The sequence below is a fragment of the Cygnus atratus genome, chromosome 2 (genome assembly GCF_013377495.2).
Source record: "Cygnus atratus isolate AKBS03 ecotype Queensland, Australia chromosome 2, CAtr_DNAZoo_HiC_assembly, whole genome shotgun sequence".
Lineage (NCBI taxonomy): Eukaryota > Metazoa > Chordata > Aves > Anseriformes > Anatidae > Cygnus > Cygnus atratus.
In genome coordinates, this window is record NC_066363.1 from 90,243,177 (window position 1) to 90,387,355 (window position 144,179).

The 144,179-nt window shown below is 40.0% G+C and overlaps 2 protein-coding genes and 1 long non-coding RNA gene across 5 annotated transcripts; 2 read left to right on the plus strand and 1 right to left on the minus strand.

The window, feature by feature from the left end:
- The first annotated feature begins 17,088 nt into the window (after nucleotides 1-17,088).
- LOC118249952 (uncharacterized) lies at nucleotides 17,089-22,480 on the plus strand. The gene is made up of 3 exons (XR_004779254.1): nucleotides 17,089-17,196; nucleotides 20,049-20,153; nucleotides 22,087-22,480. It is a non-coding gene; the product is annotated as an uncharacterized LOC118249952 (long non-coding RNA).
- Nucleotides 22,481-22,852: 372 nt separating this feature from the next.
- Nucleotides 22,853-65,855, plus strand: RPRD1A (regulation of nuclear pre-mRNA domain containing 1A). 3 transcript variants are annotated; one of them, XM_035550474.2, is made up of 8 exons: nucleotides 22,853-23,111; nucleotides 34,610-34,739; nucleotides 35,445-35,551; nucleotides 35,632-35,726; nucleotides 36,713-36,839; nucleotides 36,938-37,113; nucleotides 61,184-61,380; nucleotides 65,118-65,855. In XM_035550474.2, exons 1-7 carry the CDS (start codon nucleotides 22,961-22,963, stop codon nucleotides 61,331-61,333), a joined length of 936 nt encoding a protein of 311 aa, XP_035406367.1. In that variant the 5' UTR covers nucleotides 22,853-22,960; the 3' UTR covers nucleotides 61,334-61,380; nucleotides 65,118-65,855. The 3 variants fall into 3 exon arrangements, with proteins under 3 accessions (XP_035406367.1, XP_035406366.1, XP_035406368.1); XM_035550473.2 differs by having other exon boundaries at nucleotides 61,184-65,855; XM_035550475.2 differs by lacking the exons at nucleotides 61,184-61,380; nucleotides 65,118-65,855 and adding an exon at nucleotides 38,267-38,978.
- Nucleotides 65,856-68,716: 2,861 nt separating this feature from the next.
- Nucleotides 68,717-73,508, minus strand: C2H18orf21 (chromosome 2 C18orf21 homolog). The gene is made up of 5 exons (XM_035550466.2): nucleotides 73,324-73,508; nucleotides 73,168-73,190; nucleotides 72,735-72,934; nucleotides 69,383-69,591; nucleotides 68,717-68,963 (listed from the first exon to the last, which is right to left on the minus strand). The coding sequence occupies exons 1-5, from the start codon at nucleotides 73,491-73,493 to the stop codon at nucleotides 68,810-68,812; spliced, it is 756 nt and encodes a 251-aa protein (XP_035406359.1). The 5' UTR covers nucleotides 73,494-73,508; the 3' UTR covers nucleotides 68,717-68,809.
- Between the last annotated feature and the right edge of the window lie 70,671 nt (nucleotides 73,509-144,179).

A 144,179-nucleotide genomic window follows, 5' to 3' on the forward strand; every position in this document is an offset into this window, starting at 1 on the left:
ATATTGAAAAAGTCCTCTGTGTTCACAAATCCCCGTTGTGGCAATCAAAGTAGAATAGCAGGTGCATCTAGGAAGTAAGTGAGGCTTACCATCCTAGGCCCATCTCTTTCCCAAAGGACAAGGAATCCTGGAGAAATGGTGTGGTTAAATGCCTTCTGTTTCCTAACAGGGTAACCATTTCTGGGTGCTTTAGCACCTAGTAGGTGCCAATTTTCCTCTTCTTTGAGAATAAAAGACTTTATCCCCAAACTGAACAATTACAATTTGTTTTGTTTTATGCAAATTAGCTAAGATAGTTAGTTGATGTAAAGCTTGTTTTTTGGTTCTGGTAATGAGACTGAGTCATCACCATCAGCCTCAAGAGCAAAGCTATGAAACCTCTCATTACAAAGTCTTTTTAATGAATAATTTACTTCTCATTTTCCTGATGCTTTTTCCACGTTCACAGAAATAAACTTAATTTGAATGTTAAACAGATTTTTCACCCTCTTTTTTTTTGCCTCTTCATGCAATAAATTGGTGCCTACTATCTTCGCTCCGTGCCTTTATTTTCATACATATTTCTTTGCTGTGGTGGGAATTTTTCAGCACTTCCATGCCTTTGGAAAAATACATGAATGAAGATTTGGTAACTGCCTCGAATTGGAGCACGTTGGAATAGCTGTAGAATAGCAAAGAAGAAAAGTAGCTGGAAAAAAAAAAAAAAAAAAGAATAACCAACCCAAAATAAACCTTGAACTTTTTTCGTTTTCTGCACATGATGGAAAAAAAAACAGAAACAGGAAAAAATAGGTATTTGAATATTCTTTTCCAAAAGGTCACAAACATGTTAGGTGGAAAAACTAAAGTCTCTACTCTTAAGCCTTCATCAACAAATGAACTTTAGTATGGCAATACATTTTGCAAAATTATTTTTCCACGGTTTGAACCAGCTCAGGACTAAATGTTCAATTCTGGACAAAGCTCACGTCAACCACTGTGGTAATGTTTAATGGATAGAGAACTTGTATGAATCATACTATGGTTTATACCTTATTATGTGCAGAGAAGTTAATAGGATGCCGCAGCAATTGTCAGGGAACTGGTATGGTATCTTCTGTGTAGCTCGCCAGCAGGATTTACACAGTTTGGATGATGTGTTAAAATACTCTTGCTTTAAATTATAAAGGCACAGCAGTAAGCTTAATGGTCCCTATCCAAGGGAAAAAAGAAAAAAAAAGAAAAAAAAAAGATATTAAGTAAAAAATAAGTTTGTGTTCAGTCCCGAAATGTCCATTTTTAATAAGTAAAGATTAATGCAAGATGGGTTATTGTCAAACGTGAGGTTCAAATTTCCTCAAATTTTGCAGTGTTTGAAATCCAGAACCAGATCTGAATTATAGTTCAAGCTTAATAAAATAAACACAGGTGAAGTCCATGAACCTTACAGAAATCAGTGAAAGTTTTATTATCTGCTCCAATGCAGAAAGAATTTCACTCCAAACTGCACTTGGAATCAGTGAGTCTCATTGTATTAAGGTTACGCAAAAATATAACCATGTATGACTGTGAATTGGTCTGCAATCAGAGAAACGGATGAAGAATGAAAGGTCCTATTAGCTTTGCCATTTCAGTCCAAAGAAAATGTGTGTTGATTACATCTGTTACACCCAGGCTTTTCTAGATGAATGAACAGGATTAAATCAAGCTACGTTTCGGAAAGCTACGTGTATATGTGATGGCAGGAATGCCTCTAATCATGTATTTTCATTGCCAGAAGGATTTTGGAGTTCTGCCATTCCAGAAGGGTCATCAGGCAGTATACCATAAGGACAAACTGAAAACTCATATAACTGAATTATTATAATGCTTTAGCAGTTATTTATCACTATTCCTGTCAGGAATTCACAGCAAGACAATTTTGATTGCAATACGAACACAAAAATCCATGGAAAAATGTGGCAAGAACAATCTAGAAATCAAAACAAACTGCGTCTGGCTTTCGGCACAAATAACTTTGTCTGCAGTCTTCTTTCTTTCTTGTAAATAATAAATGTATTTCTAACACTTGTAGTATTTGGATTCCTGTTGATACAGAGCTGTAACAGCAAGCTGTGTGTGACTCCAACAAGACATGATAATATTCTGTCAGCTCATCAGTTGGCCCCTTATACTGCAAATACCTGGCTCAGTCACTGTGAGAGAAATCATGCCAAGGCATGAAAATAATGTGATTCTTTTAAAGACAAAAGTTGTTTAAAATGTCCTATCTCAGTTTATGAGCCAAATTCCTGCACTAAACCATCCAAGAATAATTATAACACATAGGAGCTATTGGGAGGCAGATAAGCTGAAAGCGTGTTTATTTTTAAATGGTATACTATGTAAAAAGCATTGCACGTCTCAGTAATTTTGACACATTCCTGTTTATTTTGAGTAATCCCTTTTGCAAATTACTTTGTAAATGCTAATCAGTGTGATGTTTTGAAATCAGTCAGAGCCAGCAAATCTGACAAAGAGCTTCGCACTGTCTGAGTGTACATTTAACAACATTTTGTGACAATGTGACTTTAGTGCATGTCAGCTGGATGCAGTTGGCTTGTGTCGGAGCATTTTTCAGGAATATGTTGATTTTCCTATTTACCTAGCTCTGTGTGATAGCTAACAATCAGTATTAACACAGTACAGGACTCCAGATGCTGTAAGCAACGTGTGAAGGGACTCTGACTTGGTCAGCATGTTGGTGTGGGTCTGTCACATCTCTACCCAAAAGGCCCCAAAAGGACAAAGCGAAGCCTGGACTGTATCTGTCCAGCTCTAACTGATCAGATAATTGTTGTTCACGCTGGAAAAAAAAACAAGGAAGCATAGCTGGTGACCGCATGGGAGGTCTTACCTGAAAACTCCAAAATAAAATCCGAACTCTAGCTGTCCTCTCCAATGGCTTAGGAATGTGCTGGCAGAACCAAAGCAGCACAGCGAAGCTGTTACCAACTTTATGTTCTTGTAATGCATTTTGGGAGAGAAGCCAGAAGGTGACAATAACTCAGGTGATGACCAGTAATTGTCTTTAGATACAGAGAAAACTAAAAAGACTGGCCTGAAGCTATGCGACCAATGAATCCATGTGTGGCTTATGGCACTGGTTAGAAAGAAAGAAATAGTGAAGGGAAGAAACAGTGAAGGGAAGGGGATGTACAGACATTCAACACCAGTAGGTGACTGAGCCCAAGGCAGAACCAAGCTGACAGACAAGACTCAGACAAAAAGACTGGTGACCCTGTGAATTTAAATGACTTTTTATATTCAGCTACCTTCAGAGTGGTCTTCTAGTGTGGTGCTCTGAATCTCCCCTGGGACATGTGGCTGGTGGCTGTAATTTCCTCAGTTTCAGACAATTTTTTGTAATTTGCCTGAGTTTCAGACACCTGGTGTTTCTGTGGTTAGTGCCTGCAGCCTCAGAAAAATGGCTAACTCAGGATCTATCCTCCTCACTCCCAGGATTTAAAGAAGTTCTTGCCTATCTGTCTTCAGGATGTATCCATCAGGGATATTGTTCCACATTCAGATTAATTTATTTATCAATATTGCTGTTTTCAGCTATTTTCCTCTGCAGTCAAGTGTCATGTAAGTTTTATTACAGTTTTATTTGTACTTTTTCTTTTGCCTTTTCAAATTTCACAGGTGTGTTGTCAATCACTGATTTCTTAAGAAGAGACTCCATTGCTCCAATCCAATTCCTTGGATCATTTTAAGCTGTTTGTGGTTTTCTGCTTGATCTCCAGCTGTTGTCTCAAAAGGGACAGGTTTCCTATAAGACCTACTTTGTATCTTCCGGGCCTGCACAGATGCCACAAGAGATGTCAGGTAGCACTGGGTCCCACCTAGAGAAGCAGGGATTCTTGCTTTCAGTCTTCCATGGAAAATAGACATCCCAGGCTTCTTGGGTGCTGTCCTCTAAGAGCACTAAATTCAAACCAGATGCAACCCTTTTCCAGACAGGCTTTTGTCATGATTTCCCACCAATCCACTAGACTGCCAAGAAATGGAAGAACTTCATGGTTCATAACTTGATTTTACACTTGAGTTATTACTGTATCAGATATACCACATCAGTTGAAAATATAGCCAAAGTGCATTATCACGTGCTTACTGGTAGTGTTTTCTAGTAAGGCTGAAATGAGAATAGTCAACTAGAACAAGTGCATTGGATTTTTACAGACAGAACAGGCAATTTTTCCTGTGACACCTACATGTGTTCTTTTGAAGTTTTGAGAAGTATTACTCTTTTGAAGCATTTGAGATGAACATTAGCATCTTCCAATGTCTTTGTCCTTCTGGAGCCACTATACATTATCTCTTACCTAGATTCTTCCATTTCTCACCAGCCTGCTGCATTTAATATGTTTTTTTATGCTTATAACTTAAAAGTCATTCATTTGGCATGTTTGTACCTCCCACTTCTGCCAAACACGTTTTGTAGCACCCAATGAATTGAGGAAGGAGAATGCTTTGTCATTTCAGAAGCTTGCTGAAACACATTCACATAGGATTCCCTCACTATTTCTCTCTCTTCTACCTCTTCCACTTCTTATATGGGATTTTTGAAACTTTGTGAGTAAATTTAAAAAGAAACCAGAAGCTGTTATTTTTACAAAAGTCCTATATAATTTCAGCAGGAGAACACAATAAATTTGAATTAATAAATGCACACTATTATAACCTGACATTGGTGATATCTGCAGTTACATTCATGATGAAACATTGTTGTATGAAATTTGCCATGTATCTTTAATCCTGATACACAAATAGCATGAGAGGTGGAATGAAAAGGATTATATTATTATTATTCTTTAATTATTAAAGAAACACTGGACGAAATATATAGCTGAAAACTGTCTGCTCTTTCACACTCTTGGAAATTAATTGGTTTTAGGTTGTATATCCTTATACTGAGATAAAACTAACAGGGAGTAGAAAAATATGTATTTTGTTGTTGTTTGTTTATTAAAAGTACAAGGGAGTAAACCAAGCTTTCTTCACACAGCTTGTCATGAAATCAATTGTACAATTCACATAAGAAACCTTAGAAGGTTCTGGCACCCAGTTGTCTATACTGGTAAAATCAAATTTGTATGAGAGCTGTGTGATTCAGCAGAATACATTCTGTCACTACCCTGTACATTGATCTGCCATTGACAAAGATGTGATGTGTTCATTGAAAGTAGAGCACACAATAGAAAATTGCCCTCATAAAAGATAGTTCTTTTTCACTTCTGTGTAGTCTCACTGAAATTAGTAGAAATTGAACATAAGCAAATGATAGACTATTTTGACTAAAGCCTCATAGAGAGGAATGTTTTGTGAATGAGAGAGGAGAGATTTAACTCTCCCAGTCAAAACACAGTATTTATGTATTTTAAAGCAGACGGCATTTTAAAAATATACTATTTTTTTTCTTGTTCATTTATAACTGTGACATTTTTCCTTCATTGTTTTTCTAGAGAAAAAAAATCCAGCTATGGATATTTAGGAGAATGATTATTCAGTATGTTGTTACCAAATGTTTTATTTTCAGCTGAGAGCTAATACAGAATTTGTTTATGAAGAAAAAGGTAGTTTCCCTAGTGATGGTAATCCTGCAAAAGCTCTGTGTCACGTTTTCTAGCAACTCAGGTATGTAAAGTCTTAGGATCGAGGACAGGATGTCTGTCTCAAATAAACTGGTCTAGAATAACAGCAGAGTACACTGTGTCTTCAGCTTTCAAGCTGGCAAATGTATCTTGTAGTGTACTTCACACCAGCCTTGAGTGCTAGCAGTAGCAACACAGGAGCAAGTGTAAGCATCTAAAGTGATGTTATTGTTTGGGAATGAACTACAGGTCTTGGATAATGTTGGCATTAGCAACTTTTTCAAACACAAGAGGTCATATTCTGAGAGGTTAAATAACTACAGTTGTTAAAGGGAGTGACTTATTTAAAAATAACTTAGGGTCTTAACTGTAAATGAGCTGGAATTAGTCTGCCAGGTGGTTTGTGCAGCGTGAGTTATTTAGGTTACAGAGGTTCAGTATCATTTCAGCTTTTATGATGAAAACTGCTGTACCAGATGCATATAGGCTGGGATTTGCCAGCCTGGAAAAGTGATGACAGAGTGGTGATAACAGAAGTCTGCAAGCAGCAGTGGGTATGGAGAAAATGAGTAGGAAATGATTATTTATGGTTTCTTTCAATATAAAAAATATGGGGGAATTAATTGAATTAATCAGCAACTTAGAAACAAACAAAAGGAAGTAATTTTTAACAGACAGTAAACTTAAATTGTGGAATCCATTCTTATAGGATAATTGTGGAGATCAAAGCAAACCACAATTTAGAAATAAATTAGAAATATTCATGGAAGAAAATCCTTCAAACACAAGGATTTAAGTTGAGACTGAGGAAGGAATTATTTTGTTACTGAAATGGCACTTATACACACTATTTCAGTAACAGAAATTTGTTTTCTATTTGTTGGTAGAATATAGCTATTTCTAAAACTCCTTTACACTGTTTTCTAGACATTTTTGTATCATACATCCTTAAAGATCACCACTTTTTATTTTGATTTAAAGTATTTCTTAAAATTGACTTTTGGGGACAGTTTTTTAAATTTTTTTTCTTTGTTTTTGCTACTGATTGTAAAGAATGATATTTCTTGTTCTTTCTTCCCATTGATTTTTACCATTTTATCCCCTCCTTTCTTAGTTTTGGTTTGGTGTGGGTTTTTTGGCAAATTGATTTTATTTTTTTTTCTTCAAAAATTTGTAACTGGTGAAAGCTACCACGATGCAAGGAAACAGGAATGCTTTTGTTGTTGTTGCTGTTGCTGTTTTTTTGTTTGTTTGAAAACTGAATAAAATTACAGTAGAAATGAAAAAAGGAACGGAACAGATGTCAGGGAAAAGTCCTAGTGGACCATTCCTAACTGTAGCAGGAAGAGCAATGCCTAAGTCATAATCTACTCAGATGTTGACAGAGAAGGAGAGGAGAGACAGACACAGTCAAAAAAGAATCTCTGAAGAAGATGATAAAAGTCTGTGGCTTGACAGGGTCCTGATCTCAGGCTCTTGGCCTTTAAACCCCTTGCACTGTAGCTAGTCATTAGTAAACAGATTGTTCAGAAGAGGCTGAGGAGGAACAAGACAAGAACAGGGCTGCGGGAGCCAGAAACACAATGATTAATGATGTTCTGCAGACATGCAAAAGAAAATGCATTCCATGCTCACAGCATCAACCTCTGCTGCAGTCTAACAATGATTCCTTAATTGTTCTCTTGGCATATGGCACGTAGCTGTTTTTCTAAAAATCATTTTATATTAAAATTCCTGGTAAACCTTTTATCCAGACCAGAATGAGCTGAGTAGTGAAGCTTGCCCTGGGGAAAGAAAAAAAAATAACTTTGAGCAAAATGGCTGGAGAAGGGATGGAGGAGAACGGTAAGGCTGGAACAAAGACTAAATATCATGCTGTAGCCAACTGCACCACTGAATTGCTGGAGGAGGAGGGATGTGAAATAGCACTGAACCTCACACATGCCCTACCTAAGCAGGCCATCTTCCTGACAGTGAGTGTTAGACTCTGGCTAGAGCAAACTTTTCTCCTGGGGCAAGCATGAAGGGTAAGGCTGGAAGCGTCAGGGCAGAACCTGAGGTGCTTTCCTGATCCCTAACATGTAGAATGATGCTATCAGATCCTCTGCTATAAAATCAGAGCCCTGCTGCAGTGCTAGGTCGGAGTCGAGCTCTACTTTGGGACAAAGCTTATAAATGCTTAGTTTTACATTTGCATCCACCTTTCCCAAAAACTTTTCTTTTCTTTTCTTTTCCAAAAATCTTTTGCTTTTGCTGTCCTTTTGGCAGTCATAAGCCACAAAGCCTGTTGATAGTCGATGTTCATGGCAGAAAAAGAACTTCATTATTTTCTTGCACTGTCCTTTGCCAGCATGGTTATATCCCTATAATTTAAGATGTTTGGGTGTTTCCTTTTGGAGGAATAAATTGCTGGGCTCAGGCATAGCCTTCAGGTTGGGACCCATTTTTACCTTTCCCTAGTCTACCTCTTGGAGTTCCTACCTCAACAGGGCACAATTCCAGTGAAGAAATTTAACACACAAATAAAATATGAAAACAATCTAGATGCAGAATAGTTAGTAACTGAATCTTTTAACTGTGTAGTCATTCATTACATACCTTCAGCCCTAGTGGAGGAATACAAAAACCTCACTTTTGAGTCTGCTGTCTTCAGATAAGACTTGCTTGTTAGCTCTTGGTTTTCTTCTGGGTTACTTTGTCCAAAGACTGCTTTGGTGTTCCCTGTTCAAATGTTCCACTATGAGAGCTTTTCTCTAGAACAGCCTTTCCCTTTCTTAAAATTTAATTTTGCATTGCTCTGCCCAAGGGACAAAGGTGAAGAGAAACCCTGAGGTGTGTTACAGGTGTGACACCCAGTCATTCTGCCACAAGGGTTAGCTACAACTGGAATGGGTTGGAGGAAACAAGGTGATGGTACAGCTCTACCAGGCGGTGTGATCAAATGCTTGTTTCAGAGGATGTTATTAATGGAAAAGCTGTAAGGATAGCAAAGCTGTAACCACAGGTAGCTGCAGGCAGCAGAGGTGGTCTCTCAGCAAAGTCACAGGGAGCTGCTCAATTCTGTGCTTCTCTGAGGTGGATGCTTTGTTTTGGCACCTATTTTCCTCTTGGACTGAACATGACTTCTGGATTGACTTTCCAGGCATGCTGCAAGATCAGCCTAAGCCTTGGGAGGGCTGTGATAGGGTCTGGAATTTACTGGTGAAGGTAATTACTATTTGAGATTGATTTCATCTTAGTCTGTCGGTTTCTTACAGCCATTGGTGAGAGAATAAAGCAGATGTTTTTTCTTCTATGCTGTTTTTCTCTAGCACTATAGAAAAGCACTTATAGCCCAGAAAGGATCCAATTTTTATTAATGGAAAAAGGTAAATAATTGATAAAAAGGCAAAATTTACAATCTATAAAACAGTATTTGCAGAACAAAGTGAAATTCCAACCAGTCTTCCTATAGAGATCAGCTTTCCATCTAGCACTCCTCAATGAAAATAAGATCCAGTGGACACATCTTACTTATCAAATGGTATCTCAGAGCCTCAACCAGAGACTCTACCTGGTTAGAAACTGGCTGCACAAAGCATTTATCTGAGGTGTGCCATCAGAAACTCCCCCTTACCACACACGCACACAGCAAAAAGCACTCACTAAACAAATAAAAGTAGGAATGAGATGATTTATTCTGGAGACCCTAGAAGGCCTAACAGGAAGGCAGATTTTATTCTTATCAGCTGGGAAAACAATTGCAAAATATAATTTTGTTTTGCCTGGCTTGCAATTCACTCTCTTTCTTTTCATTTTTAAGATGATACCAGCTCTGACTTCTGTGCAACTTTTTTGTTTCACAGTCCATTTTTTGATCAGAAACCCTTTCACTGGCAGCTATCTGTATGTCACTTTTAATTTCAAAGCTGATGCTTAAAACACATTCTGTGGCACCAATACAATTAGTGGCATGTTGACTGCTACTCCCTATGTTGTTGTTTTTTTAGTACTGTACCAAATAAATTTTAGAATATGGAGCTAAGTGGATCTTTTTACAGCAGACTGGAAGAAGAACATTGCGAGCAACATTAGCTCTGACAATATATTTACTGTAATACTAAGGCTATCTGTTAAGCTGAGAGTATAATTTAGTTTATAATCAAGACCAAGGGTAAATCTAAAAAAATTAGTGAGCATTGGTTGTTTGTAATTTGCTCCTTTGGATAATATTTCTTAGATTAAGTGCGGTGTAACTACAAAATAGAAAAGACAATCGTTCAAACCTAAGGACTCATTTGAAAAGCTTGTGCCTTCTCCCTTGGAAGGTATTGGCATCAACAAATGCAAAAGCAGGACCCAGTGCACCTCCACATGCAGTTCATTTCACTACATTGTTCACAGCATCACATGCCTATCCACATCCAGATCAGAGTAATAATCTTCAGTGTAGGGGAAGCTCTAGTTTAAATCCAGTATGCAAGGAAGATATATGCTTGCCAGCAAGCAACTGCACACTGATATGAGTGAGAGGCGTGGGCTGTACAAACTAAAGGTGAACTCCAAACACTCCTGTAGGCCCACTATTCATTGTTGATGTCTGCTGAGGTCACTGATGGTACTCCTTCATGGGTAACAGTATAAGGTGAGAACCACCTTTGCTGTAAAAAGGAAACTCAGATTGTGAGTTTAGGAGGAAATAGGTGTGGAAACCACAGTTAGTCCTTGCCATGCAGAGAACAAATTAAAATTTCACTTACAACAAAGACCTTCCCCATTCTTCCACAAGCCTGGTGGCCTTGTGATGCCAAATACTACTTTCAGTGGTTTACCAAACCTCAAGGTATACTAACACTGAAAGTACTTGGATGCGCATCTGAACATCATGGGGATTTATAAAATTTCCAGCACTTCTCAATTGTTAACCTAACTCCTATGTATTAGCGTGAAAATGGACCTGCAAGACACGTTTCAGTGCCTGCATGATTCCCACTCCAAGCAGCATATTTGTATTATGCTGGTCAATTTTCATCTCTAAAAGGAAAGGTCAAAGTGTGAAGGTGGAGAGGGCAGCATCTTTTTTCTGGTATTTTTCACGCTGAATGGGAGATGACGCTTAGGAATTTTTAGCAGGACTTCTTAAGCTCCATTCCTGAAGCTCTGCCAGTGCACAGCTGACAGGTGGAGACTGGTAAGGAGTAAGTGCCATGATGGCAGATAGCAAATACAGATACATCAGAATGAGAACATTCGGCAGCCATGCACTGAATTTTGAGAGCTATTATGCAGTCAAATGAGGAGCCTACAACACAGACATGGGAGATGTCAACTCAGGACAATTGTCTATGATGTGTGGTTACCCTCAGTCCACATAACAAGTTTCAGATTTCCAAAAAAAGACAGGCTTGCAGTCATTGCAGGGGGGGATTTCAGGTCATTTTCAGTACAAATCATACAGTAACTGGAAGCGAGCATTGACTACTTGGAGTGAGCCAATTTTTGTGATGATATCATATGAAGTCTGTTGGCATGGTCCTGGTACCTTATGAGACCAATGGAACTGATGCAGCTCAAGGCTGCTGGAGCTCTTTCCTTATAAAAGAAGCAGTACAGTCAGTTCTGGCAATCAATACGCCCCTATCCTGCCATGATCTTCTGAGGCCATTTCATGTTCATAATGCCCAGATGATTTTCTTGAGCTTTTTGGAATATCCAGAGTTAGAAGGGATGCTGAAAAGATGGTTTGTTGAGTACCAGCTAACTGTCTTAATACCGAGAAATTACCTACTTTACATGACTTTTTTTTGTGTGTGTGTTTTGAGAATAATATGCCTCTAAAGTTTTGTTTCATCTTAGTATACTTATCTGTAGAAAATCTTAACTACCCATGCCGTGAGGATTGTGTTCAAACACAGATTTGATCATACTTCTTTCTTAATGTGCTCTGAGAGATGCCTAGACCAGACAGTTGGATTGTTTCATTCCTTTTTTCATGAAACAAAAATGACTTTGATCACAACTAAGTCTGATTTAAAATATCAAGGAGTAGCCAAAAACTATAATGTAGAATTGCTTTTATATTATTTAAATATGCTTTAAAATCTTTTTATTCTCTTGCACTTCAGCCCAGACCAGGGGTGAGAGGAATATAATGAAATTAGTTTTTAACTGATGATGATCAGCATGACTCTGAAAGCTGAAAATGTAAGGAAATGTTTAAACTTACATCACTGATTAAGTGTTCCCTTGGGACACATTCCTTCTGCCATTTCTGCCTGGACTGCAGTGGGAGACATATTACTGTAGCCAGGTGATAGCAAAAGTTTTGAGGTACAGAAGTTTAGTCCAGATACTTCATAGCAGTGGAGTTCTTTCCTGCAAAGACAAATTATATTTATCTTAACAGTGTGAATCTTTAGTGTGCACCCATCCCCCGATCACTCAGAATGATATTGTTATTATTCACACTGTCCATGTCACTGTTGTGTACACTTTATTGAATCTGTACATTTTCTCTGAGATGCATTAAAAATGTATTTCTAACTACACTATGATACTCACTGAAGGAATCTCAGTAAACTATGTTTTCCTGATGAGTTCTTGGCTTAAAAGGGCTGTGCAGGTCTTGGATTTCTCCTATGTTCTGATTTTTAATGATCTTTAATACCTACCTCGAAAATAAGAATATGTTATATAACATTTTTGAGTTTCAGCATCATATACTGCTATCATTACTGGATATCTTCTGAAAGGGAAATACAGTGGGGTGCAAGAATGTAGGAAATTTCTGGTGCTTAGATACAATTCTTTAGTTCAGGTACTTATAGGTCAACCATTGTAGGTGCTCTGCTGGATTCCTTACTTGTGAATAAGGAAGTACTGACTGAAGACGTGGTTGTCAATTACAGTCTTAGCTGTAGTTACCATGAGAGGATACCATGAGTTTGAGAGTCCATTGAGTCCATGCCCCCTTCAAGATGGGCAAGAAGGGAGAAACCATGGAGCTACTTGCTAGTCAACCTAACCTCATTTTCCAGGAAGTTTATGGAGCAAATCCTCCTGGAAACCAGGCACATGAAGGCCTACCAGATGGGTTTCCCACTGTATCTCTGTAGGAACTCAGCAAGATAGACTAGAGAAGTTGATTACTAAGTGGGTGGAAAAATGGCTGGATCACGAGGCTCCAAGGTTTGTGGTCAGTGGTACAAAATCCAACTGATGGGCAGTTACTAGGTGCGTCCCTTAGGAAGGACCTGAATCCAATACTGCAACCAATGCTGGTTAATGCCTACTGAAGACCTAGGCAAGGAGACAGCATGCACCTTCTGCAAGTTTGCAGCTGAAAGTGTATTGGAAGAGTTGATAAAGAAGTGGGAGGAAGGCAGTCAATGAGGAGGGCAGGGCAACCATTCTGAAGGACCTCAAAAGGCTGGTGAAACAGGCTGGCAGAAATGCCATGAAGCTCAAGAGAGGAAAATGCAGAGTCCTGGAGCTCGGAGGCTCAGGCACGACAGCATCTTGGGACTGGGGCTTGACTGGCTGAGGAGGGGCTCTGTGGAAAAGGACTTTTGGATCTGGTGACAGCAAGTGAAACAGGCATGTATGCTGAGCCCATGAGAATATAGAGGACCATCCCTTACCGGGCAGTATTATTGCACCATGGGCAGGGCAAGGGAAGTGGTTCTTGCCCTTTGCTTGGCACTTGTGAGAGCATGCCTGGATGACTGTATCCTCCTTAGTACAAGTACAAGTACAAGTACTTAGGACTTCATCCTCCTCAGTACAAAGAGAAAAGCATAAGTCTGGGAAAATCTCACAAAGACACATCATGGTGGTTAAGGTGACACACATACAGGCAAGGGAACTAGGTTTATTTGGCTTGATGAAAAGAAGACTTCAGAAGGATCTAATTTCAGTCTTCAGTTACAGAGCAAGCAAGCTCCATGCTCTTTCTGAAGGTGCACAGGGAGAAGCTGAGAGGCTGTAAACGAGTTGTAGCAAAAAGAACAAGATAGGAATAAAAATTTATCTGGCATTTCTAAACCACTACTGACACCTAGTTTCCAATATAACTATCGGCAGCTACATTAGCATTGCAACTTAGAAGATGGATCTGACTGTTTACAATGCTACTAATTCAGTAATTTGAATGAACTGGATAGCATAGTCCCAAACCCATAGATCTTGATAATAAAAACATGTGCACTAAATCTCTGCTCTAATAAAAGACATGAAGTTTGAGGATGTAGCTTCTTGGTGGAAGGCACTGACACTGTTTTATTTCAGACATTTCCACGTCTACGTCTGTGCTGTCTAGCTAAACCATTAATTGCTTATTAAAGACTACCAAGCATATTGACGTGCACTGAGAAAATCTTTGGGATGCTACTACCTGGCTCCTCAGGTAAGAAATCTTGGACTTGATGTGGAAGGAGCTGTCTCATGTGAAAGCCTTCTCTCCCAGGCAAGAGAGATGTAATAGGTTTGTCTTGAGCTACTCTGATTTGTAGTAATCCAAAGATGCTGGAGTACTACAGAGGCCTTGAGCCTTCTTACCTCACATTGGCTCCAGTTCTGACCTGCCATCTGTGTTTCCTTATTAAATGAACTTTACAGCAACATTTTTATTTCTTGAGTAACTCTTGTACTATACGGTGGTAACTCTTGTACTGCTATACTGGCTGTCCAGGTGGGCAGTTCATGACTTCCCCTCACAGCTGGGTAGCTTCAGAGCAAAGCATCTTTGTTCAGGAGAACAAGAAACAGATCTCCTTGTAAGCTAAAAGAAAATCAATGAAAATGACCTCTCTGGGTCCTGGAGGACTGTCTAGGCACAGCCAGGTTCTCTTTTTGGGCACAAGCACAAACCCCTGAAAAGCATGCTAGTTTGGAAAGTCTATTGGTGAGGGACAGAAAGTCACAGATGAAGGAAGACAAGGCACAGCACATCTAACAGCCAAAAGACAGGAAATGTCAGACGACAATGTCTTTGAGCGGCCACAGTTTCCCAGAATTGCGAGAGCACCCTTCCATCCTTACCCTGTTTTCACTTTCCTGCCTTCTTTCCACTATTTCCAAGAGAAATGAGTACCTCTTCTCTAGAAATTAGGGTCATTTTCTCTAACCGCGCAGCAGCTCTGGCCAGATGTGACTGGATGGGGGAATTACCCAATGACAAACATATTTCGGCCACCATCAGATAATGACAGCATGTGTGTTCACCACATTATAAATAGCAGAGGTCTGAAGAAACACAGCCTTTCCATTGCATTCGCAGATGACTCCCACACAAAACGGTTAGTCCATCATCGCTCTGACTATGTTTTGAGTCGCATATGGAAAAATGATACCATAGACAACAAGTACAGCAGAGGACCATATCACTAACTATTGGCAAAATTGAGCCATATTTGAGTCATGTTCCTGAGGATGTTGCAAAAGCAACCTAAGAACTCCTATTGCTTGCATAAGCTTCTTTTCTGCATATCCCTCTCGATATTTATTGTCCTTTGCTCAAAGAGCAAGTTCAGCAGTTTTAGGGTGAACAAATAAACATCCCTGGGAAACAGCCATCTAGCACTCTGGCAATTCTCAGGTGTGTTTTCAGTGCGAGGAAGAGAGAAGAGCTGTTAGGCATCAGAAAACGTGGATTTTACCTATCAGCCCCCATACATTTAGGGAAACTGTGACTACTGAAGTCATTGATGTTTTTGGCAGCATAACTGATGGCTAGCATGTAGAAGATATGGCTGATGGCTCTTCACACCTGTGTAGTAAAGACCATAATAGCAGACTTTTCCATATCTCAGTCTGTCTGCTCACTGTTCAGTAGGAGTTTAGGTTTAAGTACCCTTTGGAAGACAACAGATACTCTCTTGGAGAATCAGGGTCTTCATGATTGCCTGCTACAGTTGTAGAGCTGATGCCAGCTGACAGCAAAGGTTGTTTTGAGATGTCTCTTTCCTCCTAATTTCTCTACCAACATTGGTTTGGTTTGGGTGGGAAGATCAAATATCATGTGTCTTTCTTCTCTTGGTATGACATGGAAAAACTGTTTAGCCCTCCGCCAGCTGTCCTTCTGTTACAGAAGAGGCAGCTTGTTCTCAGGTGGATCTACTGCTTATTGTTCAAAGCATCATGGGCCTTCTCAGCAAGATGTGTATTATGGAAATAGCTCCATGTGGTCACTGATCAGCTAGGATGGACAGGTTCCCATCTGCAGGGAATACTGAAGGATCACGTAGACACAAAAGTTATCTGAGATGCTTTACATGAGAGGACAATAATGTTGCATAGTTGGACAACTATCATGCTCTGTGGATCCAACTGATTCAAGACAAGCAACCTAAGCCCTACAGTGTGCATACAACTTTTCTGGGCAACCTGTTCCACTGACTGGTCATCTGGTGAGGAAAAAAAAAAAAAAGGAAAAAGTTTTCTTTATGTCTAGTCAGATTCTTCCACTTCAACTTATGACCTTCGTCTGCCAGCCTCTCATCATGCATATCCATGAAGAACCTGATTTCATTTTCTTAGCAATCCCCTTGTAGTTAATGGAAAGTTGCTATTAGGTTCTCCCAAAGCTTTCTAAAAGATAAACAAACCTGGATCCTTTAGTGTCCCCCTTTGGATTCCATGCTCTAACCAGCTGACCATCACAGTAGCCTTCTGCTGGACTTGCTCAAGTTTATAAACATTTTTCCTGAAGTAGGGGAGACCAAAACTGAATGCATTATTCCAGATGTGGTTTGATGAGTGCCAAGTAAAGGTGAACAAGCACTTCCCTCAACCCTCTGGCTAAACTTGTGCTAGTACAGCACAGTAAGCTGGCAGCCACCTTCTCCAAAACCATGAGTTGAGTATACAGAAATAAAAAGAAAAAAAATGCAGTCTGATCCGTATACAGGAAAACAAAACAAAACAAAATGCCAGTGTCTGCTCCCTACAGTTGAATGGTCTCAGGGCACTTTGTCCTCTACTGGATCACAAAGGTGAACCAGCCCAATTCCTTTGATTTAAAATAAAATTTAAATTTGCATTTTCCAAAATTTTGAAGGATGTTCTTCACATAGTATATCAATACATCACAGAGTTTTTCTTTGGCTTGCAAAGATAACATTATTTATTGTTAGGAATGTGCTTTATAACTTTTATGCTGTGACTAAGAGTTATATGCACTTTAGGGTACATATTAATGACACATTAATATATTGCTTAGATGTTTAAAATTACTCAGCCTAATGTTTCATGCCTTTCTGCACACCTGAGTTAATACATACCCTGGAGTGCTTTCTTGCCTAGTTACAGCACTCCTTCTACTAAGGAAAACTGGGACTTGATTGCACCCATATATGAATCACAGGGTATGTTTACACAGTATGACTTCACTTAAAAGTGTAATGATGAAGAAGCCGGATGTACATAGCTGCTCTGGCTGAATGCCTGACTTGGGAAAAAAGGAAGGTTTTCTGCAGACATCTTTACATCTCCACCACAGAGGACCAAAGAAATCACAGAAATGCTAGGGATAATTTTTCAGATTTTACAATCTATCTTTCTGCATGAAATACGGGGATCCCTTGCTGGATCATACATATATATCTCAGTAAGTGGTTGTTGTTAACCTCCTCAGTAACAATTAATTGCTGCCTTTAACAAATTACACTAAAAGGTGAAGTGCTTTGTGGTGGGAACTCATGGAAAAGAACCATTATTCACTCCAAGGTTTCTGGCTCCAATAGGCAGCTCCTGTAAGTGACTTCAGTGGGCTTCTTCCTTCCATTTAAGCTTTATTTTTGTTCTCTGCCTGCAGGACTTAACATTGATTTTTTTTTTCTTTTTAAAAAATTTCTGCTGGGGATATGCCATCTTGTTATACAGTTAACAAATTGTATTCAATGTTTCTGAAGGAATTACTCAGATGAATTACCATCACTCAGTCAGGAATCATTTTACAGCTATATTTCAGAGTCTTTGTTTTGTGTTCCTGTCTTTCATGCCCTTATTGGGATATGCAAGCAGGATCATTTACACAAAATTGTGGTGTGGGTTGCACAAGTGTACTGTGACTGACAGAAAAAATATTTTGAAGTGTGAAACTTCAGAAACCATTATACTGAGATATGCTAGAGACCCTGGATGGTCTGGACACTTGGAATGTTAAAAAAGAACAGATAAGTCAGTGATGTATTTTTGAGATTCAGGTATCAATCGGTGTGCTGATTAACAGAAATACTCAGGCAGAAAATAAGACTAGAGAAAACCCATTCCTCCTTTAACAGTGTTGCATCTCCTGGGAGGGACTATTTGAGAAAGAGCTACAAAACAAAGATAAAAATGACAAAAGGCCAGCCTCATACAGGTCAAGATCTGTTCTGTTCTGAAACAAGATCTGGTTTCAATTTATAACAGGAGTCAGTCACCAGGCAGGAGAGGGAATTGAGGAATAGATGTCCATAGCATCTCAAATTTGTACATTTGATGAACACGGCTGATGAACAGCATCTAGTAAACCAGTATATACACAGATTGTTTTACTTCTTTATGTATTGAAGTAAAACAAGGTTTCCTAAATAATTCCTGTGAAGCACAGAATATTCCCAAAGATAAACGAATCATCCAACTACATCTCTGGACTTCAAGAGAAAATGACTTATAAAGGTGACAGCTATCTGGGGGGAATACCTGAGTAGAAGGTGCCCTCAAGGAAACAACCAAAGCTAAAACTGACTCTGAAGCTGCAACATGACCATACCAATAAACCATGAAATGAGATACTTAGGCTCTGTGAACAGCAAAGTAGTAGGTGGTGTCTATATATTTTTTACATAGTATATACCTCTTGGATATGGTGGCACAGTGCTCTTCTGTAGAGCAATACCAATGAATTCATGCTGACCTATGTGAATGCTAAAGTACAGACAATGGTAAATTTCTCTGGAGCTCAGTGATTACATCTGAATCTCCTGAGGGAAGATGTTTTCGTTTATTTATTGCATAACTACTTTGGATCAGCTAAATAGGACTCTCTTGATCAAAGGATGTATGGATTATACAGTTCAAAAGACAACTTGTGAACCAAAGTAAACAGAGTAGCCCCTGGTGTATGTGAAATAATATTCGGAGTGACATCTGAAAGCTGAGCACTTGAGGTGTGTCAGGCCCTCCCTGCCATGGGAATGAAGGGAAGAAGTGAAAAACAGAGCTGGGACAGAGACCCTGTGGGGTTAAATCTGTCAAATCCCACCGCCAAAAGAATAGAAAAGCTGGTGACTGCTGCTTTTGTGAGGGGCAGCTCTGCTTCTTCAGCAGTGCCCCAACACACTCAAGGGTGTGTGTGTGTGTTGTGACAGCGGCTGAAGTACTGCAGGCTACAGGGCCATCACCATTTTGTTGCTCTGGGCACTCTTTTAATCAAAGCAAACTGCCTTCTAGGCCCACTCCTTTGGCCTTATCTGACAGTCAGTACAGACCATCTGCCTTGCCATCTTAATGCTATGATCTCATTTGAAATTTTGCCTTTTCTTGCCAGTTTCAGAGAGAAGTACCTAAATCTGTATTACCTTATCTTTTGTTTCTCTTCCTTTAAAATGTTTGGTGATAAAAAATATCATGCTCCTGTCTTGGGGCAGTTTCATTTTTGTCATGGCTCCACGAGCTAAGCCCAGTCAGATTTGTTGAAGGGCTGTCCAAGGAGTGGGTTCAGTGCTCTGACGAAGAGTTGGGGCGATTCAGGCAGATGAGGTGCACAAATACAGGCCTGTGCCTTAGAATGATTGCTTTTGGGAGATCCCTACAACAGAATCACGATGCTGTGTGTTGCAGCACCTTGGCAGAATGAACCCTTCTCTTTGAATTGACTGGAAGACAGCAGTATCCAGGTATTTATAAAAAAAACAATGCACCATAAACATTGCTATTTTAGAGACAAATCAGCCCTTCTAGTGCTTAAGCACTTCCTAAGGTTCCCTCAAGGTAATAGAACTTAAATTTCTCACTTGCTACTGGAGTAAAATTCCCCTCTTAAGAAAGGTTTTAGGTGAATATCCTTGGCTGAGGGGAAAGGAGAAGCACAAAATCTGCTTTATTTATAATTAGGAGTATTTATAAGTAAAAATACATTATTTTATCAAACATTATATTTTAAATAAACATTTAAATACATAAATATTTTATCTTAAATATTTTTTATTTATAAATAAAAATAGCACATGTAGTGTAAGAATGCTCTAGAGCCTCTTGGTGATTGCAGTCTGAAATGTAATTACAGGTTTGAAGTACCTACAGCCTCCTGATCCCTTGTTCTAACAAAATATCAGCCGAGTAACTGCTTCACAGCCATCATCTTAAATGTACATGGGTCTCACTCTGCTAGGAGCAGGAGAACACAGCAGACTATCACTAATCCATGGTGACCAGACAGAAGGGAAGCAGTGCATACATAATTTTGTTTTTCAGATATCAGAGGAAATATGGTTTTAATTTGAACACAGGAATTGGTGGAAGAAAACTTGACATCTGTTTGCAACTCTGACCCTATGGATGTGGGTAAATTTTTTACAGGTAAGTGAATATTTATGCATCATTTCTGAATTAAAGCTGTGATTTTCAAAGCTCCACAACAAACCAGCGCTCCATTGTGAATACTTCCTGTTTGAAATTTACTTTACTTTGAGTAAGTCTCATGGTAAATTTCCATGCATTGACTGGAAAAGCATAGTTTTTAAAATTAGATTACTGATGTAAACATTTATTATAACAAATTTAATATGTACTATAAAGATTTATGGGGGAAATAAAATCTCAGTTTTGCTGCATAATATGTTGTGGACTATATTATACACATAATAAATCAATCCCTTGGTATTTAAATACATTAATTTACAGAGTAAATACCTATCTGAGAGGATTTATTCCTGTTTGCAAAATGTTCAGAGAATCTGGAATGAAAGAGGAAGAGTAAACAGTAACAAACATTGCTACAACTACTACTAGAATGCTCTATTAATTTCCTCTTCTTTTTCCTTATCTTTCTGGCTTTAACGTCTACATTTTAGTTTGTTCCCAGATCCTTTTTAATCCAGTCTTGTAGGTGTGATAAATGCTGATTCTTCCATAGTTACCCACAAGCTTCCCCTGTTAATGTCAGAATACATGCCTCCCCCCAAAAAAGGTATTTGAACGGTAGGTACTAAATTACCATTCATATTTCATTTTTCTAATGTGTGCATCTCTGTCAACACTGTATTAATGCTACTTCATTGGTCAGTTCTACTTAGTCAGAGTGTCCTCTGCTGTACATAATAAAAATAGCAATGTATTAAAGTTCTCCCATTCATGATGATCAAAATGCAACGAATTGAGAGTATATGAGTCTCCTTGGAGACCTGTAAAGCTTATCACTTGAATTTTTCTGTCAAGATCATTTCTGCAAAATCCCATCTAGTTTCTCAAATGTCATCCATGACACAGATGATTTTTGGGAATAGAATTCAAAGGAAAACATCTTAACCCTCCCCTTTTGCCCCTACCAATATTTTTTGTTTGTTTGAAATGGAGTATTTCATCAAGAACCACTATCAGGAAAATTGCCTGAAAATAATGCTCTGGGCCATCTTATCTGAATGTCAGAATGAATTAGGGAGAACATTTTGTGAAGTTTTAAGAATACAGATTGTTTCATAACTAGCTTTCTGCTGTTTGGTGAGGACAAACTGGATGTGTAAAAGTTCACAGGAATACTACAACCCTGTTTTAAGGGTGGATACTTAACCATTGTCAGGATGTCCCAACAGTTTGGCATATGCAAGTTAGACTTGTAGCAGTTTAAGCGCACATAAGTGCATTTCAGTGTTATCTGGAAATGTTAGTTGGTAATTTTTAAAACAAGAATTGGTATCAAGGCATTATTAGGTGAGAAACAGGCTAGAAATGCTCACTAGGTCGCACCTCGAGTACTGTGTTCAGTTTTGGGCCCCTCACTACAGGAAGGACATCGAGGCCCTGGAGCCTGTCCAGAGAAGGGCTACGAAGCTGGTGAAGGGCCTGGAGCACAAGTCCTGTGAGGAGTGGCTGAGGGAGCTGGGGTTGTTTAGTCTGGGGAAGAGGAGGCTCAGGGGAGACCTTAATGCTCTCTACAACTACCTGAAAGGAAGGTGTGGGGAGCTGGGGGTCGGCCTCTTCTCACAGATAACTAGTGATAAGACAAGACGGAATGGCCTCCAGTTGCGCCAGGGGAGGTTTAGGTTGGAAATTAGGAGACATTTCTTCTCAGAAAGAGTGGTCAGGCATTGGAATGGGTTGCCCAGGGAGGTGGTGGAGTCACTTTCCCTGGGGGTGTTCAAGGAAAGGTTGGATGTGGTGCTTAGGGACATGGTTTAGTGGGTGACATTGGTAGTAGGGTGAAGGTTAGACCAGATGATCTTCAAGGTCTTTTCCAACCTTAATAACTCTATGATTCTACATTAACTCTAGAAACTTTACATATTTTCTGCAGTATAGAACATCTTTCATGGAAGCAGATGCTGAACAGACCTCTACACTTCAGCTTGAAACATCACTGAAGATGGTAGAACAGAAAATCTTTGAAGCAATGTGACAGATTTATAAAGAGAATCTTTCATATTCGCCACTCTCACAACAGCAGAAATCACAACTGTTCAGTAAACGTTTAAGAGAAGAGGTCTGAAATGTGTAAGAGGAAACATTTTCACGTAATCTTATCATTAAATAATATAATTCTGTCTCAAGATACTGCCAATGCTAGAGGTTTAGAAAAGAGGACAAACAAAAACACATGCAAAAGTAGCTTTTAAAAAGGAGGCCGGGCTCGGATTTGTGGAGGCCGTGTCCACCTGCAAACAAAATATTGTGCACCCTGTATGTCTGTGCGCTGTGTAACTGAAAGGGGCTGGTAGGCTTGGGTTGCTTTGTGCCTTATTCGTGCTTATTTATATATTTATTGATTTCACTGAACAAAGTGATGATGTAGTCTGTCATTTACAGTGACGACCCCTAACTGTTTTCTCTTGCTTCACCCCACAGACCCTCGCTAGGACGCCGCGCCCTCCCGCCCCCTGACGGCCGCGCCCCACCGGCCGGTCGCCGCCCTGCCCCTCCCGCTCCCGCCACCGCCTCGGCGCGGCCGGAAGTGAGGGCAGGAGGAGACGGGGGGCGGTACCGGGCGGCTCGGGGGCCGCCGCCATTTTGTCAGCGCCGCCGGGCCGCGGGGCCGGGCTGGGCCGGGGCCGGGGCCGGGGCCGGGGCCGGGGCTCGGCTCAGCCGGCTCCTCCCCCGCTGGGGCGGAGCGGCGGGGCCCGAGGGCGGTGGGGCCGTGCCGGGTGAGGGGTTAGGCGGCGGCGGTGCCCGGCATGTCGGCGTTCTCGGAGGCGGCGCTGGAGCGGAAGCTGTCGGAGCTGAGCAACTCTCAGCAGAGCGTGCAGACGCTGAGCCTGTGGCTCATCCACCACCGCAAGCACTCGGCGCTCATCGTCAGCGTGTGGGAGCGGGAGCTGCGCAAAGGTGAGGACCGGCCGCCGCGGGCCGCGGCCTTCCCCCGGGTAGGGCCGGGCAGAGGGCCCTGGGCACGGCAGCCGCCGGGGAGGGTGAAGCCCCGGCTGCCGGCTCCGTGGGGGCATCGCCTCGCTCTTTTTTTTTTTTTTTTTTTTAACCTGCTTCTCTCTTGGGATTCGTCCCGGCTCCCCTCTGGTCTTCGGTGAGGGGCTGGGGGCCTGGCGTGCCCCCCTTCGCCGCGGAAAGGGACGTGGGGTTTCGTCTCTTTATTCTAATAATGGTGGTCAGGGTTCTTCAGAGAAAGCTGCCTTTTAGGCAGTGCCGCTCGTCATCCGTAACGTTGGTAGCTGCTAGCTGCTGCCTGGCACAGTGGCTTTGTCCATTTATGCAGGCTGCTGTTCTGCAGGGCAGCTGAGGGTGGGCATACTTCAGGGGATGAACAATTCAATGCATCCCGAATGGTGTCTTTACAGTTCGTACCAAGTCGCTAATACTAATGTTAGCATAATAAAGATGTGTGTTCCTTTATCTATATTCAGTATTTGATGTTGAGCGTGCGTACTTAGATTCTCATGTGACTTTCCTTTTAACAGGAAAGAACTTAACAGCACTGTTTTGGGGTTGAAAGGCAGAAAGGGCACGTGAAGGTTTATCTGACCTGACCGGAAAATAACTTGATCATAAGTTGACACATTTAAGTATAAGTAAATAACCTGCTGGAACTCTGCCTCGCTCTGGAAAATATCACCAGAGCAGAGCTTCCAGTAACTCCCTTTGGATCCCCGCTATTATATGGATCTTTAACGGGAAAAGTAGATGGTAGGTTTTCAGTTAAAGAGGAAAAATAGAGCAAAGTCATTACAGAACCTATGAAAGAGAAACCACGATTTTAGTTCTGAAGAACTAAGAGGAGTGTTTGACCTGCAGAAACGATATGTAGTAGAATACAAAGGGTATGGCTGGATCATAATTACTTCTTGTTTAGAGCGCGTAACTTCATAACAAACTGAAACACCCTTAAAATAAAAATCTTGAGTATGAAACAATACTGAACTTTGGAGTATGTAACATGGAAACTGATTCCTATAAACTCTGTAAGTTTTCAAATGGCTATTGTATTTTTATTTAAAATAGGCTTTTTGCACAAAATGTTTTTTTTTTTTTTTGGAATTTTCAGGCCCAAGTTAAATGTTTTCCTTTCTCTAGAAGAAGGAATGTCATGTTACAGGATTTCTTAATCCATAAATTGAATTATTTGAATCTGTTACAAATGAATTCCAGAAAAGGAATACATATTTGGTGGCATATTTGATCTTATGAAATAAGCTTTTTCAGTGTATGGTTGTTAGCAAGTTTTTTTTCCCCATGTTCTGAGAGCAGTGAATGTGTCTGCCATTTGTGTCTGAAATGTCTGGTATTCCTGGGGGTTCTAGACAAACAGTTTGATTGTCTGGGATTCTGAATGATATCAGAAAGGTGTTTTAAACTAATTGGCACTCAGCTAGAGGTTTGGTTGCTTATATTGATAATGTGCACAATTCCAGTTCATAATAATCTATAATATCAACTCTCAATTCTGAACTTCAGTATTGGCATAATTTGAGTAATTGGGGAAATGAAATGCTTGAAACACAGGCTAAATGTTTGGAGATGGCATTAAGACGCAGAGATAATGATCATCTTAAAGAAGAGCATTCCCATGAGTTCATTTCTCAGCTTTCAGTGTTTGGCTTCCACTTTTAAGCCTGTTTTGAGGACGTAGTCCAGGAGCTGCAGATAAGCATAGCTGCTGTAATTGTCTTTATCTTCCATTTGTTGAACTGTCTTTCAGCTTTTGCTGCTTCAAGGTACAGTTTTTCTGGTGACCTCTTTGGAAGTCAGCCTTCGAGGGTGTGTGGAGAGCATGTGATAATCCAGCTCTGGTAGGAGAAAGTTAGCTGCTTTCAAGGTCCTGATAGTCTTCTGTGCTTTTAGGCCGTATGTGAAGCGTTTTTTTCACATGTTCCTCTACCACATCATCTGAAGCTGGCATGGCCAAGATACTTAAAATGTATTTTGATTTTCCACCTCTGATAGTAGTACTTAAGCTTCATAAATGTTAGCTTACACGTACCCAGTACTAATTTTTGTAAATTGCAGCACAGAATTCTAAGAGAGTCTCAAGTCACTGTGTTTGTGTTCTAAGCAGAGGGCATGTGGAAGGTGAGAAGGAAAACCAGCATGTTGTGCTAAAGTGACTTGCATGTAACACCATGAAGTAGAGTGCTGGCAATGAGGCCATAACTAGACTTAAGTTTAATGCTCCTGATTGTCTACTCTCCAAGCCAGAGATACATAACTTCTGTCCTATCTGAGAGGAAAATGTTCTCCATTTGGGGAATATGGACAGAAACGTTTTTGTCTGCTGCTATTGCTACCGAGTGTTGTTCTGGAACTGTATGTTTCCTTTCTGGAGTTTTTCATTTAGTTTGATCACCTTTTTTTGTTACTCCCTTCTCTGGACCTTCCTTTCAGGCTAGTGGAGGGCTTTGCTACAACATTACATGGTTGACTGAGTTGAACAGAATACAGCATGATACTAAGTATTTCTGGATGCTTTCATTTTTGGTAAAAGTTCTCGTTTCAGATCAGACTGCACGAACTTTCCTAAGATTACTTTAGATATTCATGAAAACAAGTGCTAGGATCATAATTCTTTTGTTCCGAAGTGTTTGGTTCTGATTCTTCCACTTTCAAAATAGTTATTGCCTTTATGTCATCTTGTATTAGAGACAAAGAGGTAGCGTACCTAAAATGCGTACAATACAGGCAATATAGATGTTGGGCAGTGTGAAATCATAGTCACTGTCTGTCTACTTGGATGATTGATTGCCTTCCGGTCCTGTATTAGGGTATTTATCTTTACAGATCATCAGTTGCATATACCTTCATGTTCAGGTTTTACACGGCTGAACGTGAATATAAAGAGTGATTCTCGTGGTAAACTCCTGCACTTAGATGTAAACTCAGAGAATGGGCAAAACTTTAACATCTTTGGCGTAAGTCGGAGGAGTTGGGGAACACTGGAGTTGGGTAACTGAATCCCAGTGTTGCTCTGGTTGTATCATACACGACAGTTGATGCAACTGATTACTGAGTATGCATTACATGCGTCTTCCCTAATACTGCTATAACTTTTGTATGAAGTTCTTCTTTAAAATACTGGCAAGTATAATTCATATGGTCATTCTCAAAAATAAATAAATAATGGAGTAATGTCTTCTAGAATCAACTGTTTTGCCAAAATATTGAGAGCTCTGGATTGTTCAGAGACTCCTAGTAATCTTCACAAAAAAAGTGTAAGGAAGGGATATCATCATCAAATTACAGATCATAGAAGAAATTACACATTTTCAGGGCCTGAGTGTAGAGAAGGACATGCTGTTTAATGACTGACCTCAAATACTTGCTAATGAAAGATCTACTTAGTAACTGCACTGCTGTGGTGAAGCTCGGTGCCTTTGCCTGAGATACTAAGTATTCCCGATTCTGCATCTGTGCAAGACTACTCAGGTGTCACCCCAGGTACTCCACGTTTTGGTGTATGTAGTGGTGTTTGCTTCCATTTATGCAGGGTACTGACTGTCTATTGCTATGATTAATGGAGAATAGATCCTGTAGTTCATCGATCTTTTGTTTGTTGTGGAATGATGATAAAAGATGCACTGAATGCGTTTAACTTAAATTACAACTATAGTGATATAACAAAGATTTTTCCTGTTTTGACAGATTAGCAGAGGTCTTCAGTGACAAGAGAACAGCTTGTTTTCTGCTCTGCTGGTGGTTAAATATTTGTTGCTTTTTTGGTGACAGTTTCATGTGCTGTGCGGGTGCTGGAAATCTAACAAAACCAGTAATTAGTTTCTAAATAGATGAGTTCCCTGATGGAAAGCGGGTGCTGGCACAAGGGAGACTGAGGACAGTATTGCAAGCTTAGGCCACTGCCTGTGTTAGTACTGGCTGGTTTATGCTGATCGTGAGTCTGCATTATTTTGAATTTCATAATTGATTTGTGAAATAAATATTTTGGTGAGGAGGATGCTCTTTCAGTACTGCATTTGTACTATGTCTTACTAACGTAATCTGTCATTACAGTTTGAATTTCTGTTCTAGAAAAAATGGGAGATTTTCTGGTACTTGGCAGCTGCATGATTGTTTCATTGTAATTGGTGTGGGTTAACTTTAGTGATAATATTGCCGCATCATCTAACTATTTTTATGGAGACCATTTGATTAAGGGCTAGGGAGAATTTTGTAAAGGCTTTGAAAGTGTGTCCAGTGAGGAGAAAGATGAAATGTAACACTTGAAGTAAAATAGTTAATTACTTAACTAATCAGTAAGCTTATGGCTTCTAAGTGGTACTAATTAGTCAACCAAAATGTGAATACTACAGTCAATCTCCAAATGCAACTGGTGGGCCTGTTAAAACCTTTTCATGTTGTGTCCATAAAGAGATTGTTTTGCAGGGAGTTTCTTAACAAGGTAGCACGTTTATACAGTTGTTGTTTTAAGCCTGCAACAACTAAGTGGCTTCTTAAAACAAACAAAAAAAAAAAAACACTTATGAACAGTAAGAGGCTCTTCTGAGATGGAGACTGACTGTTTTTGTATTTGCAAATTAGATATGTTCTCTTGCATCCATCTGTTGCTCCTGGATTTCAGGATTCTTTGCACCTGCAGGTTTTGTTTTGTCTGTTTTTGTGGTGGTTTATTTTTGGGCTTGTGGCTTATTTATTTTTGTGTGTGTTTTTTTTTAATGAAAACGTCAATCCCATAATTCAAAGCATCAGTCTTCTAGGGTGAGTAGTAAGTGCTTGTTCAGGAGGCTTCGTCTGACACTCATTGTAGTGGGTTAAAAATATGTTCTGTTTAGAGTGGGGGAAATCAAGCATTTGATTTCTGAGAACAGTAATATGGTGCTTTTTATTTCAGGCTCCAGTTAGTTGTATTTCATACCTCCTTTACCTGTCAGCTCTCTTTCTGTTAGCTTTTCCGTGTCCAGTTATCACTCGGAATTTACATCCTGGTGATTTCTTAATAGATCTGTCATATGGTGTCTTTAATTTCACATTCAGGTACCTGTTTCCTGAGAGATTGACATAGCATCTTAGGGATAAATCAGTCTCAGAAACTGATGCTGAAACCCCGTGTAAACACCTGATTTCTTGTTTTGGCTGTCAACTCTGTCACCACCTGTGTCACACTGTTCTTTGTCTTCACTGCAAAGCTTATCCAGGTTCACAGAGTCAGTGTGTATCCTCTTTGAGACAGCTACAGTAGTGTAAGTACATTTGTGCCAGTACATAGGGATATATTTTTAGCACTTGACTGCCATTTAACCTGCTGTTCCAGTTTATTCTGCTCAAGCTCTTTTTTTGGTATGTGTTGAAGTCATTCAGTGGTAGAAGAAGCAAATATTTTTTGCTTATTTGTAATTTTTTGTTTTCCTTTTTGTCTACAGCTGCTGTAGTGTTTGGGCCTTCACTCATTCTAGTTGTTGGCATTGATGCAGTGCATTTTCTGAAGCTTGTGGTTGTGGCAGTTGCTTGATGCTACAGAAAATTGTAAGATAAAAGATCTTGGTAGGCAGATTGAGAGGTCCTAGTGATACTGAAACTGCGTTTGAAAGTTGTGCTGAATTACTCTGAGAGTCAGTCAGTTGCTTTGGTGCCAGGCCACAGCTGAAAGTGATGGAAATACTTTGCCCTGCAGATGTGAAGTGTATTTCAGGAAACAGGTTGCTGATTTTAAAGCAGTTGTTCTCTGTAGTAGGTAGTATAGGTTTTCTTCCAAGAGAGGGAATCTTTCACTATTGATGGTTGTAAGGTTGCTTTACTTAATAGTGGCATTGTGTCATTGGTTAATGTGGTAGGCTTAAAAAATAAACAGATTTTTGCTTTCTGTTATTAAAAAAAAAATGATTTCTGATCATAGTGTACTGATTTTCACTGTTTAGTAGGTGGTATTGAGGAGGTAAATAAGATACTTAAGATGGTGGTGCTTGTGGGAATCCAAACGAAGCTTCTCTTTGCAAAAAGGTTCAGAGACCAACCAGAAGCAAATGTTCAAGGTGAATACAAGTTGTTGAGTTAGAAAACCATATTTGTAACATATGCTTTATAAAATGACCTGTGTTCATGAGCAACAGATATCCAAATGTGTGAAAGCTTCTTACATTGGCAGTGTAATCCAACCTGGGTGGTTGAATCCCGAATGTAAGTGTTGAAGAATACAGTGTTCAAATCTCTATGTTTATGACTGTACCATTGTTGTCCTGGTACCTGTGCCTGCCTGGCTTTCATCATTCTGGTTCAGAATATGTAAGTTCAGTGATTTTTATTTTTTTTTCTCCCTATCCTAAAACTGTTGTTGATTCGTATCCATCTTTTCATTGTGCCAGACCAGGTAACGCCTGAAAGAAATTAGTTTGATTCCTGTAGCCAAGTGATTCAAGATACACTGTGTGCTGCAGGAAGCTTCTGCAGAGTAATTGGGTTGGTTTACTTGGTTTGTGACCATCTTTCTTGGATCACTGTGCTAATTGGATGCTAGTGGCCTCTTTCCCAGCAGTGGCTGTATGCTGTGTTCCGTTTCACTGTTAGCTTCCAAACCCAAAGTCAGGTTGCCTGGACCATCAAACCTTGAACACGTTGTGTAGATAATTTCCTTGCCCTCTTTGATAAAGAAGCACAGGAGTTCTCAAACCTTGGTAAAATTCAACAGGAGAATTAGATTGTGCGATGTTGAATACTTGATCTAACTTTTTGGTGACAGAAAGTTAATGAATTTTTGGATTGTACAATAGCACTTTTATGGATAATCTTATCTCTGGATTGTCTTTTCGGATGGTAGCCTCAAGTTACTTTTTACAGAAGTACTTGCAGTCATGTCACCAGAAATCATGCACTGAATCAGCTTGCATAAATGCTTGGTTAGCGTGAAGGGTCAGTGATACTGCGCTCCAGTTTCAGTGCTGCTTTGTTTAGATGACACTGGGACTTGTAATGAAAAGCTTGAAAGCTTGCCAGGTTTGTACAAAGATGTCATGTAACTTACAGGTATGAAGCATGTTATGGCACAGGAGGTGTCTCATGGGTTTTGGGGGAAGTGCTGACACTCATACTGTGCTGCTTGTAGACTAACCTAATTAAAAAAAAAGAGTCAAATTCTTACCTAAATCCATATTAGGGAACTTAAAAAAAAAAAGTGTTTAGAGCTGGTAACTGATGTGGGGTTTTAACCTATTGATGCTCATTTTCACAGAACCTCTTGTTCAATATGACTTGCATTTGAGGTCTGTTGATGCAGCAGAGCCAGCCTGTAGATATTTAAAGCCTGACTTAACATTTTTCAGGTGGGTCAATAGTCTATTCACTTGTAGTGGGATGTAAGTGAAATCCCTTGTTGCTTGCATGTTTTCTGAAGTTTCTTGCATGCCTGAGAAGGTAAATGTTCATGGATACGCTGGAAAGAGCCCAATGGAGGGCCACCAACATGATCACAGGACTGGAACAGCTCTCCTATGAGGAAAGGCTGAGAGAGTTGAGACTGCTCAGCCTGGAGAAGAGGAGGCTCAGAGTATCATATCAATGTCCATAAGTTCCTGAAATTCTGCCAAGAAGACAGAGTCAGGCTAGGCTCCTTTCAGTGGTGCCCACTGTCAGGGCAAGATGCAGTGGGCACAACCTGGAACACAGGAGGTTTCTTTCGAATGTCAGCAAGCTCTCCTGTACTGTGCAGGTGATGGAGCACTGACACAGGTTGCTGAGAGGCTGTGGAGTCTCCTTCTCTGGAGATATTCAAAAGTTGTCTGAACACAATCCTATGCAGTGTGCTTTAGGAGGCCCTGCTTGAGCAGGGAATTGGACCAGATGGCCTCCAGAGCTCCCTGCCACCCTCAGCCATTCTGTGAGTGTGTGAAACATCCCTCAGCCCTAGGGAAGAGGTGTGCAACAGCATGAAACTAAAAGGCCTGTTTCTTGTAACCTCCATGGGAGCTTAATTTCCAGTGCCAGGAGGTAACTTGGAGAAGAAAAACCTGGGTGATTATGCTGGCTTTGATTGCCAGAGTTAACCTCGGTGAAATGACTAGCTTTCTGCATTACCAGGTACAGTCCTTCCCAGGCTACTAGAGTTTCTTGCACTAAAGTGGTGGTGGCTCTGGGGCATTAGAGTTCTGTGAGTATTATGAACTCAAGCATACAATTTCAGGGTATCTATGTTGGACTGGAAGAGAACCAGGAATGCCCAGGTCAGGTTAAAAAATGTGCTCCCAAGAGGCATAGATTTCCAAAAGCTACAACTTGGTAGTGAGGATGCAAAGTCAGACACAACAGATGCCTGACTGTCCTAGTTGCAGGTGAAATACCATGAATTACTGCAGAGTATTCAGTGCAGTTTAAATGTCAGATACATTTTTGGAACAGACTTGGTTTCAGTTGCCAGGTGCTGACCCAAGTTAGTGTCATTTTGGATGCTTTAAGAGGAATCTTCTTATTATGGCCCTTGGACCAGCCAGCGCTGTGGAGCTGGTAAAATATTTCAGAATCCAGTGGTTCTGGGAGCTGCTTTGGTGACTGTGGATGCGGGTAAATAGTAAATTTGAGACAAGCAGAAAAGTGATGTGAACACTGCACAGAGCTTTTGAAAACCTGAGTCAGTCCAACACGGATACTTTCTTAGCAATTTTGTGTTTGCAGCTGGCACTGTTAGTGTAGTGGTGACACTGCCTGCCAGCTGGCTGCTTCTAATACAGTGCTCTGGCAGTACCTACACCTTTCAGATCCTCCTTTAGCCTAAGATCATACATAATTTGCTTTCAATTTCTTTTGACGGTGCTTTTCTAATAACCTTGCCCAGCACTGAGGACACTTCTTTTTGCTTAAATTGTCTGACTGCTGCGTGATCCATCTTGGTGTTCTGACGTATATCAAAGCCCAGGGCTGGAAAGTTGGTGCCACTGCTGCTGAAGAGAGATACTTTAAACAGAATTTTTCAGAATAGGTCCGGAATTGAGCTTTGTATTTCAGATTCAGTAGTTAATTTGCAGTCCTAGTAGCAATAGGACACCTTGGGGTTCTTTTTCAGTTCAGAGTTGCCAACCTTGTTTGCTAAAGGTTATGTTGCTCTGGAGTCTCATGCGTAAGGTAGAATGGTAGGGGGCCAGTATGTGACTCCTGAAGACTTGTGAAGTGAAAAGGAACACTTCTTGAAGGTAGGCATAATATTTAACTTTGGAATTTTGTGCAGAGCATTCTTAAAGCAGGAAGAATTAAAATATACCCTACAATATTTTTTACGAACATAAAAGCAGTATATTAGTTGAATTTCTGACCAAAGTCAGAGATGACTTAGGTGTTTTAAGGATTTTCTTGGTTCATTAAATGCATCTTTGGTACTGTTAAGGAGCAGGAGGAGGCTGAAAAGGCGATGTTAGTGGAAACAAGCTTGAAAGTGACTTTCTGAGTTTTAGCATGCTTTTTCCAAATGTTATTTGTTGATCTCTTTATTGTAGTGAATAGACAAAATCTGGGCTTTGTGGGAATTGGTATCACCTGACTTGGTGACACTGCATACATCTCCAGTCTTTAGTGACTCAGTTGATCTGTTTCCTTGCTGGAAGCAAGACAGTTGAGATCCATCACAAGTGAGTAACATCACTGAGGACTAAAACATGACTCCCATGAAAGGGACAGGCAAGCACCTAACAGACCACCTGTGTGTGGTTCAGAGCACGTAGTACAGGGAGATGTCTGCTTTACTGGAATTGGAGTCCTAATTCTGGGCTCCTTTGAGAAACTGGGGGGAGCAGGGTCAGGTCTGCTGAGAAGTCTGGTCTGGTTCATTTTAGTGCAGCCATAAGACAAGCTGTTTTCTCAGATTCCTGTTTTTAAATAATTCAGACCTTTTTGTGTTAGATCTGAGTTACCTGAAGCATGGGTAGGAGATGTGTTGCTATATTATTAATCCGTTTTTAATACGGAAATCAGGTAGCATACATTATAAAATCTACATTTTAATTTAGGGAGATTTTGACCTAAATAAGTTAATTTGCTGGGTGCTGATGCGTAGTGACTTGCCTGATTGGAGGAAGCTTTTAATAGATCCACCTGTGTCTAGCAGTTCCAAACTAGTTTCTCTTTGCCACTTGTTAGTTTGCCCTTGATTCTAAAAGATGGGTGCATTTTTACTTTTAATACAGGTGTTTTTCACTTTGTCCAGACTTCTGTTAACTTCTTGGATATGTCTGTCCAAGATGAATTCAATATTCCAAGTAGAAGTTCTTTAGAGGATTCTTTCTGTAGTGTAAAATTAATATTCAGAAACGCTACTTTAGAGTGGAAATATCTCTACATTGAGCAGGTGTGTGTGTAAAGGAGGGTCATCCTCTGGTATGTTTAAGAGATGGGAGTGGAAATGAACAAAATGAAATAATTTGGGGAACTGAGTACAAGTTTAGGATAATAATACAAATTCCTAGACTGGTTTTACCACGGTGCTCCTTTCTCTGAGAGGATAGAAAATAAGTCTTTTCATTCAAGAGAAACTTCTTTTTCAAGTGAGAGCATATATAGTGAGGCTGTGTGGTTGTTGCAGATATTGAAGATTTTTCTAGTATTAACACAAGATGAGAAGAGTTACAATAAGAGCTGCAGCTCTGTGAAATTCATAGACTAATGAAGACTAGATGAAATGTGAATGGCAATTTAAAATTTCTGAGTAGGAATGCAGAATACAATTTCAAAAATAACCTATAAGGTGGAAACTTTAATTATATTGCAAATCGATGGGATTGGGGTAAAATGCTTTAGATGCTTGAAGAAGAGAACTACAGCAAAGTGATTTTTGAAAATGTATTTCCTGGTGCCAGCTGCAGGCACATGAATGTTTTAGTGATTGGGCAATGAGGTGTGTAACAAAGTGGCATGGAGAGGTTGATTAGGAATTGACCGTTTGGTTTGCTCAAATCTGAGGAGTTATATCAGAGTGAAATTCAAACCAAAAGGGCGAGGTTCTTCATGTAAATGACAGCAGACCTGTGAAACTCCTTGTTAGAGGACTTTGTGGGAGTAAGAAACTTATGTAGACTCAAAGAGACGCTGAAATACTTGGAACAAATCCATGAAGGTTTCCAAATAAGTCAGTCATATTATGCTCAGAAAAACACCTGAAAGAAAGTATGGAGAATACTTGGGGGTATCGTGTTTTTATATAATTGCTTTCAAAGACGGGGCTAGAGGGAACTTGTTTCAGCTTATGAAGGAGGAAGAATCTGAGCAAAGAGTTACAGCAGAAGAGAGGGAAAAGCCACTGTACGGCTTTAAATACAAAATTAAAGCGAAATATAAGTGGTAATGAAAATAAAAACATATTGAATTCGTCTTTTGCATTTACAGTAGATATGGAAAATGGTGTTAGTTGGAAGAACTTACATTTCTAATTATTCTGGTTTGTTCTTTTTTATTAGCAAAACCAAATAGGAAGCTGACATTCCTGTACTTGGCCAATGATGTCATACAGAACAGCAAAAGGAAAGGACCAGAATTTACAAAAGACTTTGCTCCAGTAATAGTGGAGGCTTTTAAGCATGTTTCAAGGTACAGTAACTGTTACATGCAGCGTCCTTCATCACACTTGATTTGAGGGGGATTTAGAGAAGCCTTCAGCTCATCCCTTCTGGTCTGGCTACTCCTTGTGTGCTAGTTCTGTGTCTGAAGTCATGTTAATTTATTTAGTGTTCATTTGATCTTGGAGAGTCTTAATGCTATTAGATGAAGTTACACTGTAAATTCATCTGTATTCAATCATTTTTGCCTTAAAGTGTTAACTCTGCCTTAAATTAGGCTTTACTTTCAGTCTGCTTTTATATGCTGCAGCAGTTTGGTATATCTCGTTACTAGTATTCATGATTTGTTTTTCCCCAGCAGACATCCCTCTTGTTGTATGACAAGGATGCTAGGGTCTTGATGGAGAATTGTTTTCATATAAAGCTTTAGAGCTGTTAAAGCAATGCAAAACTATTTGCAGTGTTTATCTAACAGGGGTACAGACCTAGTATGGACTGAGCAAACAAATAGAAACAAGGGATTGGGCGCTGACTTTTTACTTTGTTGTGCTTGCGAAGACATCTTGAACTGGTCTCTTTTCTGTAAAATGTAGTTTTGTTATTTTCTGAGGTTATTAAACTTCTCTTTGATGTTGATAAAGTATGCCAAGATCCTTCTGTGAAAGATAGTCATACTGTAGTATGATTGTGCTGTACTTTTACTTAGTGCTGATTTTTGCTTTTTTCCTTGCAACAGTGAGTCTGATGAAAGTTGTAAAAAGCACCTTGGCCGAGTGCTCTCTATCTGGGAAGAAAGGTCTGTTTATGAAAACGATGTATTAGAACAACTTAGGCAAGCTTTGTGTAAGTATTTTGTGTGTGTATGAAAACTGTCTCTTGTTTGAGGAATCAGAGAAATAACATCTCAGTTTGTTTTCATTTAGATGGAGACAGAAAGGTGAGGAAGCGTACGTATGAACAGATAAAAGTTGATGAAAATAACTGTTCACCTCGAAGTTCTCCCACTGACCCTCCACAGGTAAAAGAACATCTATAGAGTGCTGTATTTGAGTATGTTTTGATACAGAATTTTCAGCTACTCTTGTTTTTCAGTGGGTCTCTGCTTTTCTTTTTAATTAGTTACTTTTTATGGACAAGGGTGACTATACCCCTTTCTTTAGTCCAAGTGACTGAACTTTGCCCCAGTAGGCAATGCAAGATTACCCCAGTACTGTGCTCAGTTATATTTTATGACCTGTATTAGCTTTGTAAGGAGAGAGACTGCTGTGCTTTTTACCTGTCCCTACAACCTTCTCACATCAAGGTAAGATAAATTTTATTGGCTATATAAGTTTGTTTCCTGAAGATATCTCATGCTGGGAATCTTCATTCTTCTATGAAAAGATAGCTTAACATTACATTGATTTTTTTCAGGACTAAAAAGGATCTGTTGGCTTTGCAACGCTTTCTAGTTAAAGTTTCTGAGAAGTAGTTAGAAAATTATCCTGTCATTTGCTATCCGTTTGTGAAGTGTAATACACCAAAGAGTTGTAGACAGTATTCATCTTCAGGCCTTGTCAAACTTTGCTTTGAAGTATTTCAGGCTGCAAGTTGGAGTTAAAACATTGAGCATGCTGTAGCTTCAGTCAGTTTGACACTAAAGCAGAATATATGTACTATATCTTGCTTTGTCCGTACTAGGATTTTAGCATTACTTCTGATTGGTTCTCATTTTAGGTTGTCGTTTGGTTTCCAGGGTGGTAACAAAGATAAGTAGTCTATACCAAGAATTTCAATGAAAAATCTATTTTAGGAAAGTGATCTTTAAAACTAGGAACACTGAAACATTCTTCTGAGAACTTGTATTTTTTTTTTGTTTGAGAGGGGATAGAATGTTGATATGATGCTGATGCCATAAATGCTCTTAAAAATGCCATCAAATTGATTCCATAGACTTGTGATATACTGTTTTTTACTAGGATTTGTTTATTTAAACTAGTTCTCAATCTTCCATGCTTTTTTCAGACCACAGATCTCATTAGAGCGTTACAAGAACTAGAAAATGCTGCCTCTGGGGATGCAGCAGTTCATCAGAGAATAGCCTCTTTGCCTCTAGAGGTCCAAGATGTGTCCCTATTAGACAGGATAACAGGTGAGGGTTGGGGATCTAGAAACTGAAATGCTGCTGTGCAAACTCAACAACATAGAATGAAATCATGCTTTACCTCTTTCTCTCTGTTTGCTTTTTAGATAAGGAATCTGGAGAGCAACTTTCCAAAATGGTAGATGATGCATGTATGTTGCTGGCGGATTACAATGGCAGGTTGGCAGCTGAAATAGATGATAGAAAACAGCTAACTCGAATGTTGTCAGACTTCCTGCGATGTCAAAAAGAATTCCTTGCAGAGAAAGAACATAAGCTGGAAGTGCGTAATGTTTTGTTTTAGTCCATTCTTTGCTCTAGCTTGATCTTGTGAATGTTTTCAGTTTGCCTAAACAGCTTTTCTCTCCAAAGATAAATATTTAATTGCCAGTTAGGTCTTTGTTTCCAGCATGTTATTAATGAGATTTATTTGGTTCTAGTATTCTAAATCTATAAACCAGCTCAACGTTAGGTACTATTGCCACTTCAATCACTTCAGTGTTTGTCTTTCTGTGTTTTAGCATGTTTGGTCTGCACAGTATGTAAAGGCTTAGTTTTACGTGTGCAGGTAGAAAATCTTACCCTTAATGGTACAAACTTTACTCCATGTAGAATTAACTTTTTCTTGTTCTTTTTATTTGTTGTTGTAAGTCTTAACTGTATTACATGGTATAATAATATCCTTTGTGTGAAAGGGCTTGATCTTTCTGGTAGTCAGAGGTTTGTGAAGTCACTTAAAGGATAAGAATTTAATTACTGGCTTCTACATAACTTTTTTAACTTGACTTGGGTATCCATTAATCTCAGTAAAACATAATTTTAGGCTCTATAGCCTCTAATACAACTGACTAGCAGCATTTTTAGCACTGGGACCAGTAGGATAGGACAAATCATTTAAAAAAGAGGGAAGCAGGGTGAACAGCTCAGTATGAGTGGATGATCTACTGAGTTACTCCATTTCTCACTATTACCATTCACTTGTTTTGTTTTTCTATTGGATAATACTGCCAACCCCCCTAGTGAATATTCTACCTATAGGTCTATAATTTCACATCCATTGCTTCCCAAATCCCTTCTCTAAACTTTGAGACGTGGGTTCCAGCCCTGAGTTGGGTAATAGAGCAATAAACATGAAGCTACATTGTTTTGCAAGGGAAAATAGCTGTACAGTTGCAATGCCCAGTAACTGTGGCATATATGCATAATCTTTATGTTGTGCACGAATAATTGCTTTTCAGGTTTCATGTCATACAGGCCTATCAGGAAAACTTTCTTCACTCTGGTCTCTGGTTTCTTTATGCTTTTGTAACCTCATAACTTGAGTTCAGTCAGATCTTGTGTCTTGGCTTGGGAAAATGCTGTTCATGATGCATCTGAAGTTATGTCATTCCTAGGCTGCTCTTGTTTCCTGACTTCCTTTGCTCTGTGCCTCACAGAAAAGCAATTGATGAAGCTTTTTCCTGCCAACTTCACTGTATTTATCCCCACCTGAGGGGGAAGAATATCAACCAACTTCACATAAGATAGATGGTACGCATGGTAGCGTTGATGGCACTAGCAACTGATCCAACTGCACAAAGGAACCTGAAAGAACAGGAAACGTTAAGTGGTTGCATTCTTAGTGAAACTGAGAGATGTTACCTACTGTTGACCTGGTTTAATAGAATTTGAATTTCCAGAGAATTCTTGGTGTCTTTAAACTCTAGACTAGAGCTTTAGACCTAAATTTGCAGGTCTTTTATCTTCTGAGGAAAATTTACAGGTAAGTAACTTGGAATAACCAATCTTTGTATTAGTACCTTATTTTTTTTAATAGGAGTTGTTATAATAGTTATTTCTAAACAGAACTTAATGATTCCCATCAAAATCAAGGTAATGTATGCATTAGCATTGAACCTTGACAGGAAATTGTGACAACAGATAAATAATATGAGCTATTATGTCTACACCAGAAGTTAACCATACTGCTTAGTAGGTGACTTTCATAACTCTGCTCTGGGTAAGTAGTGTCGTTTTTAACTCTTAAATTATGTTTTCTTTAACATCTGTCTAGCTTCTGTTGCAGGTGGTGGACATGGACCTATCTTCTAATGATGTCACCATCCATTAGTACACACATCCTGCTAAAAATAAATTTAAGAATCAAAATCTTGTATTGTCTGTTTTTTGAAAACTGAAGGGGAGGAATCCTGTAACTACTCATACTAAACCTCTGCTATTGTCATCTATCTTCTCACAAACATTACTGAATTTATACCTGAGATGGATGAGCATTTATCCAGTGCCATTCCTTTTTCTTCAAGATTAAATCTTTCACGTGGTTGTTCTTAAAATTCACAAGTCCTTCTGGTTAAATCATTCCAAGTTCCAAATGCAGAAATCTGGGTGTCACTTGCATTGAAGTTGCCATGACCAAAAGCAAAGAGCTGTGAGAACGAGACTTTGTCAGACTTCAGCTCTTTTACTTACACTGTAGTTACTGGGCTTATGTTAACATCAGAAATGCTGAGTGGTGGATGTAGAAATTGTCCTTCACAAGTACAGTAAAGAACTTTATTGAGGTAAATCTATGCAGGTAACAGCGGAGATATATTTTATAATTGCTCTTATGCCCCTTCAGGAACCCCCTCAAATTTAGGATTGTCCTAAAGGGCATTTTCCCTTCACCTTTGTAAGTTTTAAAGAAGTATAAATATTTGAGGTACAGTTGTATCTGGAAACTTACCTGGGATTTATAGCTAGGTGTATTTCTATCTTAGAGAAAATGGACACTTTTGCAGAAAGATTTCGTAGGAACATTTTTTTTTCCAGAACCTTGAGAATTAATATTTTCTATTTTCTACTTTGATTCATTCCTCCCTCTCTGCCTCCTTGTTGCACCCCCATCCTGCCCCTTTGCCCATTCCACAGTTTTTGTATGTAAATGTTGATTAATTTGTCGGTCTCACTGAAGGCTGGGGAAGAGATATTTATGTTGTGCAGGAACAGAGAACTAGCTATACACAAATCAAGGTGCCCTTATGACTATGTGATAAAGACTGTGCTGTAGGTTTTCTAGAATGAACATGACCTTAAAAATACAGAGATGACATAAACAAGAGAAGATCTTGATTTACTATTGCTTTGCTTTTGCTACTTCCACAGTCTCATTGTAGGCTCTTACTAAATTTCAAATAAAGGCTTTGGTAATGTGGAATCATACATGACTTACAAGCGTGGGCAGGAGGTAATACTACCTTTTCCTAGAAAAATGCTTCAAGACAGCCTGCTCTCATCTTTGTTTGTTAGGAAAAACATAGCATTGCTACACTTAACATATGCTGTATGACCCAAGTTCTTACATAAGGTTTATAACTACTTACCACCTTAAATTTGGCAATATTTTTCTCACAAAATCCAAGTTTTTATGGAGGAAATGCTGTGCTAGGAGGCCTGCTGTGGTTCAGCAGCTTGCATTTAATTAAGATGTTTGTTTTCTTGCATTCCATATTTTATACAGCTATATAAACAATATTCACATCCTTACACTCTCACATCTGGTTATAATTGCGGTTTCTTAGCATGTTGAGAGAATATAATATGTTCAATGCACTTTTATTTAATGGTTGAGCTTTATGGCTCCATATAACTTAAATTGTCTTCCTAAAAGTTTTAATTTTGTTGTTGAATTTTATGGGTAAACAGCAAGCAGTTTCTCATCCCAGCCTGCAGCCCTGGAGTTGAAGGCTTTTTTGCTTTGTTCAGTTCCAGCTTAATGTTTCAAATACGTTAAATAAAGAAGTCAGGGGTGGTAGTGGTATATTATAACAGGCCTTTGATGTTCAAGATTTGTTTCTTAGTACAAGACGGGACTGATGCTACAGTCTACTTTTTTCACCATGGCCTTGGCTAACAGTAAAGGCATCACAGGTAGTGTAGTGCTTTCATTGCTGTTTTTTTCTTTAGATCCCTTATACTCTAGTACACTAGTACTAGTATACTACACTAGTACATTTTTGTCAGCTTGTTTCATGCAGTGCCAAATGAACTTAGGGTGATACATTCAGTCATTAATTTCGTAAGTCCACTTGAAATGATTGGAATTAATTTGTAACTTTGCAGCTGAGCAGCTAAAGTCTTTTGCTGTGTTTTGGTTGAGGTTGAGGAAGATTAATTTGTAGCATGAATCCTACATTGCTTTTTGTTTTAGGATGTTTTTGTTTTAGCATTGTAGGGGGTGTACAAATCCCTGAGAGTGGCAGAACCACAGGTTAATCTTGAATTAGAACCAAGCTGTGCTGTAACTATTGTTAGTAGCGCAATGATTACAAAATGGTTAGCTGGGAAATACCAGGATGTTTTCAAGAAGGTTTGTCCATACTGGATCAGGACTGTTCTGAGTATTTAAGATACTCTGATACTTTCTTGGCAACATAAGTCTCTCTAAGTAGTGATATCAAGTAGTTGTTCTATACTGTGGTCTCTTGACATCGTGAATCATCACGTTTATTTCTATTCAGGAGTAAAGCTGAGGGAATTGAATCTGTGTTGAGAATGCTTTTAGTTCAGGGTAGTATGACTTCTCCAGAAAGAGGTGGTCAATTAAAATATTCATGGGCTGAGGAGAGCATGAATTTGGATCTCTTTATAAGGAAAAAAAAAAAAAAGGAAAGGCTTCACTAGAACTTTCGTTTCTTTTGTGGGCCAATGTCAAGTAATCTTTACTGTTTTTCTTTGAGAAATGTATGTTGCTGTTCTCCATCAGGAGAGGATTGTAAACTAAGAATCTGATGAATGGTGGATTCACTTTATTGTAGTTATACCCTGTACAAAATGAAATAGGACTCCGAAACAGACCCCTGTGCTTAGAGATTGGTGTAGACCAGTTCAAAGCCCTTCCTCACACTGACCACTTGAGATGTGTCATGTGGTGTAAATGTCTCGAGGCTCTATTCCTCTTGAGTTGCACAGTGGAAGTCCTTTACTGAGTTAAATCACTGATGTTCAATGTTCAAAAAAGATATCAAGATCAGTGAGTTTGCACTATCTATCTGAAGGCAATTGGACAAAATTCAGCCATCACTGCTGTACTCATCTCTTTTTAAGGTTTACTAGATTAGAATTTAAAGAACGGGAGGGAAATGATCTCTTATCTGCAATAGAATTAGGCTTGCTAAGCATGTTTACAGATTGATAATTATTTTTCAAATGTAGCTGTTCGTATGTTTCCATGAACGTTTTCTTTCTATACCAAGAAATGGCAGGAGATACAGTTGGAAAGGTTAACTTTTGCAGAAGTAATGTGCTGGACTAGAGTGGAGGACTGCAGCTCATATGTCAAATGCAGAAAAGTCAAGCCATCGGTGAATTTTGTTCTTCCGTGCTGTACCTATTTTATGAGAATAATATTTATTTGCTCCATTTCTCATAACCACCTTATAACCTCTCCGTGCTTGACCAATAAAAAATGTTTTTATATTAACCAACGACTGGAGTCTGAGATACCATGATACATAATTTCTCAATTTGTAGCTGAAAGTGTTAGGCTTCAGAGTTCTCTGTCACTCAGTATAACAGAGACATTTGACGCTTCTACTTTCTAAATTGAATTACTAGTGACTTTGAGTATAAATCCTGGCTTTTTTAACAGATCGGACAGGTTGTAGGTTGTACTTTGCTCATCCTTGTAAAATAAGAATAACCTTTTGGTTATTAGGGTGGGTTTTTTAAACTTCACTCTGCAGCTTACACTTCTAATTTAAAATAAACAAAAATCAAACAACAAAAACAACAAAAAAACAAGTACAGGTACTTATACTCTGAGGTACTTCTTGAATTCCACACTATAAACATACAGGGGGAAGACAATGGTCATATCTAGGTAGGACTTGCTGTATATAACAAGTCCGTTAGGCAATGTTCCTGGCTGTTGTAAGCCAAAAACTTGATCCTGTTAACCAAAATGAATGGATCTATTTGTCATCTTCAGAAGAACAATTTTGCAGGTATGTAATGGATTCCTTTTTTTGTGTAAATAAACACCTGAGAGGATGGGAAAGTGAATATGGAATAATCAGTGCAGTGTGTTCCAGCTAGAACGTCTCCTTCAGTGTTGAAGGACAGCTGGAGACTGGACACTTTTTGGTGTGTTCTTCAGCAGATGTTCTTTGTGTCTTCCAGCTACTTATTTGCTGGAAGAAAAAAAACAAAAAAACATTTAAAGATTGAAACTGTAGCACATATTTCTGTCAGTGATGGCCATGTAGTTTGTAGAAAATGTGTAGTCTTAACTACAAGTTCTAATTTCCCACAATAATGCTGTTCAAACTAGACTTTTTCAGATGTTTTTCTCAATAGGGCTGATAAACTTTTTTAGGAACCTTTTTTTCTTTATTGTAAATATGAAGTGAACAGAACTATAAACCCTGCTTTTACACCCCTTCCCTCCCTGTCTGTCCTCAAGCGTCTGTATGCAGTTAAAAAGGAAGCACTGTACTCAAGTTACTCTTGACTGTGACCTCATGTTTCACTGCACTTCTGATAATGATCTGCTTGGTTGTAAGGGCTGATGAGAGGTGCTACTAGGTATCTATGACAGAAGAAAGAAGATAAACGGCTAGAACAGCAGCTTCCTTTTTCTGTCAGCCTTGCTGAAACAACATAAAGCAGATTTTGTTCCATCTTAGATACAAACTTGAGATGTTTCCACTTAAAAGCAGCGTGTTGTTAGGTACAAAAAGTGTTTTGCCTAAAATCTGGTGCAGAGCTTAACAGCACTCATACATTCGTGGACGGGGCTAGTAACTTTTGAAGAATTTGTGCACAGCAAGGAAACAGTCTACAGTGTGTGCTTGAGATGGCATTTTAAAGAAAATTTGCATCCACTTTAGATCTTGGGCAGGGTGGTAATATTTATATGTCCTCACGTACACATAGAAAAATAATTCATTCTCTTCTGTAAGAGTCTGAGATGGCAAATAGCAAATATTTTCAAAGCCTATAATGAAATAGGGAATTACCTCATGTTATTAGGCATATCTCAATGCCTGTGTAGGAGAAAGCTGGTTCTTACTGGAAGAAATGTCAACTGGTGCAACTTGATTAGTAACTATAGGTGATATCTTTATGACAAAAAGTTTGTATTTAAAGAATGCATTCTTGTTCTAGAACACTTCAATATTTTGGGATGTGAACGGACAATGTAGTTTCCATGTGTTTTTAAATGCAGAGGTTGAATTGAAATTAATCTGTCACTCAGTCCATTGGTTATGTGCAAAATCTCACTGAAAACAAAAATTTTGAAGAGTTCATCTGAATCTTGAATGACACAGAGAAGGGTAGTTCTTAGTTTCAGTAATTCTGATGTCAAATTATTTTGAGTTCATAGCTGATCTGCTTTAATCAGGTAGCTAAACTATTTTGTTTCCCTGGTTCAAATTCATGACTAAACTAGTCACAAGGTTTGTTGTGACCATTTCATACATCTTTTACGGTCTGTATGCTCTTTTCAAATACCTACTGATTGATTGGAGGACACCTTCAACTTTGCTATTAATAACTACAAAAGCTGACAGGTAGTTCAAGACATAGTGGTACTGGGGTCAGCTTGTTAGACCAGTAGCTCTCCAAAGAATTTTTGTTAAGAAACCTCTACTACTTTCTCAGGTAGCAGATTGTGGGAGTTAGTACCTTCTGTATCCCTTCAACTAATCAACTAAGGCTCAGTGTAGAGGGCAGAAATACTGTTTAGGAAGATTCAAACAAACTGAATTTTATAAATAAAAACCATTACATTTACACCAATGTCTGTCACTGTTACCCCTGAGACATTTTACTTGAATAAAATCCGTGTGTGTAATAAAATAATGTCGTGGTGCTTAAGGAGAGTTCAAAGAATAGTGCTGATGAAGTGGGTCAGTTCATGGAGCAGTAGTCCAAGGATGCCAGCTGAGAAGATGAGAGCTGTTAGGGGATATGATGCTTCTCCTATCGGGGCTCTTGCTGAAAAATCTAATTCTTATTCTAATTCTCTGGCATTATATTTCTGTTAAAGCATGCAGATGAAATAGTTTTGAAGAATCTCCCATTTCAGCTTGTCGGTAGCACCTGGAGTTTAAGACCGACCTGATTTTGAAAATCAAATTCTAAGAATGATGGTATTTTTTTTTTCTCTAGAAAAGTCTATCTGGAAGTCTTACCTTCTTACTGGAAATGCACACAACATGTATTCTGAATCAGTGCTGGAGGAGATGCCATAGGGATGAAGAGAACTGCAGGGCTTTCAGTGTTGCTGCAACTACCTGGAACAAGTGTTCATTTTTGCCTTGATTGCAATTGGAAGCTGAGATTTTTATGATAATATGTTTATACATACACATATTTTTTCCTAGCATCTTATTTCAAAATGTGTTGTCTTAGAAGGTGGATTATTTTCTCCATACCTATGTTTGTATGGCTGGACTTGATGATCTAAGAGGTCTTTTCCAACCTAAATGATTCTATGATTTCCCTGATGGAGAGAAGTATGTACCATATAAGAGGGAGAGTGGGAAAAACAACTTGGAGGCTATGAATTAAAACGTGGTTGAGGACCATGTAAAAACACCAGCACTCATTACTCTTGAATAGAGTAAAACTCATACTCTACTCATTACTCATTGTCTCTTGAAGCTGTATGTATTGGTTACTCTAGGGGATGTAATGAACAAGTAAGGCAATTTCAGCAGCAATGAGAAAGCAATATATTCCACAATAACACCTGCTAAGTTAGTTTCACAGCCTGGTAGCTGTGTAAAGGGAGATATCAGAGTCTTTTTTCATAGGAGTGCTCCCCATCACCTGGTAAGGGTGTAAAGTGGTCCTTATGCTTGCCTTAAAATTCAGTTTTAGACCAAAAGAAAGGCCAGAGTATGTTTGCTTCTGCTAAAACAGTTGAAACGTGTATCAGTTTTGCTAAAAGAATACTGAATTAGTCTACTTCTGAGTTTTTAAAGCTTTTCCACTGCCAAAATCTGGAATGCTGTGGACTAATGGTGGAATAAGGCGAAATAGAATACAGGGAAACAACACAGGATGACATACAAATTCTGTACATTGTCTTGGAGTTTTTTTCTGTTATATTGTATGAAGATGTATTTCCCAGATAAAAAGTGCATTAAGTTGACTTGGTTAGAGAGTACAAAACATTTTTCTAGCGCGTTCCAGCTGCTGCTGGCAGTGATTGGTGGAAAAGGGAAGCGTGTATTGTTATTATAGTAGGCTTGTAAGTGTTGATTTCTCAGGAGGCAAGACCAAAGCAGTCATGTGGACAGTCCATCAATTCTTCTTTCATTTGACAGGGAAACAAAAATAGTTTAGTTCCTTACATTTGGCAAATTTAGTTTTGTAAATAGTAGAGAGGCCCAAAGGACTATCTCAGTAGCATTTCTCCCTTAGCCTGCTCTCCAGGCATTGTGTGTGTAGCTTAGAACCAGCCGTAGCCTCTGATATTCTTTGCCAAAACAATCCTTGTGGGATGTAGAAGACATCAAGGGGTTGGGGTAGGGTTGGGAGGACTGTACAGGACACACTGGCTGGGAGATACAGTGGGATGGAGAGCTGAGCTAACTCGTGTGGGGTTGGGAGGGTTAGCTGTTTATAGGAATCAAATAGCATCACTATTCACTAAACATCCTTTTACCACTGTGTTGTATCATCTTGAAAAAATAGTGCTATTGAGGGTGAAAGTGTTTGCATGCAATAGGATGGAAGCAGTATTCTTCTGACAGCATTAGTCTGAAGAGCTGGTGTTTTGAGCTGCTTTCTTCAACTTGGCTAGCTGCTTTCTCTTGCCTGTTTTCAGTAACAGGTGAAATCTTTGTTTATTTTCACAAAAGCACTTTTCTGATTAATTTTCGTTGTCTGTGAAGTTGACCTCACAGTGTGTTCTCAGTGCTATGGTACTTTAGAAATACATTATGAATTCAAATCGACTTGGAAAAACTTTCAAACAGCTATCAAATCGATTCCAATGGTCTATCAAGAAAATGAAGGAAAACAAGTTGTAGCTTTTTCACATAATGAAGCTTTTCTTCATTTAGAAGTGGGATAATACATATTTAAACGGGAACATCTGGGACATTTGAATATCTAAGTGTTACAAAGGAAAATTTAATGACTTGGGTTTTGCACTTGTACACACACAAACAAAAAATGAACAACAAACAAAAAAAATATTTTAGGCCAATGAGAATGGTATTTTTGAGGTGCATAGGCAGAGGAGGAAGGTAATGTGACTTTTTAGGCAGAAAATTACATTTTTATTAGCAGTCAAAATAAGTACTCTGAAGACATAAATGACTGTTTAGCAACATTACCTGGCTCCAGATTCAGAGTAGTTTCTTAGTGCAAAAGTGATCATTGGTTCTCTCTACCTAGCTGGGTGTGCTTGCCACAGCATACGTCTCATTTGTAAGTGAGGGTGAGGGGGGAAAGCAAAGAAATCAGAAGAATGCACATACTTTTAAAACAAATGTTAGAAGTTGCAGTAGATGCGCGCCAGACGGCTGGAATATTAATCAGTATCTTTAGCATAAGTCCTGAAGTATTGAAGGTAGTCCATGAGTCCTTGATTTAGATGTAGACAACTGATAACTAGTAGAAATCATTGTAAAATGAAGCCTTTGATCTGCTGCAACTTGAATGTTTCCCTTTGTGGAAAACGTGTAGTGGCTGCTTTGTCAGTTACTACGTTGCAAGAGAAGGTTAAACTTTCAAAGATGCAGAGCTGAAAGTTTGGTAGTAAGTGTTTGAGCTTTGAGTTCACCATTCAAAATATTTTTATTTTGAAGTTGCTACTAAAAATAACACGTTAACAATAAAATAGCAGTAGAACAAAGCAAAGAAAGTTGGAGAAGAAAGATTGTTGGAGAAACAAGATTTACATCTGACTGCAGTCTCAAGGGTCAAGTAGATGTTTCCTTTGCTCTAGTTCCTCAAATGTTAGGCACTTATTATCCCTTTCCACTCCTAATAACATTTTTTATTTCACCCTTTGTTTCTCTTACGTCAATAGTATTCAGATAAGTTTCATTTTATTCCAGCCCAAATACTTATATCATGAGACAGCAAAGGAGGTAGAAGCCTAATAGTTTTGGGGGTTCAAGAGTTCTGCCTGCAAGTGAGTTCTTGAATTCTGTGCGGAGTGTTAATTGTAACTTCTTTAAAATGAGCCTTTGAGCTGTCCTGATTTGAATAAACATAAGCCCTTCTGATTACAAGGACAGCAGAAGGCAGAAGATGTAATAGACAGTAGAACTCCTGCAAGATTTACACTTCGTAATGTTTCAAACACGACATTTTAATGTAACTTATATCTAGGTTGCTAGTGACTACTGGAGTAGGAGGAATGATTCTGCAAGGGCAGAAGATAGGAATTCAGTTGTTTCCTGCACTGCATCCTAATTCACTACTTATAATTTGCTTCATTGCGTTATTTATTTTTTCTTATATCACTTACTCCTTTTTTTCCCTTGTGCTGCGGCCAGTAAGAAAATGCTGGTAATGTTGTATTCTTAGAGAATCTCCTCTTCCACCCCCCTCTCCACCTGGTTTTTGGTTGTCATCCTACATATCAATACAATAGTGAAGCTGAATCTGGTGCTGTTTGTTGCCTAAGAGACCACAGCATCGAGATGAAACCTGGTTAAATTCTAGAGGTGTTCTAGAAACTTAAAATCTCTCATTTAAAGCTGCTGTTATCTTATGGATATAATTAACATCTGTCAGCCGTAGTGAACCATGGTCAGAAAGTGGTGGTTCATCTCTAAGGTCAGTATATTTGATAGATAAGCAATCTGTGCTATCATTGTACTTAACTTCCTTCGGGGTTGCTTTGCCTACCAGATTCTGATAATCATTTAACATCCAGGAAAAAAAAAAGGCAACAACAACAGGGTTTTAGTTAAACTGATAGTTGATGAGTAGCTTCCAGCCATGATTCCATAATAACCAATGTAAGCAACAATTGCATGAGAGCCAGTAAAATGTTTTCTTCTTTCCCCATTTTCTGCCTTCTGTCCTAGGAAAACTTTGTTGTTGGGGCTGGTGGTGGCAGCGGCATTTATTTATTTAATTTTTAATTTTTAATTTTTTTTGAATTTTATTTAATTTTTAGTTTTTTTGATTTTTAAACCAGTGATATATTAAGCAACCTTTGGTTTTAAACAGCTTAAATATGAAAATTGTGCCGCTCACATGAGCATTGCATACACTGACTGCTTAGCAAAGCAGTTTAGCATACCATCTTGAAAGCCAGGTGTTTCTTGTGCTTGCTTTCACGGGCTGTGTAGTGAAATGAGTGCTGTTTCCAGTAGAGAAACTCATCATTTGGCATAGAAAGATAGTAGGTATGACCTCTGTGGAGGGAATTAAATTCTGTCTATGTATATACGTATTAATTTGCTCTTTCAATCACAACACGATTACAGAGTTCAGCCATGGCATTACCTGAAGATGCAGGAGTGACAAGTCCTTATTTATAATATCTGTGGAAGAAACCAGCTGATCTTGCTAAGCCATGTTATCTCTAAGCCTTTTTACCCCAAGGCTGAATGATTGTGGAATAAAGCACAAAATGCTGTTGCAGGTACAAACCCAAAGTACAGTCACTGTGCACGCTGGTTTGTTGCAGGGGAACCTGCACAAACTGGCCGTGCTACACCATCTGAGAAGCTAGCTGCATTCTACTGCAGTTTCTTCCAGTGCACGTCCATTTCCTTTTCCGATGTGTTCCTCTCAAGAATATGCTGTCTTCTGGATTTCTTACTGTGCCATCATGCTGTCTTAAAATACGGATTGCAGCAAGAAGTTTGGTGTGGCCAGGCTAAACTCCAGAAAGTAATCTTTAAATCACTGCTCCTTTTGTTTTTTGACTCAACTGTGATTTATACGGACTGTTAATGATTTCTCTTGCTGCAATGCCTGTAAGAGAGAGTCATTCCTGTGCCATTGAAAATGGAACAGGCTCTTTCTTCTACAATTTTGTACCCCTTGTTCTCAGCATTTCCAGAAAGAAAGCAGCACCTTTATATATATTTTCCTCCTGGCTGACTCGTGTCTTCTGCCACATCCTGAGAAGCATCCAAGACATTTTTGTGGAACACAGAGATCTTCCTTTATTCACAAGCCCACAGTCCAGTAGATTTGTTATGCTTAATGTTAATTCTTGAGTCATAGAGGAATCCTTCTTTAATAACAGGCTAATCAGTGCTAGTAGGATTGGACTCCACAGGATTATGCAACTGCTTTCGAGCCAAGTAGTTCTGATATATATGCAAAAAAAAAAAAAACACTTTGTTTTGTTTTTTCCAAACCTTAAGGTTCGAGATTAAGAAGCTTCCTGTCACTGTGCTTACTGGGAGCATCTCACTTATTCCATTTCTGTCCTCCGTGCTCTGCTTGTGCTTCTACAACTTGGCAAATATCCTAGTCCCAAATCCTTGAAGCCGTGCTGGATAACAGCCACTGTAGTCAGCTGAGGAGTAATGTTCTTTTCATGCAACATGCTCAGGGAAACTGTGCTGCACGACAGCAGCTGTAGGTTGTAACTTTACTCTTCTGTTCAACAGTAAAGATTAATTTGTAGGCCCACGAGGGTATTTCTATGTGTGGGCTGTAAAACAATCTTGATGACTTGAACTTCAGTTTTGGAGTTATCTGTAAATATTTACAGTAGCTGCTCTTAAAAAGCAAAAGTAATAAAGATTGAGACGTGTGATCTAGGTTTTAGCTATCTTTAGTTTTAAAATGCTGAGCACAATCTCAAAATTTGCTTCATTAGATATAACTGGTAAATGCTTAGCATTTAAATATGTATTTTTATTATTACTTTCAGAAAACAATTATGTGACTTAAGGTTTAAAGCGAGTGTATTTTCTGATGTGAGCAAGTGCCTATGTATCAGTAGGAGAAAGTTGCTTAGAAATACTGAATGTAATTAGAGCTCCAATAAAAACAGCTATCAGTACAAAATGTTAATGCAAAGGTGAACTGCAGTGAGGGACAGCGGGCGGCAGGCTCACAGTCCAGCAGTGGGTGGGAGCAATGCTGTACTCATCTGACAGCTACACGAGGTCCGAACTTGCATTAAAACCTTTTCCGTGGGAGATACCACCTGTACTGCGTGCAGAATGTTCAGCAGCAAAAAAGATTTCTCCCAAGCTGTTGCATACAGAATTTGTTCAAGTATGCTGCTGGCTTTTTCAAGGCACGTGTGTATTCAACAATACTTTTTCTTCAAATATTCCAGTACCTAGCAGAACTTTATGCTATGTCACACAACTTTTGCCGTACTGCATGACAAACTTTCTCCTCCTTGGTTCAGTTTGTTGGAAATGTAATGAAATACGTCTTGCGCTGTTGCAACTTTCAACATAGGTTTTAAAGACTGTTGGGAAGGGGCTTTTTTTAGTTTGGTTTGGTTTGGTTTGAGCCATGTCACCTTGACTCTTCGTGCTAACACAGCTGTGAGCGTGTCACTTTCCCCAGACAGGAGCAAAAGTGTGTTGGTGTAGTTGGTTCTTTTCAGCCGTGAAAGAACGATGGTGCTGTCTCTGTGCCTTCAGCAGTTGCTTCCCTCAGTCAGTGCTGGACTTGCTCGGTGTGTCCTTGCAGTACCAAGGATGTGCCAGAGCTCCCCGGCGTGACTGAGGGCCTCATCCAGCCTGCGCAGCCCCTGCAGCTTGCTGTGCCTGGATAACTTGGTTTTCCACTCAGGTGGCTTTGCAAGGTGCGAGTAGAGAAATCACCTTTTGCTTTACAAGGTGAGGCCTTCCAAATTTTTTTTCTATTTTTGTGATTATATAGTGACTTCTACAGTTGATCTTGAAGCCTGCATCTCAAGATTTGGTGCAAGTCTTTGTTTTATCATAGATCATGGTTAAATCATTTACCATAAACATACCTTGGATTTAGAGCTCTTCGTTATCATGTTTCCCCTTTTACACAGGGCACTTTGCATGAGAGTTGCACTGCAGAGTGAAAGCAAAGTGACATACCCATGCCTGACACTTAAGCCCCTTACCTCCGAGCAGGTTGGAAACTCATACCCATATATACATTGTTCATAAACTGGTCACGTCCAGCGGACCGCAAATCTTAAAACATGCACTGGCAGGTTGGTTTGGCTGTGCCCTAGAGCCTCCCAAGGCAGCATTGTGGCACAGAAGCCAACCCTGTTAACTCTTGCCTGAAATTTAGATCTGCTGGTTTTCTTCCCCTTGATGAAAGTCCCAGAAGTCCCAGTCATCAGATCGTAGGCTTAGTTTGTTTTTGTCTTTTTATTTTGAACTTAATGTTTGTGAGACATATGAGACATTGTGAGACATAAGGATGTGTGGTCTTAGGGACTGAATAAGTAGAGAAGAGATGAATAAGTATTTTTAAAATTATTAAATCGTCCTAGATGACGTGTATATTTGTCTTCAACTTGCCAAAAATTGAAGGGTAACCCCCTTATTCAGCAAGAGTCAAGCCTACGTTGCTACTTCAGTTCTTGTTTTCTCCTCAGGGAATTTGAAGCATTCCTCAGCAGAGGAATGAGAGAAATGTAATTTTGTAGTGTGGACCTCAAATCCGATTTAAAAACAAAACAAAAAACAACAAAAAAAACTACTATTTTCTACTTTCCTAAGGGATAGTAAGGAAAAGCACAGTTTAGAGGATTGTAATTTTTTATTTGAGCTTCTAGAAATGGAAGTAGAGCCAGAATATTTCTGGCACCTTTGGTGGCAATTTAAAATAATATCAAGTTTCTGAGAGTGGATTTTGTATGTATAAGAAATTTGGAATGTCTGTGATTAAAAAAAAGAAGAAAACAAGGAACTAGGTAGTGTACTACGTGACTTGCATACTGATGTGCAAGAAGCACATGGCAAAACAAGGAATTTAGGCTATTTACTACTAGTTACTACTTTGTATAATTCTTTTTTTTCAGCACTGTGAAAATCAAAAGGATTAGTTTAGGAAATACAGTAAGGGAACTGAGGAAAAAGAGTACCAGAGTTTACTGCATAATTGGAAATCTCAGTCACTGCAGTCTTTAAGAGGAAGATCTGAAATTTGAAACTTTGTAATGACTCTTCCTTATCTTTCCCTCCATTCCAAAATTACACATTTATTAAAAAACGGGATGCAAATGGAAAGAACTAAAGAATCTTTTCCCTTATTTGCAGTTTAACTCTATAACATGTCTATTGAATTACTCTGATTTTATTTAGAAATATCTTAGTAATGAAATATTTAGTTACTTTAACAACATTTAACTGTTTTATCCTAATGACCTGATCTTCAAAGGTCATTTATCCATGATTGGATAGAAATCCAGGCCTACAAAACAAAACCCACAGGTGACTTGAGCTTTTACATAAACAAAGACAATCATTTTAAAGACCTTTTTAACAAAGTACAGGTGGCTTGAATGGATGAAAGATGCTTTAAAGAGCTTGGGCATTTTAGACAGAAATGATTGCTAACCTTTGATACATGCTTTCTTTCATCAGTGGATCACAGAAAGATGTGCTTTAATGGGGTTATTGCTAGCTGTAGGCTTTTGGAAGGAAAATAGTTCATAACGGGAAAGAAAACTTCAGGAAAAACACTGTAAATGTCTTTTTTTTTTTTTATGTTCTTTACTTGTTCTTTGTCCTGCTTTCTGATGCTACTTTTTCTTCTGTTTCTTTATGATTTTTTTTACCCTGGCAATCTTTTTGTGCCCTTTTAGTTATAAAATAAGATTAGTTACTCGAGCAATTCAGAGTTGAGGAAATAATGTAAAAAAAAATGGGTGGGTATGCCAAATTTGCTGCCTGAAATTGTTTTTTTGTTGTTGTTTGTTTTTCTGATAAGAGACTTAAATTTTGAGTTTTTTTCTTGTAGCTCCTCCACGCTCTCAACTGATTTTAGTTCCCTTACGCACAACTTTCTCAATTTAATACTAAAGCACTGTGTTTTTTTTAAATAATGGAATTTTATACCCATTGTTAGGAAATATTTTTCTCCTTTCTTGTTGACTGTGAGTTGCAGTTGCATTTTTGCCTCATGTATAGTAGAGTTTGCATTGGATGTTCCCACAGGACATAAGAGGGACAGTTTCAAGAAGTCAGAATACCTGCTGCTGCTGCACAGTGCTCCCTTTCCATCCAGTCCTGCCTTTCACACACTCCCATACCCATCACTAAGCTGTACATTTGAAGGATCTTTTTCACACTCATGAAAGGAGAGAAAAACAAAATTACTGTGCAGTCTGTTTTACACATGCAATTATTAGTCACGTAAACTACAGTTTCATTTCTCAAGTGATGCTGAGTGCTTTCAGCTGCCATTAAAGTAAATCAGACTCGTGAACGCTCATCTTTCAGCTGCCACTAAATCTTCTTTAGAATCCACATCTGTAAAATGGATGTATCAGCCTACTTAATGAAATTGTGCGATGAATTGACACATATAATAACATGTCTAGCTGATCAGAGTTACTAGTATACGCAGATTGGATGACCCCCTGGCATTTCATGTCATATTTTGAGAAGCACATTTAAAAATCTGTTAAGAAATAGCCATGTGCGCTTCAGGTAAGACTTTTCAGGAATTATATTCTGGTCATCCTTCACAGCAGTTTCTTCAGGTTTGATAGAAGTAGTATATGAAATGGGAAACTGAGAGAAGTGAAAATAGTTCAAAGAGCTTGTTCAAAATGTCCTATGATCAGTTTTGCACAGATAGTCCTGCACTGGTAGGCCAACAGTATTTGGTTCAATTGTAGCAGAAAGTTGAGGTCCTCCATCTATATTACTTACGTTTATTTCACTTGAAATACAGTGAATACCCAATCTCAGGTCAGCAGAACACTTCTAATTCACATACTTCTCAATGATTTTTTTTTGCCTTGCTCACAGGTTAATATTTAGTGGCTCTACAGTACAGTAGCAAAAGCTGTGTATATTACCTTGCTTTAAATTTGCTGCTGCTCAGATTAGACTGCTACTATTACTTAGCATTGCTGCAATAAACCTAGGTCTCGCTACTTCTACTTTATATATATGCCTCTGACAAAAGAAGAGATAAGGACCTGAAACATTTGTCTCTTGGCCAGCACAGAAAATCCCTACTTAGTAAGGTGAACTGCTGCTTTCCTTCTCAGATTTACAAATAGTTACTTGTAGTCTTGGCTTCACAGAAATTTCATACTCTTGGATGTCCATTTGTCTCCATTAAATAATGAACATCAAAGTCCCCGTTTTTGCAGTTGAACACCCACAGCATTGGCTTTAGAAAGATGAATTGCACACGTGGAATTTGATGCTGAGACCTTTGTAATGACCTGCACATAATGGTTACATGAAAAGAGGAATGTGTGTGATGCACAGTTTGTAAAGTTCAGCCACTTGGTACAGTAAATACTTGAGCCTGAGGACTTTACTCAGCTGTTCCTAAATGTATTGTGAAGGACATGGTTTTTTTCCAGTAGACCACAAAAATTCAATTTGAAGTGGAACCCTCTAATATGGATATCTTTCAGATTGTTTTTGAATAGGTGAAACTTCAAGAAGCTATCTTGAAGCCTGAGGCTGTTTCATTTTTGTTTTCTTATTTTCAAAACTATTCTGTGTTTTAATCTGTAGAGTATCTGCTTGAACATTTGAGCTCAGTTGTGCAGAATTTTACTTAAGTGCTTGATTCCTTGTCATCAGAAGTTCTTCAGAACCTCGTGCTATTAGTCAAAATTTGAAACGTAAGAATTTAGTGTAATTTAAGCATCTCTTGGAAGTAGGTACCTTCAAGTTTATTATAACAGCTAAGTTTTCAACGAGATAAAAGTTCCATGTTGGATGATAAAACACCAAGACCAAATTTAACTCAAGCAGGCATCCTGAGGAACTGCTATTCATATCTGTCATCCTCAAATGATCTCAGTTAAATCATTGTCCTGTAATAGATTCTCAAATTAAATTAGTATCTTTAAATAGTAATTTATTTTATAAATTTATATACATTACTGTGGACCTTTTCTGATTGAGTGAAGGTGAATATAAAGTAAGCCTAGTGGTACAGCTTGTAATTAAGCCTACATGTCCCTGTTTTTTTTGCTTCAAATTTCTGAAACATTGACCAACTTTTTGCCAACACAATTAATCTTCAAGAATAAAGCTAAATATGAGTTTGTAATAAAAAAATCTTCAAAAGAAAAAAGGAAAAGAAAAAAAAATCTTTTATTTGAGATGACATTATTAATGTTCTTTCTCGAAGTATTATGGAGTGGGGAAACTATTCTTTCTGTCAGGCGCATACATTTTGGTATACTAATCAAAATCAACCTAAATTTAATGAAATTACAAGCCTTTAGAAAAAAAATCTTACTTTTAATATGCACATCAGAGGCTTCTTAGACATTATTGACTTCCATGAAGAGCTTCTCTGCCAGAGAGTTTCTTTTCCAGCTTGGGCTAAAGAAGACTTCTGTGACTGCAGCTGTAGATGACTGTTGTGTGAGCTGACCATGGGCCAAGTGCCTGGTGTGAGAGCTGGACACTTCTTCTGTGGGTGGGTTGTCCATGATTCCTGTGAGTCTAAGTAATGTGGAGGTGAAGCCAATGGGTTTGAGTGTGCAGAACCTGGACAAGTGTCTGTAAACGTGGAACCACAGGCCACAGAGAATAGGAAGGAGTCTAGGACTAGACGGTACAGTAAGGAATGGAGTAGGGGACAGAGCATGGCCATGGGAGGAAAAGAGATCAGATGGCTGAGAAGGAAGGGAGTGGTCAGAAAAATGTAACATCATGTAGGATTGAAATGGGAGGAACTGGAATTTATTTGGACAAAGAGAATGGGAGCAAAAACTGGTATGAGGTGACAGAGAAGTCTGACAGAGATGCTATGTAGGCAGAAAACAGGGACAGGCTGAGTAAAAGATTGGGGAGAAATAGGTGGAACTGGAACCAGAAGCAGCTAAACTCATAGACAAAGTGGTAATTGCAGACCGGGATTGGAGAGGGAGGAATTCACACATGGAGCCAGAAAGGAAGAAAATCAGAACAGTTAGGAAAAAAAACAGTTGTGAGTGTTTGTATTGGGTGAGAATACAGGCATGACGGTGGGGTGAGAGGCACCAAACAGCCTTGCTGGACAAAGAAGTTGGTTCTGGAAACAGTATTTGAGGAATGGAGGCAGAGACCAAGGGTCAAGACTGGGGTGAGTGAGATTTGAGACCCGAGTTTAGGTTGGAAGGAGCTGGACAAAGAAGAGTAGATTGGGACCACTGTGCAGGATTTTGCATTTCTGTCATTCACCCTTCAGATGGGAAATGTCCTGGTAAAATACTTGGTTCCCGTTTACTACTGCTGCACTCAGAAATGTACAGTTTGAAGATCTGCAGTGGTACCAGTTAATGGTACCATCTATGACAAAGTCATTTAAATCCCGAGATGGTCACGAATTTAGTTTGTGGGTTTCAAAATTCTGAGTTCATTGTTTCCTGTTGCTTCATTAGCACACAAGCTGAGGAGTCTATGATATTTTAAGTTAATTTTAAAAATGTGATTTGAAGCATTACATTCTTGGTAATTGTCAGCATTGGGAAAAATCCAATATTCAAAATTAGAGAATGCATTTGATTTTGATTTCTCATTTCCTGCCCAAAGAAGTGTCCTGAAGAATCAGTTATGTTTATGAATGGTGAAGTATGCCATTAGCAAGCCTGTAAGAATATTGGTAAATCTGTATACAGAGCAGAGTTTGAATAGCATGCAGTAAGCAATGCATGAGGCAATGCATAGAACAACAAGAAATTAACAAAGCAGTCACTGGGTAGCTGCTCGTAGGGCTATTTTACGCCAGTTGTGGTAAGGCCTAATGACAAACTGATAGGTTCTGAAGTATTGCTAAGTTGTAGAAAATAGAAAACTCTTTTCAAGTAAAGGGGGCAAAATTATAGTGGAAGGTTATCCGAGTCGCTCCTTTCCTAAGCTTGTCATGACTGTCCTCGATTTTTCAAGTCTGTTTTTTTTGTGTGTATGATGCACATAAATGTATTCAGGCTCTGTTTAGTGCTTTAAATGCTAAGTTGTTCTGGGATTTCATTCAACCTTAGCACTGACAAACAGCATGAGTCTTTAATCATACTGGTGAAGGATGTGAGCCATGGCAGGTTTTTAAAGACAGCACAAAATTTAGCCCAGCTATTACATTTTCTGGATCGATAGAGAGGCTTGCCTGGCTCCTCTAGTTCTAGCTGCCAATCTTCCTTGCATAAATACCCAGGCTGGGTGAGGTGTTATATTTTAATAAGGAGGAGCCTATGAATAAATACTGTGTGTCTGCACTTTAAAATGTAGATATCACATGCTGCTTGCCTTCATCTGAACCTTTGAAGATTGCTAGCGATGCCTGTGCTGTTCAGACAGCTTGTGAGAAGCCTTTGCTCCGAGACGCAGCACCCGCATCGGCACCTGAGCCTGGAAGGTCGGAACTGGCCTGGAAAGTCGAGGATCTCAGTTCTAAATCCAATCTACCTACCAGGCACAGATGCCTCTGTATACTCATGCCATGAACATTCAAAAAGCCTTTTTAGCTTTTTTTTTTTTCCTTTTGTGTAATGAGATTGTTGCTTTCCACCTTACCTTTTTTTTCTATGGCTGACAAGAGTGCAGATTAAATATTTGTGTTTTCTGTGAATCTTCTATTCTTGCTTTGCAATCAGGCCTTTTTTTTTTTCCTTTGCTATGCATTTGCTGCCACACAGTATTTTGATGTATGCCATAGTGTTAGTGATCAGATGAGAGATCAAAGGCATTTTAACATTGAAAATGGGAAGGCGTACTCATTAAGTTCCAAGTGGTTTTAGCTGTAGCCCATCTGTAAGATAATTGTAGAAACTCTCTATCAAAATCTGTTTCAACCTATTTCAGTTGAAAGGGAAAATATGATATGCAGGGCACAGCCTGTTTGGGCTTCCCACATTTTTATTATTCATGATGACTGTAGTATCTGGTCAATCAAAAATTATTGGGCTTTTTTTGCCTGGCACTTACTTGATAGAGAAATGCTCTTGATCTAGGTGTAGAATCTACATTTTTAGCATTAGTTTCACAAAATATTACATTCAGTGCTGTCAAGTAATGAAAACTGTGAGGATTCTAATGAAATCAGTGGGATTCTGATTAGCAAAATAAGTTTTTATAATCATCTCATAAACCTACTTTTATGACTGGTAGTGCCAAAAATTATTGCTTTAAAGTAGTCGTATCTTAGGCCACTGAGGGAATTAAAGTGAATTTAATTCCGTACGCCAACTTGCCCACATATCCCAGGAGTAAGGTTCTCCATAGGCAGCCAGCGATGCAAATTATGCTCCCTGTGGCAGGAGAAAACAACATGTTTGTGCTTGTCCTTGTCTGTCTGAAGTAAATAGCTTGAATCTAGCCTTGTTTACATAGGGGTAATTTGAAGTGTGTGTTAAAATCAACATAATGAAAGTGAAATTGGAGTTCTCCAGGAGGATTTCTGTAGTTAGGAGTGTCAGCAGTGTGGGTAAATGGTTGCTCACTTGCACAGCATCCAGCATTTCCAATGCAGCAACAATATCAGAAGTGAAGCCTAGATATCCCCATTCCCAGTCTTCTGTTTTAATTGCTAAGTCACACTCTCAGCATATAAGTTGGGGAAAAAGGATATATGTACATGTGCACAGTATTATGATAAAAGAATAAAGGCTGTACGTATAAGTATTGTTTACGTTGAATTCCTGATGTCTGCCTTCCAGCAGTCAAGGACTACTTAGGTAATGACAGGACTGTATTGGCAGCCTTCAAAATATATAAGCAAACCCTTTCAGAAGTGACCTTTTCAGAATGATTTTACATGGAATTAAACTCTGAAAAAAAAAATCAGCTTTGAAATACCTCAAAACTGCTCAATCCCTATGTTTGTAAAACTCTTTCAGACATGCTCATCAGTCATGAAAACTGATCATCTTCAGTGATTTCTAGAATGGTTTTGGGAGGGCCAGGAAAATTATTGTGCTCTGGAGAAGGTGAATAATATTTCTACCCAAGGGGGAGAATTGTCATGGAAATGCAATCTCTACAATTACCAAAATTGTATAAAAATTACACTCCGTAGCTTTTAGTGAATTCTAAAGCCCTATTATATAATTTTTGATATACTCTAGTTATGTAGTAATACTAAAACCTTGACCTGAGCTTCTCAGTGGTCTCCATTTCTAAGAAGGCACAAGGACTAAGTTTTGACTCCCTGAGAGTGTGCGTTGTGCCGTAAAGGTGTTGGCCAGGGGAAGAGGGCAATGTTGGTATATGGGAGACTAAATTTCTGAGAGTATGCGCCTTGGTGAGAAGAGGAAACCTACTGTCAGTAATATTGATCGAGCTGATATTCACTAGGCAACAAGTTCCAGCTGAAATTTGTATGGAAAATGCTGGATGTGAGAAATGTGATGTTACTATGGAAATGATTTATTATCAGCAAAAGGGAAGCTTAATGGAGTCAAGTAACTGATAATCTTATTTAAGGCACATTTCTGATTTTGGAGTCAAGTCTTGAGAGAATATAGCTGGTGTAATCTGCATGTTTGCCTAGCATCGCAGTTTGAACCTGTGAAGGGGTGCCGATTTGCTGCTTCACAATTCTTCGTGGACAGAGAATGTATTTGGCCAGGATTCAGCTGATTCAAACACCACTCAGGAATTAACTGCTGGAATGAGATTGTAGTAGTTTTGTAGTGGTTGGTTGGTTGGTTGATTGGTTGGTTGGAGGGTTTTTGTTTGTTTGTTTGTTTTGTTGTGTTTTCTCCACTAATATTGGGTTTAATAAGAAATACTTATGAATGGTCAGCTTGGTAGGACTGATCAACAGACATGGTTAGGTGGTATTTGGTGCTTTTTTTTATTCTTTCATCAGTATGAGGTGAAAGTAACTTCTTTGATATCAGTGAGTTTATCCTTTCTTACTCTGTGAGTGATATGGATTATGTGTGTCAATTATCATTAATAAAGTTTCTAAGAATGATCCCATTCTACTGGTTGCATGGAGAAATGTAGAGTTGTGTTAATTAGGCTTGTTTTCCTTCTTAGTGGTCATGTACTTACAACTCAAAGCAAAAAAAAAAAATCCCCTAGTTATGCTTCTGAAGTCAGATGCTGAGAAAATGCTAGAGCTGATGCCTTTGCCTCCAAAATAATTCATTTTGGGGGTTCTCTCTTGTCTAAGGATATTTAGTCATTTAACTTGCATAAGGAATGCTTTATTTAGAAAGTGTTAAGTACAGTAAAAAAAAAAAAAAAAAAAGGGATGGTATTTGTCTCATGATGAATCCTTCTCCATTACAGGAATACAAACGCAAGCTCGCCAGAGTGTCCCAAGTGCGGAAAGAACTCAGGTCACGCATCCAGAACCTGCCTGATCTCTCTCGACTTCCCAATGTCACGGGCAGCCATGTACACCTACCGTTTGCAGGAGACATCTACAGTGATGATTGATTAGAAGAACACCCTTCCATAACCTCTACTTTTCTGTGAAATGAGGGGTAGGTCAGACTGATTGGTACTCTTGTAGTATTATTTTTGTATATTGTTGGAGAGTGTCAGTAAAATACTCTAATAATTTATAAAAAAAAAAAAAAATAATGGTTAAAAAGTTGATTTGTTTACTATTTTATTGGTGAGTGAACATAAGGGTACATTTATAAAAAGTGTCTGCATCTAATACATTAAAGAATGGGTAGTTATCTTTTGTACAGATTTTGGTTGGGTGCGCTGTAAAAAACAAGATTTTTCCTATGTACCCTATATTTAATGTAGATCAACATGTAATCAAAGTATACTTCTAACTTGAGACGTTTCAGTTGCTAGTGAGGGAGTGAAACATGGAAATCACGAGTTTATGTTTGCAAGAAAGTTAAGACTATTTAATGCAAAGTTAAAAGTAATCCTGCTGTCCATTACATTTAAAATACCCAATGTCAAAGCAAGTCAGGTGGTTTATTTTGAAGTAAATGTTAGAAACCAATTTTGTATTGGAAAACATAAATCATGTTACACTGAGTACATCTTTGAATGACTCAAAATGTTGCAATATGTTAGTATAATTTAAAAGTCAGTGTAAGAAACTATACAATTGACCACTTTAATTAGGCTTCAAAATTGGAACTTTTCTTCTTACAGCTGCTTAGTTTCTAAATTGAGGGATCATTCATTTGTACTCTAATCCTTTTCTGGAACAGCCATCTCCATCTAAAAAGGTTAATCCCAGAAATGCAAAGCCATTTTACAGCTTTAATTAAATTGAAAGGTCATTCTCTAAACGATCCCAATTGTTAAATGTCCATTACTAAATCCGACAACCCGATATACAATCTATACATGCAGTAGCATGGTTCAGCCAGATTGTAAACTGTATAGAAGCTTTGAGTCAAGCCACCCCCCTCCACTGAGAAACCCCAGAGGCCAGTATAGGCTTCCAGCCCCCTAGCTCCAGCAAACATTTCTAGATCTTGATGCTCTTTGCTCACAAGGAAAGGAGGAGACAGTTCAGGACTTTGTATAAGTTAAACCATGGAAAATTATTGCCGAGTGTTTTTTTTTTTTTTTTTTTTAACAACACTTTGCATGGCACGAATGTGATATTTGTTTAAAGGTAGCCAAACCTGTGAAAATTCCTTGTTTCTACTATGCACCAGCTTTTAATTTCACTTGAAAACCTAAAGGTATAGACAGGCACCTAGAGGATTGCCAGAAAGTTGAGGCTTTTCAGTCAATTGGAATTAGGCACTCAGTTGTTGAGGAGTGATTAAAAAATGTCTACCTGTACCCTTTGGCATTTAGATGACCTTAAAAACCTAGTCAGCAAGTGTTTTGAGTTGGATGGATCATCTGAGTATTTAATGATAGCATTTTGTTCATGGGTTTGCACTTGTCAGACATTGTTTTGCATCAGTTAAGTTCAGAGGTTACGGGTCTAACACTCCTTTTCACGTGAAAGCAAACTTTTAAAAATAATCTGTACTTGTTTTCAAAAACAAGTATAGATTCAGAATAGTTCTGGAGTGAAATTGTTGAAGCTAGATAGTAATTTGTCACTTGTGTTTGACTTCTACAGGGGCAATCCCTAGAATACTTGCTGTATTCTATGTGAAGAAAACTGTCTCTTTAAAATAGTTACACTTACATGTAAGCATCCCAGTCCAATTAGCTTTTCCCACAGAAGACATGAATTAGACCTCAGTTAAGTAGAGGAAAAAAAAAAAGTACAAGTTTTGACCTAGCATTCCATAGTATGCAATGTAGAATATTAATGTCATCAAAAATTCTGACTGACAGGTAGGAATGCTGAAAATAGCTTACCTGAGCTCACTGACAGTCTAAAATTTGTAAGTTAACTATAATTAATTCAGAGGAGTGTTTCTTTAGTTCAGATCTAATATGTAAAAATAAATAACACTTATTGCCATCTTTTCTTCTTGCATTTATGCTAAGAAAATGAACATCCAGATACAGTTTACATGTTAAATATTTCTGTTCTAATATGTTAAAACTCAGCTCGTAATTTTAGAAATACATGTGTGTGCATTACTGCTGCAGCTGAAGTTCAGCTTTGCTAAAGAACAGCATCAAATTAGTTATAAATATTATAACAGTGCAATCCATTAAGAACTATAAAACAAATCATAAAACAAGAAAGATAAATAGTGCATTTATTGTTGAATCCCAGTCAGGGATTTCTTAATTTGTTACCCAGAGGTGATTCTAAGTGCAGTGGCATGGCTTGCTTAGAGTCCATTGAAGGATCTAAGTCATGGATACTCAAAACTTTAGGAATGTATTAAGCTTAAATAGCCTTTTGCTACCTTAATTAAGAACCATTTTAAAAATAAAGTTGAGTGCTGAATTTCCTTGATCTCTCAAGAGAATTAAAAAAGATGCACTTACTTCACTAGGCTTGTTTTTCCTATTCATACCATTATCTTTGTCATAATGTTGCTTATCTACAGATAATGTAGAACTAATGAAAGAATGAGGAAAAATCTCAACATTTTCTTGGTGTATATAAGTTTTAATTTTGAGAGAGTGTTATTTTCTGGATGTATTTTTTCTTTATTTTATTGTGATAATTGTTTACTTCAAGGAGTATTTCATAGTTGGGTTTTTGGAAATTGTCCCTCAAAATTTGTTTGGAAAAAAGGACTTGCCGAAGGGAAATGCCACTCTTATAGCAAGTGTTATATATTAGTGGCTGAATGGTACATTTTTTTTTTATTATTTCTATGGAAAAGGCATCATGTATCAACTAGTTAGAAGATTTATATTATAGCTGTAGTAGTATAGCAAGAGATAACATGGTACGATACAAACGCAGCCCTGTAGTATCAAAAGATACCTCTAAATTCTCAGGTTCCAAAGCTTATTGCATATACATCTGACATCTCAGGAAGAAAAGAGTCTGGGTGGGGAAAGAGTGAGTGCCTGGAAGCTAAAAGGGGGAGAAAATGTCCGAGTGGAAATGAGAAGCAAAACAAATGTCAACACTTGTCAAAATAGAAATCAGAGTGTGAAACTCTGAGCAGCACGGTGATTACCTGTAGCTGGGATGATACAACAGAACTGCTTTGGGGTGTTGCAACACTGGGGAAATGTGTGTGTGTACCCTGCCCGTCTCTTCTAACATGGTCTGACTGTACCCAAACCAGAATGCCCACCTTACAAAATGCATAAATAGTATCTGAACATTTTGCAGCTAATAATAAAAGCATAATAATCAGATTATTTGCTTCGCTGTATTGCACTTTTAGTGAGCATTCTTTGAAAAAAAAAAAAAAAAAGCAAAGACAATCCTGCAGCTCTTTGCCATATGAGAATGCTTACCTTGGAGGTCACTGGGACTGCTTGTATACTCTGGGGGTTGTAGGATCAATCTGTATTTTTGCAAAATGTTTTGAAAACTACCCAGAACATTACCCCAATTGTCCAGTTTTAAAAATAAATGTGAAGCCCTTAGTTACAAAAATAGTCGTTCTTAGAAATTGTGTTTCATTGTTCCTTTTGAAAATTAAAGTGTACACTGCAGTAACATTAGTTTGTCTGTCTCACTCAGGTAATGTTTGTAGTAATACATTGAAGCACCTCAGCTAACCCCTAGGAACACAACCCAGGCTACATGCCTAATATGTATTTTATCTGAGTAGTCTTCTGAATGTCAAACTGAGAGCTTTCATTATAATAAAATTACATTCCTCTTTTCCTGAAGTTTAAAAAGACATTGTTTTAGTATTTTTGACAGGCTAATATTCCTCTCCCGAGCCAGTGGCAGCTCAGTCTGGTAATTTAGTGATTACCCAAAATACATACTTGGGATGCAGTAGTTCCCTGCACAGATGAACATGGAGATCACGCATAGGCTTGATTGGCCCTCTACACAAGAGCTGGATTTTGAAACGTGAACAAACTGATTCCTGGCTTTTCTGCTGTGGAAAGATTAGTGAAATTGGAAACCATCACATCTGAAACGTGACTGTTACATTTATAAATATTTAGGGCCAGTTCTGCTTATTGCTCATGCATATAATCACACTGAGTATTCCTACAAGTAAAGAAAGCAGATTCAAATGTACTGTCTGGAGTGGATTTTTTTTTTCATTTTAATGAATGACGAATTTTGTCTCGGCTCCTATTTCAGGGTGTCATTTATCTTGATTAAGTAGTAAATCTCTTCCATCGTGTTATTTAGAAACCTAATTCTGATTTTATCTTTACAACATTTAAAGTATCCTACTAAGCATGATGTTTTTGTGGGAATTTGCAAAAGTTCAATAGCACTCTTGTTACTTGTTTGCAACAGAAATAGACTCATTTGTTAAAAGCTAACAAGAAAAGTTTGAAATGTAAAGATGTTTCATTATTGTGCTCTTCTGACCGATTGTGTAATCCTTGTGTAATTTATGTCCTTAAAATAATACCTGTCTGTATGCTCTTTCATATTTAATAGAATAAAACATTGTTGTAAAAACATCTTTGAAATCACTGTTTATTGCTTGCATATTCTATCTCATTTTGTGCATTGGTCTTAATGTAAACTGCTCCCTATATCTAAGAGGAAACCAAAATCACCGGGTGATGCTGAGGAAATGATCAATAGTAATTTCGAAGTTTGTTACTCTCTGTATTTGTATTTTGTACAATAAACTGAAATTTTTCAATGAGGAAGCAATGCATTAAGAAGTCTGGGTCATATCTCTAAAGCTGTAATTCAAAAAAAAAAAAGAAAAAAAAAGAAATATTGCTGATATACCATCTTACCATCTGGTTTGAACAAGTTTTTTGTCACTTTGGGAGGGAGGAAGGGTTGGGTGTGAGGTACTGTTTGTACGTTTGTACTGTTCCAGTCTCAGGTTCCCAATGTACAAAAATGTGAAAATGTCTCAAATTCAGAATAAATAAGCTTTCACTGAGGTGGTTATATTAAGCTGCTTTTTGTAACATTTTCAGCTTGGTGTTATCATCCTATTAGTATCAAAGATAATGCAGTATAATTGCATAAGTAGAATTATATGAGCTGGGAAATAATAACTCTAAATCCATAATTAAATACTTGTACTCAGAGGTGCGTGCCTAATAGTGAAACTTCTTGGTTTTGCTTTACAAAGTATTGGTAAAATTCTGGTCTCACTGGTATCAGTGCCTTTTCCTCTTGACAAAGATGTTTTAGCTCTTTACATGTAAATGAATAACACTGCATGGCAGGTGTTTGGCAGGGGGGCTCAGTAACAGTCTGTTGCAGCCAGCAAAGCCTTCAGTGTCTTGTCAAGTACAGGAACGTAATCTACTCCAAAGCGTGCATCAGATGTATGTATATGTGTCTATATATGTATATATACACAGCTGATGTGTTTGTGTATACATACACACACACACATGCATGTAGTCCAGACACAGAAAATAAATAAATATATATATATTTACTCTTAGAGGCTTAAGAATAACGTAAAAGCACTTCAGGTGATTAATAAAATATCAAAGCTATTTCTGCCTGGCATTTTGAAGTATATTTGTAAAACGAGGAATGGCACATACTGATTCCTTACTTTTCCCCATGATAACATAAGTTTAATGTCTTACGACAGTCATCCTTTATAAGAATGCATCTGAACTTTTCTGACGACTCCTGTTGTCAGTCTACACAGAAGAAGATGTGGTCTGGAGCATTAACAAATACCATATTGCAACAGAGTTACGTGTGGCATACAAAATACCTGAAGCTCAGTGCCTGCCATCCACAACACCCTTTTTGGGGCATGTGAACTTCAGATTAACTTGTGGGTTTATGGACAATCACCCATTAGTGGCTGGACCACATCAGGTGTGCTCATAGAGCATGTCTACTTTGCTTTTATCCATAATCTGTTGTTTTATCCAAATGAAATGTCATTGACATACTCTGAGACTATTCAGTGTTGCATAAAAAGCACAGTAAAAAGGGGCAGTTGGGGAGGTAAGCTTCAAAACCATACTCCTGATTTGACCTAAAACATTTACGTTGGTGCATCTTGCACTAGCATATAGATATCCAAGCTGTTTTGGCATGAGCCTCACAGGAAGCAGAACAGTATATTACCTAATGTGCACTCTTTAAATATAAAAATTTATTCTAAAATCTGTTTTACAAATAATTTTTTTGTAATAAGAGTTTTCCATCAACAAGATGACAGGATTTTTACACAGGACTAGATCATAAACATAGTAATAACAGATGACTTAATACAAAGTTCTACACCAAAATGGTTTAACTCCAAGGTTCACATTTTGATCCAAGAATGACACTTGATTAGGTTGTACATGTACGTAAGAAACCAACTGGTGAACCTTTGAAAACTGTTGTGTGAGTGTATAGAAAATACAAAAAGGTTACATGCTGGCCTTTGCCACATTGCCAGACATTGCAACAAACTATTCTCTCCTGCCTCCAATTGTTTTTAAGTCTGTCAGCTTGCTGGTCCTGTTTCCTAAATGGTGCTCACTGAAGCTGACCACGTTTATTAAAATACTCTGAATATGCTATTTATTAAAAGAAAAAAAAATGTTTAAAAAAAGGAAAACACAGAGCTTTAAGGCCAAGAATGTAAATGTTTTTTACTGGTAGATTGTCTTTTCAGAGGGGAAACCATACGCATGATTTGCAGGACTTTCACTGCAGACTACACGCAGAACATAAACCCAATCCTGAATAGCAACTTTCTGCTGTCGTATCTCCCCTCTGTGTGATTCTGGGATCAGTCCAAATCACAGGGAACATTCATTAGAAAATGAAGATACTTAATCTGGTGATAAACTGTTTTATCTTTCTTTGTATGTGAGTGCTGTCTACAAGGTTAAGTTATTCTGGAGCCTTCATAAAGGCTATGTAATACGCTTAAATTACCATACATGTCAAAAGACAGTAACACTCCTGGACAGTACATTAGACCCTTGAAAATATTGTACCTGCAGACAGTGCTGGTGAAAGCATCTTTGTCTTAAATTTGGAAAACAGGGCTGAGATCTTTGAGATCTTCTAAATTCTGTTGTTACATGTTACCTTAGAAATAGTGGGCGAAGTGGAGGAAACCACACTAAACTCTATTCTGCCCCCACTCCTGGTCTGCCAACTTACCTGTTGGTCCTACTGGACCATGGATGAATCCAGTATTATCAGCTTCCACAAAGGACAGATCCTAATTTAATTCTTGGGCCACCAGTGACTGCAAAACACATTCCAGATTCCCAAGCACATTAGATTATTTCCTCATTTCCCTCCTGTGGACAATCAGTCTTCCTAGAGAGCTGGATTCTTAAATGTATGGTTTACTCTTACACCAGGTACACGCTGTTAGCTTGAGTTTTAACGAAATCACCAGTTGTGTTTATTTACCAAAACCAGAACAGTACTTATTGCTGTAATCATTATTACTTTGAAACAGTGAATAATTAAAGTAAAGTCAAGAAGGTTTTCAAATCTGCCTTCTGGCTTTTCTCTTTTTCTTCTAGGTTGAGCATCCGTTTTAGCTTAGAAAAGTGAAACTTGGAGTTTCGGGGAGTCTTGGAACCGGAACTCGTTGTCACCTGTCCGGATGTTTGCGTTCTGAAAAACAAAAGACTCAAATTATCTTAAAGGTGAGAAATCGTAATTAATATCAACTAACTATGAAAATGGACACATGTAATTTAAGCAAAAATTTTAGATGTAAATAGTGTGTTTTCATATACAGGTGAGCAGTTGGAAGTAAACTTTTTTTATGCAAATTTTAAGCTATATATTTCACATTAATGACAAAAACATTATTGTGCATTCTTGGCACATGGTCACATTTCATTGGAATCTTTTAAAAGTTGGGAAGTCAAAATGGATCTCCTTAACCAGTCCACTAAGGAAAAACACTTGGTTATCAATTACAAGTTTATTAAGTGACTGATCTGCAATCAGCACACCTCCCCTTCCCAATAAGATCCATTATGCTCTACTCAGTCCAGTGCCTCTTTAAATAGGAGAGAAACAGATACCTGGGAAGAGATGAGGGAGTGTTCCCTTTGGATCCCAGCCTACTGCAGCTTACAGGTGTCATTTTTTTTGCAGACTGAGTTTTTACATCTGGTGTCCTCAGGCTAGATTTAATAGTTGGAGTGCCAGAATTTTGTGTCTTGGTAGCCAGAAAATCCCTGCTTTTACCATAGTGTCTTGTTGTTTTGTTGCATGAGGTGCAAGTAATCAGCTACGGAGAGAATAAAGAAATTATCAACCACTCTATCAGTCCTTCCCCTTTTATTTTTTAAAGCCATTGTAAGAATTATCTAAACCATTCTATTCCAAGAATTATCCAAACTCTCTATTAATATGGGTTAAATATTTGCCTAAGAGAAACACAGAGATTTTAAAAAGCAGTATTTACTTTACACCTAGTGTTTTCATTTCAGGCTTCTTAAGCCAAACACGTCCCGTGGATTTATCTAGAAATGACTCCAGTCCTAGCAACTGATTTCAGGAGACCCTTAACCCTGCCTTTAATATAGTTCACTGAAATACAGAAAACAACCCTGTCAAAACCAGAAGATGAAACAGCACCTGAACTGGATGTATGGTATTTGTGAATATATAGTAGTGGTATTCATATTTTGCTAAAAAATGTGACATACAAAGTGATCAAAACTCATGAAGTATACGCCAACCCCAATGAAGTTATACTACAAATTTTCAGAGTCTTGAGATAAATATATAAATTGCCAAACTCTCAAGAAATACCCATCCATAACTAGTAACAGCAAGTCTTAGTGAACAAAGAAGGGGCTTTTTAATAGCACTAAAATATTTACTACAATACTGAGGAAGTTCTATCTTCTACTTGTCTGTTTACTTCTGGTCTGCAGGGAACCTCCAGCAGCACAGTACGTTACAGAGGTGCAGCACAACAGGTAACATGGGAGAGGCACAGAGACTGTCAGATACTCCTAATATCCCTTACTACCATGGCAACTACTCTTATTAAGACACACGGGAATAATACAGTCAGACAAGTTTTGAGGCACACAATTACACAGACTGAAAAACATAGTTACATGATGTTTCTGGTTAAAAAGCATACTCAGAAGAATGCCACAAAGAAGTCCGAGAGGTTTTGAAAACATCTATAGCACATCATTCATTTCAAAGTGCATAAATTTACCTACATTCAGAGTGCTTAGAAAGAGTTCAATTTAAAAATGCTTAAATGAAGTGCTTTCAGGTGTTTTGACTATGTCTAGACATTATTTTGTCAGACTAACAAACGAAAAGAGAGAGAGATCATTAACTGACGCAGCCCAGGTATTGATGCATTTTTAGCTCTTCTGAAAATCAGATGGGGAAAAAACACAGCACCACATGACCGTTTAGCACTCCACGGAATATAAATGGAGGTCAACGCTTTACAATGCAGGAATCAGCGGAGTAAACATAGCAGTGCACTGCTAGTTTTCACTCCCTGGACAGTATACACAGTTCACTCCAGAAAGACATCACAGGCACCACCTGTCATATTGCTGTTGCTTAGTTTAATTCTCAACCACACTTGAATTCTCATTTTCACAAAGCTCACTTATTAGCTTACAGGGATCTACATTGCTAATTTTGAAAGCTGACAGTTCCTGCCAGTATTTTAAATACTTAATACCAGAAATATTTAAATCATAATCCACAGCACAAATGCAAACAGAACTGAGCAGAACACAAGTGCAGCAAACTGTAACTACATCCCAAGATTAGAGTATTATCCAGAGTTTACACTGGCCCTATTTTAAACTGAATCTTAAACGACTCATATAAATGCACAACACATCCTAAGAATCTCTCTAGCTACAAAACTAAGTGCCCGTCATAATTCTCCAGGATACTGTTCACCAATTGTCAAAAGAGACAGTTCTTAATGCACACTAAATGTTTGTGATCATACAGCAGAAAAATAAAGCAAAGCATCCAGCTTCCCAGATAGCCTTTATCTTGCTCTTTTTTGCTGGTCATTTATGATCCAGAATTTGGAAAGGGTAATGCCTTGAATGCTCATCTGGAGTGCCTTTTTTCTTTTTTTCCCTGAGGTCTGATAACATCTACAGTATTTGCTTAGTTTGTGTTATTGACTCCTTAATAATTTTTGGTTGAGCAAATTTTGCCTCCCAAATGTGCAGGCTCTCATCTGAGAAAATGCCAAGAGTACCAGGAACTGCTGGGCACAGTACAGTGTTGTCTCACTTTTAAGACATCCATTTACAGAACCTGTTTTAATAATAGTGCATGCCTTTGCAACACTAGATTAAACATATGCTATTGTTCTTCACAGCATTAAATCTTATATTATTCAGTAATCCTAGGAAAAAAGAACTAAAGCCTCAAGAGCAACATTAGCTTGTTTAAATTTCAGAAGTGGTTTAGTTTTGAAAGACCTCCTATAAACAACAATACTCAGACAAACATAAAAAATTCAATGTGTTCAGAAGGTAACAATAATCTGTTGTAGTCATGATGGTCTGCTGAGATAAATAAAGAAAAACTTGTGCATTGAGCAAAAACTTTTTTAGATGGCTAGTAAAACTAAAAAAAAAAAAACCTTGACAATCCATCAGTCACTCAAGCCCTTCTTCAGTGCTGAAACAAAGGCAGTAAACATGAAGCTATGCACACTGGCAAAAACAGCCTGACTTCAGTCAATGGAATGTTTTTCTTAGGTATATTTTGGGGGATTCTTAGCAATGGATTTCTACAAACTCAAGTGGATTATTAGGATCTACACTATTGCATTAAAGCTTTACATCTAATAGAGTTGCCTGTGGTTTTACCACATTCACATAAATAGGAAAAAAAAAAAAAAAGGCAGGCAAAAATCTGCCACTCCTGCCACTTTTGCAAAGCTATGCAAATGATACAGTAGTTGACAGTGGAAATGCTGGAGCTTCCTGGCAGGAAGAAATGACTTAATTTTCAGCAAGATCTCAGACATCTGCACAGTTTACCCAGATTGGTGCTAAACAGATCACAGTAAGAGCGGAGCTGTTTCCTCTGACGTGAAGGTTTTTTTCTGGCGGGGATGGAGAGGCGGAGGAAGGTGGGAGAGAGGCAAAAATAAAAGATGTCTATTCTTGAAATTGCACTCTTGATCTCTTTATTGCAGAAGGTAGATTCTAAAATTTTTGATTGTAAATGTAAGTAAAAGTTATACCAAAAGGAAAAAAGAACGATATTCTCACGAAAAAAAGAAACATGCAGGAGTGAGCTCCACTTCTAAAAGAAAGATTTCCATATCCTTTTTTTTTTTTTTTTTTTTTTTATGACAATGAAAGGCTTCAGGGAAACATCTAATATTTGGCAGTCCAAAGTGAATACCCTTACCAGAACACTTTTGGAGTCCCTGTACTTTTTCAAAAGCTTTGTCTGTCTCATGTTGAGCTTGTAACTCTTTGCCTCTCGCTTAAGAATCTTCTCTATCTGCGGAGTCACCTTCATCTTTGGCTTGAGACGCACCCGGCGGCTAATGGGAAGCAGGAACTGGAAGCAGTGAGGACATATCCTCTCTTTCCCAAATTCATCATCTATGGATTAATAGAGAGTAAAACTTCAATAATCATGATCTATGGGCAAAAGAGTAAAACTTAAATGAAATAACGATATATAGGCAAAAGAGTAAAACTTAAGTAACCATAATCTATAGATAAGCGTTATAAAGCATGGTTCTACGTTAGCATTATCAATGTTTTGACTCGTGTGGTTCAGATGCAGCCACAACACCAAGCCGGGCGCCCTGCCCCGGGCTCTCCTCACTCGCCTCGGCGCCTGCCCAGCGTCCACCTGCAGGGGGAGAGAAAACAGAGGGGCACTAAGTCACCGCGAGGCGGAGCCCCCCACCCCATTGCTTCTCCCTTCTCTTTGCCCTCCTCCCTTCATTCTATCCCCAAGCCGTCCCTCCCGTGTCCCCGCTCACAGCAGGAACCGCGCCTGTCCCGGGCAGGCGGCCGCCATCTCCCTGGCCGCCGCCTCCAAGAAGCGCCCGTGCAGCCCCATGACGATCAGCGCCCGCCCCGCCGGAAGGGCCGTGCCTGCCTCTGTGTGTGAGTGTGTGTGTAGGGGGTGGCTCCCCGCGCTCAGCGCCATGGTTCCGGGCTCTGACGGGACCCGGTGCCTCTCTCTCGGCGCTGAGCCCCGGGACACCGGCGGCGGGGCGGCCCCGTTGCCGCCGGGGTGTCGGCACGGCTGGGCGGCAGCCGCCCGGAGAGCCGCTGGGGCACCGGCGGCCACGGGGGCCGCTGAGGGGAGGCGGCGGGGGCAGCCGCCTGCCCCTTGGCGCCTCAGAGTTCCTCTGTGGGAAAGGGGACTTCACCTGAGGGGAAATAATATATATATATATATATATATATATATATATATTTTCTGCCAGTTGTTGCCACCTGGAAGATTTCAACCAAGAACCCCACTTAATGTTCGGAAGCGCCCATACGATGCACCCGTCCAGATTTTAGCAACGGTGTACTTGGCCTTATCACTCCGCAAATGTGCTCCTATTAAAAATTAAAATAAAAAAAATAAAAACAACTCGGCTTTTCATCGTTTGATGTGTGTTTTATTAATTCCCTCGGCCCCATTCATTTGCTAGACGTTCTTCTGCTTTGATCTGTTGGTAATGGTGTTCATTTAGGAGAGGTATTCATCTGAGCAGGCTTCAATATTCTATTACGGAATCTGAATAAATATAATTATTTCTTATTTTCTAACACAGAGGAGATGAGGGCTTTAGAAGTGGAAAAGAATTCAGTATCTGGGCTTTCTTTAACAGGAGGCCTTGATGGTACAGTCAGTAACTCTGAAGTCGTTAATAAAATGTTCATAATGGCTACAATTAGAGCTTCTGCTGGCTTTATTTTTGAATTAAAATACATTTTTCAATGGGCTCTTCAATGCTGCATTTTCTTGTCATGGGGTTGCAGACTTTGTTGGTGATAGTTTTTGCGTGAAGCCTGCCTTCCTGAGTCACAGAGCAGAGGTGCCTCGTAATGTCTGTTTCAAACACAACCAGTGTCCATCAATCAATAGCTTTGTGGCGAACGACGTGTGTCCTTTCCATAATTTATAATTTTTAGCGACTAAACCCACACAAGTCTGCCTGGCCTGGAGGGACTCGGTTACAGAGAAGGAACAGGGAGGACAGGTCGTGCTGTGCTGCCCAGCGGCAGGGAGATATTCCGGGGGGCTCTGCTGTAATGTGTCATAAAGCACTGACTGATACAATGCAAAGGATGCATTTTTCTTTCTTTTCCTTCTCCTCAGCCTGCTTTTACCCTCTTCTTATCCCTGATTTTTTTTCCCCTCAGTCTCTTCCAGTCTCTCTGAAACACACATAAATTTTATTCTTCTGCTCCTGCAACTAGGTTCGGCCATTCCCCTTTTTCCACTAGTTCACTTTTTCCACTGTTTTCTCTTTGTATTATAGATCATATCGTAAAAGCAGTGCAAACAGCACCTCCCAGTGCCTTTCAGGTATAGTGTTTCTTGTCCCATTACATGCCTCAAGAGACAGAAACTGCTCTGCATGTTAGGTGTGGTGCTACACAAATAAAACTCTGGAAGCAGAGGGGAAAATGACCACCAAGCCTTGGCCTGCAATTCCGGGCTCTCTCCGGGTCTCCTGCAGAACTCCCATCAAATGCCCGTATTTCTGCACACACAGTGCTGCCAGGACCAGATCCTTAAAATCAGTTGATGCTCAGCTCCCTGCTACCGTATTTGTGGCATCGGGGGGGATAAATTCACCTGCATTTCAAGGCAGAATACATTTGTCTCTGCTTTTTCCTGGTTTCTGCTCACACAAAGCACATTAGCAGACCCAAGTTACTAACTGCTTCCTGCTTCTGCTCGTATTCGATGTTTTGTAGTTACCACGGCTGACCAACAAGCTGTAAATCTTGCCTGGTGTTTTGTAACAGAGAGAAAACCAGGATGATTTGTGTCGACTTTTGGGCATCGTGCATCATTATTGATTCGCGGGAGGGCGGTGAGAAGAGCGTAGCGCGGATCTGCTCCGTGCAGACCGTCCCAGAAGGTGGTGGTAGCTAGCAGTCAGCAGAGGGCAATAGAGAAATACGGTTTGTGATACCTACAGGGTTTGAAGCACTGATTATGTGTTTACAAAAAAAAAAAAAAAAAAAAAAAAAAAAAGGAAAGAAGAAGAAGAAAAGAAGAGCCAGGAGGGTAGATTGTTCAGTTTACTACTGAAGACCTGACTGTGACAGACCACCGGGAAAACAACATTTTCAGAGAGAGGAAAGGAGACCTTCTTTAGCATCTCTCCGAGTCTCTCCTTTTTTCTTCAGAGTTACATAGGATAACTTAGCCAGAACTTACTGATGACTGCACGCTCAGCGCACTCCAGAATGGACGGGGAGATGCAGGAAAGCACCCTTTGGAAGGAACAGAAGAGGAGGCATTTCAAAGATCCTGCAGGTGACCGAGGTGAGCAAACTCAGCTTCTCTTCCGAGTGAGATCATAGGTGTTCAATCAGCTGTATCAAAGTCAGGAGGAAACAGAGTGATTGAAATTATGAGGGAATTTTGCTTTTTTCAGGCATGCTGGTGCACGACTAATTTTATCTTGGGAAAAACAGCTAGTGATGCTACAGGGATAAGCACTTCTAAGTATACGTTATTTTGGAGACGAGCTAAAACTGGTGATTGTTTTATGTGCAATATTTTATATTAGCACTGTTTGAAACATGCTCATCATTTCACAGTGTTTGGGACTTTAGTTTACAGGGAAATGTAGAACGAATATGAGGCTACTGTTGTTCCTTTTAGAGGGGATTTTTGATAAGCTTTTGGAAAAATGTGACTCGGAGATTTGGAGGAATTTACTAAGAGATCTCAGATGCATGGTGAGAACACCCTCAGATTTTCCAAAGGCTTTATTATCAGAAAGATACTGAGAACTGGTAACAATGACTCTAACAATAGCAGAAAGAGTTAAGCCACAGAAATAAATGGGCTGACAGGGTTTGGAAAGAGGGGGAAAAAAAGAAAAAAAAAAAAGAGAGAGAGACTAAGTTAGGAAATAAGCATACGAAACACTTTTCTATTGCCATGATCTCAGCTGGTGTCACCATAACACTTGGAAAATATCCTCAGGATGCTAGGAGCCATTAAAGCAGTACAGATTATCAGAGGATAAACTTCCACCTCAGCTGCCACTGATACCAGAAGTGACCAATAAGAAACATTTGGGAAATGAAAGATGAAGAACTGAACATTGACATTCTGGGGATATCACAGAGCAAGTGCAAGGGTATCTAGAGGTCAGTCAGACAGTACCCATCTGAAACAAGGCAGGCTGATAAATAAGAGGGATAAATCATATTCTAAAAACTACTATCAGCTTCAAAAAGCTAATTAAAGGAAATGCTATCTACTGTTCTTCATGAGCCAGGATTTATTTTGTAAGTGGTGTGATAGGTAACGAAATGGCACAGTGATTTGTCTGTGCTTTGTGTGCCAAAACGTGTAGAAGATTACTGTGATGATTGTTTGTTTATTCATTGTTTAGAACACAGCTTCCTTGCAGCATGTGCCTGAGGGAGGTGAAAGATAACATATATAGAGCTTGTCACTATTTGCCATGGGTTGGCAACATCCATCTGACAGGGAAAGGACTCGATGAATGTCAGAATCCCCCTGATCTTGAAACCTACAAGTTCCAGTTCCAGTCTCCAATTTTTTCTTTATTTATTTTTTTATCCAGTATACTAGGTTTTCTTGTATACCTGCATATCTATTCCCCCAAAAGATAACAGAAATCTTAACAGATGGTCTTAAACAAAATCCCCGGAGAGAAAGGTAACTGCAGTTTGAGGAAATCCTCACTTACGTACTAACATCTCTTTAAAGCTGTATCTGGTGGGAGTGATTAGTTCTTGATCTAAAATGTGAAGCTCTGGGACAATAAACATTCTCTTATAGCTGATACCTACTTTCAGTGAAATTAACGTGACTGCTTGCTGTTGTTTGCTGAGGAGTTTTCTCTTGGCTCCTATCACAACACATCTGATCAAAGGGACTCTTGTAGTGGGGAGCCACTGAGAAATGGGACCGACTACTTTTTGTGTGACTTTGGTATGTTTGGCCTCTCTGTGGTCAGCTCATGAAGTGGCAGAACTGGCACCTTGCCGATGCGAAGGGCTAGGCTTTGAATGGTGAGCTGCACATGTATGAGGAGTACCCCCCTTGTATATAAGTTATGGGAAAGTCCGTGGATGCCAAAGGTCTGGAGGCAGTGTCCTTCAGGATGTTGACAAAGATGCTCCTGTGCCTGTTCTGGACATAAGTCCTTGTAACCTTGAGTCAGAAGAAATTATTTCTTCATCTTCACTCACAAAACAGTTGTCTAATAATGTTGAAATCTCAAGCCCAAGTTCTGCTTGCAAAAAAAGGTGCTGCTAGTAAATGTGTTAATTGTCATGTAAACCTGTTTGGTTAATGAGATGTGAAATAGTCCCTACTGTTAGGAACATCACCGTGCACAGGAGTTTGTCCCAAGCACTCGGGGTCATCTATTGCTGTGCTGCATGCAGCACAACCCGGAGCTATTTCAGCCTTTTGCCAAAATAGGAACATTTTACTTTCTGATGAGTCATCTGGGTTTCACTCAGATCTCATAAGATTCCCCCACCCTGTTCTTTGCTGTGCAGTCCAGCCCTTGCCCTCGAGGCCTTGCTTTCCCAGCTGAGAGCTGGATGTACCCTCTTCAGCAGCTGTGGGCTCCCTTCCTTAATTAACTCGGAGGGGGCTGCTCATGAACGATATGGAGCATTTTCTCTGTCACTGGAGCAGGACATGCAGCATTCCTGGCCTTTTCTGGCCTCGAGTGTGGCAGAGCAGTGCTGGCAACTGAGCTGGAGTTCGCCACACACTGGGCTAAATGCTACCTGCATCAAGACAGATAGGGAACTAGGTCAACCGAAGGGGGCGGCTGTAGACATTTTCCACATTGGTCATATGTTTCAGGAAAAGGTGCCTCTCTTTCTTCTTTTTTTTTTTTTTTTTTTTTCCTTTCTGGTGCAGAAGGGGAATTAGGGAAGTCTTCATTTTTTAATTTCTTTTTGCTTTGAATTCTTTTCTTTTCCTTTTAATTCTGAGCAACCTGATCTAAGGTGGCACAGGTTTGAGCAGGGGGCTGGCCTCTAGAGGTCTCCATCCTTAACCTGTAAATTTCAACACTCATTCCTGACTACAAAGTATCTGGGAGAAACAAACAAACAAACAAAAACACCCACAGCCCACAAAGTATTTGAAAATCTTTTCCCTAAGTATTAATGGAGCAAAGAGAACAAAACCCAGGTACTTCCCATAGATAACTGTGCCATGGGATAGTTATTTGCAGTTGCTGGTCTAGGCATTTGTGGGTTTTGTCAGAAAACTCATATTTAGGCTGCTTAACAGAATTGCTATTATGCAGAAATGTAGTCAGTTGAGAGATAAACAGTTTGAAGGCTGTACTCCCTGCTGCAATAGAAAAGTGGCTTCTCACACCTATTTATAGTATCAAAAGTTGGTTGTATATCTGAGAAGCTGCCTTCAGTGCTGATTCTTCCGGTTTTATTCTTGGTGAGTCAGATGGCAAGAAGGGATGGAATATTTACTGCTGAAGTACGTGAAATAATCTGAACTTAAAAGATTTCTATCAGTTTTTCAGTAATTCATTTTGGCTGAATTCATTCAAAATTAAACTGTTTGCCCAGCTGATATTCTTGATTCATCATCCTAGCTGAGAGAGATCTTCAAAACCATTTACAAAATCTAGACAAACATATATTCCATCAACTTCGATCATAAAGCTGGTAAATACGCAGAAAATCTGAATCTTTAGAGGTGACAATGATGGATATAATTTAGACACAAGGGAGGTAACAGAGAGAATCAGACTGATGCTCGGAGCGAACTTAAACCCAGAGTTTCACAGCTGAGTGTGGGTGGGTGGTGCAGTGCTCCTTGTTTCCTTCAAAACTGTTGCTGAGGCACAGTGGTAGCACAGCATATTTTATCTGCATTGGGAAAAGAGCTCACAAGTCTTCATTGCTATTAATGTGGCATTGGCACCAAAACTTGTTCCTCTTTTGAAGGAAAAACTGAAATGGGGAGGATGCTTAGGGACATGGGTTAGCGGTTGACTTGGCAGTGCTAGGTTAAGGATTGGACTTGATTTTAGAGATCTTTTCCAACCTAAATGATTCTATGATTCATAAGCCTGAAGCAGCTGTAGTAAGGAGGTAAAGCTCCACATGACAGTAATTTAATCAGACTGCAGAATTAGTGTCCTGACTGGTCACAGAAAACAGAAAACATCTTCAGTGAGGTCTGTATTGTAGCTGCAAAGTCCTCCAGTGCTGAAGGGAGCTGGCCTTTCTGAAGCTGGCCTGTATGCAAGGCTGTGCTCCTCAGAGAGTTTGCACAGAAAGCAGAACAGCAAGGGGCAGATGATTCAATATCATCATTTTGTCTAATGCCCCAGAGGTCTCTGCCTCAGCATCCCAAGTCAGACAAAGCTCAAAGTAGTTGCATGCACATCTGTTAAACAAAAGCCAACATCAAAATTGTCATTCACTTACCACTTATTTGAAGCATGAGGAGGGGCTGATGCAACCTCCAGATTTTATTTTTTTCAGAAGGCTCATAGCCACATGTTTTTACATGTTCTTTTCATTATTATTAGACGATGTTAACAGCAGTGCTCACATATGGCCTGCATCAGTCTTCCTAAAGGTCATTTTGGCCCTCAGCGAGGGAAAGATTTGTTTTCCCTTTTTGGAAAAGTCATTTTAAAGTGGCCATGCTGATGGCATGGTAGGCATAACAAATTTTGTCGATTTGTTATGGGCTTAGTTTATGCGAAAGAAACTATTTTTTTTCCTTACTGTGTCCTTAAGAAACGTTTTCCTGATGTAAATATTTGTTTTATTAGTCCCATCCTTCCTCCCAAGCCGCTCTGAGATCTCTGCATCCCTTAGCACTGTTTGGAGAAAAGAACTGCTTATCGTGAGAGCATGGGGGAAAGATAGGATGGTGAAAAGCCCAAAGGGGTAAAGGTCCAGACAGAGATATAGTGGCAGGTCCATGAAGAGCTTGTCACAGTGCCTGGTGGCTCTCTGCTTGTTTCATTTGCTCTGCTGGTTAATCATTCGTTTATTGGAGTGCCCAGGTACCACAGTGATGGACACACTACCAGTGCCACAGACCCAGCATGCAGCATATTCATTAAAACGCTATTTTTGAAAGGAAACACAAAAATAAACACAACTTTTGAAAATGCTCAGCATAGCTAACATTGCAGTTTACTTTCCTCTCTCACAATACACATTGATGTGTCAGGACATAAGCGTCTTGCTCCCACTTTATGTTTTTCTTTCTGTTGTCAATATCTGCAGCATTCCCATGAAAATGTGAGTAGTCTGAATGGCTTCAAATTCCTTCCATATGTCAAGCGTTGCACATTTGTGCATCGCCCTTTCTGTGTAGCTATTGTGATGTTTGTTCCGTTGTCATTGTTATTAAAATCAGAGAAAGAGCCTGGGAATGAGAGCCAAATGCATCTTGGATCTATTAAGCCCCAACAGTTTGCTCGTGTGACCTTTGTGAAGCGAGGGGTATAAAGTGCAACTTTGAAAGTGCTGGCCAGCAGCTAAGCGTGCTGACTGCTGGAACGCCAGCTGGCAAGCTCTTCTGCCTCCTTCTCCGAATGTGAAGCCCTCTGCCCGAGTAGCTGCTATGGAGCATCTCTTCTGGAGCATTACGTTTGCAGGTCTGATCCTCACACAGGCCACTGTTGCTGCTTTTTATAGTGCCGTGCTGTTTATAGCTCTGTTTGAATATTTATGGCGGCCGCCACTGGAAAGTTAGTACTGAGCAATATTCTTCCACAGAGGGCATTACTGTGCTAGCATCGCTCCAAGATAACTGCATCAAATATAAAAACAAACGTTACATCTGTATCATGACTACCTTATGAGTTTGCTCCTGCTTTTGGTATCTTGAATTGCTTCACAGTGCTTCCCTCTGAACACTGGTGCCTGGAGCAGATTGAGCTGGCAGTCTGTGAACCCCCAGCACATGACATGCCCAGGAGACAGACAGAGCCACCGAGGAGGAAATCAGAGCCCGGTGTAAGGTATGCACTCACTGGAGCTGGATAATTGTTCCTCAGACTCCACTGATCATAAAAAACTACCTTTAACTTTTGTTACAGCCCTCAGGAAGTGGAAAAAAAACACACACACACATCCTTTCTCTCCTATATTTCCCTCACATGATAAAAAAATACCAAATATTTTTTCAGGTCTATCTTACCATCTGCTCTGTCAGCAATTAGCTCACCAATTGGTGTGGGCTGAGTTCCATTAATATATAGCAAAAAGCATACAGAAAAGCTCAAAACTCAGACAGTAAGGCGGAGATGCTGTGCTGTTTATGTCTCCCTGGCACGGGGCAGGGAGGGCCTGTGGTGCCGTGCTCTCTGAAGGCTGGAGACACGAGCAGTGCAAAGACAAAGCAGCACCATTTGAATCGACCATCTTACTGATACCACCACCACCAACAACAAAAACTGTAGTAATGACAGTAATGTGACAATCCTATTAACAATTCTGAGCAACAGGTGAGATTTATGGGGCTTGTGTTAGAAGTATCCTCCTCTCCGTCCTTTTGCAGTATGAAAACTTTCCGCCTTGGCACAATCTGGTCCTTCAACTTTTTAAAGATACACAGATCCTTACAACCTGTACATGCGCAGCAACTCTGCTCTGCTCTGGCATTTCAGTGGGCAGAAAGTACAGCCCTTGAGGTAAGTGGAAACAGAGCACTGCTTGCCTCCCGTGCTTCTCCAGAATCCAGGAGCCAGTGCAGGTGGACTCACTCCCCTCTCCTAGGTGGAAGTTGGGTCTGACTGCACGGGAAGGCAGCAAACAGGGTGCACGCTAATGCTGTGGAGTATCAAACTAATACCTCAACAATTCTGGTGGCTGCAGTATGATTGCAATACTGAGCTGTGGTATCGGAATCAGCAGATCGCTGCTTTTGAGATGACAAACAGCTACAGTGTAGAAGTTTCCCTTTAAATAGCTTTTCTTGCTGTGTTGTTGCCAGCCATTCTGGTGATCGTTCTTGCCAATCACTTCTTCTTTTCCATTATTCTGCTGTAATTTCTTTGGTGTTCCTTTGCAGTAGATCTGAGGGGTATTCAATGACATTCACAGGTACAGTTCAATCAATTCCCTCATCCTTCCCTTCCCAAGGGTGTTCCATTTTTGACAGCCACCCTAGGAACACACACAAGTTGAGCCTGGATAGAGGCATCTCCTCCTGCCAGCAGATCTGTGCACTTGTTTTTTCCATGGGCTATTGTCTGGAACTTGGCAAGCCTTTGAAATCTTTCCTGGATGAACAATTCTGGTTTAATCACTTTTTCTTTTTTTTTTTTTTTTTGCATGAGCTGAAGTGAAAATAAACATGAACGTAGGATGCTGAGCTCAAGCTCAAATCCAGTCTTTCCCAATGTGAGACCAGAACTGATGGTTTCAATTTGGCCCTTTATGGGTTATGATCTAGCTACAGAATTAGGTATTGAATCTGAATGGCATCCAGGTTCTGTGGTACTCATGTAAATATGCTGGCTTAGTGTTTGTAGTGTGTTTACAGCCTGTTATTCATTTCTAACTAGTGGCATTTTTCTTTTTAGCTACAGAGGGAGAAGCTATGTTTTTACTGTTGGTATTAGGTTTGATACCATATGACAGTAACAAAATCTGAAGATATAAAAGCACAATAAACATTCAGATATGAGACAATCAGATGTGAGTGCATTTCTAATCAAACTTAAATCTGCTGGAATGAACAGAGGAAGTGTTTTTGTAGTTTGCACAAGCTCAACCATTCATTATTCACTTTTCTGTCCTCAAACACTTAGTAGTTTCAGCTTAAGACAGTAGGCCCAGATTCAAACTGAGTTCAAGTTTTCCAGTGGCCCAGTTAACAACAGGCGTTTGTACACCTGAAATTAAATGCACGTGAGGAAAGGAAAGCAATAACCAAGTCTAGTGCTGAAAAGGTCAATAAGGAATTAAGCAAAATAAAAAGCTGCTGAAGTTGTATTTAATTTTCCAGTCTCTTTGCTGTCTGCCAGTCCTTTACAAGAGTGCAAAAAATTTCATTAAGAAATCAAAAATATATTTTAAAGACCAATTTAAGAAACAGAACATGTAATAGTAACTTCGGAAAGCTGTGACTCTATTTTCTGACATCATCTTCCATTTGTGGCTAAAGTAAAACTCCATTATTTCCGTGGATTGCTGGAGAAGTAGATGTGAATCTCACTTGATCCATTCTCATCCTGACAGGTTAACTTGGAAACCTTTAGTTTCAAAGAATATAGGGGTGTCCAAGTGAGTTCACATGGAACAGATGGGTTTTCTGGAAAAGGTCTTCAATTCGATAGACTTTCAGAAAAAAATAACAGTACTAGCAGGAGACAAAGTGCCTTTGTTGTGAGTGTTTGCTGGTCCCACTGAAGTTGATGCTACTTTGGGAATTGACTTCAGCTGAGATTATGGCTCTGGTTATAAACTCGTGTGAGTGTTGCAGATGAAGGCACTGATCATTAAAGCTGTGTCAGCTTCTCAGCAGTGAACTGATGTTCTTTGTGGCTTAAGTTCAGTGCTCTTTGAATTAGAAGTCTTGATTTACATTAAGTGTTTCTCAACTATTCTTGTGGGGATATTAAGCTTATGTCTTGTACTGTTTGTGGAGTCACCAAAGAAACAAGAAAAAAGGAAAGGAAGAAAAATAAGCCCAAACTAGAAAATATTGATTTAAGTCTGGTGGTTGCTGTTGAATGTGCTTGTCCTTCCCTCTTGCAGCTGCAAAACATACTGACATTGCAGGTGGGTCATCCGACAGCTCCCTTTCAGACTGTTGCCAATCTTGCTTCATGGATCAGCCAACAGCTACGTCCTGAATTGTGCTTGCACCTGTTTCCTCTTCTGGAATAAACACTTTTGTCTGAAAAGGGCATTGACAAAGGCCAAAGTTGCACACCCAGCCTTGCCCAGTGATATGGGGGAAATCACATTTTCTTGATGCTTGTGGAATGAAAGTGGCAGCTGTTACCATGGAAATAGTCAATTTCTGAAAGAAGAAGTTTTGAGGAGGCTGAATATCACCAGTAATCTAAGAGATTGCAGTCAAGACAAAAGGTTAAAGTTGGAGATGCGCTAATTAGGAGGTTGTTGCCTCTCTGGTAATGTGAGGATAGATACAAAGGTATTCTATTTGGTAAAATGCTGTTGTCCTGCCTGATCCCACGAACCTATTATTTTGGATACAGAATCCTGATTAATCTCTGATGTAAAACCAGTAATTTGTGTTAAAATAGGTTCAAATAGGTACTATGTCCTGGGAAGCTTCTTTTGAATACTTTGTTAAGAAACGTTTTAAGGGTTAAGTGTTCACATTCCCCTTTTGGACACATTTTCCAGGGTTTTGTTTTGTATTTTGCAAGTACTGATGTCTTCTCTGTCCTTTTCTCTGTGCTCAACATACTTTCTGAGGTGCTGAAATTACTGTGGTTCTTCAGATTTCTCCTTAAATGTGCTAAAAATGTTATCAGCAAACAGAAAAATGGCTTTGTTTTTTCCGCTGCACTTCCTCTGTTGATTGACTGTGCCAAGACAAAGTGAATAATACAGCAAAGTCATCATCTGCAAACAGGAATTTTTGGGTTAGATTCTCTCAGCTGTTACCAAGTGCCAAATCTTTACTGACTTCAGGAGGGTTACATATCTACAAGAGCTGAAAATATGGCAATGCACTATTTCTGTTAAATTTCTCAGCTTTAGGGCACAGAAAGACCATCTGACAAACTCTGTTCGAGCATCTAGTAACAATTTTAAAACAATTCCACAGTTTTCCCTGGATTATTTCACAAAAGGCTTAATTTTTCTTAATTAAAACTCCTGTTGATTAAATTTTTGTGAGCTCTAGCTGTTCAAATAATCTTGGGCCCTACATTCTTCAATTTATTTATTTGCACTTACAAGTAGCCTGCATTATCGCAAAAGCCTTTATCTGTGTAATTAGTTTTACATGGATTTTGTAATGAAGCTAGTACGTGAAAAATGAAATAGTAAATGTTGTTGGATATGTCCCCCAAAATGACACCAGCAGCATCTCAAGGCAGTAAAAAATATCACCACCACACTATGCCTGGAAGAGCTGAGGGATGTTCTGTGACCTGTGCACATAAGCAATGCCTCTGGACGGCTGTAAAGGGTGTCATATAATGTGATACTTCCAACTGCATATCAATTTTCAGCTCGAAGGCTGTAATTTTGCCCTAACTCTTCTAGCTTGGAGGCTGTTGGAGCAAGTCATAGCCATATTGCTAAGTCCATTCTTTACAGCCTAAATGAATTTGTGGTGTGTATACTGCTTTTTTTTTTTCTTTCTCTGTCTTTTTTTTCTTTTTTTTTTCTTTTTTTTTTTTCTTCTTCTCATTCTATTGCTTCTCTTTAAATTAAACAGCACTTACCCCACCTGGAGGTCTCCTCCTCAAGGCATTCCTAGGCAGCAATAATATCCTTACTTAGTTCTTGTATTGCAAGACTAAACAGCTTAGCTCTGTTAGCATGTTTGGATGGAGGACCTCAGAATCACACTGAATAGTTGAGGTTGGAAAGGACCTCTGGAGATCATCAAGTCCAACCTCCCTGCTCGAGCAGGGTCCCCTAGGGCACATTTACCCAGGATTGTGTCCAGGTGGGTTTTGAAGATCTTTAGGGAAGGAGACTCTACAACCTTCCTGTGCAACCTATGCCAGTGCTCTGTCACCCTCACAGTACAGAAGTGCTGTCTGATGTTCAGATGGGACTTCCCGTGTTTTAGTTTGTGCCCGTTGCCTCTCATCCTGTTGCTGGGCACCACTGAGAAGAGTCTAGCCCCATCCTCTTGACACCCTCTCTTCAGGTACTTAAATGGTTTGATCAGATCCCCCTGAGCCTTCTCTTCTCCACGCTGAACATCCCCAGCTCCCTCAGCCTCTCCTTGTATGAGGAATATTCACCCCTTTCCCCCCAGCTGACTACAAAGCTGGTGACAGCTGCTGGGTAGAGCTCCTTGGTGCTGAGGGGTGAGCCTATGATGACTGGGCTGGAAAACAATAGCTCTTATATGACACGTCCCTTTACTCACTCATTTTAGAAGCTCTCTTCTGCACCTTTCCCCATCTGAACTCATCTTTCTTGAATGTGTATAGGATTCCAGGTGAGGTATGACCATGCTTTGGACATTATCACTGATGTTACCTAGGTACTTCTGGAAATCTCCCTCCTCATGTCATAGAGGCCCACCTGCCTTTTTCACTGAAGCATCAAAGTTACCCATTTAATCTCATTGGCAACTGCAGTCCTCATTTGGCTCTACCCTGTTATCTCCTCACTTACCTTTGAACTTTCTGCACGTGACCTTGCTGATTACCCCCTTTCTATGGCTCTCATCTTCAAGCAGCTCTGTTTGTGTAGTTTCACTGCTTTTCTGCATTGACAACAGAAGAGTAGCCAGGTACAAGAGTACCTGGATCATGATGATCAAGAGCTGTGAAAGGGCATCAGAGAAGCCCCAAAATGAATCCCAAAGACCCTCACTGCTAGATCCTTGCTTAATGGACTCTATAAAACCCTTTTTAATATCACTTACCTGTATTTTCTTCTCCTTTAGCTGTTTTTTAACCACCAAGTAAGTCTCTTCCTTAGTCCTCAAATTCCTTAATAATGTATAACACAGTGTCAAATGCATTCCTAAAGTTCTGAAGGATGAGATCTATTACACTGCCTATATTTAGAAAATCATTTACCTCATCTAAGAAAACAACATGGCTAGTTTCTTTGGTGTCCCTTTGGTAAATTTCTGTTGCATTTTATCCCATTTTTCATTTATCTCTGTGTCTTTATGTATTGTTTCCCTCAAAATGTGTTTTAAGGCCTTTCATACTAATGAGGTCAAATGAAATAGTTTGTCATTTCCCAACTGCCGCCTTGCCTTATTTTTCTCATGAGTTCTTTTTTAACGTAGAGACATTTTATTTCCATTTTTTTAGCTTCAATCCCAACTTGATGGTGCTATTAAAAATACTTGCCAGTGGATCAGTACTACGTGTCAGAATTTTTTAGAACTTGGAGACAGCAATTAACCAGACTTCAAACTTGATGCATTTGTTTTTAAGTTTTCATGTTATCTGTGGTAGTTTCTATTTGCACACCCACATTCTCCTTGTTCATGCCATTTTTGTCTTTAAACACAACTTGATCCTTCCTATTGAAAACTATGGCAAAATGCTTATTCAGTGCCTTTCCTTACTTTGTCTTTAATTTCTCCTCCATCCTTCCTCCACAGTGGCACAACATTTTTCCTTGTCTTTTTAATTTGTGTTGCTGAAGAGCCTTTTACAATTTGTTTCATATACTTTGCCAGACCTAACTCACTTGGGTTCTTGACAGTTCAAACTTTATCTTTGTACTTCCTGACCTCTCAGTTGGTTTTATTTTGTGGATGGTACTTTTAGCATTCTTTGTGGATGGTACTTTTGGCATTCTTCGTGGACTCTGCTTATTTCCAGTACCTTCTTTTTGACATGGTTATTCATTTAAGTTAGGCCTGGAATCTCTAAAACGTCCTGCTGGTTGCATCTTTGTAAAAGCTGCTTGTTCAATTTACTGACCCTTTTCTGTACTACAGAATAGACATAACGAGAGAACTTAAATGGCCTTTTTATTGCCATTTTACAATGTTTTGCTATGTCAGTATGATTCCTAAGTTCCTATGCCAACCTTGCTTCTCTCTGACATAAATAATCCTACTAATGTCATAATCAAAACTCTGAAGGTTATTTGTGGGAGAAAAGTGTTACAGATCAGGTTGTACCTTCCTTAAAGTACTTTCACCAGGTGCAGTATTTTCTCACAGTGATGACTATTTTAGCTGAACTGCAAAAGCTGTTTAAGAGATCTACATGCAGTATTAATAGAAGAGCAGAATATTTTGAAAGGTGAGACTGCTTGGAAATGGTTCCACCGAAGGATGCAGGGACTTGTCCAGGTGTCTAGTATTTCACTAATAACCTTTTTGCCACTCGACTCGGGTTTATTTCTGTCTTTTAACCATATTGTTAGATATTCTTTTGTCACCCTGGTGATTTGCAAATGCACAAGTACTGTACTCAGTGCTCAGGAAAATGGTCTTTAACAGAACTAAATTGTTATATGGAGAAAAATCACAGACTCACAGAATGGCTGAGGTTGTCAGGGTACTCTGGAGGTTGTCTAGTTCAACCCCCTGCTCCAGCAGAAACACGCAGAGCAGGGTGCCCAGGACCACGTCCAGATGGCTTTTGGAGATCCCCAAGGGGGGAGGTTCCACGACCCCTCTGGGCAACCTGTGCCAGTGCTCAGTCACCCACACAGCACAGAAGTGCTGCCTGGTGTTCATACAGAGCCTCCTGTGCTCCATCTGTGCCTATTGGCTCTTCTCCTGGCACTGGGCACCACTGGAAAGAGACTGGCTCCATCCTTTTTGCACCTTCCCTTCAGGTATTCAAATACATTGATAACTATTAATTACTTGGAGTTTTTTTCAGGTCTCAAGATATGTCACAGCAGTGTTGCATGAACGCTGGAAAAGCATGTTCAATCTCTGCCCCAGAGACCTTGCAGTTGAAATACATAAAATGCATTCAGGGCCAAAGGAAGCAAACATTTTTACAGTCACTGAAATGTGAGAAATAAGCTGGAGTCTATCAAGGGCACGACCAGTAGCTCACCCAGTCTCCTTGACTTCTCCGTCTCTCTCTTAATTGCAGAAAGTTTTTTCTAAGTTTCATCCACTACAGTCATTAGTAGGAGTAGGAAATTTCAGCATAATTCTGGGAATGAAAAGAGACAAATATTCATTTTTTTTCCTGCTGTTTCACTTACTTTAATAATCTGTCACCATATGACAAAGTAGTTGGTAGAAGGAGAAAGCATGGTATGTTCTTTACTGATGATATATTGCACTTTTTAGCCAATCCAGTTGAGGAGTATATATTATCTACTAATCAGTTACTGAGAGAAGGCAGCAGATGGGTAAAAACCTGATTTGGCTGTTAATTTACAAATTTTGAACAATAGGTATAAAGTGAACAAAGAAGTAGATGACAATGCAGAAAATATTTTTTGCTGTATAAAAAGCTTCCTTTCATTAGATTGAGTCTATTCATAAGTAATGTTGCACACCATTTTGAGAAGATATTAAGAAGTCTCAGTACATTTAGATTTTCAGATTAGCTGGTGAGCTCCAGAAATGTGACCTGAATTATGACTCTCCTGTGGTTTCTATTTATAAATCCTTTTTTCCACTACAAATAAATTATGAAATACATTTAAAAGTCATGAGTTAATGAAAAAGAATACAAAAAAATCTAATGGGCACAGCTGCTTGGAACAGTGTCATTTTTTGCTGTCAGGATAATAATAATAATAAAAGAGCAAACCTCTAAATCTCTGCCTTATATAAATATATCCATTTGCTTCATCAATTAGCATCTCAGTGAATGTAAGTTTGACCAATAAAATTTATCTGCAGTGTCACTTCTGTGTGTATCAGTAAGATTCAGGAAAGATTAGTGAGGAATCTATATGTGATTCAATACATAACACTATGTCAGCTTCACAAGAAAACAGGATCCTGGGTCGCAGGAAAGAAATGGAAACAGAGTTTTGAAGAGTGTCATCTCCTGTACAAACAATGCTGTTACTTCTCTCTCTGGCAGCAAAACTACCAGTCACACTGTAAAAAGGTTTATATATTGCATTTACCAGAAGAACAGTAACAAATCTGATAGAAGTAACTCACACAAGTGTTGTATTTAAGGAATTTCAAAGAAATTTTGATCAAGATAGGCTACAAGTACCTACATAATGGTCAGATACCAGCTCTGTGTTGTAAAAAGTGTTACAATGGGGCTCCCACTGGCACCAGTGTTGTGGCTACTCACACAACAAATCTTGTCCTCAGTAATTCCTCTCAACAGAAAAAAAAAATCCAAATAATTTACCACTGGAAATCGTAGAATCAAAGAATCATCTACAATGGAAAACACATTCAAGATCACCAGGTCCAACCACCAACATGACCTACTGACTGCCATCACTAAACCACATCCCTTTGTGCCACATCCACACATCTATTAAATACCTCCAGGCATGGAGACTCCACCACCTCCCTGGGCAGACCATTCCAATGCTTGACTATCCTCTGTGTAAAGAAATTCTTCCTAAATTCCAATCTAAACCTCCCCTAGCACAACGTGAGTCCTATCACTTGTTACCTGAGAAAAGAGAGTAACACCCTCCTTGCCGCAAGCTCCTTTCAGATAGTTGTAGAGAGCAATGAGGTCTCCCTTCAGCCTCCTTTTCTCCAGACTAATCGGTCCTAGTTCCCTCGGTTGTTCCTCATAATTCTTGTTTTCTAGTCCCTTGACCAGCTTCATTGCTTGTTTCTGCACACACTCAAGCATCTCAATATCCTTCTTGTGGTGAGAGGCCCAAAACTGAACACCATACTTGAGGTGAGGTTTCTCCAGTGTCACGTACGAGGGTACACTCGTGTCTCCTTCCTTGCACTCCTGCAGTGAACTTTTCAGCAAAACAATTCTACCACATCAAGTACACACCCTCTGTTAGCAGCCTGTTAGAGATGTGTATTGATTAAAAATCCAGAGAATGAAAAATAACTGGTTTAATTTTCAGAAATGTAAAATGTACAGATCACTAGTTGAAAAAACATATAATTTATTTCACTGGTTATTTGTTCCAAATAATGAATATTTTTGACTTGGCTTATATGCCTATGTTGATTTTTCTTAGCTGTGGAGAAAGAACTACAGTACAAATAATGTGGCACGGATATTTACTCAGCAGTCTATCCAAACAAAGTGACCTGATTAAGGTGAAAATTTTTCATTGCAGCAGTTTTCTATTGGTGCATTAGGGGATTTATAGTGAAAAACATGTTCTTTTTGCAGGTTTATTTTAATAAGAAACAAAAATACCTTCCAAAACCAAATATTCAACCATGAAATCATATTATTTTTAATTTCAGAAGGGCTCCATAATACCTTCTGAATAGTACGATTTAGATGCTTCTTGCTCCTGTCCTATTCAGGAGCCTGCTTTCCTGCCTGGAACTAGTCTCCCATGACGTGCCACTATCTCAGCTTTATGGCTATGGACATAGCCTCTTCTCTGATGAATTGAGGAAAATACAGTCTAATAATGTAGCTACACAAGGGAATGAGAATATGAGTCACTCAAACTTTAATATCGGTGAGGGCCAAATGCTTGTATTTAAAGCTCCCCTGGAAAGTTGATTTCTTCTCTGCAAAGAAAAAGAAAATCACAAATATTTTTAATTAACTCTAGCCACCTAGATCTCAATTACTTTTGAATAAATATGGGGACTTCAGTAAAATTAGCTTGTAATTTCAGCTGTGCAAAACCTAGCGATGCATGTGAATGGCTTGATCCAAAGGTTGTATACAATTGACTTCATCTGATAAGAGAAAGAGAGGGGCAGTGGTGTGCTAAGACTGAACTGGGGCTATTGGTGTGCTTAACCCATACTGTATTTGTATGGAGAATGTTTTTGTTGATGGATCTATTAATCCTTTCAGTTGGTAGCATTTGAGACAAAGAGCATTTTTTACACAAGAGTTGTGCATGTGGCATGGCCCGTACAACTGAAATCCATCTGTGAACTACAGTGTCAGCTTGACATCAATTACTGCCTGTGCTTCCAGGATAGGTATCTTTAAGCATCAAACAACCAGCAGAAGTTGTATTTCAAAGCCTTGAAACCAGCTGCCTGTCTGAAAGCTCTCCAATTTGGATAGAATATTCTCAACTTGGATTGCTTAATCAATGCTCTGTCTTCACTTCATTGGCATAAAATAATATAAAAATAAAGTTTCTCCATTAAAAATTTTCTTGTCATTTCCAAGCTGGCTGCAGAGGTCTGTGCACACGTCTGCTGAACTGCAAAATCTTTATGCCTTATGCCTCCTCCTCTTTGGAGAGTCATTAAGCGTAGAAGTCTAAGCCTCTACAGGGCTGATAGGGTGGCTTGTTTTAAAACATGTCAAAACTGTTGGACAGCAGCTTGTTAAAAACTTCCACATTATTCCAATCATTCTGACTGACTGGCCATAAATTAATGCTAGTTCTGTTGTTATTATTTTTAACACACATGACAAAGATACTTAAACATCATAACTGAGCCTTTAAGTGTGGGCTGGCACATGTATTTAATGCATCTAAGCTTCTATATGATCTGTGTATTAATTAGAAATCTGAGTAGCTCTTCCTCTGTGTAACTGCAAGACATTGAGAGCCTGATTTTCGGAAAGGCTGTTCACCTGCATCTTCACTGGCTCAACTCAACAGTGTCACTGCTGTTTACATTGAGATTTGTACAGGGTAAACCACAGCTCTGCAGTTAACTTATAGCCCTATGAGAGACTGTTAACTACAAGCCAGCTGTGGTGGTTTTACCTTGCTGGGCAGCTGAGCTCCACCACAGCTGCTATCTCACTCCCCCTCCTCAGAGGAGGAGGGGAAGAAGAAAAGGAAAATAACAACTCACGGGTTGAGATAGGGATAATTTAATTAAAGGAAAAATAATTACTAAGGGAAAATTATTATTAAGTAAATAATTTAACTAAAGCGAAAAGGGAAAGGTGAAAAAAAAAAAAACACACAAAAAAGAACAAGCAGAGGCTGTGTGGAAGCGCAGAGGAAATAAATTACTCTCTACTTCCCACCAACAAGCGATGCTTGACCACGTCCTTGAAGCAGGGCCTCAATATGTAGCCATTGTTTGGGAGGACAGATGTTTTCACGAGAGCCCACTCCTCCCCTCTCCTTCCTTTTCCCACCACTTATTGCTGAGTGTGAAAGCACATGGCATGGGGCAGGTAGGGGCAGCCCATTGAAAGCCGCAATGCCAGAATTCATCTGAGTTCATTCATGGGAACCTCTCAGCCTTTTGGTGATGATGGGGAGAGCAAGTGTGGAGGAGAGGGGAGCTACCATCCTCCCTTCTGCCCCTGTATTTCGGGAGCATTAGTCCCTGTAAGGGAGAAAGGAAGGAACAGTCCCTGTCCACAACAAGAACTTTTTGCTCTCTGCCTTTGTATGCACTGTGTGAGGGTGTGAGCCATGTCTTTCCTCTCATTCCCTTCCTGTTATAGCTCCAAGACAGACGGTCCACATATAAGTAGCTTGTCAGAGCTCAGGAGCAAAGGTGCAGAGCCAAGTTCTGCCAGAATACGACTTAGTATTTTATTAGTGTCAGAGAGAATTGGACCCTAGTGCCCAAGGGCAGATTTTTAGGTCTTCTTTTTTTTTTTTTTTTTGGAAGGCTATGGTCCAAGTTAAACTATTTTATGACCTGACCAATTCATAGAGAAGAATGATATATCTATTTCCTGTCTTGTATGCTGGAACTATATGATTCCAGTGTATTATATGATTTGAGTGTATTATATTTATTATACTTTGAACTTTAAGTATTTCCTGCAATTTTCAGGAAGCCATCATTTAAAAAAGAAATACTCTACTGACCAAGAATTATATGTAGAAATGATTTGGCAATTTGTTTTGAGTAATGGAGAAAGTCCAAGGGAAAAAAACATGGTCTACTTGGGACGATTTATAAGGAAGAAAAAAATAGGAGGAAAATCATCAGATAAATGACATCATATAATTCACCCTGATATAATTTGGGACTTAAAGATTTTGAGCATTTCTTAATCTGATTTGCAGGTGATGATCTGCTGCCAGAATAAATAAATCTTAGGAAGTGCCAAGACTGCTCAGCCATTTGCTGCGATACCACTCCCACATAAGGAACCTGTATCATCACCTTTTTTCAAGCAGCTTCTCCACTGTGGTAAGTTTTTCTTAGATGTTTGGTCTTCTATGTCAGGTGTTTTACAAAGAGTAAGGTGAGTTCTGGAAGGTCCAGCTCCAGTCCTAGATTTTCCTGACAGACCTGGAAACTTGAGTCAGTAAACCCAGTCATAGGCATGTTAAACATATGTAAGGTTTGGTAAGGCTGTGGAGTATATTAAATAGCACAGAACTAAATTATAATTGTCACTAACTGTAGTTTGTATTTTCTTCATCTCTATGAAGTGGGGATCCCCATTTGTGGTGTGTAAAATTTTGTCTTATGATCTAAAATTATTTTTTTAATACTTGCATCCGTATTTGCAACTTTGGTCTTTCAAATTCATGTCAGTCCCTTTTAATCACTCAAAAAAGAGCCCCTCATCCAATATCAAAAGCAAACAAAAATCCATAGATAATTCCAACAACTAGGTTTTGGAATAGAGACCTAATTAGCTCTTATTGAGCTTGATCCAAAGTTCACTGAAGTAATTTGGAGACTTTCCATTAAAGTTAATTAACTTTAGAACAAAGTTCTTTCTCAGACACACCAGTTTAGCAGTAGCAATTAGTCACTCCATCAGCAACATCACCCACTGTGTGTCAGGTATTCTGTTTGACATTGTTTCTGGGAAAGGTGTTGCCTACATTGATGATGCCCCCCTGGGCATGTAGAGGACATGGAAAAAACTTTATGTCCTGAGGACCCATTTATCTGGCAGTCACTAAAGCCTGTAGGTTTCACTCATTCTGGCTTCACTGTGGAGCTTTCATCAGAAGTGTCAACATTAACAAGATTTTAAACTGCAGGCGAATATAGAACATCATTTGATCCTGGCAAAGAACTGTTTGCCTCAGCACTTGTGCAATAATGTAGAGTAAGCAGCAAGTCATTGATGAATCTGTAAAGCAACAGCAGTCCCAGGAGTGCTCAGGCAAAATTGCTGTGAAGAAGAAGGAAAGACACCAAAAGTGATTAAATGCATCAGTAGGTTCAGACCTTGGGAGACCTCCAGGGAGATTTGGAAAAAGAAAAAAAAAAAAAAAAAAGAAGGAGAAAGATAAAGGGAAAAGAAAATGGGGTGCAGAATGATGTGCTTAACCCTTTGGTTCTGGCTTAGTAAAAACCGACAAGAGACAACAGATGTTATATGTTTATGGAAGCTTAGCTGGCCTGGAATCATCCTTGCAGTTACCCTAGTTTTACATGCATGGTGATGATGACTTCTGATCATTCTCTATGAGTTTCCAGTGAAATTTTCACACATTATTTCAGGCCATTAACTTTCACCGGTGTTAAATGCCTTATTTGCTTTTGCTGCCCGTAGAGATAATTAACAAACATACGCTAAAATCTGTATAACATTCATAAAGATAGGTAGTTAATCTTGCTTTATATATTTAAATGTGTAGCAAATTCACTAACAATATCCAGCAATACTTGAATGGGGATTAGAGATCTTCAGTGGAGCTGGATTATTGTCATAGAAATACAACACATCTGTCAACATGGACAGTTGGTCCTTAGAATAACACTTCAGTGGATGCCTACTTGCTCCTCATCTCTGTTTTGTCTCTTATCTGACAGCCAAAGTTCAAAAGTAAAGCCAGCAGAGTCAGTGCAGATCCTTCCACAGCGATGTTTGGAGACTGGTCCCATCAATACTCAGATATCCATGCTCATTTTCCATTTCTATTATATATTTGTGCCGTGAACATGAGCGAGTAACTCTTGGGCCAGACATAACAGGGTTGACAGAGCTTCTCTCACATGCCCTGTCTGCTTGGATAGCCTGCTTTGTGACAAGGCTTTGTCTCCTACTATGTTTCTGTACCCAGAAAGTAATGTTCTAATTCCACTTGGTGCCCCAGGTTACTTAAAATAACAAATTCAAGTTAGTTTCAAATAATGACATCAAGATAAAAACAAAACAACAAACAAACAAAAAACTCCCTATTGCATTAGTAATCCCCAGAGTATTCCACACCCTTTATAAATTTATTTTGGAGACTAAGCAAGGTTATACTGCAGTATGAAATACAGTGATCTGTTTGGATAAAAGTAGTTGCAAAGATCTGGCTAATACTCACATAAAGTTGAGATTAGAGAGTACATTCCACCTGCTGATAACAGAATTGCCAAGTCTGTGTACCAAAAATAAACATTCATTTAAAGAAAACAAAGCAGCTTCTAAGTGATCATTCTGAAAATTTCAATACCATTTTGCAGTCATTTCTGTTGCATGATTTGTGCTTCAAAAGTTACTTCCTACTTGTTCTTAGACATACTTCTCTACCGTTTAAAAGTAAGATGCCTTTTACTTTGTGTGGTTGTTGATTTTGGAGATAGATGGTGATGGCTGTTAGTCTTTTGTCATTTACAGCAGTGTAGATGGCATTTCAGACTATATTAGCCCTAGATGATATAAAGATCTTTAGCTACATGCTCATACCCAAGCTAGTGGACATCCAAGAGAATTTTATCCTCCAAGGTACCATCACAAAAATGGGGGGCAGTGTAGATGGACAAAGAAGCCCATACGTGGCCAATGAAGCCCTTCCTGATCCATGACAAAAAGGCACCATAAGACTTTTCAAATCTGCAATAAATCACATGCTGAAGGGATTGGTCAGAAGAGGAGAAGAGAATATACTCTTTTTTTTTTTTTTTTTCCAACCCACAGAATAAACAATGTTCTCTCCTGGGCATAACCAAGGTAGAAGGCAATGCCTTGCTGACAGAGAAACATATTTAGCACCACGATTTGTTGGCAGTGTTTGTACTTGTTTCCTGAGAAATACATGGAGCATCTTGATAATGCCAGATGATAGCATTCTGCCCTGTGGGCAGATGTGTGCATAATAGATGGTGCCTAAGGCATATCTGCCCACATTTGGTGGACTCTCCTTTGTTTATGTGACCAGGTGGCTTAGTTTTATTATATTAACTGTTGAGAACAATCTCCTCTTTATGTCAGAAATCAATACTTTATTTATAAGTATGCAGATAACAGTAATGTTTTTTTTTTTTGTTTTGTTTTTTTTGTTTTTTTTTAAGTGTATGGAAAAATAGTGTGTCACTTTTTTTCCTGTGATTGAAGATACTTTAAAATTGTTGGACTGGTCACACTGATTTTGAAATAATCTATTTTTGCTGTTCTTCCAAATGATGTAAATTCATGGAAAATGGTGTCAGAATCTGGCTAGAAATTGCTCTTGCTTGTTTGAGAGTCTATGTAGTATGTTTGAGAGTCTTGCTCTATACTCTCACCTGAGACTGAGATGAGAGCATTTTCCTTGAAGTTTTGCTGTTAAGGTTCCAGATCAATACAGGACTTATGTTTACATGTATTCAAGTACATGAGCAGTCCTGAAATCAGTGGATAAAATCCTGACTCCATTGATGTCAATGCCAAAACTCCCACTCACATCAATTTTCACTCACTTTTCAAGGGAACAGTTTGTGGAAGGGGAGAGAAGTTTTTTTTGTTGTTGTTGTTGGTTTTTTTTTTTACCAGTGAATGGAGGGTAGTTAATATTTAAAGGTTTCATAACAGATGTGGTACAGATATCCACGGAGAACTGTCAGAAATAATTATTTCAGTTTTGTAAAGATCTTCTGTTTTAATATTGCTAGTTCTTTATTTTGTCCTGACTTTTACATTATATATTAATGGTAACTATATTATTATGCTGACATGAAATGTAATCTGAAGTGGTTTCAATAACATTGAGATACAATTGATGTAAAGCTTCTTACTACATCAAACTAAAACCATTCAATCATATAAAAATAAATTGACTTGTCATTATCAAAATGCTTTTGTTTTAGATTCCTGAATCTATTTTCTTCAAGACATTTGTTTAATGGGAAATTCTGAAGTAATAGCATTCTTTCTGATTTAGAGCATAATCAAACTCTGAAGGGTCAAGATTTTCTGCAGAAGTTTCAGTTTTGACTGTCTTTAAATGAAGCTGGTTCTTAGCTCACTGTGGCTTTTTACCAACTCAAGGAAAATCTATGTCCTAAAAGGCTATGAAAATTTGGAGCTTAGTAGTCAAGTGCTATTCTTGATCAAAATGACATGAACATGTTTGATGGGAACCTTTCACGTACAGGCTAAATGGCAAGTAGCATCATAAAACTTCCTTTACTTTTGTAAGAGACCTTGAAAATCTGGTAAGTCCAGGAGGACAAGGACGGTCAAGGACAGGCAGGATGTAAAAAATAATATTTAAACACATCATAAGCAGAAGCAAGCATAGTGAATTTTGCATTTAAATGAAATTTTATATGCTCACAGGAAGCATCGTGTAGTGGTTAAAGTATAGAATTGGGAGCTGAGCAATGCCACTTCTATTCTTGGCCATGCTGCTGCAGATTTTGTTCCAAACAGAGAAGACCAGAGGTCAAAAATATACCTGTATATAAGAGCTTTCCATTTTTAATAATAGCATGAGATAAGGCCGTATCCCAGAGCATTAAAGAGAATCGGAACTTTGATTGTAGATAAGATTTTTATGAAAACCAGCTCAGAATTTCAAAATAGGGACCGATCAGAGTTAGATGAAAATGGGTATGAGAGGAAAGTCATATTCAGTTTGAAAATCATGTGAATAGATGTATGTAAGTATAGTCTGGTGTCAGCAAATGTAGAAAGTACAAAGGGTAGCAATGGCACAATAATTAGTTAAGGGGTCATAAAATGTGTCCATCTCATACACCCACGAGATTTCAGTAGCAGGCTAGCATAGGATGTTAAAAGCCTCCTTTTGTATGAGTGTAAAATTACCTATATAGAGAGATTTGTGCAAAATTCATGGAAAAATTTATGGTGTCCACAGGGTTTGTGCCTGCTGCTGAATGGGAATGAATTCAGACAAATTCAGCTGCTGAGCTGCACAGGTAACATATACATGTGAAGCTGTCACAGGAAAAAATAAAATTTCAGCTGAGACAGCTTGGAAAGCATGACTACAGTTATGCAGAGCTTTATCCTCATTTCCTATTTCCTAGCACATGTTCATGGCATCACCAGGTTCTTCATGTATCTGTAGCATCCAGGATCTTATTGAGCAGCTTAGTTGTTAATTTACTAAGCCCAAATTAATGTCACCTAGATTTCTCTTCTGTTACAGCCTGCTGCTCTATGTTCTAGATTCTGAAGCTGATGGTACTTGGACATGCTACAGGCACAAAGGTATATATTTCCAAGATAAGAAAATATATGTCTTTGCAATCACATATGTGCAGAACAACTTGTCTCTAAATGAACACCTGGTGTAGTCTAAGTTTCTAATGTTAAGGACTTCTCTGTATACTTTAAGTCTTGGTCCTCTACAAGCCCAGAATGTTTCCAGCCTTGACATCACTGAAGCGTTCATCATGTTTTGCATTTCAGGTGTGTCATGATTTCATGCTTAGATGCATACCTCACCTGCAGGATACAATGTCATAGACATTCTTTGAGCATGGTGTTGATACCTTCTGTTTGGTCTAATGGCGTTCATCCAGTAGGGAGATTCCATTTCAAATCCCACTTCTGCCTGAGTAGGTATGAACTTGCATTTTCTGTCTCGTGTGGGAGCAACTTAAACACTGGGCTATGGAGTAAGCTTTGAGACAGGGTAATGGGACATAAAGCTTGGGCTTTCCTTCCCTCAGTTGAAGTTCTTCCAATTTCCATGAAGTGATTAAACTTCCGTTGGATTGAAGAGAGACAGAGAGAGAAAGGAAGAAGGTGAAAGAATGAACTGTACCAAAGAGTAGAGGACAAGGTGTCAAATACCTTCAGATATTTGAATGATTTGAACCTGGGAGTCCAGATCCCAAGCGAGAGCTCCAAGTATATTGGAGAGGATCTTATTTTGTTAGCAAAGAATGGCGTAAGAAGAATGTTACACTCTGAGGCACCTAACTGTCCCCATGTGCTATCTAATAACACATCATTATTCAAGTCAGGATTTTTGCTGAAGCATCGAAGCATCAAGAAATATGTGTCTTTCTGACAATACAGGCCATCATACTTTTTCCATCAAGAATCCCAGTGACACCTGTAAACTTCTCTGTAAAGCTATTTAAAACCTCTGAATGAAAAATGAAGTGGCAGTAGTTTTCCTCTTGAGAATGGATTAAAAATCTAAGAGAGGCACGGTTTTAGGGGAGAGATTATCTTTTATTAGATCATCTGCTATATTTGAAGAAGCAGGCCAGCTTTCAGGAGTGAGTCCCTCTCCACTGTAATCTTGATCACTGCTCATTACCACAAGGTGTTACAAAAATCAAACCCCTAGTTGGTCTCTACCTTCGTATCTCTTTCTCAATTTATTGCAGGAAGTTATTTTTTTCCTTTCTGTTGCTGATTTTGTGATTACTCTAGTTAGTCATCTTGCCTGAGGTACAGTTTTCAGAAGTTGGACTGCACTACCTTTACAGCTCCAGGGACATCATTTCAGCAGCAGAATACCCATCTGCTTTGTACCATCTGGTTTCCACTTCTACCTCTGCCACCTGAATGCACGGATCCAGAGAAGTAGGCCTGGCATTTTGCAGTTTAGCATGCATACATGTAGGAAGGATATTAAATGATTAAATATTTAATAGTTAATTATTACATTTTCAGAGACGGATCTCTAAGAACAGCTGATGCTTATTTTATTTTTTTTATTGAAGTTTAGGTACCCCAAGGCACTTGGGTTCGTGGCTAAAAAGGTGTTAGCTCCTTGAAGGTTAAAAAGAGGAGAGAAGTTATGGACAGGGAGGGAAAATAATAAAAGTATTGTCTTCTGTATTTGTATAACGACAGTCAGCTTTCTCTGGAAAAGTCAGTCTGCAGTGTCAGTCCCTGTGTCCATTCCCCTGCCATTCTTTGACTTCAAAGATTCTAGTTAGGCACCCACTGGTTTCTGCAAGTAATCTGCAGAGGGGACCGAACCTCTTCATTTTCTGTTTTCTCTTTAAAATCTTCACTAGCTTTCAGAATTCAAGCATGGAAATACATTAATGAGAAAGCAAAGCTGATGAAAAATAACATGGGTTTTCAGTGAAGTTTGGCTGTAGCAGTTATACCCAGCAAACTGGAAATTCTGTTACGGTCTACTGAAAGATGTCCCCAGGATCCAGTCCAGTTTCACATCTGTCCAAATTCAAGGGGTCCTGAGAGAAGCTTTTTTCTCAAGCTGAGTCCTCAGGCTGGGATTTAGCTACTGAAGCACTAACGTACCTGTGTTTTTTTTCTTTGTAAACAGTTTTCTTAAAATTTTGGTTCATTTTGTTGTTTTCAGCAAGTCACCTCACAATCTCCAAGGGTTCATAATTATACTGATTACATTCATATGAATCTAAACTGTGGCAAGCTAACACCTGTATTTTAAACTATGATTTCAACAAGAAAGTTATGGAGTAAAGCGTCATTCACAGATACGAATAAGGGTAATGATACTCTTGACTTTTGTTTTCCCATTTTCTTCCTGATCCTTCTAATAAATACACAAAACATAAGGAAAGCTTAGATACTCAAACTTTAAAGGTTTGTGTACAAAAATCTGAATTGTGAAGAGGGAACCTGAAAATGGCCAGTAAGAATAACAGGGCATAAAAATCAATTACTTGCAAGGCATTGGGATCTTGGGAAGAAAGTGTCATAACAGTACTACATAATGGCTCCATTATAAGACTATAGATCCTTTACAGAGCAAGGTTAATAAGCTCCTCTAAAACTTTGAGGAAGGTTACAACAGTCTAAACTCACTTGCTGCCTTGGTCTAATTTAAGCATACATTAATGTTTCTACAGTCACTTGATGCTGAGTAGTGGAAGGAAACATTATAATCCACTAAATGTGCTGTTGTGCTAACAAGACTTATCAGATTTAATAATAATTAGTAAAACATTTTAAAATGAGCTAAAACTACAAAATGAAGTATAATTCAGTAAAATGAGATAATGTAAAATGCAAATCAGTAAAAATAAAGTGAATTATTACATTTAAGAGTAGAAGATACTGAACATTAACATTTTTAATTTTTTTTTTTTTTTAGATATTAAAAATGAGGATTTAGGTTTTGATGCAAAATGTATTGGCCTGCAGTTCTCTCAGGAGCAATGTATCACTGTTTGTTTACATTGGTAAATTCATTACAAAGAAGCATGAATGTACAAAATTTCTTGGTATTACTGAGTGCTCTGTGCTGAGATAGTGTCATCAGTGGAGCCCTCTCCACCCGTTCTTCCGCCTCCACTCCATTCAGCATTGTGGATATACTTCTGCATGTCACCAGGAGATATTAAAATGTAGCACATTTCTTAAAACCTATTCAATTCCTTCTCTTTTCTGCAGGTGCACGAAAAATGCTTTTGTTGGCTCAGGCATTGATGTAATAGCAATTTCTGCAAGCTTAACTATTCAACTTCATTATTTATCTGGAGAAATTTTATGGAATGGCGTAGGGAAAATGAAACTGAGGGAAATTTATTGCATTTTAGGGTTAAAAGAATTTGTTAATTAGCATGGAATAAGAAAGAAAGAAAAAAAATCCCTTATTTAGATACAGACAAGATTTTTTGATTGTTGTTTTGTCGTCATTGTTGTTGTTTGTTCGCTTTAATAGGAATGTCCTTTCTTTCCCCTTAGCAGATTTTTTCAGTGTGTAGCCCATACCTCTCTGAGAGTCTGAGTGTTGCTCCTAAGGCATCTGTAGAACTTTGCTAAGAAAATCAACTCTATCGTGAGTAAATTTTAAGGAGCTACAAGCAAAAAAATGCTGAAAACTAATGCTAAATGGTAGAACCTCTATAGACTTAGGCATTTTTTTTTTCTAATATCATTATTAAGCTCCTAAGGTCTTATCCTAAACATCATGAAGTCAACAAGAAAACTTCCAGGGCCTTAAGATCAACACCTCAGTTTATTGGGGTTTGTTTGTCTTTAATGTATAAAATTAGAAGAACATGCTTGAATGGCAAGCATTGGAGTTTCCTGACATGGTCATTCAGCAGACAAGAGGCACTAGAAATTGGCACTACTGAGTGCTGTACTCTTTTTCTTTTACTTGCTGACATTTGCACACTGGCTTATCCCCTCAGCTTCCTTGTTGTTAATCTATTGTAGAGAGCCAGAAAATAAGAGGAATCCATTTCTTTTCCTTCCAGAATCCAGCAGCTGTGAAATTTAAAGTTAAGTATCTTCAGGGGTTCTGAGACAACGCTTGAAGGCAGCAAAGCAGGCCTTTCTATGTCTGCAGACAGATCCACAGTGGCCAGAAAGAGAAGAAAAAAATCATATGTGAAGATACCTGCAAAAAAGATTTCTCCTCAGAATAATAACACATTCTTTCAGGCACAATAGAGTATAGGATAACTCTACTGAAGATAACACTGTTACTGCAAGAACAGAGCTGAGTTTGGCTCATGAGGAGCAGAGATCTTTCCCCTTATGAAAACTACCATTCGCAGGAAGACACACGGAGGAAAAAGGAATGATGTTAAGGAAAAAGGAAGTTATAGGAGTGGGAGGCTGCCATGGTGATGACCAACCTTCCACTGCTTTAAGTCCTTAAGTGTAATACACTGTGTGTTCTGGATTTAATTACAGAGCTGGAAAGTAGAACTAATAATGTTGCACAGTTTTGTCTTCTCCCTCTGTCTGATCCGCAGCTAATTAAAATAGACATTAATTAATATGTGCTTTGGGGTTCCCGAACTTTAGGTGATTTAAGTGTTATAAATAATATATTATAACTTATAGCACATGGATCACTATGAAAGAGTTTAAATTAATGTCACTAACTAAAATGTGACTGATCTTTAATGCCCTGCATGGTAGGGAACAGAGCATCTACATCTATCTCCATGTCCCAGCACCTTGGAAGAAGTCAGTTCAGCTGTCAGTCCCTGGGCTGCCTTCTCAAGCCAGCTATGGAGGGCATTTGTGGCAGAAACTGTCCATCTTTGATCTTGCAGCCTTTTTATGATGTAAAGACTTCACCTTTTAGTCAGGTGCTTAACAGGCTAGTGCTGGTTTTATATCTGCTCTATATAAGTTTCAGGTTTTGAGCGTGGCATTTTTTAATGGCTTTGTGCTTTTAGTTCTCAATGCATCTATGTACTCATGTTGGGGGTGATACATGGGGGATAACTAAAAATTCTGAAAGCATTTTTACTAGCTTCACAATTGCTTTTGTCTTTGCACCCAGTTTTGTCTTTGCACCCATTGCTGCCTTTTTATGACGGTTAGGATTAAGCATGTGCATTGTCAGCAAATTAGACCTCTTGGTCTTGTGTACTTATTTAGAAGAAAAATCAAATGAGCAGTAAAAATGGTTGTGAATGTTAATAAAATCGACAGTACTAGGTATATGCAAGAGTGAAGGCTCCATTAGTGTTAAAGAGGGAAAGTCCTGGTCAAATTGGACAGCTTTTAAATGATCAGCACAGTGGTGCAAGCCATATACACACCTTATGGATGAAAACGTCTTCTCCTTCACACGTATGCAGAGAGGAAGAGGCTCACCTCCCTGCTAGGAGTAATCTCCTGCAGATCTCCTTCAGACAAATCTTTAAGTCAGACAGTCCTTTAGCTTTCAGGAAAAGGTTAAAGATCTGCTTTTCAAAATGACCTCTCTGTTCTGGCCTTCCACCCCCATGCCCTCCATACACATAGTAAAAGCCTTCTGTTAGAGAGGATTCAAATCAAATACTCTGGCTACTCACAATTTTGAATGTGTCTGGATTTCCGGATTGCTGTTGGGTGCTGATTCCTTCTTATAATCACCATGGCAGCAATACTTAACTCATTCTGGTTAAAAAAAAAAAAAAAAAAAAAAAAGCTTTTTAGGCACTTTGTCTATGAAGCACCATACCAATAAAAAAGGAAGATAAATTTTGTAATTTATTTCATGACAACACAAAATTGGAAGCCTGCAATCAGTGGGAAGTAAAAGCTTTCAAAAATAAAGCTACAAGGTGATAAGTTAAAATTGCTGGTTGTCACATCTATCCTACTGCTTTTATCCATAACTGCTCTGTTCCTTGTATAAAAGCGTGGCTTTATTAGCATCCACCAGGGGCCTTCAGATGCCATAAAGACCTTGGGACTCCCAGGTTAATGACTGGTATTAATTACTACCGATGTACAAATTTCTAAGGCTACATACCAGTTGCTATGTGTTATCTGAGGGGTATGTAAAATTCCAGTCTCTTACCTCATTTCATGTCACTGGCTTCAGCACTGGGCTTTACTCTAAGACAAGGCTATTTACAGGTACCATGGATAGCTGGATTTGTGTTTGACTGCTAAAAGGGTCAGAGCTTTTGCAGCAAAATGGGCCTTCCCACAGGCTTCCAGGGGAAAAAATGGAGCTGCTGCTTTGGTTTAGCCTCCTCTCTGAAAGCACAGTCATTCTAGCTCTTGCAGAAATGAAGGAACAGGGTGGTTAATGGCTTATATGAAAGATGAGAAACAAATGTACAGCTTCCCAGCCTTTTTCCTGGCCCAGCAGTATCTCTCTGTATTTTTTTTTTTTTTGCATTTGAAATACAGCCTGTCACTATACTGCTCTTCCTGAGCCCTTCTTTAGTGCTGTATTTGCGCAACCAGCCATTTCTTGGAAGGTCTGGGGCAGCCATGGGCACCATCTCCCTGATGGCAACCCAGGAGGTTGGTCCAGGCCTGCAGTCCTTCTTGGAGCAGGCTCCAAGGTTTGCAAACAGACACTCTGATGTTTTCTCCTCTGATGTCCTTCATGCTGGGGGACTACACTCTGAAAATATCCATCAACATCTGCCTTACCACCATGCTGCAAAACCGTTTTATTTTGTAGCTCCATTTATGAGTTACCAACTGCATATACGCCAATGCTGATAGCCAGTGGGCTGACACTGTAACTTCTCACTGGGTTAGCATTGCCTCATTCTGTTCTTCCCACAATGGGTAGATGACATGTGAAACTCCTTGCCAAAGGGTATGGTAGATATAAAAAATTTAGAAGGGCTGACTGAAGCTCATGAAAATAATCTGCTAAGCATTATTAAATACATAAAACCCACACTCAGGTGAGAAAGGTCTTGAGCTAAAATCATTAAAGACAGATAGATGAAGATAAATAGAGAAGCAAGAAAGCAAGAAGTTTCACATACAGTTGTATCGTTCTTACTGTTCCAAAAGCATCCACTTTTGGCCGTGCTTTGCTGTTGTTGTTTTATTTTTTATTATTATTGAGGCACCAGAACAAAAGATTGTCAACAGTCCTAGGAGCAAAAACTGTGTTCAGAGATCTATCAATGTCAATTCTATAAAAGCAGAGTGAGACAAAGGCCTCCCTGCTCTATTGGAGTGGAAAGGTCTTTGGTCTAGCCCACTGTGGCTACTACTTATGGTGTTCTTTTATGTATCTGAAATGGGAATCAGAATCACAGTGTTTATCTATCTGTTACCCTCTTTATTGTTTTCCCTGTAGCACAACTAAATTACTTACACACACATGGAGTATTAAAACAGCGGCATCCAGGACAAAAAAGTAACTCGAGCCTTACCCCCACATCTCATTGACAACTGAAGTGCTCTGATAAGTGTGAGTCAGAGGTCAGTGACATCCTGAACCACAGTGTTGTCTTGAACAGTAGTCTTTTCAACCAGAAGAGGGTGAAGCAGACACCAGTGCATCTTTTACAAAGAATTTTGTGATGTTTTCCCTGTGATTTCTTCAATGAAACAGTATGAGAGATACAGCTGTGGGTTTTAGGTATTTTGTCCAGTGCATTTTCTACCAGTAGAAATTTAATGGAATCATTTTCTGCCTTTGAAATACCAGGTACCATATTGATCTTTCTCTTATAAATACTGTTATTATGGGTTTTCATGCCTCCCTGTTTATAACAAGACAAGGAGATTTGTTGTATAGCATGGTTCTGTATATGTTTTGTAAATGAGCATAATTTTGAAGGATGAAGATTGCTTTTCTTTTTCACTGAGGTTTGAGCTAGAAAACCAGTATTTACAGGAGGAAGAATTTTTGAACATTTGAACCCCAGAGAAGGTTTTTATTTAATAGGTAATTTCGCCTTTATCTGCATTCTTTTATGTGGGATTACAAAGGTAATTTATCTGTCTGAATACTAGGACAGCTACAGGGACTAATTTTACCTGACTATTGTCTCTTAAGGAGAAGCACAAGTCCTCATTTACCTAATACTAGCATTCCCTTTATTGTAATTTTTGTTTGTTTGTTTATACAAATACATTGCTTTACAAATTTCCCAGACCTCCATCTTCTCCCACCTCTATAAGCAGTATTTTCCAGGCTGGAGATGAAGACTTCCCTGGGTGGAATGACAGATAACTTCAGTAATACGATTTTATATCCAAACCCTCAATGATTATTTAAGCACAGATTCTCCTGTCAAAGCTGACAGGGCCTTGGTGCCTGTCGGCTCTTAGCCCCGCTACGCCGGAGTGCTGGCAAAAACTGGGGGTGTATGGCTCATTGCCAGCTCCCTGACAAGGGCCAGCTCTCAGCATCACTTTCTCGTGCTGTATCATAAGCATCCACAATCTGCAGGCGGCGCTGGCTATGAAGCTTGCTACATTTCACATAAGCACAGCCCCCGCCTACTATGAATGTCTTGTTGGAAAGTAGCAGTTACTCTCCCTTGCTTTCTCTCATATGTGCATAGCTGTAGACCTTGTCCCTCTCTGTCCTGTCATCTGATTGCAGGCAGAAAATAGACAGTGCTCCAAGTTTGTATTGCACCGCACCGGAAACATCCCTGCTGTCCTTTGGCATCCAGCCCAACTGTAAGTGCCATCGCTGGACAGACTCTGATCTAGGGCTTGGCCTGTGCTGAACCAAGCATTTTTAGACCGTTCTGACCACCATTTACAGTATTTTAATTAATTTTCAGCCAATTCACTTGATTTACTATAGGATCACATGCTGTAGTCTAGATTTACTTAGAGACACCTTATGCAGATAACATATCTAGTCTGCGTAAATGCATGACACTGATTAATCTAAGCCATTTTAATTAACCTAAATACAAAGTCCAACCAAAAGATTTTTTGTTGTTGCTGTTGTTCTTCACTGACACATTGCAGATGAACTAACGACACCTGTAGCAACTAAAGACTATACTGCCGAATGATTCCTGTAACGAATGTATAGAGTCTCAATTTCTTTGTTTTCCTTTGCCTTTTTTCCGTCTTCACTCCCGCAGCTATCTGTGGGAACCTTGTGTTTTGTTATCTGTTCATTTCATTCTTGGTATTGAAAACATGATGTCCCTGATGCTGCCCAAAAGCAACTTTAGCCTTAGGAAAATGAGAAAAACAATAAACAATATTCAAGAGATACAGATGAGTGTCTTTGATCTGTCTACATCACTTTGAAAGGGTTGTTTCCAAAGTGGATGCAAGAATGATGTCCTTTGCCTCTTTCTCACCTGCTTCCATGTGGCTGTACTGGAGGCAGGCAGTGGACAATGGGCATGAGCAGGCTGTGCAAGCCATGCATAATGTGCTGGTCTTGTGAGGGCACGTGTTCTGGAGGGCATTTCCCAGCTGTTCCAGCGAATGTGCTTTCAACCTCACCCCCCTGCACCGTGGTAATGTTTAGTTTTGAGAATATTTAAGCTTTGAGGATGCCCTTACTAGATACTGTACCCATGGTCCATGTCAGCTTGGACTAGTTATTTACTATTTCTGCATGACTGTTCTTCTTTTGCAGCTAGCTGCAAGAATAGTAATTGAGGTATATGAAGTACTCAAATACTGCACTTCAACAGTTTGAACTTAAAAAAAAAAAAAAAGGGAAAAAAACCCACAAACATAAACCCAAGCCTTGTATGTTATTCCTTCCTTATGTGAATGCTTTTGTTCTCTGAGACGGCTGTGTGTCTGGATGGACAGGATGGTTGCATAGTCTTTTATGTTCTCAAGAACTGGAAGGACATACTTGTGCTCTTGTGGCGTCAGAAGGAATTTGCATGAAAATTTCACTGGATTTAAAAATAATGAAAGACATGGAGGATAGAGCAGGATGGTTCTGTCAGCCAGTTTCATTGTGCTGTATCTGCCTTTGTCCTTCACTACCAAGCAAATGCAATTAAACAGAATACTTGTGCTGAGCAAATAGGTAACAGACACTTCCAGTGCAAACAGTTTGTTACTAACTTTGCCCCTTCTCCAACATGGTACAGTGGGACCTGTTCAGACGCAGGTACTGTAGTCAGCTGTAGGTGCTTTAGTAAATGGCTACATCTGTGTGCATGAACTAGTACAACCACAGTTACAGCCTAGCATGCCTAAGCAGCAACTAAGCTAGAACTAACGTGTCCTGAGGGTAGGATTCCGGATGCAATACTTGTACAGGGTAAAATATGACTATATTTCTGTTTGTTCCATAATTTGATATGTTCCCACACACTTCAGCATTGCTGGCACTGGTGGAAAATAGAGGGATAAGAGCTAGTGGCATTAGAAGCTGCTGCTGCACTAAATTTGGTAGCAGGAACCCACAGGGGTTTGCCATAACATTGCTGGCAAGTCATTGTGTAAGCAAAAATTATCAGCGGGGGTGTTGTTCTTAAATGTGTCAGTCAGTACCTGGGTAAACATGCACAGCCACAGCCTGGGACTTAGCTATGCTCCTTCAGTGGAAAAAGAGGCTGGGAACACGTAGACAGCAGACCCCCTCCTTGACAGGACATTTCCAGCTGATATTCATTTCACACTCCTAAACACACTTTCCAGGCTGGTGAATGAAACAGAGCTTGGAGAGTGGAACATATATATATAATCTTGTCCTTTCCCCTTCTTTGTGAATTTCTTCAAGGAAAGAGACTGCAGTCCCAAGTTCTGGAATGGATCCAGCTACCAAAGTTCAATGGTGTAGTGGCAACTAACTGCTTTAATTCAGTTTGAAGTTGGAGTAATTTAGCAAGAAGGGAATGTATCGCAAAGAGCTATTGAATCCCACACATACATTAGACAGCAAATGGACTGTACATTATTATTATATCATTTCAAATTTCTGTCAGTTTTGCTGTGGGAACAATTTTTTCATATACAGTATTTAATTCTGGAAGCAATAGTTAATGCTTTGCACGGGGAGGAAGTAGCAGTGGACAAAACCACCTACAGAGCAGCAAATTTAGAGCATCTATAAATCCATCATCGGCTCCATTATTCACCATGTTTCAATTACATACCACAGGCAGCACTGACAGGAGCTTAAGAGTGGATATGGAAATCAGTTTCTGGGGAGGTGAGTTTACAGGCTTTATTTGTGCTCCTGGTCCCGAGGCGGGCTGGGAGGAGCTGCGTGTGGCCGACACCTTTGAGGCCTGGTTCTTGTCATGGTGCGGCCTGCATCCAACCCTGCCTCCTGGTGCCCCCTGGACACCAGCTCAAAACCTGCAGACATCAGCAGATGCCCACTCAGACCCAGTTTTAAAATCTTATTTTCATTGTGGATTCTGCCCCATGTTTTGTGTATAACAGGAGATAAGCTGTGAGCAGCAGCACTGGCAGACATAAGGTGCCTGCAATAGCTGCCTAGCTCTCAAGGAAGCACTACGCAGCAGCACATCCCCAGCCCTTGGAGACATCTGTCTGAGGGTCACTGTATCAGCAAACAGTATCACTAGAGGAAATTTTTATGTTGGTCCACGGGTATGGATTTGGACGGCTCAAATCACGGCAGAATAAGAGATGCCAAAAAAAAATAAAAATGCAGCCTGTCATAATGACAACAGCAGCGTCCTTGTGCATCCTCAGCCCACAGGAGCAGGAGCCGTCTGCAGGAGGGGCCTGGCCAGGCAGAGCGTGTCGGCAGCTCTGCTCCCACACTGGTGCCGGTCCTGAGGTGTACGTGGAGGTTTGGTGGGATTTCTTGGGTGGTGAGGGGTAGCTAAAGTCCCGGGCCAGCTTCCCCGCTTCCTTCTCCCTTCAGAAAAAGGTGCTTTTTGTTTGAGTTAACACCTGGCTCAGTTTTGGTTTCATCTGTGGAGATGAGCCTTCTCCATGCTACCCAAGCTACTGGGTAATGAACTGCAGTCCCCTCACAGCATAAGGAGGGATTTCTTGCATGGGGACAGATCTGTTACTTACTGTTGCTGGAGAAACACTAGCACAAAAATTTTCCTCTTGACCCAATGCTCCACTCTTCTGGGCTCCTGCAATAGCTATGGTCTTGATTGATTCATGCATTTTGTGCACGTTTGCTGTGCAGATGGAGAGCAAGCAACTGATCTTTTGACTTTCAGACTTTCTTTATAGGCTGACACAGGGTTTGGACAGATTCTCCAGAAACACAGTGGCCAGAATGATTGAAGCCATCAAGCATAACAGCAATGAGAGATATCATGGGGATATGATAAAAACGTTCTCAGTTCAGTGATGACGGCTGTCAGTAGAAGCCCCAAAATAAACACTTGATTTGTTGAGACTGTGGGCATTTTTTGGGCCTGTTTCCAGAACTCAACATACGCAAGGAAAATAGTCAAACAACCTGCAAGAATTTGCAAAGTCACGATGTATGAATTGATGGTAAAAAATGTGAGGGCTAACTTCACAGAGACAAAATAAAATATTTGGAAAAATCATAATGGATAAAGAAAAAAAAGTAAATCTTTACCAGAAGGGAATACACCTAAATCAGCATAGAAAACAGCAGTAGCCTTTAGTATTTCGTCTGGTGGTACAACACCAGCTTAACAGAGTGTGAAGCACAGCAACCCATCCATGGCAGTAACATGGCATTTCCATGCCACGGATTGTATGCTCCAGTAGGAACAAGACATATCTCCCATCTTATCCTTGGACCACAACTCTAGAGTAACCTCTGTGTTGAGCAAGATGTGTCGAATATGAAGCCTGAAGGGAAGCTGCTTAAAATAAAGGCCAGATGAGACACTTACCCTAAAGCTGCGAGAGCCATTGAAATAATTGCTAGCTCCTTAACCTTTCAAGAAAAAATTAGCTGAACTGTAGAAAATGAAGGATTAAAAAGTGAAGGTGGGGGGGAGGGAGAGAAAACTGGGAAGAGAAAGATGCTTTTAATTTGCAACCTGCTCTCTTCATCAGAATTACTTTAGGATAATCAGGCAGATGCGGATGTTTCCTCAAAGGTAATGCTTGAGTGGTGAAGGTAAAATGCGATGGTTGGATAAAACATGCTTGCAAATTTGACAGGTTACATTATCTTTTATTGACATCTGAACAGAACTGCCAGACTCTAGAGGCTTTATTTTTGCATCAGCCTCTTTTTTTTTTTTTTATGACATCTGCCATCTTTAGAAATTAAACAAACTTTTTATTGTAGAATTTTAGCAGATTATCTCAAACAGACTTGACTGCTTCCTGATAAATTGTGTGATATGTGATGTACCTCTGACTTTAACCTGTATTTCTTTTCTCCTTTTTTTTTTTCCCTGTAAAATCATTCAAAATAATTTATTAAATTTATTCTGTGTTATAATCTAACTTTGATCTGGGAGACAATACCAAGGCAAAATATAAAAAGATGGATTATAGTTCCTACATTAACAGACTTGTGCCAAAAAAACCCTTACACTTTATGAAATGAGAAAGATAAGAACATGAATTAATAATGCTTTAACAGCAGTGACACAAAATCCTTGAACAGTAATGCTCCAGAACTACTCATATTGATTTAAAATCTATGTTTAAGATGGTTAGGTCTAGAAGTCCCCCCTTCAGCCACATCAGATATAGATTTTCAATTTACAGGATTGTTTTAAATTGCAATCTTTAATTCAGAAAATACCCTACAAAGCTTTTCATGTTTAAAAGTAAATTCATTGCCTTTTGCTCTCTCAAATTATTCTAGTTAAAGTTTAGCAGTCACCATTGATAAATGGTTGTGCATGACCATGTGAAAGCAGAGCTGCCATATGTTCTGCAGAGGGCTTGTCCCACGTTGCACAGTTATAAGGCTTTGGAGCCTGGAATGAGGGCAATCCCATAGAGAGTACAGATTAGAAAATGATTGGTCTCATGGACAGTTTAGGGTCACCAAGGGCCAAACTGTGCCTGAGGTGATACGTACCTATTGAGTACAACAAGGGCTTGTGTTCGTGCAAGGGCAGAGTTTGTCAAAAGTGTTTTGCTAATAATAAACAGAGATTGATGGTCTTAAAAATAAAGTTAGACAATTCTTCACTTTATATTGAAGTAGCAGCAACAAGAGAATTGATTATTGCTTTCTTGCATTTCAAAACAGTTCTTGAGGACTTTGCTGGCAGTTTGCACTGTTCATTCAAAGGGAAAAGATTAGAGCCTGCAGCACCATTAATGTGCTAATATGTAATTAGTACAGTGTCACCTTAAACACCAAATTAATTCACGGTGGTTAGGTAAATTGTAGTGTGTACTCATTTATTTTTCTACAAAATGATTGAAATTTTTAGCGTGTTCCAGTGAGACTGTCCTCTCCCAAGAGTAAGATGAACTGGTGTGAAACAGATGTGAAATTTAATTAGAAGAACAAAAGGGTATTTGTCACAAGTCCAAAAAATGCAACAAATAATGGGGGCTGGGACAGAAAATTGATTCCAAGAGTGGCAAAAAGTGTCTCCCTTAACTAGTAATAGTAATGGGTAGAGGAGCCAGTACAAAAATCCAAAGGGAAGTGCTAGTTTACATTTAATGGCTTGAAGATGAAGACAAATCACCCTGGCTGAAGTTCAAATTCACATGTGGTGGCTTCAGCATCCCTGTGATGTGTTTCTGAAACTGGAAAATAAACCCTTTCCCATCTTGAGTCCAGCCATACCACCAAATGTTAAGGGTGGCTTTGGCGGTGGAAGGCAGAGTTCCTTTCAAGATTCCAATTTAAAGGTGTGTCTGACTTGTTTGTGGGATCTGGAATGCCAGCTCCTCACCCTCGGGGCAAGGACCAGTGAGATACCTCTGTAACCATTTGAGGAGTTATATCTGTTCTTGCTCCTTACACAGACCACAGAAATAATGACAGCCTGGCTAATGATATCTCCACTGATTGTTCTCGAATGGCTCACTGTGGATTATGCAGATCAGCTCAGCAGAGAAGCCAAACTTGAGTGAATGTTCACGGCAGCTAGCCACACCAGCTTCCCACTCCTCTGGGTAGAGGGAAGTGAAATGCCACGCAAGAGGTGATTTGCAAACCTCTCCCTTGCTCTCCATCCCATCAGTATTCATCAAGACTCAGAGTTTATAGCCATGGAGTGAAAGATGATTGTCCTGTCAAACCAGGGAAATTAATCCTTAGGAATGAGCAGGTTTCCCATCTATCCATAAATCGACTTGCCCCTGTTGGTAGCATAAAATGAGTGAAAGGATGTGTTGGATAGAGCATCCTGCTCTCTATGTGAGACGTCTCACAGAGCAGACAACCACCCTGTTCCAGAGAGGCTTGTGAACTCAGAGTAACTTCTCTTGGAAATACCTTCAGTGAGCAAAAATGAGGAGACACAAAAGAAAGAAATATAGACTAATTAAGCAGAATCTCCTCTAACCCAAACAATTTTACGCTTTTTCCACAGGGCATCAGCAAATCTTTAAGGATGCAATTTCAGCTCTAGCCTTGAATTTCCTTGCTGTAATAGGGATGGAGCAAATCTTTTAGCTTCATCTGAACATAATTTTTCTGTAAAAAGCAGATTAATTCTGGGTCCCAAGTTTCTAGTACTCCGTGTTTTGATTTCCTTTTAGTGCCTATATAGGTACAGCTTAGGGAATTGGTTAGACAGATGGAGTTTGGCATGATTTTTTATTTTTTTTTCACACTGAATGTAAAAATGATATTTTTTTTGTTCTACTATGCAGCTGAGATAAGAATGGCAGGTGGCTGGAAATAACTAATTTCTAGATAAATTGTATCATTCATTGCAAAACTCTCAGAATACATACATACATACAAAAAAGGGGGGGGGGAGGTCTTCAAGTTGCAGACTAATGGCTGAAAACTTGTTGCATTAGTCATTGGACAACCTTAAGAACCATGTTATTGTCAAACATACATTCTTTTTGATGCTCTCATGTGGAAAGCTCTTTTAATTCATAGCTTTGTCCTTTGCCTAATCTGATCTGTGATGGGTTGAACTGTACTTTATTCCATGCGCGATAAGTCTGTAAATGAACAAAGCTGATAGCTGTGGGTTTTATTTGAAGTAGATAGTAAAGTTTAAAAAAAAATTAAAAATCTTTTGAACAGAAGTTTGACATTTTAGAGCTAACAGCTTATGTAATTTACTAAATTCTATTAATGTGAGTACTTATCATCAGAGTGCCTGAACAGGCATGCAGTGGGTCACCTTCATAAAAATAGCAGCTAAGTACACTTCATTTCATCTCCTGCTTCTTCGAGTTTGTTTGGAGAAGCAAAAGTACCAAAGGAAGTAGTGACAACATAAAAGTCATATGTAAAGATTCAGGGACAAAAAAACAATAAATCTGCCAAAGATATTTTGAACAGATAGCAATAATCTTGTCTTGTATACCTGGCTCCAAATTGCTGATCTTTATTGTAATGCACAGCAATGTACTGTACTGGGCTGACATTTATAAAAAAAAAAGTCTTTTCAAGCTCTGCCTCTCAAAGCATTTCAGCTGGGAATGAATTGTAAGTCCTCAAGGAAAAGAAGACAAGCAAGTAAATACTGTGCTCATAAGAAATTCAACAACAGCTCTGATTTCGTTAGCATTAATTTATGATTTGAGATGAGCAAGCAGTTAAAAAACAAGCAAAACAAACTTAACAAAACAAAACAAAAAAAAAATACTCGTGCTGTCCTGTGAGTATCCACTTAGATACGTAGGCAAATTTCAGGTTTTTTGAACCAATTCAAGGGATTGTTTCTGTGGAAATTTGGCATGAAGCTTTATTAGCAGAAACTATTCTCCCCAATACCGATTTTAAATGTAATAGTTTGAACATTTACCAGAAGTAATTTCTTGAGCTGCATATCCACAGTGTCAGTTAACTAATTAGGCAACTAACGTCATCAGGAATAAGTCTTACATGGCTTATATAATTAAGAAACGCAGTGTGATTTGCAGATATTCACATCTCCGTACAAGTGATCTGCAAACCTGGAATTATTAATTATAAAGGCATTCATAAACAACCGTGCATAACAAATTTAGAAATGTTGTGATCCCTGTAAGGGCAATTTGCAAACAAGAAACAAAAGGCAGAATTTGTTTAGACATGATTAAGAGCTAATTATTTGCTTAGCTTTATTTGTCATTGAAAGCATAGGCGCTGGCAAAGTTGCCAAGGCTCTGAGCCTCTAAGTTTTGGAGATCTTGCTGGGAAGGCAGTCAGGCTCATTCACTCTACTGTGAGCTGGTGTGGCTTTATGGAAGTCAACTGCATGGCAACTTCTAACTCCAGGTCTGAATTTGACCTTTCTGCCCCAGGTTGATGGCTACTTGGGTGTTTTTTTCCATTAGCAATGTTGACACTAGCAGCTGCACACAGTGTTATCTGCTCGCTGTCCACAAGCACCTGATTTCCATTCTTCTCTGCTTCTCTTTCACAGATTGACACATAGGTTGAATTCAAAAGTGCAGGAAAAGAGCTCTGTCTGCGAAAGGAGCCTGCACTCCAGAGGGTTTGCTCTAAACTATTGTGAGACCTCCGGCTACAACACAGGACATGGGAGCTTTTCTGAACCCTCGTGTCTTGTGTTGCAGCCAGAGGGGCACATCTTTTCAACCGAGTCTGAGACAAGTAGAAGAAACCAACATGAAAGAGATGAAAAGAGAGTGAGAGACAGGTATGGGCATGGGACTTCACTGAACGTCTGAGAGAAGCAGACTCAGGGACTCAGGAATGTGATCCTGGCATTAGCCTTTGGAGCTTGCTCCTAGATCCAGAGATGTCAGATTTCTGCCAGTTCTCGCATGCTGATTGAGAGATTTGAATCAGGTAGTAAAAGTTGCTGTGCTTACAATGCCACTGGCATTGATCTTTTTGTTTCTGTGAATTTGACTAGCATTACTGAATTAACCTCTGGATGGTTTGCAAGTATTTCATGAACCGCCCATTTGAAACTCAGCACTTCGGTTTCTGTACTTCAGCAGTTGCGGGCATGAGCTCTCAGGAAGAACAGAATTAAGTAATCTCACATACTTTGAGCAGAGAACATGCCTGTTCTTAGCATTGATTTTTTTTTTTCTCATTGGGCCAACTTTTTCCCTTCTTCAAGATCTGACTTCAGTGTGAGCCTCAGCTCAAGGAGGTGCTGCAACATGTTTTCTGTGGTTTGGCTCAGCTTTGCTGCTTGTTCAAAATATTGCATGCCAGTATGTTCCATCTAATCAATTATTAATGTTTGCTCAACTGAAATCTTCCTTTTTAATACTTCATTAGACTGGATATACTGGGATATAACGTTTTAAATATCTGCAGTTAAAAATGCTTATGCCGCTGAAATACCCAGAAGGTGACTTTGAATTTGTATTTGGGGTTGTTAAAATAACGTGGGAGATTAAAAATGCTCTAGTTCCAGTCCTGCCATTTTCTACATCTTGTAGGAAGCAACAAAGATGGGTTTACATGTCTTTGCAACAACATGCGACAACAAACATGGTTGAGTTTTGGGATAAGGTCTGAAAAATTTAGATTATGTTTCCAGACTGTCTATGAACATTCAGACTCTCCCCATTCTGTATTCATTGATTTCAGTGGCAATACACACAAAACAAAGCTCTTCTCGAGGGATTAAGAACAGCAGAAGCTGGCCCTTGGATTTCATCACAAGAGTGATTGTTTTTGAAGATTCCCTTACCTGATAAATAATGTGGTTTTGCAGTCAGTTTTATATTGCTATTTCCCATGGGCCAAACAAAATAGCAGTTATAAGAAAGGTAAATAAATATTCTCACCTTCACTTCTCTGATCAGGCTCAGTGTTTCCTGCACAGTTTGTGTAGCTATCATTTAAATGAGAGCGAGCGAGCTTTCATTCAGCAAGCGTCCTTCTGGTTCAGTGCTGCTGGCTTAGTTTTCAATGCCATTCACAGTATTCAGTGTGATCTTTTGTGCAAGTCAGTGGAAAGAATTTGCAAAATAATGCCTGGGAGACAGATGATCCAGTGCCATCCACTGCCCCACTGGGTTGAAAAGCCAAGTTGTCACCTTCCCTACCCCTCACATCTCTTTCAATCCCAGGAGCATGAAAGCTGATATTTGAAAACTCTTGTGAGAGAAGCTCAGCCTCCCACTATTCCACTATTCTCAAATACATATAATGCTCAGATGTTTTCTGAGGAAAAAGGGAGTGAGAAAGACTTCCTGGTCCCAGTGGAAGACCTTGGAGGAGAGAGTGCTTCAAGAAAAAGCAGGGATATGTGTACTCGTATAGAGACGTGGAGGTCTGGGTACAAATCCCTGCAGTTCCACTGGCTTCATAGAGCTACACCAGTTTACTTCAGCCCAGGCATTTTACTAAGGGATTTTCCCCTTTTTAAAGTATCACATACAGGCTAACAAAAGTTCCAAGAGTTTCTAAACTACTCACACTCAAGGATGTACTTTGGGGGAAGGGGGAGAGGTATTAGTGATATGCATTAACATTCTTTGCTTCCTATTGCATACATGAAGTATGTGTGCACTAGAAACACAAAGCAAATAGTTTGACAGTAAGATATGTTGTTACCGTGGGATATGGATATTTTTTTTTGCTCTGGAATCTACCAGCTAAATTGTACCAGTGAAGAAGATTTTTGGAAGTAGTTAGCCATCAGACTGTACCCAAATCCTTAGTTTAAAAGGAAAAAAAAAAACAGTTAAGTATAGTTTAATTTTTTTTTCCAGGAAGTATTGTTCTTATAAACTGTGATTAGTGGTTTTAACCCAGCAGTATTTCATTTCTCTTAAAGGAGAAAAAGGTTCCTAGCTGAGTATCTTTGTTAGAGCTGTCATTGTCTGCATTCATAAAAGGAAAAGAGCTGTGATCAAAAACGGGTAATTTCTTGGCAGTTTAGGTGCACACCCCACCAATCAAGAAAGCCTAGGCCTCCAAATGATATTAAAATAATAGAAAATGGAATTTTGTCAGACATTCAGGTGTTCTTCAGAGAACCCATTTGCTCAAGTGAGAAGTTTATTTGTTGGTGATGGCTGAATACTTAATTATGGTAGCTGCGCTAAATATCACTGCTGGTGCTTGAGATATATTTAGATTCAGCTCTGTCTCAGAAAACACAGCAATTAAAATGCAGCACTGTAACATAACGTAACTGATAATAGGTATAGGGCTGAGGAAGGCTTGAGATGTTGCCAAACGTGCTATGGAAACCATAGATGAAGCATGAAAATGGTGGGAGATTTTTCTGCCTCTGCTAGTCAGAGCCCTTATTCTGCTCCACCAGTGCAGCATGCAGCAGATTTTCAAGGGGATGTAGAGGAGTTAGGTGCCTCTGACAGTAATGATCACTACAGCATTAGTCTTACTGTCTATAATTTACCTGCTTCATAAGTTTTGCCTCAAATAATGAAATGAAACTTAGTCCTGAAACTTAGTCCTGAACAGACCTACGGCATTGCGTTAAAAGGCTCTTTTCTCTCTCCTGCCCTTTCACATGCCATGTGTATATCTCATGAGAATCCTGAACCAGAGCATGGGATTCCCACCTGGTCTGGCTTCTTGCACAAATCAGCATCAGTCGACACAATACTGATATCTCTCCCTGTAGGGGCTGTAATTCCATCTAGTGCTCCCAGATGCTGATAGAGGAGGAGAGTCTATGTGGGATGCTAAATCTAAGTTTATCGCAAGCATGCCCGAAAACTCAAGTTGTTGAACTCTGTCAAGGCCTGGACCCTAAGACAGTGCCAGAAGAGAGCATGCAGCAGAATGCAAGCACATCACTCCTGGATGTATTTTTAACACTGCTGTGTCATGTGCAGGAAACCAAGCACAGCACATCTTCAAGGACAAACTGGGTAGGCAGTGTCTGCTTTGCACATACTGTCTAACTTTGCTGGAAGAAACCTGATTTACAACATGTATGGAGAAAGCCTGCATTGTTATGGGCTCTGAACTTCCCAGGAGTTGCATTAACCTTGAAAAAGCGATGTAATGAAGAAGTATCCTTGTCCTCATTTAAGCTCTGTTTATGCTTTGAAAGTCACACACAGTTTACTGAAAGAGTTTCTCCATCCCTCCTCAAACAGTGAATGTATTGATTGTCAGAGCTCCAAGCTGACAGCATGAAGAAGTGACTTACCCCGTTGATCCATACAGCAGTGGCAGTGGATAAGTTCCTTCAGCCAGTGAGCCGCTTGGAAAGCAAAGGGGCTGGTCATGTTTGCAGGCTGATTCATCCTGTGATCACTGTGAAGGAAATGCTAACAAGACTGGCAATTTATTCAAGCCAAAAAAGAAATAAAAATAAAATTAAAAATAAAAACTCTTATCTTTCATTTACAGCACCATTCTTAAAAGCCCCTTTCTTGCAGTGTGTTTTTTAAATTGAATTATTATATGCATGTTGTACATGTCTCTATTTTCACTGAGAATTTAATTGACAAAAAGCTCATTTTCGACTGAAAAAGATGGCTTTGCTGGAAGCATAATAAGCCATGCACCATTAGGCCTGGTTATAGTCAGAAAGGAGCAGTAAAAATGTCACCTCCTAGCTCAGGTCATCTTCCTGAGAGGATCACAGGTGGTGTTTGTTCACTTTACTGACTAAAATAAATCTTATTTCCCTCAGCTGTGAGAACAATGCAGTTAATGGAGATTGAGCTGAGCTTCGGGCTGCATCCCATATATTCAGCGGAGATTAATTTTATACTTTAATGAAGAATGTTTATCAGTAGTCACGGCGCAGGGGAAGCATCCATTAAGAGCCCCGGGTGAACTTCCAGTAGCCAGACAAAGAAAGTGCCTTTGTAAAGCGAGCCAAGTCGGAGAGGAACCAGGAACATGGGTGTCTGTCACCTGGCACGTTTGGGTGAGCAAGGCCAGCCTGCTGGCATCCAGCCTGCTGGCGTCCTCCCTGCAGACGAAGGACAGCAGCAAGGCAAGGTCTCGGGGAGCTCTTCTGTCACCCCGACACAGGATCTGCCCACAGTCCCCCTGGGAGCGGCAGGGCGAGATGCACTGGGGTCTGTCACATCAGGAAGGGCAGAGGAGATCCCTTTCCTCTTCGTGCTGGCCTGCAGAGATAGCTGGCTGCAGGAGGGCATTTCCCAAAGGTGTGTACAGTTTTCAAAGGCACTGCTGCAGCCATGCAAGTGCTTCTCCCCTGCTTCTGATCTCCACAGATGAGGCGGAGCTAGCAGCAACAGGGAGATGAGTGGGACCTCCCATGCGATGCCAATGGTGCATCTTTCCCTTGCCATTGCAGTGCCAGGGAAGAGCACTTGAACATACAGGGCCAGGGGGGTCTGTGGGTCATGCAGTGTTGCTGGAGCAGGAGGGAAACGTGCTGGGATTTGGGCATCCATTGCATGGCAGGGGACAGAGATGCTCAGGACAGAGCTTAGTGCTCTGAGAGGGGCGGGGGGCAGATCCTCAGCCCCCACATCTGCACTGCCTCCTTCTCCAGGAGGCTTTGTGGTTTGTGCTTGTACCAAGGTACTATTTTGGGATCAACTTTATAACTGTTTCAAATGCCATTGGCCCTCAACATCTGACTCAGGAACAAGAAACCACAATGTGTGTTGTAATTAGAGAAAGTGGCTGGGGCTGTTTTGGGTTCTGAAGCCATGACATTCAAAAAAAAAATTGGAAAGGAGAATGGTGCAGAAAAGGAGAGAAAAACAGTGCAAGTGTGGTTGTGTGCATGTGTACCCTCCAAATTGTGGCCTGAGAGATCTGGGAGCTGATGCTATAGATGCCCGTTGCCCTCATGTTCATCCTGAGCAACTTCTGCTGAGGCACCTGGCTTCCCGTTAGCGTAATAGGTCATGAACCTTTGTCCCCTGTCTTTTCCATGTGAGCCATTTTATTTTTCAAAGCTGTTGCAAAGCTGCAAGCTGAATTTGAGTCATTTACAAACCTGGCTCAGTTTACCTAGGTCACCCCTCCCTCCTGCATTGGCAGTGTGGCGTTTCACACCAGGTTGTTCAGGCAGCGCTGCAATTCAGCGTTCTCAGTTGGAGCTTGGTAACAAACACTGGAAAAGGCAAAGGCATTTCCTTCCACCCTACTAGCAGGGAAGAAGCAAGGAGAAGGAAAAGGCACCAAGACGAAAGGCACAAATAAGGGTGGTGTGCACCCATCAGATGACGAACAAGCAGCACAGATGGAAAACGCTCCCAACACCGTGACAGGGCAGGCTTCCCTATTCCCGCACGTGGCGCAGCATTACAGCTATGACTCGTACGGGCATCCTGAAGAAGCGTCACATCCAGCTGGCAGGAGGCTCCCGACTTTCCATGGTGTCATCCTCCCCAGAACGAGTCCCGTTGTGCTGCCCGGGTGTCCGCCAGGCAGGAAGAGGCAGGGTTCCTGTGCAGCCCGCCAGCTGCGTGCCTGCAGCCACCGGGCCATTTTCTGCTGTGCATCGGCTCACCGCAGCACACCGCAGTCCTAATCTCTCCTTTCTGCTTGATTTTGTCAAAAAAGATAAAAAATAAAAATTTCTTCCTTCCTTGGCTTTGCACGGACTCTGCCCATAGCAGGAAGCCAATGCTGAAGAACTGCCAGGTGCCTGCCGGCTCTTCTGCTCTTTCTTCAGCGGTGGGCTCCAATATAGGCAAGTTAATCAGCCAAAACACTTTAGCACCCAGCCATGTGTACACTGCTGCACAGGCTAGCTTACATAGTAAGGGCTGACTATAGTAAGGGCTAAGAAAGGGCTTGCAAACTATTTAAAGGGGTAGTCAGTAACTCCTGCTATGTGCTGCCTCCTTCTATGCGCAGATCCATCCACACAAATTATAAGAAGAGCTGAATCACTGCATTATAAATAGACTCACTACGTATTTTTTCTCCCTGAAAATAATTTCAAACTGAACATGCTTACTCTATTCACTTTGAATTACTGTGCCTAAGAAAAGAGAAGAAGACATTTTCTAACTCTTTCTAGTTTCCCTATTATTAGTCTCACTGTTAAAAGCCTTGACTGTTAGCCTTTGGGATGCAAACCTGCTCCCATTTAAGTCAATGTGAGTTTTATCATTGACTTAATTGGAAGTGAGATTGAGCCACTGGGCATGTGAGTGGCTTTGTGCAGAGCTAGAAACAAAATAATAAAGGAGACTGAGGCAAAATATAGTGCCATTTTTTTTTTTTTTTGCATCTAAGCAATAATCCAGCTTTGCCCAGCGTGCCCACAGTCATGCTAAAAGGGAAGCCTAGGCTGAAAGGAAGTGCTCATAATATTATAGCTTAATTAGTTTATGGGAGAAAAATGCTGAAGGGGAGAGGAGTTCCCGTTGTTTGTTTTTTATTTTATTTTATTTTTTGTCATTGCTAAACTGACTACATTGTCTGCTTGATGCTAACTTAGCCGGAGTCCTTGCACTGTTCCACTGCAGCCTGCCCAGGTCTCTGCTCCCTCTTCAAGCCCAGGTTTTAGTTTAATGACTGTCATGCTGGGTACCTCTGAAAGCACAGAAAACACTTCTTTTCTGTGTATCTAATTTGCCCATTATTAACATTATCCCCAATCTTTTAAGTAGCTGATTATTAAGCAAAGAAATAGCAGTGAAGCAAGGAAAGAATGCGATAGGGAGATTTACTGTGTGGGAGGCAGAGATAAAATTAGATTTCTTTAAGCTGTGTAGTACAGTTATTAGGAAGTTAGGCTAATTTTTCAAGAAGCTGTCACTTAAATAACCTCATCTTATTATTCATGCTGAGGTATTTACTACAGAAATTCTTTCCCCCAGGTCATCGTCTTTTTCCAGTAGCAGAAGTTGGGAACTCAACAATTGTTTACGTGCCTGAATAATGCAATGCCATGTTATGGTAATGCATATAGTAGATTATAAAAGGATGTGATTTAAAAACACTTTGCCAGTGCTAGTGAAATTGTTTGCTTGGCCTCTTTTAAAGTTTTCACCATCTCTCTCTACATTTTCAATCCACAATCTCTAAGTAGAGACAGCAGTAAATTTCCCTTTCCTTGATTTGTTCTTAATGCTGCTTCTCGTTATCTGCTGCCTTTTCTAAAGGTGTTGAGCAGCTCCAGTGTCAATCCCACTGACTGCTTACAGCACCCAGTATCTCCACCAACACAGGGCTCAAGGTCTATTTTTTCTCTTGGTTGCTTGCTTTTTTTCCCAGCTGTATTCTGTTGCTCAAACCTCAGTGTTGCTCCCTGTCCTGGCCTGTGAATAAATCACTCAGACTGGCTTTTTGGCTAATCTGTGGGCTCTTACAAGCATGTGTATCTCTTAGCTTGGAGTACATTTTCTAAGCTATGAACTGTCTCAAACAGTATGTGGGCTAGCCAGTCCCACAGCTAAGTTCCCAGACACTGCTTGGCAAAAATTTCTACTTACACTTCTTTCAACATAATGTCTCCAGCCCTACCCCTCTCTTGTGCTTTGCTTTACAGGACTGTCTCAGCATCTACTTCTCAACTCCAGTTCAGTGGCACATCAGCCTGCATGCTCCTCCTGAGTCTCTCGGTGAACCAGGAGAGTTCGGCATAAACTCACGTGGTTTTGTACTGCAGACTCAACCTCTTGAACCTCAAGGGGACTTTGAGTCTACTAAATATGAGGAACTTATTGGAGAACAGCAGCTTATTGTTTCTATACCACAAAACACAATAAAGGGATTGAGTAGGGGAAAAAAGAAAAAAAAAGTACATTTATCATGCCTCCATTATTTACATTGTCAGCTTAATCTCTTGCTGCTGTTGATTTGCCAATAAAAGGTGTCCTTCCATATTTAGAGGGGACATCATTGTCCTCTGTTGTGTGACTTCACATGCCAAATTCTCAAAGATCATAAGAACAGTCAGCATGCTGTGCAGAGCTGTGCTAGCTGTGCTGGGCTTCCCATTGCACACATGCTTTAATTTGAGCTCAGGAAACCAAAAGATATTGAAATTGCAAGGCCCTTCAAAAATGACTAAGACTTGGGAGACTCCATAAAGTGGTAAATCCATGTGTGCCCAAGACCTCTCCTGGTTAGACAGCAAGAGACACTCTTGGTTCCATGGGGGTATCACTGCTGATCTCCTGGGTTGGAGTGTGCATAGCTGTTCCTCTAGAGAAGTTTGGGGAGATTGGAGCTACCACAGATTTCATCATCAAAAAAAAAAAAAAAAAAAAAAAAGAGGTTTTCTTGTTTAAAATGAGAGGGATATAAAGCTAGGCAAAATATGTCCTTAAAACTTGGATGCTGTTCTAGTAGGTGAATGGAAACCTAGAGAAGATCCCTGATCAACTGCTGAGGATGTTACCTTCAAAACAGCAACTTATCAGAAAAATCAGCCTTTGAAACAGCACTTTGATTGATAAAAATAGGTATAAAAAATGATAAGGAATCTCCGAGACTAGACCAAAATGGATGAATATGACTGGTTGAGGCTAGGGTGGCATATTTTTGACAATTCCAAGAATAGGACAAGATGAAAATATTGTTATTGGGAAATGTATTTCTCTTTGAAACTTCAGACTATAGAGTAATTAAGTAGCATGAAGGAGCTTGTTTTCAAGGTGGGTACAGGACTGGTGGAGAGCTAATTTAGGGCAACGTGCTACTGATGTATGTACAGCTCTTTTCACCTCTACCAACTGCTGCTCTAATTCTACTTGTGTTCTCTCTTCCTCCTTCCTCTTTTCATATGTCTCCTCTACTTTCTCTCTCTCTCTTTTTTTTTTTTTCTCCCTCCCCTTCTTCAAACAAAGCAAATACATGTTCTTTTTATTAGTACTGATAGGTGAGGCAGCAGACTTTGAACCTGCCTGGTAAATTTGCATGGCAATTTCACAAGACCATCAGGCTCGTCTAATTCTCAGAAGCATCTGTCCTTAAAAACACTTGTAGCAGAAGTGACATTGTAAACAAGACAAGCGTCCCCAATGAGCAAATGAAGCCTTTCAGAACCAAGTTTCATTCAATAATACACGTCAGCATTTCAGTCAATTGTTTTCTTAACCTGATTATGGCATTGTGCTTTGTGAACAATAAACACTACATTCATTTTGCTCTTTTATAAGAAAAGAAAACTTGATGGTAGGGAATTATAACTTGGGAGCGCAAAGACAGGCAGGAAAACTGCAACTGGGATATTGATTCAAGGAGGGTGTCTATAAGAAATCTTTCAGACTGTTTTTTGTCTCCCTTGGTGATCTTGACCTGTTCCTTCAGGCTTCTTCTGCTGCTGTACGTGTGACTGTAGGACAGCAGGAAAAACCTACTTCTCCATCACGTGAAAACAATTTTCCCCACTCTCCAACATGCACACACACTGTCCTGCTCCTGGATGAGCACACTGCACACTGTCTGGGGCTTTACAGATGCCAGCCAGTTGTTTTGGCAGCTGTGCATCTTCTATGACTTTCTTCTTCGCCTGGCTCTCAAGGTGCCCCAGTTGCTGTGAGTTTTCTTCCAATGTCCCAGATTTCCCTTTGTGTCTCTACACAACTCCCTCACAGCCAGTCTTTCAAAACTTCGAGCATAACTGTTCTGCCTTTGTCCCAACCCTCTGCAAAGTGTGATTAGTAAACATTTACCTGGCTGAGAAGCACGTTGTGGGGCCTAGGGGCTGGCTCTGTAGTACCTGCTGTGATGTGAAAGGCTAGGAGATAAGGAGGTGAGCTTAACTTCAGCTAACCCTCAGACTAGTTGAGCTACTTTCTGAAAAAATGCAATGTGAGACTGCACGACTTCTGTAGGGCTCCAATATCCTTTTGGGGGCTGTATTAGTTAGATGGAGCCACACGCAGCATCCATCAGAAGGTATGTTCATTACTGCTGGAGCAAGCTGATCCTCCCTTCTTATTTATGCCCTACAAAGTGTAAATTTCAGAAATGAATAGTTGATCTACTCTCTATGCAGTGACACATTGCCCAAGGCCGAGCTTTTTTTTTTATTTTTTCCCCATGTATCTGCTTGCTCCATCGGATCATGCCCACATACTGCTATTTCAGTTCCTAACCTAGCAATTATCCAGCTACATGCAAGTGCAGCCAGCACACCGAACACGACTTCCTCCCTGGTGAGTTAAATGAAACTCAGGTATCTTTTTCCTTCCTTTTATCAAATTGACCCTTTGTAAATTATCCTGTATTTTTTGGCTTTGTGATTGAACTGTAGCCATTTAGAACTATAAAGATAAATCTTTTTAAACCCCAACTTTCTTCTCTTGACAGTTTGCATTTTTTTTTTTTTTAATTATGACTAATTAGCTGGTGGCTTTGTGGATAAGCTGTTGGCTTTAGTGCCTTGCTCCAGGACCCCTTCCTGCTCAAGTGTAAAAGGCAGAGAAGCTGCAATAGCACTGCTCAGCATCAGTTTTCCCCCAACTGGAAATCTGTCACTCACCTCTTTACCTCTGGGCGTGAAAAAAAAAAAGAAGAAAAGGAACAATATGTGGGAGAAGTCCGTGGTGTGTTGTCTGGCAATCTGACATGCTAATGTTTCCTTCACTGGGAAGCTAATGAAAAGAAAAAGGACTTGCTGACTTGCTCCTCTTATCATCCATGTGTCCACGGTCAAGCAGAAGTTGCCACGCAGTAGGAAACTCAAGCTGGCACAGGCAGTAAGCTCTGCAGAAGCAGAGAGAAATCCCTCATCGACATACAGAGGAAAACTGGTCAGCAGAAAGTTCTCAGGAGGTGCTGGACACCAGCCTGGGTTGGAGAAGACAGAAGACCAAGGGTGTCACCTGGTGGCACCAGGGCGGAGGGACCAGGAGCCGTGGGGGGTGCCTCCAAGGAGCCCTGCCTCCAGCACAAGGCCAAGAGTGCTCCTGAGCAGAGGATTTCAACTTGCAGGGCTCCCTCCAAGTCTCTGTTAACTTCGTCTGGTGGGAAAATTTTCAGTATCATATAGCAGTGCCTCTGCGGATTGCCCTTTTTCTTCCTGGGGTGAAAAGGTGAAAGGAGTCGGCACAGTTATAGACAGTGGCACCTGGTGTGATGAGGAGCTGCTTTACATGCAGTGGGGTGTTAACTAATTAAACCTCTACATTGAGCAATAGTCTAAATGTTAGTTGAACATAGTTAACAAAAAATACTACTTCATCTCCTAAAAATAAACAGAATTCCAAGGAATTATGAAGACTTATTGGAGAGTGGCTTGGAGATTTGTAAAGGTATCTGTGGGTTTGGATGGTCACCCAATAGATCAGGTAGATCCATCTAATCTTGGAAAATATAACAGTCAAAAATGAAAGAAAAAAAAAAGAGAGAAAGAAGAAAATTATTAAAAGTGAAAATGTAAATTTTATCTTTAAAGGAAAGCTATATAGTCAGCTCTGGCATAGGACTAACTGATTTGCACATATCTTTAGGACTTTAAAGATTATTTCTTCTAGTTTATATTCATCATGAGCACATGATATATTTCAGGAGAATGAAAATATTTGAGCAAGGAAATAAAATTAAGCCATCCTTTTCTTTTTTGTGGTCACTTCCATTAGGAGGAAGAGTCCTTGGAAAGAACTAATCTCCTCTCACTCTCTCCCTTTCCACCACCCCTATCTGTAGTAGAAATATTCACTGTGACACAGACGACTCTACAAACACTGGGGTTCAGCTTAGGCAAGTGAGATATCTAGATAAATTGCTTTTTCTCTCTGGGGATGAAAAAAAAACACGCATTAAAAAGTGTTATTTAATGTATTCCACACTGGAGGAAAGGTGTTTTTCTACGGCGACTGCTGTTGTATTTCCAAGCCACCCTGCCTGTTTTATTCTGTGTGTTTATTTATTTGATATAGCCACTTCCTATTCTAATTTAATTTCAAAAAGCTGCAGTTCCTTAGAGAGATCTATTGTAGGTGTGATGACTGCAGACTTTAAAAGGAAGCCACAGGTGATTTCAAGAGATGAGATAAACTTTCAAACACATCCTTTTTGGATAAAACATTAAGATGAGCTTTATTTTATCAGGGTTTTCTGCAAATGCCCAGATTAGCTTTCACACTGCCTGGAGGGGCACGGAGGCCTGGGGTTTGCCTTTGCAAATCTGAGGACTTGAGCCAGCTAGCCCTTGGTGTTTGACTGGGAAGCTGAACGTTTCTGGCTTTGGATACAGCCCACATTTCTCTAGAGCTATACTATTTTTTCCATCTGGAAACTTTGTCCAGGCAGAATTTGGAGACTTTGGCTGTTTCTCAGGAGTTTCTGAGTGCTACACAAACGGGTTCACCTGTGGGACAACATTGCACCTCGTGGTGCTTCACAGATGGCTCGTGGCTCTGTGGTGAGGTTTTGGGCCATATCAACCCACCCAGCTAATGTGAGGAGAGGGCTGAGGTGCTGTGTGTGTGCCCAGGCTGTGAAGGACAGGTGAATCTGCAGAAGAAGCAAGACCTGCACTGAGCTCAGAGACTGTCTCTGGAAGCCACTTTAGCTGGGCCTGGAAGAGTTTCTCACCACCTCTGTCAAATATACAGATGGCTGTGAATGCCTGCATAGGACACATCCATGCATGTTGCACAAAGAAAAAACATCTAGTCCCATTTCTAGTGAAAATTAAATGACAACATCAAATGCAATCTCAAAAAAGCAAGTGTCTGGGAGGTAATATGTCTTCTGTGTTTCCTGCCTTGGTTCTCTGCTGCAAAATCAAAGCTACCTCTGCAAACAGCAGACTACCAGGAACCTAAAGGGGCAGCTCCAGAGAAAGCCTAATCCCCCACTGGCTAGTGCTTGCCATTTTGTGGTAAGGTTTGTGATGTCTGGTGTTTTCCCCAAAGCCCCAGTTCTCTGAGTCACACAGTTTGTTGAGAACAGTTTTCTCAGATGTTAATTTCTAGAAAAAAAAGAAAAAAAAAAGCCTGAAGACGTGATCGGAGTCTTCCTTCCACAATGAGAAGTGAAAAGAAAAAGGGTCAAAGTTATTGTTTTTTAAGCAGTCTCTAGGTATTTAAGCTAAGTTTGAGCTTTTCTGAGATTTAATGTGTGATTTTTGAGGCGTAGCGATGACAACAGCGCATTACAATTATGCAACACAGTATAATGATGCTCAGGGCTTCCTACCACCATCACTTTTTTTTTTTTCCTGCTTCTCCATCTCCTTCCTCCTTGAATTATTCCAGCCCTGTCTCTCCTCTTCCTGGCCTCTCTCAGGCTTTCCTCTCTCCTCACCACCTCCCTGTGCTCCTTCCAGCCCCTGCCAGCACCCAGCCAGCACCAGCAGCTGCAGGGCTTTAGTCCCTCAGTCCCCTCCTTGTGTCCCCTCCATCAGAGCCTCACTTTCTCACCCCATGCTCCTGGTGACTTTCAGGATTGCAGAAGACAATGTGAACACCCAGTCCTTGCCATCTCAAGTTAAACACAGACCAGGTGGGGCAGATTTGGCACTGGGGGCCATGGGGGTTGCCACTGCAGGGAGAACGCAGCCACAGGGAGAGGTACCAGGGGGTCATGACTTCCAAAATTGCTTAGGAGATGAAGTCTCATCCATCTTGCTGATTAAGGAGCCAAGAGTGGGCTTTGCTCAGGGAAACAGATGCCAAACAAACAAACAAACAAACAAAAAAACAACAACAACAACAACAACTTATCATTGAGTGGTGCTTAATGAGGAAGATGAAGTAATGCAGATGGAGACGACAGTCACAGCCAGGTGGGTCTCCCAACGTGTGAGAGCTTACTCATGGCCACCATGGCTGAAGTTGGTGGAAAAGCTAAACTAGAGGGCAATTCAAAGCAGAAAATTAACTCCATGCTCTCTCTTTTCTGCCTAAGGCTGGTTAGGGACCGAGCCAAAGTTCCCTTTTCTGAATAATCCCCTCCTTGCTTTTCTTAACACGTTGCTTTGTTGGATTAAGCGTGGCTCGGTGTGTGAGTTGACCTGGACAACTGCTGACAAATGCATATAAAAGCTACACCTGCAAGGAACAATTGCAAGGAATGCCGTCATGCAGCTCCACGGGCTTTCTTGGCTCGGAGCAAAGGAGGATTGGCAGGAAAGAGCGATGGCTTTATTCGTACACCAGTTTCAGGTGTAAACAACAACTGCTTTATGCAAAACTGTCTGTCCACGAAGCTCTTCTCCTGCCTATGGAACCACTGAGCAATTACCAAACACTGTTCAGGTGCAGATGTTTTTTATTTCTATTTTTCTGAAGATATATATATTTGCTTTTGACGATTTACTGTTGTTACCAGCAGCTATCACCAGCATCTGCCTGAAATAACTCTTATGGCCTGTTTCTCTCCCCTGCTGTGTGTTGCCATTCCTACTGAAATTCCACGTAACCGCAGGCAGCATCGGCTGGTGGCACTGGGATAATCACGAGTCAGGCGTGAAAATGTGCCTGTGCACAAGCAAGCAACCATCACGCATGCCATCAGGCGCAGCTGTAAAGCAAAAATGAGCTCTGTGTGCCTTCACTGAAGGAGATCCCCTGCTAATACTCAGGTTTAATGCTGAGGCGAGGTGCTGGTCGTCTTCAGTTCCCGGGAGTTTCTAGGGCTGATGAGGCCATGAGGCTTGTTTCCCCCTAGAAGCTTTACCCCTTATGGACTGCTAAATCTAAACCACAGCATCTAAGCTGCACTAAGCACTGATATGAGTGAGGAGTGGATGCCCCATTCATTTTTTGTTGATTCTGCAAAGCTGGAGGTAACCTCCAACAGAAGGAGAGGACTGGGGAAATAGTGTCTTAAACTGTCATAGCCTTAAGCTAAGGGAATAGGGGGCAAAACTCTATGTGTCTGTGAGGTTTCAGCATAAAGTACCTTACAGATCCCTGGAAAACAAATTGCAGGATGCTTTTGGAAAATTTTATAGTTAAGTTTTCAATCCTTGCTCTATTAACGAAGCAGCAAAGGTACAAGGGATGTGATCTTTACCTCTGTTGTATGATATACTGTCAAACATGCAAAATGTCCCCAAAACAGAACAGCAAGGTCCTATATGCACCTTTGGGAACATCACTCACAGGAGGACGTGTGGTTTTAGAGGTTTTAGAGATGCAAAGCCTCCAGAAAACACACAAGTTCTTGCTGATTTTTTTTTGGCATGGGGTGCAGTGAGTGCAAGTCTGTCCAAAATCCATGACCTGAACTCTGGTCTCTTAACTCCTCCTTCCATACTTCACTGGCTTCTGCTTCCCTTGGCACACATATTGGAGCTCAACAGGCTCAAGCTTTCCATTTCCCTAAGAACCAAAAAAGTTAATGCTGGAAATGTTCCGTTTTAAAACATTTGTAATTGGCAGCTCCTGCCAAGTATTAGCAGGCCAGTAAAATCTCTCCACATAAATTGTGTTGTAATTAGTGTGATTTGTTTAATGTCACCTTGTCTGGCTGTCTGAGAAACTGTCTCAAAATGTAAAAACACCACATTTTTTCAGTTGAGGGAGTGGAGCATGGCTGCACAAAGACATTTTTATTTCTCTCTATTATTTCACAGTGGCCTTTTCAAATCACTCAGGCTGCTGAACTTAAGCAAAGTTAATCAAGAATTCTCTGATGATGAAAACTTCAGCCATTAGACATAGTAACAATAGCATCACAATTTTTCTTAACAAAGGTAATATGCTAATAATAATTAATGGATATTACATTCAGCACAGAGGACAAGACAGTAAAAACAGCCCAACACCCTAAAAAGACCTGCTGTATGTGCATATTAGCCATTTTAGGGGGAAGAAATAGAAAGGGTGACAGAAGAAAGTAGCTTGCTTGTTGGAAAGAAACAGATGTCCTTTAGAGACAACTCTGGAAATATTATCTTGGGGGAAACAAGACACCAAGACCCCATTATTTAAATAATGCTTATTTGAAAGCTAAGAGAAAGAGAGAAGCTGAATGTGTAGGGTGGAGAGAGAGTTGTGTGCCTAAAGGCCTTTTGGTGCAAAGCTGCGGGGTCTTACTGTGGTCCTGAGTGGATGTGACAGCAGCCCGACCAGCCTGCTCTCTTCTCTGGGCAGCATCTTCTGTGTAAAGTCATTTTGGAGGGGTGTTTCTGAACCTGATGGCAGCTGAAGAAGCAGTAAATAGCAGCAGGAGATGTTTCTTCCCAATCTTAAGAAATCTACAGAAGCAGCAGGGTGGGGGTTGTTCTTAAAACTGGGATTTTATACGTTTTATAACTAACCATGCTACTATGGGATTTTATACGTTTTATAACTAACCATGTTAATATGGGTAAACATATCTTTATTATTCATGGAAATATTTAAAAGAGCTTTGGATCTCGCTCAGCCCCTCGGTGATGTCTCCTGACAGGCTGGTTATGTGAACAGACCAAAAGAAAAGCACATGCTCTGCTTTAATCCCTTCCTTCGTCTGCTCTCTCCAGGTGGGACCAGAGCCTTGCGAGGCAGGGTTACGTGTTAGGGGCTGACCAACCTTCTCTGTGTCCCTCAGACCTTCCTGGTGGCCCTCAGCTGTTGCATTGGCCTCCTGTGCTGCACACCCTGGTGCAAAATGCACACACAAGTGAGCCCTTTGCTCCTGTTAATGAGATAGGTGGTGGTGACAACCTTGCCACCAGGTGGCAAGGAGGAGAGTAATAGGAAACAGCCATAGAAAGTAGTCGAAGGGTGCTGAGAAGTCTGGAGTAAGTATATCTGGGAAGCACTGTGGTTTCAAAAAGAACTCTAATATTTTTTAAAAGCCCAAACTTGAATTTGATCCCATTATTTTCCATCAGTGACCAGAAAAAAATTGCACAAGGTCTTCCATCTACCTGGATGCTGCAACCTGCTAAAATGACACCATCCCCATCCCATGAGCTTCACTAGCAGTTGGAGAAACATAAAGAGAGAAAGAAATACAAAACGAGGGAGCCTTTTCAAGCCTGAGAAATGTTTCAGGGTGAGAAAGGTGCAGAAGGAGCACCGAATGCTGAGCTCAACTCCAGCATTTTTCAACTTTAATCTTTCTTCCAAATGTTCTGCTTTTATTCCAACTAATTGAACGAATGTCTTAAAATTCACAACACAAACTAAATTTGATTAAATCTAACTTGGCTCATATGATAAAGCACTGCAGTTAGAATGCAGCTAGAAAAATACATTATGCTAGGACAAATAAGTATGGTTAACTTCAATAAGAGCAGAGGTAAATTGCTTTTCGCGTGAGATGTGCAATTTTACCTCAGAAGAGCTTTAATCAAAGTAAAATATTTTAGGGAAAGGGGGAAAAAAACTCACAATGCAACATTTTGTCTACTAACCGCTCAGTAAAACTCAAGTTTAAATTTGCTAAATAAAGCCAAGTCTGTACATTAGCTTTCTCCAGTTAGCATGTAAACCATTAAAGCAATACAATATCCAGCTATGAACTAAATCGTATTTATAACAGATCTCACACGCATAGTCAATGTCCATCAGAAATGTATCTGCCACTGAAACTCTCATTGGAAGGGGAAGAATGAAACTAAATACAGATATTTAAATGGAGATTGTGTTCATGCTTATGGCAGTGTTTTCACAGCCAAATGAAAAACAATGCAAAGCATAGCTAATAAATGGGAGGCAAAGTATTAACTTTGCATTTGTAGGGAAGGAATCTTGCTCTTTGATCTTCGGTGGTCCATAGCTGATGTTATATGTACAACTAGGTGCTCCACATTCCTGTTTATGTCACATTGAGACCTGTCTTCTGTTTGGGGAGGACCTGCTCATTTTTATTTTTTATTTTTGGCCAACATTGTTATCCTGCTGTACTTGTGTGAGTGACACCGAGTTGTAGCACCATCTAGGACACACCAAGCCAGAGGAGGGTGGGGTAGCTGTGATGCACCACAGCTCAGCCCAGATCCTGGTTAACCTTTGATTACACCTGGCACTTCTCTGTGGCCAGGATGGGAAGACACTGACAAGACACCTTCCAGTACAGCCTCAAAAGGGTTTCTCACTTGTGTACTTCTGCGTGCTACAAGAATCTACTGCCTAGCATGTATATGGGGAGACCAGAGTCCATATTAGAGGTGGATGACACACAAGACATATGCTTCTTTGTTCACTGTGGGGTTGGAAAAGAATTGTCTGGCTCCAGCACACCCTCTCCTTGAAGGTTTCCTCCTTAGCTTGCCATGTGTGTACCCTATAACCAGGCAGTGTCACTTTAGAAGAGGAGACAACACTGAAAGCTTGGAATCATCACTGTGCTGGTAAATCAGCAAGCTGTGGGCTTCTGATTAAAAAAAAAAAATGAAAAAAATAAAAATAAAATAATAAAAAAAAGCCCTACACACCTGTCTGGGCTTGAGGAAACTTGAGTGAAGTTTTGTGACACAGCTCACGATCCATACCGTGCTGCCTATGGGCTGACTGAGTGCATGGGAGAGCTGAACTTGCTCAGACCTAAACCCAAGCAAAGGTTGTACAAGGGGGACGAGTGTCTGCTGCACCTACCTCTGTGGTCACTGTATTCCTTCCAGCCCCCAGCCCCCAGTTCAACTGAGGGGGACAAAGGAGGTGTGTTTCAGCTTCCAGTTCTGAAAAGTATCCATTTGGCCACACCATGGTAGATTTGGCAACCTGGAGAGCTACCGGAATTGTACTGGAAAAACTAGTAAGGTAGTTCTCCACCATGCTGTGTCACCTGGAATGAGAATAAACTGAAGCAAATGTATAAAGCCCAGAGTTTAGTTAAATGTTTTGTAGAGGCAAAGATGAGAGTTTGTTAAATGGAAGACAGTCTGGAGAGTTTAGCACCAAGGACCTCATTACAATCATTTCCCAGAACGTATAAGGGACTTGTCTCATCACTCAGCACACTTTTTACTGATTATACAGCCAAAAACATCTTAACCCAGTTTTTATGTGAGATTTTTGTCTTCCTGGGGGCAAGAAAAGGAGATACATAACACCCTCTAGTCTCTGCAGGTACGTAACTGTTTGCACAGAAACAAATTCTGGCACGATGGAAAGGTCCTGTGTCCTCTCGGGCACCCTTCGCACTCAGCACAGAGCTCAAGGCCCACCACAGACCTTTGCAAGGCCCAGCTTTGGGCACCTCTCTTTGAAGCTGGAGGTGGAAGGCTGGTGTAGCTGTGGAGCCAGTGTGGCTGCACAGCACTGCGTGTTAGGGTCCAGTGCCTTAAGAAGGCAAGAAACTCCAGCTTGGGAACCATATTTTTTCGTGAACAGATACAGGACATGGAGGTATGGACAAAGTGATGCCTCCCAACATGTGGAGAACTCACAGGGATCCCTGGATCAGTTCCCAGGGGGAGAACAATGTGCAGATGTTCACAGAGACACCGTGTTTCCTCTGCCTTCCTTTTCCTTGTCACTGGGGTGGGAACTCCTTGGTACATCACTGAGCACAGCCCCTGCGTGAGGAGCCTGGCTGAGGGGGCAGGAGCCACAGGAGAAGCAGGAGCCCCTGGCGCTCCTGGGACATAGGCCGAGCTAGGGCAGCACCTTCAACTGACCGTGGCCACTCTCTGCTACTTAGTACCCTAGTTCTGGGAAAGTCTCTCCCAAATCCCATCCCAAACACTCCCCAGTCCCAAACAGAAGCACTCCTTGTGGGTGGACCATCAGAAAGGGACAGTTACCTGGGTCTCCACCACTTGGTCAGCCCCCTCAAGGTGCAGAGGACCTGCAACAGCTCTTGGCATGGCTTCCTTGTCCTGGGGCTGTCAGAGTTAGGCCTGGCTGCTCTGCAGAGTCCTCTGCACCCCACTGAGCCAAAAATTTATCATAGGGTCAGCTGGGATCTGATGTTTCTGCCATAGTGTAGAGGCATCGGCCTGGTTAAAATCATTTTTGGTAACACCTCCTCCAAAAATGTGGTGAACCTTGTGAAACCTGGTGAACGTGAACATGAATTGCAACAGGGGAACTGCAAATGCTTGTGGCCTTTGCTTTTATTTCATTCTAGAAGACAGTTGTGTTACTGATGAGAGCGTTGGAGTAGGGTTTCTTGCTCTTCACTGGTGCAAGGAGTGAGAACAGCACTCACAGGGCTGAAGTCAGCAAGGACGGATAAGGTAACAACTTGGGCTGGTGCTTTAACATCCCACCTTCCTTCTACTCTTTTTAGATACTGTCTAAAGGAGTGAAGCACATCCATCCAACTCCAGGTGAAATTTGGCAAATCTCCTTAGCCTTCAGAAAATGTTTCTTGTGTCCATTGTATCAACTTTAATCCACAACATCCGATGATACTCAGATACTTCTCACCTCTGATACTGCTCACCTCAGGACTGGGAAGTCTTGAGTGCAGACATGGATATTCCCTCCTGAGTAGCACCTCTTCCTCCTCCTCCTTTTTTCAGCAAATGATCTACCATCTCTCTCTCTTGGAGATCAACCAAGATTTTCTATTCCACATTTTCAGCTGCTATTTTATTGACATCCTGCCTATTAGACCCAGAAAGTCCAAACTGTCCTTTCCAGCCCCTCAGTTTTATTAGTACTTGAGTTTGTTGCTCAGAGCCTTGCAAGTGATGGGATTTAAATGGAAGTATTTCACCCAGCCAGATTGGAACCTGCCTCTTTTTGACTGCACGCATATCACTGCCTCGAAATGCAATACTTAAGTAATTTTGATTCTGTCAGTAAAAGCTCCATGGAAAAATCTCATCTGGGCTTGCTAGTGATATATTGACTTAAAATGCCCGGTTTAAAGAAGGCTAGGAAAACAAAACAAGAAAAACTCAAGTCCCCCAATGAAAGCTTGTACTTTCAAGAGGGAATGAGCAATTTGTGGAATACAAGTATTTTCAGTCCAAGGGAGACTGGTATCTCAACAAAGCCGAAATATTTCTGGATTATCTGGTCTTAATAATTCAGTTTTTGGTACGTGTATTTAGATCCAGAGACTGAAACATCAGTAAAAATAGATTGCTCACCTCAGGCTGCCTATAACCAGGTCTTTGTCGCAGCCCCCAAACAGTTTAAGCTGTGCCAGTGGTGAAACAACTTACAAAATTTCCCCAGCGCAGGCAGGCTTGAAGAAGAAAAGAGTCTATTGCAATTCATGTAAGTGAAAAATCTCATGACATTAAGCTGCTCCCTGGAGCCATTGCTAAATGAATAATGCATAAGCAGTGTCAGTGACCCTCCCTCCCCTTAACTCAAACACAAGAAAAAAATACCAGCAGCTGAAGGTTTCATTCACCCTGGTGTGAAACTACCCAACAGGATGAGCCCTAGGCTGAAAGAGGTGTCTGCCACAACTTTATATGAGGATTATTTTCCCTATGACCACTCACTCCCCTATGAATTTTTTCTGGTCTGTGGATTTACACACCAAAAATATGCAATAGGGAAGGAATATAAACTCTCACTTTGTGGTATCACTGGCTTGCATATTGCAGCTCAGCAGTCATGGACAGCATCCAGCATTAGCACTCAAAGGGAGCTGCTGTATTTACGACTGCTCCAGCCTCACATGAGCAAGGAAGGCTGGTAAAGAGTGATTGAAGCAGAACTGAATGAAATGTATACTATAAAGAGGACAAAAACTGAATATTTTTTGAACCTGAATTCCTAAATAAATTAGGTTTATGCAATCTTGCTCGTCTGGGCAAGGATATGTGTGGCATAGTGTTCCGTCCACAAACCCCACACCAGGGTTTGATGCTGCTGACCTACTGCCAGTGACTTTTGACAGAAAGGTAAGCAGTTTTGGAAACAACTCAGTTTTTCCATTTCAGATGGAAACAGATGCTTATGCCTTTTGGGTGGAAAGGCTAATAAACTCACTCATTGTTAGGCATCAGACTATCAAAAGAGGGCAGAGGCTTTTCAAAACTGCACTCACATGTTCTGCAGCCCACAAAGCTCCCCTCCATGGTTTAAAATGGCTTTTGCCAATTGTTTGCATTCCATAGACCAGTAACTGGCAAAACTGTTTTTTGGGAGGTGGGAAAATCTTTCAAAGATGTGCTCATGGAGGACTGTTTTGCAAGATCTACAATGTCATACATATACTGATGGCAGAGTTTTTCTATTAAAAAGATCCCCATATTATGATGATTTCCACAATAGGCAAAGAAGTACATAATAATGAATGGAATGACATCAAAGAGAGTCAATTATCTGTGTTTATAAGCAATGTGATTATGGTGTAGCTGTGATAAGTGGATATTCACTGCATCTTATTGCAAAGGATAATGGTGTTCAGGTTTTTCATCCATGCTTATAGCATGAAAACAGAAGAGGAGATAATTATCATCATAGTGGCTAATGCAAAAGGCCTTCATCCAGAGGAGGCTGTGAGCACACTGTCTGATGTTCAGAAGTGAAAGAGCACCAGCAGCGTGAATTTCGTCACTCTGGAAAGCAGATCACTCACTTGGGGGCAGCTGTGATTGATAATGCCACTTCTTGCTTCAGAAATGTCCATGCTCACATATCTGTGAAGAATATCTAGAACAGTAGTCCAGGACTAGGAAAGAAGCTTTGGCCTGCAGTGCATCTGAGCACCAGGGTATCGATTATTTCATTTCTGTGGAATTGAAGAAAGACCTCTCTACCCACACAAAGTATCAGCTTTCACTCAAGAAACCTCCCAAACAGTAAAAACTTTTGACTTAAAGCAAGATTAAATGTACAGCCAATGTGTAAACTGAGATCCCTTTGAATCTGAAGAAAGCCTGAAGCAATGACTCAAAACTACGTGAACTTTCAGCTTCAGCTCTCTGGGCTCTTCAGTTGTGAAGCTGTGTTTTTTCAAGATTTTTTTTTTTTTTTTTTTTTTTTTGGCTACAGGGTTCATTATTTTGCAGAAGCCAGGTCTTTCTGCCCTGCAGGGATCTATCTATCACTGCTGACTCTCTGCATCTTCTCCACATGGAAGAAGTAATTGGATTGTACTTTCTGCACACGACCAAGCCAGCAGGAAAACCCAGAGCTGTAGGCTGGAGAACTGAGCTGTATAGACAGCAGGGAAGTATCTGGTGTGTAAGAAAACTAAATGGCTGAGTGTAACCAGAAGATCTTTCCTTTATTTCTACAGAAGAGCTGGGACATGCTGAACTGTGTTCACCAGAGACTGCAATGGAACTTGGGAAGATCCGTGAAGCCTTCAGAGAACTTAACCACCCAAATAATCCCCACAGAAAATGATCCCGGGGGCACTAAATCTCTGTGAATATATGAAACAATAAGCTGTGCCAGGGGATGCTAACAGTAAGGAACTTTTCTTAAAAGTGCAATAGAGACATTAGTGCATAGGGGTGCTGCCACAATGATGGGGCCTCCATGTACTACCCCATAGCTGGTTATATGATTACGCAGGAGCAACTGCAACACTTCAGCCTAGTAAAAAGAAAACAAAAAATCCAGTTATTTCATAAATTTTAGAATAGAGTTGTATTTATTATTACTTTATTAGAAAATTTAGAAAATAACAGAAAATATTAAGTGTTGTGCTGTTTCTTTGTCCCTACAGAGCAAAGAATCCCATTGTTATCATGGCCCTTGGGCTGTTTTGGGGAAAGGGATGAGATTGCTAAGACTTTCTGCTGCAAACCTATAAGTTTAGCTGGCTTGTTCTTCTTTAAATGAATGTGAGCTTGTTGTTGCCAGCTCTCCACTCATTGTAGTGTCGCCCTTGCCTTAGATCCAAACTTAAAAAAGAAGCTGTGTGGAGCTTGGTGTGTTGCTCATAGCTATGCTAGAGAAACTACTATTCTGGGAGCGCTCAGGCTTCTCCAAACAGCTCTTCCAGCTGTGATATCATTCCTGGTTGTCATTTCAGTCATAAGTTCTTTGACCCCTTTGTCTCCAACCAAGCCCCACCAGCCAAAAAACAAGTGCTGGCTCATCTTCTACAAGGCCTGAGGGATGTGTCCTTGTGTGAGTGGTGTGTGTGTCTGCCTGGGTGCATTCACACACACTCATTTGTTCTTGTGAAGGACAGGCTTAAGGTCAGTTTTGCAGCCCTCCAGCCATGTTACAGCAGATTTGTCCTGCTGGTCTGATTTAGACCAGTTCCTGGCTTGCTCTAACCTGCTGGAAGAGATTCACAGACCTGAACCTACTGTCGCCAAAGGAGTGATAACAAGATGTGTCTGCTCTGCTCCAGACATGCTGTCACCTTCCTTCTTTGCCACAGCAGAGGCAGAAGAGGGTGACACCTGCCCTTATGAAGGTCTGTGCCATGGGGGACTTCCCACGTACGATATGTAACACTGGACTTGAGCGAGGGCTTCTTTGCACAGTGACTGCACTACACTAGAACGGCACCCCAAAACTAATGCTTATCAGCAGCAGAAGGATTTCTTACGCAGGTCGATTTGTGCTTTTATCCGAAATAAGTATTTGTATCAACATTGACTGGAATAACAGCACTGACACACAGGGAAAACTGTCTGCTCTTATTTTCTACTTACAAAGAATGCAAATCTGCATGATGAGTCAAATTCACCTGTTGCAAAGATTATTTGCTACATGAAACAGCTAAAGCAGCAGAAAAAAAAAAAAAAAAAAAAAAAAAAAAAAAAAAACACTGTTCCTGGAATTTAAGAGGAAAAAGATTGTTCCTTGCAGCTCTGAAACACAACCATTGTCCCACTCAGCTATTAAAATTCACATTAAAAGATGGCAGTTGCAAAATGCGGGGGAGTACTATCAAATCAGTATTTTTTAAACAATTCTGGAGCATGCAAGTTGATGTTTTGGAATAATAACATAGAACCTACAATGTTATGAGTTGTAAGCATTTCTGAGGAGGCAGATTCAAAGGTCTGTCTCCTAAACTCCAGCTAAAGACAAGATGAACAAACAGGACAACTCAGGATGTTTTATTTACAAGTTGGATGAGTTTTTCCTTTTTTCTTTTCCTTCTTTTTCCTTCTTTCTTTCTTTCTTTCTTTTCTTTCTTTCTTTCTTTTTCTTTCCTTCCTTCCTTCCTTCCTTCCTTCCCTCCTTCCTTCCTTCCTTCCTTCCATCTTCTTTCCTTTTTTTTTTTTTAAAAAAAAAAAGCAAATCCATTATTTAAATGTTGCTGTGATTGAAAATCAGAATTACACCGCACCATACAGAAATCTTTGGACAGTATATGTTGGCACGTGTGTGTTGTAATTTAAACCATAGCATCATCCCAAGCTGAAAGAAATTTAGGAGATCATTCTCAGAGAAAGTCTTTGCTTCAGAAAGAGGATTAGTGGTAATGAACATCATTGTGGCAAACAGAAATAACTTTTAAACCTTTACCAAGAAGATACTGGACATCAAAGAAGTAAAACTGATCTCCTGCCTTCCATCCCAAACATCACTGCTCATCACTGCTCCCTTTCTGTATACTGACTACTACATGATATTTCTTGTCTCTCTCTGTGCACACTGTATGCCATCTTTGTGAGCACCCTCTCTCACTCTGCACTTCTGAGCTACGGTCAAAGCTCTGGGTTAACAGGAGTGGAAATCTGAAGGGGCAGCGATGCTGTGAAATGCAGTAAAACCAAAGAAACCCAGGCTCGTAATGTGTGAGCAGCCGCAGACACTGGAATTCGAGTATGCAGTATGGCTGAGGCTAAACTTGGTATCATAACACAGCGTGGGTCTAAATAAAAACTGACTTAAACTCCCAAGAGGCTTGCTTCTTCTAAGTAATGACAGTTGTTAGAGAGTAGCTCTGCTACAGGAGCAACCACACCAAATATAGTGTGCTGGAGTAAACGCAGGAGGCAGTGCTGGAAAACTCTCTCTGAATGCAACCCTACTTCTGCAAGAGTCAGTGGATGCCATATCTGTGGGTATTTGTCCCTTTAGCTCTGTGAATCCCTACTTTTAACACCCTGATTTACAGCACACTGGCTGCTCTCCATTACTAGCACAGCCTTTTCCTGAAGCTCCAGGTCTCTATTCAGGCCATGCTTTCATTTGCATCAGCCAGTCAGCAAATTGCTATCCCAGATGAGTCCCAGCTTCTCCAAAGGGAGGTCACAGGGAGACTCTTACTTATGTCGTATTTTCTGCTGGTCCATTGTTCATCATTTGTATAGCAAATTTTGCTTTTGTTGAATATTCATAGAATCACAGAATCATTCAGGTTGGAAGAGACCTCCAAGATCATCTGGTCCAACCATCCCCCTACCGCCAAGGTTACCCAGTAAACCATGTCCCTAAGCACCATGTCCAGTCTTTCCTTGAACACCCCCAGGGATGGTGATGCCACCACCCTCCTGGCCAGCCTGTCCCAATGCCTAATAAAAGGCAGGCAGCAAGATGCAACTAGGAGATGACACAGACAGACACAAGAATGCAGACCTTTGCCTACTTTATCACCATGGTGTGTTTTCTGGCAACTTCTCTGTCGTCTTGCTCCTCTGGTTCTGCTCAGGATGGCTTGTGGGTAGCTCATGGCACGTCATGGTTTAGGCTGAAGCTGCACCAGCTTTCACCCACCCTGAGCTATAACCCTTTCAACAACCCCGAGGAGTGCTCCTGTAGGAACATCCTGCAGCTGGTGGAGTCTGGAGTGGGTTATCTTGGCAAAACCACAGCCATGCTGCTACATGCTGCTGCTGGGGTGTGAGTGGAATAAACTGTCTGAGTGTTTTTGTGCCACTACAAAGCAAGTGGCTCCACCTGCAAATAGCGGGTCTCATTTGCTAGGGGACAAGGATGGAAAAAGCGGCCCCAGCACTGGTGAACAATGCCTTTCCCTAATGACCCTTGCTGCAACATACTCATGCGGGTGCCAGTGGGAATTCTGCCTGAGTAAGAGCTGGATTTTGGACGGCTACAGAAATGGAGAT

Coding starts and splice junctions, on each gene's coding strand:
- RPRD1A (XM_035550473.2), top strand. CDS start 22,961: ATGTCGGCGTTCTCGGAGGCGGCGCTGGAGCGGAAGCTGTCGGAGCTG. Junction 35,727..36,712: donor CTCCCACTGACCCTCCACAG/GTAAAAGAACAT, acceptor TGCTTTTTTCAG/ACCACAGATCTCATTAGAGC. Junction 37,114..61,183: donor AGAAAGAACATAAGCTGGAA/GTGCGTAATGTT, acceptor TCTCCATTACAG/GAATACAAACGCAAGCTCGC.
- C2H18orf21 (XM_035550466.2), bottom strand. CDS start 73,493: ATGGCGCTGAGCGCGGGGAGCCACCCCCTACACACACACTCACACACA. Junction 69,592..72,734: donor GGGACTCCAAAAGTGTTCTG/GTAAGGGTATTC, acceptor TTCTCTCCGTAG/CTGATTACTTGCACCTCATG. Junction 68,964..69,382: donor ACTCCCTCATCTCTTCCCAG/GTATCTGTTTCT, acceptor TTTGTTTTTCAG/AACGCAAACATCCGGACAGG.